General features: G+C 41.6%; 4 protein-coding genes, 1 long non-coding RNA gene and 1 other non-coding gene across 6 annotated transcripts in view; 5 read left to right on the top strand and 1 right to left on the bottom strand.

The window, feature by feature from the left end:
- The first annotated feature begins 41,171 nt into the window (after positions 1 to 41,171).
- RPL37 (ribosomal protein L37) lies at positions 41,172 to 43,932 on the top strand. Its single transcript, XM_038171127.2, has 4 exons — positions 41,172 to 41,308; positions 42,030 to 42,165; positions 42,487 to 42,571; positions 43,821 to 43,932. The coding sequence occupies exons 1-4, from the start codon at positions 41,306 to 41,308 to the stop codon at positions 43,888 to 43,890; spliced, it is 294 nt and encodes a 97-aa protein (XP_038027055.1). The 5' UTR covers positions 41,172 to 41,305; the 3' UTR covers positions 43,891 to 43,932.
- On the top strand, positions 43,636 to 43,716 carry LOC113840426 (small nucleolar RNA SNORD72). Its single transcript, XR_003493255.3, has one exon. It is a non-coding gene; the product is annotated as a small nucleolar RNA SNORD72 (small nucleolar RNA).
- A 7,717-nt stretch (positions 43,933 to 51,649) lies between the features above and the next one.
- Positions 51,650 to 74,720, top strand: PRKAA1 (protein kinase AMP-activated catalytic subunit alpha 1). The gene is made up of 9 exons (XM_027447031.3): positions 51,650 to 51,882; positions 59,688 to 59,829; positions 62,937 to 63,030; positions 63,852 to 63,996; positions 65,127 to 65,214; positions 66,017 to 66,241; positions 68,410 to 68,896; positions 69,278 to 69,404; positions 71,706 to 74,720. Exons 1-9 carry the CDS (start codon positions 51,753 to 51,755, stop codon positions 71,945 to 71,947), a joined length of 1,680 nt encoding a protein of 559 aa, XP_027302832.2. The 5' UTR covers positions 51,650 to 51,752; the 3' UTR covers positions 71,948 to 74,720.
- A 545-nt stretch (positions 74,721 to 75,265) lies between these two features.
- TTC33 (tetratricopeptide repeat domain 33) lies at positions 75,266 to 126,566 on the top strand. Its single transcript, XM_027447032.3, has 4 exons — positions 75,266 to 75,577; positions 100,772 to 100,853; positions 114,274 to 114,405; positions 123,740 to 126,566. Exons 1-4 carry the CDS (start codon positions 75,354 to 75,356, stop codon positions 124,088 to 124,090), a joined length of 789 nt encoding a protein of 262 aa, XP_027302833.1. The 5' UTR covers positions 75,266 to 75,353; the 3' UTR covers positions 124,091 to 126,566.
- A 3,312-nt stretch (positions 126,567 to 129,878) lies between these two features.
- The window catches only part of PTGER4 (prostaglandin E receptor 4), an 11,216-nt gene continuing 7,185 nt past the window's right edge, over positions 129,879 to 133,909 (bottom strand). The window contains exon 2 of the mRNA XM_038170258.2: positions 129,879 to 132,013. Within this exon, the coding sequence (XP_038026186.1) occupies positions 131,420 to 132,013 (594 nt within the window). The 3' untranslated portion in view covers positions 129,879 to 131,419. The remainder of the gene's footprint in view (positions 132,014 to 133,909) is intronic.
- The window catches only part of LOC119714409 (uncharacterized), a 5,041-nt gene continuing 4,184 nt past the window's right edge, over positions 133,053 to 133,909 (top strand). The window contains exon 1 of the long non-coding RNA XR_005261600.2: positions 133,053 to 133,203. This is a non-coding gene — a long non-coding RNA (uncharacterized lncRNA). The remainder of the gene's footprint in view (positions 133,204 to 133,909) is intronic.

Raw genomic sequence — 133,909 nt, 5'->3', positions numbered from 1 at the left:
CTATATTTAAGCTGATGTTTCCAAGGGTTAAATGTGACCACAAATCTTCTGTCTCGATTTGTGCAGTTGGGTTGATTTCTTTACATCAATTCTCACATTGAAAATCAATTTATGGATCTGAAGGCAAGTTTTACCCTGTTTTTGATGTGTTTGTGCTGTGAAAAGGATCTTAAGACCATACACAGACACTGGTTTCAACTCCACGTCAACAGCTGGCTTTTTTGGGGGATGCTCTTACGAAAGTAAGAGCACTTCACTTTCTCTTTTCCCACCCTGCCATGCCCTCTTATTTTTTTTCTTTTGACTTTTTTTGACTTTCCAGAGATGATTCAGTAAGAGCAATAAATCACTACAGCTGGGGAAATTTCCATCAAAACATCTTGTCAAAGCCTGGATGAAACCCTCGTGGAAAAGCAGCTCCAAGTTCTGAAATCTCTCCAGATACTACATCTTAGGCACTGAATCTATTTTGAACAGTTTAAAACAGTCCTCAGAAAAACAAGTGCTTCATGTCACAGCATTACTATATGGTGAATTTTAAATCCTGTACTCTTTTGGCACAGTCTGCTTAAGAAAGTGCCTAGATCTTGGGTCATGCTACTCCATCCAGGTCAGGTATGCCTGTGCCTATTCCTCAGAAGTTAGCAACCACAGAGCCCATTTAGCTAAGACAGGGGTTGTCCTTGTGTCCTGGTTTCAGCTAGGGCAGAGTTAATTTTCCTCCTAGTAGCTGCTAGGGTGCTATGTTTTGGATTATGACGAGAAGAGTGTTGATAACATGCTGATGTTTTAATTGTTGCAGAGCAGTGCTTACACTAAGCCAAAGACTTTTCAGCTTCTCGCTCTGTCCTGTCCACGGACAGGCTGGGGGTGCAGCAAGAGCTGTGAGGGGACAGGCCCAGGACAGCTGACTCAAGCTAGCCAAAGGGGTATTCCATACCACCTGGGGTCATGCTGAACAATATATAGGGGTGGCTAGCCAGGGTGGCTAGCTCAGGGTTAGGCTGGGCATTGGTCAGCGGGTGGTGAGCAATTGCATTGTGTGTCACTTCTTTCACACACATTATTAGTAGTAGTACTATTATTATTATTATTACTATTTTCTTGTTCTAATAAACTGCCTCTATCTCAACCCAAAGGCTTCATTTTCCCATTTCTCTGTCCTATTCCAGAGAGGGAGGGGGAGGGGGAGCAAACAGCTGTGTGGTGTTTAGCTGTCAGCCAGGTTAAACCAAAACAGTCCTTTTTGATGCTCAACATGGGGCCCAAAGGGTTGAGATAACAACAGATCTGACCAGAGTGTGTTAAACTAAAATTGGTATAAGTATTAGACCTGCTTAATAGTTGCTAGTCACAACGTTGATTGCTTTAATCTCAGGTCTGCTGTACCTGTTTTCCAAATGGAGTTATATAACACGTTACTGTCATGCTGTTTATCCTTTCCAGGCCCTGGTTTAAGATCTTTATGGTACTGTGTGGTGTAACGGGGTATCACTGGCTTATGATATGATGAAATTGCTGGTCATGAGACTAACCTCATATGTGTACTCAGCACTGTCATTGACTCTATGCTTTGGAAACCATATCTTGGAAACTATTACCAATGGCACCTGTTGCCTTTTTTCTTCAGAGAGCCAATCTGTGGAGGGGACAGGGGAAGATATTTTTTCCTATTTGTTCACTCTCCCTTTCTCCTTTGCTCCCCTCTTATCCTCTGAGCTAGTTACAACAGTTCTTCAAGATGTTGAATATCCCTGGGATACTCAGACCAGCATGTTGTTATAGTTATGTCTCCTGAATGCACTTCAGATTTTGTTTAAGGTTAAACAACTTAGGAATGTCATCCAGAGATCTGTCCTGAGGCGGGATGGCTATGAGTGGCAGGGAGTGTGGGAGGATATGGGCAGGTATCTAGAGCAGTGGGCACCTCCACTGTACTTTTCACATTTAGTAACTATGAACCTCTTTCATAATTTGATTCATATGCTTTTATCACTTCTAGAAATTTCAATTTCTGTAAATGCGTCATTAGTTATAACAACCTTCAAGGTAAAGATATTTTGTAATTAGCTCACAGACAACACATGCAAATAAACACATAGAGGCCAAATACAACTAGCAAAGAATGCATGTGTGGTGGTGGTCTGATCTTAATTAGTGGGTAGTATAGCTATTAAGAATGAATATCTTTTTCAAATGAGTTAATACTGATGGAATGTCTTGCAAGAATCATTTAGGACTGACAAAAATGTTGCTTTGCAGATGCTGTATTCTACTATACAATGTAGTCCTGTTATCATACATTTTAAGGTACATCAACCCAAAGGTATTACCTTCCTAAATTTGGAAACAGGATCCTACCTTTTTACTGACTGTGGCTTCAGTAGTAATAAAATCAAAGAGACTGAGCTGGCAAGGTGCAGAGGAGTATGAGGCAGAGAAAAACTTGTGTCCCTCCTAGGACTGCAAGCCCACAGCTCCTGTGGCTGTTTTACAGTGGACTGCTATTCAGTCTCCTCTACTGTGGGACTGTGTATGGTTGATTCTTCTTCCATTTCACAGGGTATTTACAGCAACCTCTTTCTACTCAGCACTTAGGCTCCGAACCTTTTAGATAGCTTCTTACTTGTGCATCGTATTGCAGTGCAAGCCTCTGTGCAGTTGTGGGATAATATTGCACTATCACTTTGTAATGGGGGACTGTTCCCAGGCTATGACTGGTAGGTATGTCTACAATAACAGAAAATATTACTCAAAGGTCTGACTGGAGGATGTCACCAATCACTCCCCCAGCATGCACACTAGTGAGGGACTGCGTAACTTTCAGAGTAGATAAGAATGATTCTTCCGTACTGTTGGTGAAAACAGCAATGTTTTACTCCTCTGTTAACACTTTTTCAGTAAAAGTGTGTTTATCATAGCAGCTTTCAGTTCTTGCTAAACATTTCTACTGTCTATTCAGAAATGAACTGGCTTCAGGCTTAAAAATGAAGTTTGGGAGGAGTAAAGGAGGAGTAGTTTGAGAGGCACAAAGGGTTAGCCATAAGGCAAAGCATTTTTTGTCTTGCACCACATGATAATCCTAGCACAAGAATGATTAATGCAATGCTTCACTTGCTGGGCTAATGATATCCTGCCTGGTCTGGAGACAGCATGAAATGCTATTGTCTGTATTTTACTTCACACTAAGGTCAGCCAGAATATAATTATATCAGCGATATTTCCCTGTAGGCTTCCATCCTTTTATAGGATTGATGCTAAGGTTACTCAACAGTTTACCAAGCTTTAAATAGTCTTGTGTCTTCATTGTCCAAGTTCATTATGCATTACAGCCCTAAAGACAGTCTGTGCTCTGTGATTGCTGCAAATGCCAAGGATCCAGTGACAACTGAGTGGAGAAAGAACATCTAGTCATTATGGTTTTAAATGGTGAAATTGACTCGAAGAGTTTTTGGATTTCTTTCTGTTTGCTAATGCCATCTAACTTTTTTTTTTTTTTTAAGTGTTTTTATTGTCTTGTTTGCTTTTAAAGTATTTATCAGATTTCAAGGATTAATGACAATGCCTGGGGATGTGTCTCTATAAAATATGTCAAATAGCACTAACACTGTGCTAACTGTAATACAAATGATCCTCTCTCAAGGGACCTTGTAGAAGGATATTGCCTTAGATACCGGAATGCATTTGCTGCAGAGCCTACGCCACACAAACAAGGGCCATGAGACTTTTGGTTTGAACAAACTGGGTCAGAAAAGAAGAGCTCATGTCATTATAATTCAAAATTCAGAGGGCTTTAGTAGTAGTTAAGTAATAAATCAAACTTATCTAGAGCACAGACATTTCAGCCTGCAGTACACAGAGGTCTTTACTGGGCAAACGAATCATTACTATTCTCTAGAGTTATGTTCTGATGTTAGAATACAAGACATGGTGAATAAATTTAACGGCTTGAAACTGCCCCAAATAGTGAGTTACTATATCACATTTCCATCTTTTTTCCTGCTGTCATTTTCAGTCCTCACCACATGTTTCCTCTGCACATCTGGTGTTAGGTTTGTGGAGGACCAAAGTTTAATTTATTACAGATAAATCCAGCAAATAATGTGAATGGTTTTCCGCTGTTTTAATGGTTGAGATCATCTGCCACGAAGGCCCTGTGGGCAACAGAGCCAGAAAGAGGATGGCAATGTATAGCCAGGAAGGAGAGAAAGAGGAGAAAAGAAGTGGAAAGTGTAAGAGAGAAGGAAGGACAGAAGGAGACCCTTCTGCATGCAGATCCAGCCAAACACTGCATCTGCTCAAGTGCTTGCAAACCACCACCTCACACAAATTATTCTGGTTGCTGCTAATCCTAGGCTACTGTTTATAGACCACCCTGCAGCTCATTGCTTCATGGGACTCTGCTGGACATGAGGGTGGAATCCACCTTATCTGATTTAGTTGTTGACTGAGGTTGAGTATGTATTTCTCTTTCTTACAGTTATGGATACTTGCCTCCCTAAGACGTCCCTCTTTTGTGCTAAAAAAAATGCTAAGGTTTCAGGCATCAGCCTTCAGAGATAACTGTGACTGAAGTGTTAGTATCAAATATGAGTGAAATTTTCAATGACTTCCATCACTGAAGGTTGGAAGCAGTATTAACCACAGAATGGTTTGGGTTGGAAGGCACCTTAAGTATCACCCAGTTCCAGCCCCACCTGCCATGGGCAGGGACACCTCCTACCAGACCAGGTTGCCCAAAGCCCCATCCAGCCTGGCCTTGAACACCTCCAGGGGTGGGGCATCCACAGCTTCTCTGGGCAGCCTGCGTCAGGTCCTCACCACCCTCAGAGTGAAGAATTTTCTCCTAATACATACTCTACATCTACCTTTTAGTTTAAATCCACTCCCCCTAGTCCTATCACTACATTCCTGACAGAGCTGAACAACCCCAACTCCCTCAGCATGTCTTCATAGGAGAGGTGCTCCAGCCTCTTGATCATCCTTGTGGCTCTCATCTGGACTTGTTCTAATACTTCTATTTCCTTCTTGTTCTGGGGGCCCCAGAGCTGCGTTCAGGACTCCAAGTGGAGTCTAATGAGAGCAGAGAAGAGCAGAGGTACAGAATCACCTTCCTCACCCTACTGGTCATGTTGCTTTTAACGCAGCCCAGGACACAGTTGGCTTTCTGGGTTGCAAGTGCACATAACTAGCTCATGTTGAGCTTCTCATCAATCAGCATCACCAATTCCTTCTCAGAGCTTCTCTTAATCCACTCCCCACTCAATCTGTATTTGTGCTTGGGATTGCCCCAGCCCAGGTGCAGGATCTTGCACTCAGCCTTGTTAAATTCCAAGAGGTTTGCCCAGGCCCACCTCTCAAGCCTACCCAGGTCCCTCTGGATGGCATCCCTTCCCTCCAGCATGCTGACTGCACCACACAGCTTGGTGTCATCAGGAAACGCAGTTTCCTTGCAGAAAGTGCATCAGGTGCACTTGATCCTACTGCCATTGTTACAACAAAGAATTTAAACAGCACCGGTCCCAATACTGACTCCTGAGGAACACCATTCATCTCTGGTCTCCACCTGGACATTGAGCCATTGACTGCAACTCTTTAAGTGCAACCATCTGGCCAATTCCTTACCCAATGAGTGGTCCATCTATCAAACATATGTGTCTCCAATTTAGACAACTGAAGCCCACCATGAGTCCTTCTCAACCTGAAAACCATGCCCACTGTGCTCACAGGGGTCATGGCTTCTGCACAAACTCTTCTAAGAACTCACCTCTCAGCTGTGTTCAGAAGTACTATGACTGCAACAGATCCATAAACTCTCATAAACCTGCCCAGAAACAGAGGCTCACACATATATAGGATAGGTGTATTTCATGAATCACAGAGGTCTCATGATTTTAGCATTTTAAATAAGCTAATGCAGAAAAAGTCACATGAAACAGGCTAAAGTGGAAGTACTATTGCATTTGTGATAGTAGTGACAAAGAACAGCAAAAAAAAAAAAAGGTGTGTCTCAGAGATTAAATCACCCAGATGACTGTAGAGTCAGTTCCAAGGAATTTATCCTCAGCAGCTGACGAGTTCAATTTTTCACAAATATCCAATGATTTAAGCTTTTTTTTTTCCTTGTATTCTTCTACGTTAATTGTGAATTTAATTCATAGTTTAATAAATTTGTAATTTTTCCATCATTTTATATGACTGCCTGAGACAGCAGTATTTAGCGCTGCTGATCCAGAAAGTCTCTTTTAGTTTGATGTCTTAGCGCTTTTCAAAACACTGTCTGATTGTTCTTTGTAGGGCAAGTGGAATGTCAAACATCAGCTATTAGCAACCTTGCCCAGGCTTTTATATTTCTGGTTCTTTCTAATTCAGTGGCACGTGTGTATTAAATAGTTTAGAATTATTACTGTAACTAGTTGGAAAGGTAAAATGCTTCAAGCAGGAAACTGAACAGAAATCTTTCATCAAAATCCATCAGTATCCCTCTGAAAATTTCTGAGTATCTTGAAATTAAAACCTAAAGAAATATTTTTCAATAAGCAGAACAAAGATTCCTCTTATAAAAGAGAGTTAGGGAAGAAAATTAAGGCAGGACTTCAAAGAAACAGATCTTATTAGGATGTCTTTTTGAACTACAGTGTTTTTTGGATCATCTGAAAGTCATTATAATCCTGTCAGCTTACTCCACAAATCAGTAGTTTACCCTAATTGCTACTGTGAAACTTCCTGGAATGAGTTTTTATAGACACCTTCTAGCTGAAAGGAAAGTTTGACAGTCAATGCAAGCTTTTGCAAACTTTCACTGAGGCAATGGGGATGTAGAGCATTACGCTAGCGGCACCAAAACAACATGTGGGTGACTTCTGCCTTCCCTGACTCTGGGGTGGGAAAATATACAACAACCATCAGACTGCACTAAATGAAAACACATAGCAGTGATAACAAAGGACTAATATAGTTGCAGAGATTCACCTGAGCTCCACTGACATTCAGCTGCGCTCAATAACATTTGCTATCTCTTCCACAACCAATGTATAAATCCTTAAAATGAATACTACATCCTTTTGCAAATTATTCTTTCTTCTCTCTGTACTCACAGCTGTGTTCAAAGGAGCAGCACTGAAGCACAGGGTCAATGTACTGCTGTGATTTTTATTTTTCCTGGTAAGTGGATACATGTTTTCTTCTGTGCTACTGTTAATGATGTACTTTGTTATTCCCAGATAAAAAATTCTCAGTAAACTTCTGCCTATCAAGCCATGCATTTTTGACTGGTATATAATAAGTTGATTTAGACCTGTCTCTGCATCAAATGTAATTCGGAAATTTTTCATCTGGCAGCGAAGGCCATATAACTAAATATTTTTGGAAGAATCTGCATTCCTGGAGATAGTATTTGCTCTTAGTTAACCTGTAAACCCACTCTGTTTTTTGGTTATTTGTTTAAAAAGCCATTATGAGCATGATTAAACTTATGGCATTTCTAATGTGAAGAGAGGCAATTAATAGCTAGGAAAAAGTATTCAGCAAGTAGCAATGTCCAGACTTTTTAGAGCTATCGAGTGGCTTGGAGGAAAAGGGAAAAAAAAAAAAAAAAAAAAAAAAGAAGAAGAAGAAAAAAAAGAGAGAGAGAAAGACTGATGATTCCAAGGAGATAATGTAAAATGCAAGGCTTGTGATAACTAGAGCATACAAAAACCCCAATGGACAATGAAACCTCATGTTTCTTCCTTTCTTCCTAGGCAGGCTCATAGCAAAAGAGGCACACACTTCTGCCTGCTTATTGGTGACTGTATACCATACCTTCAGAGGTAGTAATGAAGCTTGCACAGGAATATACTGCCCCACACAAAGTGCATCAGCCTTTTCAAAAAGGCTGCTCAGGAAAGGTACCTTGGGAAAGGTTTGTGCTTTGCTTTGACTTAAGTCAATAACTTGTAATTTAGTTGAAATACTCAGCAGAAAAAGTCAATTACCAACTTCGTTGTTTCAAGGTTCATCACATTTTATTCTGCTTTTAGAATACAGTGAAAAGTATTCAGCAAACAGCAATGTCCAGACTTTTTAGAGCTAGTTTTGTGACCCTTTGTGTCATGGTTTTTTGACCTTTTATACAGTGCAAATTCCTTCACACATTTCCTCTCTTCTCTAGTAGCCACTTCTTAGGCAATGTCTCCACCATATGTTCAAGCACAACTGAAAAACATTTCTAACTTACAGCAATTAGTTATCAGCTACTAACTAACATGATAAACCAGATGTAAAATTGTGGTAGAAAGGTGCTAATGTGCAGTTCCAATCTAAACAGTGGCAGCTACTTAGCTGGATACTTAAGAAAATCTGATCTGATCCATGCACCAGATGACCAGAACAGCATCTCCGTTTCCACCAGCCTGCCAGTGTAAAACACAGACCTCAGGCCACATCTGCATCCCATCCCCTCCAAAATCTGCTCTGAAGAGCCTGGCTGTGCTGCATATGCTAGTCTACTCTAGTTCTGTGGCCACAGGATTCTAAGTACCATGTTGTGATCAGGTAGAAAAATGTTCTTTTTATGTCCTCTTTGCACACGCGAAGAAGGGTAGGCAATGTTTTTCCCTCTGTTTTTATTAAAGTGAAATGGTATACCATTGAAATTGTTCATGGATATTAGGAGAATTTCCTGATGGAATCAGTATGTCTCAGTTCCAGTAAACAGAAATCTGAAAATGCCTGATACAGGAAAAACCTATTCCAGAATAAACAGAAGATAGCATTTGTAACTGCAGGCTTAAACTGACCTTTGTTAGCAAAGCATTTGACTTAGAGAAGGTTCTGAGCTGGTGAGCATAATAAAATGCAACAGTGATTTTGATGAAGAAAGGCTAACTTACTTCACCTGTGGAAATAGGTTTTATCTTCAACAAATTTAAACTTGCAATAGTCCATTTCATTTCACTGAAAAGACTTTTTTCTTACACCATGCATCTTGCATCCTGATATTAAAGTCATAACATGCAATTCCATGCAGAGCAAAGTGAGCTGTGCAAGTGTACAGGGTTTTCTACTTTTTAATGAAGTTATGTTTCTCTTTCTAGTCAAGAGGCAGAGTGATTACGGTAAGCAGTCATTTGTGGTAGCTCTACAGCCAGATAAATGAAGTTCTTTAGGATTCCTGAGGTGAAACTAGAGATAAATAAATTATATATTTGGCTTGTTTTTACTGATTTTCAGATCAAATATGAGTGCCCTACTCTTCTCCAATGTTTTCTCATCTGACTTCCATCTGACTGGAAACATGCATTTTTATTTTAACACTGAATATTAGGTCTAAACCAAAATTTAGTCTGTATGAATACAAATGTTCATGAGAAGCAAATATGTATTTCTGAAAATAAATAAAACATATTTTTTTTCACATGCACTTTAATCACAGCTTACTGATGCTTTCAACATCATCAGGTGTCAAATCTGGATGGGTGCTGTAAGACTGAATTACCTGCGTACCTTTGGAGAGAGAAGGTACTGTAAGGTTTTATTTTCCCTACCAGTTTAATTTTTATTTTGTTTCTAAAGAGTCAGTACATCCATACTGGGAAATCTGAAAATGTAAAAGAATTGTTGTTATAAGTTATATTTAGATGTTCAACTCTGGGGTTCCAAGTTAGCAAATTTCAGCTATAATGTTTCAGCTTAGATCTACTCTGTATCCAGCTATGAACCAGACAAGCTTTTGAAATATATGCATACAGTTATGTAAGAAAAAAAAAAAAAAAAAGGAAAAGAAAACTTTTCAAGTACTGCTAAGTGTGTACCATTCATGTGTATGTTTCTGCACAGAGATATACGTGACTGAATGACATTTGCTTTTCTTTTGTTCAATACTGATTTTTTCACTGTAATATGCTTTAGAATACACCTGCAAATGCAAGCCAGAGACCTGCATTACCTTGGTAAAGGACAGATGTTTAAAATGCATGACTGTCTGTGCAAGGCAAATTTGTAAGGCAGAGTCCATAGAGTTCATTTTACACTTACATGTATGGTGTTTATTTTTATAATTATATCTATAGCATTTATTTTATATTTATTTATAGAAGGCATATATCAAACACAGCATTGATAACCAGTCAAGGGAAGGGACTGACCTACTCTGCTCTGTGCTGGTGCAGCCTCACCTTCAGTACTGCATGAAGTTTTGAATTCTACAGTATAAAAAGGACATAAAACTATGATAGTGTGTCCAAAGGACGTCTACAAAGATGGTGAAGAGGTAAGGATGTTTTAATTAAAGGGAAAAGGAAGAGGAAAAAAAAATGAAAGCAGCTCAAGGGAGATGATCCTGCCCCTCTACTCAGCCCTGGTGAGGCCCCACCTGGAATATTGTGTCCAGTTCTGGGCTACCCAGTGCAAGAGGGACATGGAGCTACTGGAGAGAGTCCAGAGGAGGGCTACAAAGGTGATTAAGGGACATGAGCATCTCTGAGGAAAGGCTGAAAGAACTGAGCCTGTTTAGCCTGGAGAAGAGAAGGCTGAGAGGGGATCTTTTCAATGTATATTTAAAATCTTGAGGGTGTCAAGACAATGGGCCCAGGCTCTTTTCAGTGGTGTCCAGTGATAGGACAAGAAGCAACAGGCAGAAACTGAAACACTGGAACTTCCATCTGAATATGAGGAAAATGTTCTTTATTGTGAGGGTAACAGAGCATTGGCACAGGTTGCATAGAGCAGTTATGGCATCTCCTTCACTGGAGATATTCAACCCATGTGGATTCAATCCTGTGATGTGTGCTCCAGCTGTCCCTCCTTGGGCAGGGGGCTTGGACTAGATGATCTCCAGAGGTCTCTTACAACCTCAACAGTTCTGTGATTCTCTGAGCAGCCTTTCTCATAAACATTGCTGTGTGCTCATATTTTCTGTTATTATCACAGAGATATAAGAACAGTATAAGTAACATTGCTTTCAATTTATTAACCTAGTTTCCTGTTTAGAGAGTTTCGACTGAGTGGTTTGGAAGAAAAGTTTTAGTTGAACTATACTGTCACCTTGTGGTGACCAGTGTTTCTCATTCAAATTCAAACATGAAAGTTTTATTTTCAAACTGAAGAATCTGGACACCGTACAAACACAGGTGTATTTTCAAACTAGACACCCTTCTTGTATCGGCTTTTTAAAAGATATCCAGAGTGGCTTTGTCACCACTATTTGCAACAAGGTGTCTACCTTTGAAGATCAAGATGACATACAGAAACAAAGGCATCCAAACTGATTGTCATGAAAATCTTGTCCTTCAATTATTCACTTTTCCTGCAGCCCAACAGAAACACTGTTACCTAGGCCAGAGCGTCCAGTTCCCAACAGGACCTAAAAACATTTGTTTCATCTCAGAGATCACATTTAGAAATAGATACTTCAGCTGGCCTGCATTTTTGAAGATAATTGATATCAAGCACCTACTAGCTTCTAGCATATGTTAAGCTTGAATCTTCATTATTCCTATCCCTTGCAGTCATCCCCATTTGTGCAAAGGACACACAACATGTACACAATTAAGAGACGACACATGATGACATCTGACAGAAGTTGTTTGGGTATCAGGCTCACATTTGCCACACAGAATTCCTTTCAGCAGTGTTCAGGTTTTGAAGAATGTCCTGGTTCCAGTTAGAACAGAGTTAATTTTCTTCCTAGTAGCTGGTAGAATGCTATGTTTTGGCTTAGGATGAGAAGAGTTCTGATAACAACCCGATGTTTTAATTGCTGCAGAGCAGTGCTTATACTAAGCCAAGGACGTCTCAGCTTCTTGCTCTGTCCTGCCAACAGGCAGGCTGGGGGTGCAGCAAGACCTGTGAGGGGACAGACCCAGGACAGGTGACCCAAACTAGCCAAAGGGGTATTCCATACCATCTGGGGTCATGCTAAACAATATATAGCCAGGGGAGGGGGGCCAGACTGCTTGGGGTTAGGCTAGGCATCGGTCAGCGGGTGGTGAGCAATTGCATTGTGCATCACTTCTTTCACACACATTATTAGTAGTAGTACTATTATCATCATTGTATTATTATTGTTATTGTTATTATTATTGTTATTATTTTCCTGTCTTATTAAACTGTCTTTATCTCAACTCACGGGCTTCACTTTCCATTTCTCTCCCCTGCCCCAGAGAGGGAGGGGGGAGGGTGAGCGAATGGCTGTGTGGTGTTTAGCTGCCGGACGGGTTAAATCATGACAAAGAACCAGAACAACTACACTGCTTTGGAGCAACTCCCACTGTGGTCACTTCAGGGTACTATAGCTGTACAATGGCGATGCTTGTACCCTGGCAATGTTACTAACTAGCAGTATAACGCCAAACCCATGAGAAGCAAATGCCCCTGAGGCTATTAGGTGCTTATATCTACCTCGCTCTTTACTGCTTAGGCAGCCCTGTTTCGGCCTCCCCTGCCCCCCAGCAGGACTTGCATGTAAGGCTACACTGTGTTAGTGCAGGCAGGGACTGGAAGTAGGCAATTCTTCTCTTCTTCCTCAGCAAAGTGCCAGGGCAGAGCAAGGGGGTCAGGAAGGCCTATGGATGGGATCAGGTTGAAGCAGAGAGGCTTGTACACCTGAGGTGAGGGATGGAAGGAAAAATGGGTGGATATGTCCATTGTAACTTTTGGCTTCAGTTTTTCATCCCCAACTATATAAGACAGGCTGCAAAATACTGTGTTAGGGGATACAGAGAAAGGCACCCACCTCCACAGTATTCAATAAACCTTTAACTAGATGCATGCTATGATCATCTAGGATCGTATTATCTGCTGACATTGCAATGACAGTTTCCCCCATCACTGGCTGGATGCCAGGTGCTGTGTGGGAGCTGCAGTGGAACATAGGTTGTAGTGACAGACTACTGTTTCCTGCATCAGAAAGACAGTCCTGAAATCCAGACCTTCTGTATCACTTGGGATATTTCCTATTGCATCAAAAAAGAGTGACTTGGTCAGTGAATTTAGGCCGGTGCCATTCAGTATGTTATATATGGAGTGTAATTCATGTCAAAAAAATGGTTGATATTAATAAAGAAGGGGGAGATGTGGGAGTGTGGCCATGGGGGTCGGCAAACCCCGTGGTTCATGATAACAGTAGACTCTTAATGATGAGGCCATCAGGAATGTAAAAGAGCTTAGAGGGAACAAAGAAGGGTGATTCAGGAGACTCCATGCAGTCTCGGGTTTCTTGCTCTCCAGCCATTGAGGCATAGAAGTTTCTGGGTGTTTGCTGTTGCTGGGCAAAGATGTTTGACCAAGGAAAAGTTGTTTTGAAAAGAACTGCAGGGAGGCGAAGGGTACAAAAAGGGAGCCTGCCCTCGAGATAAAAAAGAAGGCAACACGATGAAGTTATGTCATCAATAAAGAAGCAGGAAAAAGGAGTAAAGAGGACCAGCCTAGCAGAATGGTGACCAGGATGGGAACAGCAGGCACATGGATTGCCATATGAAGAAAGGAACAGGAAGTTCCGCACCACTACGCGAAAGAACTTCTTCACGGTGAGGGTGACGGAGCGCAGGGACAGGCTGCCCAGGGAGGCTGTGGAGTCTCTGCAGATATTCAAGCCCGGTCTGGACACCTACTTGTGCAACCTGCTCTAGGAAACCTGCTTTGGCAGGGGAGTTGGACCCAATGATCTCTGGAGGTCCCTTCCAACCCCTACAATTCTGGGAAACGAGCCCCACAACGCCTAGGTTTCTCTATCTCCTGTTTAACCTATTGGAGTAACAGCTCCATTAATACAATGTTTTCACAGTCTTCTAACACTTGGATTACCCCTGACAATTGAAAAGAGGAAGATGCAGTCTTTCTAGACCTGGCTTGCATCGATAAGAACCCCTGGTTTTGAAGACGACATCGAACGGCGAGTTGCATAGTGGGGCCTTGGTCCTTGCACAGCCCGCAGACTCAAAAGTTTGCAGAGCGGAAGCTTTGCAGAGCTGTACGAACACTGAGGATCCAGTTCTGCAAGAAGCTGATGCAAAAGCTACACGGCACTGGGCAGTCTGGGTGAGGAAGAAAGAGACTGGCATTCTCACGGTGCATGGTTTAACTGAGTTTAGTCCTGTGGGCTGTGTCAACAGAACTGGCTTTGGTTTGTACCCTTTCAGGACACTGAGGACCCAATTTCATGTCTGTGGGCAGCACGGCTAAGCGGGCAGTGTACTCTGTGTCACTGGGGACAGAGGAGGGATTGACTGATGGGCAATGTCAGTGTGCCCTGCACAATGCTGCCGCCACCTTGCTGGAGCAGTTTGCGTGCTCCTAGCGCCAAAACATGCCTCTCGGAGGGCCGGGGGCAAGGCGAGGCAGAGCTGGAGGTGGTGTCAGGAAAGCCTCATGGCTCCTGCCAGGCACTGCGCCAGGCCTCAGCCCTGGGAGGCCAGCCCCGCCCTGCAGCCTCCTGGCGCCCATCGGGTGCCACAGCTCCATGCTGCCTAGCAACAAGCGCCAGTGGCCTCGCTATTGGCTGCACCCAGAGGCGCCAAGGCAGGCGAGCAATGGGGCGGCGCCTGGCTGTGATGGAGCAGAGATGTCACAGGGCAGGGTTGGTGACATGGTGCTGGGTGTGCTGGGGCTGCGGCACTCTGGCGATGGTGGCGCACAGGAGAGGCGCAGCTTTTGGGCTGCTTGTGGCCCCTGAGGAGTTCTGCACCATCCAGCCTTTGGAGTTCTTTGCCATGTTTTCCCTGAGGAGAGCTTCATCATGCCGCTTTTCGTGTTGTTTTCACCTTCCAGCCCCTGAGAAGTGCTTCATCTTCTAACATTTGGTGTTTTTTCTTCTCTTTCTAGGCCCTGAGGAGTGCTTCTGCGTGCAGCTTCTGGTGTACTCTTCATTGCAACCCATGAGGAGTTCTTCATTGTCCAGCTTTTCGGGATCTCTTCACCACATTTCCACTTTAGGAGAGCTTCATCGTCCAGCTTTTGGCGTTTCTCCCCTGCAGCCTCTGAGGAGTGCCTTCTTGAGCAGTTTTTGGTGTGTTCTTCACTACATCACTGAGGAGCTCTTCAACGCGCAGCATTTGGGGGTTTTCCCCACACCACGTTTTCCGTGAGGATGGCTTCATTATTCAGCTCGTCAAGTTTTCTTCACTGTGGCGCTTGAGGAGAAATTCTTCGTGGAGCTTTTTGGGGTTTCTTCTCCCTGTGGCCCCTGAAGTGTGCTTCTGCGTGCGGCTTTTGTTGTGTTCTTCACTACGGCCCTGAGGAGTTCTTCGTCGTGCAGCTTTTCTGGTTCTCTTCGCTTTGGCCGTTGAGGATTGCTTTGTGGCACAGCTTATGGTGTTTTCTTCACTGCGGCCCTTGAGGAGTTCTGCATGGTCCAGCTTTTGGGGTTCCCTTCATTACGTTTATGCGGAGGAGTTCTTCAGCGTGCAGCTTTTCTGGTTCTCTTCACTTCGGCCCCTGAGGAGAGCTTCGTGGTGCAGCTTGTGGTGTTTTCTTCACTGCGGCCCTGAGGAGTTCTGCACCATCCAGCCTTTGGGGTTCTTCGCCATGCTTTCCCTGAGGAGAGCTACGTCATGCCAATTTTGGTGTTGTTTTCACCTTCCAGCCCCTGAGAAGTGCTTCATCTTCTAACATTTGGTGTTTTTTCTTCTCTTTCTAGGCCCTGAGGAGTGCTTCTGCATGCAGCTTCTGGTGTACTCTTCTTTGCAACCCATGAGGAGTTCTTCATCGTCCAGCTTTTCGGGATCTCTTCACCACGTTTCCACATTACGAGTTCTTCATCGTCCAGCTTTTCGGGATCTCTTCACCACGTTTCCACTTTAGGAGAGCTTCATCGTCCAGCTTTTCGGGATCTCTTCACCACGTTTCCACTTTAGGAGAGCTTCATCGTCCAGCTTTTGGTGTTTCTCCCCTGCAGCCTCTGAGGAGTGCCTTCTTGAGCAGTTTTTGGTGTGTTCTTCACTACATTGCTGAGGAGCTCTTCAACGTGCAGCATTTGGGGGTTTTCCCCACACCACGTTTCCCCTGAGGGTGGCTTCATTATTCAGCTCGTCATGTTTTCTTCACTGTGGCGCTTGAGGAGAAATTCTTCGTGGAGCTTTTTGGGGTTTCTTCTCCCTGTGGCCCCTGAAGTGTGCTTCTGCGTGCGGCTTTTGTTGTGTTCTTCACTGCGGCCCTGAGGAGTTCGTCGTCGTGCAGCTTTTCTGGTTCTCTTCACTTCGGCCGTTGAGGATTGCTTTGTGGCACAGCTTATGGTGTTTTCTTCACTGCGGCCCTTGAGGAGTTCTGCATGGTCCAGCTTTTGGGGTTCCCTTCATTACGTTTATGCGGAGGAGTTCTTCAGCGTGCAGCTTTTCTGGTTCTCTTCACTTCGGCCCCTGAGGAGAGCTTCGTGGTGCAGCTTGTGGAGTTTTCTTCACTGCGGCCCTGAGGAGTTCTGCACCATCCAGCCTTTGGGGTTCTTCGCCATGCTTTCCCTGAGGAGAGCTACGTCATGCCAATTTTGGTGTTGTTTTCACCTTCCAGCCCCTGAGAAGTGCTTCATCTTCTAACATTTGGTGTTTTTTCTTCTCTTTCTAGGCCCTGAGGAGTGCTTCTGCATGCAGCTTCTGGTGTACTCTTCTTTGCAACCCATGAGGAGTTCTTCATCGTCCAGCTTTTCGGGATCTCTTCACCACGTTTCCACATTACGAGTTCTTCATCGTCCAGCTTTTCGGGATCTCTTCACCACGTTTGCACTTTAGGAGAGCTTCATCGTCCAGCTTTTGGTGTTTCTCCCCTGCAGCCTCTGAGGAGTGCCTTCTTGAGCAGTTTTTGGTGTGTTCTTCACTACATTGCTGAGGAGCTCTTCAACGTGCAGCATTTGGGGGTTTTCCCCACACCACGTTTCCCCTGAGGGTGGCTTCATTATTCAGCTCGTCGTGTTTTCTTCACTGTGGCGCTTGAGGAGAAATTCTTCGTGGAGCTTTTTGGGGTTTCTTCTCCCTGTGGCCCCTGAAGTGTGCTTCTGCGTGCGGCTTTTGTTGTGTTCTTCACTGCGGCCCTGAGGAGTTCGTCGTCGTGCAGCTTTTCTGGTTCTCTTCACTTCGGCCGTTGAGGATTGCTTTGTGGCACAGCTTATGGTGTTTTCTTCACTGCGGCCCTTGAGGAGTTCTGCATGGTCCAGCTTTTGGGGTTCCCTTCATTACGTTTATGCGGAGGAGTTCTTCAGCGTGCAGCTTTTCTGGTTCTCTTCACTTCGGCCCCTGAGGAGAGCTTCGTGGTGCAGCTTGTGGTGTTTTCTTCACCGCTGCCCTTGAGGAGTTCTGCATCGTGCAGCTTTTGGAGTTTTCTACAATGAGGCGCTTTTTGGCATCTCCCATGTCTGCAGCCAGACCGACAGCTCCGTGCCTGACGTGTGAAGAAGCACATTCTTCTGTTTTCAATCTGCCAACCGATCATTTCATGTAGAGCTGTCTTTTTTTGTACCTGGAGACGCCATGTTCTGTCATGCTGCAATAAATCTCTTTCCAACCATTTCCGAGTTCTCTTGCCTCATGTACTGGGTTTATGTGGCAAGGTTTTGGTAGCGGGGGGGCCATCAGGGTGGGTTCTGCGAGTAGAATCCAGAAACTGCGCCATGTTAGAGAAGGGCCTGCTGCTGGCCACAGCCAGGCCAAGAAGCACTGTTGTTTGTGCCTCTGTGAGGCCAGATTTAAGAAAGGATAAAAAAAAAAAAAAAATTGCTGCGGAAGAGCAGCTGGGAGAGAGGGAGGAATGAGAAACAGCCTTGCAGACGCCAAGGTCAGGGAAGAGGGAGGGGAAGAAGTGCTCCAGGCGCTGGAGCCTGCAGCCTGTGGGGAGGACCACGGTGAAGCAGGCTGTCCCCCTGCAGCCCATGGTATACCACGGTGGAGCAGGGTTCCACGCTGCAGCCTGCGGAGGAGACCCCGGTGGAGCAGGGGCAGAGAGCGACCGAGAAGGAGCGGCGGAGACGAAGCGCTACAGACTGACGGCAGCCCCCATTACCCCGCTCCCCTGAGCCGCTCGGGGGGAGGAGGGTGCACTGGGGGGGGGAAATCTTACTGTCTCCCTACTCGGAGTCTGCTTTGCCCATCACGATACCTGCTGAGTGATCTCCCCGTCCTTATCTCAGCCCTTGAGCCCTTGGCATCGTATTTTCTCTCCCTTTCCCTTTCAGGAGGGGGTGTGTTAGAGCGGCCGTGGTGGAACTCGGCTGCCCACCCAAGTAAAAGCACCACACAGTAACACCTAAACTAAAGTCCCTTTGCTGCATCTGAAGTCCTTTCTTCCTTGTCCTAAATCTATGGCCTGGGGAGAAGTTTGCTCGCTTTTTATTTGCAGCATCCTTCTCCACATCTCGGTTCTGCCTGCTCCTGACATTAAAGCCTTAGTCCATTAATCCAATGTTTAATCTTCCCTTAGAGACCATGTTTTCTAAAAGTCTAATCCTAAGAGGGTCGTTCTTAGCATCACTTCCTGGTTCCTTGGATGCTTTCTGCTTGGTGTGTGTGTTCCTTGAAATACAATCCTCAGAAATGGACACAATTTCAGTGGAAAATTTCACAGTAGACCCCACACTCTGGATAGAGCAGTCTTCCGTCAGCCGCTCCCTCTCACCTTCTTCAACCTGCTGGTGGGAGCATGAGGTGGAGGGTGCCAAAAGGCTTTCTGAAGGTGACACATGGGGGTCTTCCCTGAGCAAGGTGTTCCGCTGTCAGAGAAGGAAACGGCTTTGTTGTTTGTTTCTCACCATCGGCACTTTGTTGCAGTTTCAGTTGTGATTGCCTAACTACACATAACCTATTGGATTATTTCGTTGAGTATTTTTGCAGGAGTGGACATTTAACTCATTAGTTCAAATAGTGAGATCACGTTCATGTCATTCACTTACTTTTCAGCCAAATGCAACTTTTCATAGAATTTGCTAGCGTTGCAGGAGCCCAGCCATGACTGCTCTCCTCTTAAGGCACCTCCAGTGCTAAGGAGATGGGGAAAGACTTTGGGAGTGCATTTTGTGTCTTCCCACTGGGATGCTGATGCGCTAAACTTTTCTATCACGGAGCGTGATGTGAATCTCCAAACCAAGCAACAACAGCGCAACAAAAACAAAAGGCTCCTGCTACTGTCTCCCATGATATCCTGCTAACAAAGCTGACAAAGCGTGGGGCAGAAGAGCGGACAGTAAGGTGGGTTGCGAACTGGCTGACTGGCCAAGCTCAGAGGGTGGTGATCAACGGAGCAGAGTCCTGTTGGAGACCTGTGAGAAGCTCAGGGGTCAGTGCTGGGTTCCATCTTGTTCAACAGCTTCATCAGCGACTCTGACGAGGGAACAATGTCCACCCTCAGCAAGTACGCTGACAACACAAAGCTGGGACGAGTGGCTGGCACGCCAGAAGGCTGTGCTGCCATTCAGCGAGACCTGGACAGGCTGGAGAGCTGGGCAGGAAGAAACCAGAGGAGGTTTCACAAAAGCAAGTTGCACCTGGGAAGTGTTATATATGGAGTGGTAATTCGTGTCGAGATGATGGTTGATATTAATAAAGAAGGGGGAGATGTGGGAGTGTGGCCATGGGGGTCGGCAAACCCCGTGGTTCATGATAACAGTAGACTCTTAATGATGAGGCCATCAGGAATGTAAAAGAGCTTAGAGGGAACAAAGAAGGGTGATTCAGGAGACTCCATGCCGTCTGGGGTTGCTTGTTCTCCAGCCATGAAGGCATGGAAGTTGCTGGCTGTTTGCTGTTGCTGGGCAAAGTTGTTTGACCAAGGAAAAGGTTTTTTTGAAAAGGATTGCTGTGGGGAGGAGGGTATAAGAGGGGAGCCTGCCCCCAAGGTAAAAAAAAAAAAAAAAAAAAAAAAAAAGGCAGCACAATAAAGTTATGTCATCAGTAAAGAAGCAGAAAGAAGGAATGAAAAGGAACAGGCTAGCAGAACGGTGACCAGGACGGGAACAGGCACATTGATTGCCTCATGAAGATAGGTTCGGCCAGACTCAGCAAACCGCTCAGAGGAGCTCGTACAGAAAGTCGCTGGAAATGGGCGCACCGGAGCTGCAAAGAAGCTCACGCTGAGAGAAGCGGAGCCGCGCACACAACTGTCCCTCACTGGTAAGCAGTTGCACTTTATGGGGAATCATATGTCCTTAGAAACAAAGACCGTCCTGGTAACCTTACGGCTTATTCTCCTTCTTAACAATCAGACAGTTTATGATCTTGAAATATGGGACCAAACTGAGGTCAAGGTGTGGGACTCTGCAACTAAAAACGACAAGGTTGCAGTGGGATTGCTCAGCACCTGGCGAGCAGTCTCTGAGGCCTTAAAGAGCCGTGTGGGACCACAGTCAGACACGTGTGGGTTGCCAGGCAGTGAGGGAGCTGCGGGCTCCTTTACTGATCCGACTGCTACGCCATTGGCCCCTCTGCTGCTACAGCCATCGAAGGCCTTTGCTGTTCCGCCCCCTGGTGACCTGGACATGTCTTTTGACCCAGGCCCTATGGGCCTTGCAAAGGAGATGGATATGCTTTTCTTCGATGCGGGAAGTACGGGATACATAAGGCCCGAAGACCGAGTTGCTTAACAACTTAAAGCGAGACATATTGCTCCCACGACTAGCCCTGGAATTCTCCAGTGTTTGTAATCAAGAAAAGGAATGGAAAATGGAGACCGCTGTGTGTAATCAAGAACAGGAATGGAAAACGGAGACTGTAAGTCATGGAACTTAAAGGATTGTTTGTTACATTTCCTGATTGTACCTATGTATAGGCATACTCGGGTTTCGTATGTCAAAGCAATGTTCTGTATATTTAGAATGTTTGATGTTCGTGTGTGCGTGTTGGTGGAGCGTAGACTCCCTGCACACCCAGCGCTGTTTACTTGCCTTTTATACCTTTTATAAATATTCCTTTTATAACTATTACTAAATACAGATTGAGTTGAGACTTCACTTATAACAGAAGCAACAATTGCATGTAACAGTACAGGCTGGGGGATGACCTGCTGGAGAGGAGCTCTGCGGAGAAGGACCTGGGGGTCCTGGTGCATGACAGGTTGGCCATGAGCCAGCAGTGTGCCCTGGTGGCCAAGAAGGCCAACGGGATCCTGGGGCACATTAAAAGGAGCGTGGACAGCAGGTCAAGGGAGGTGATGCTGCCCCTCTACTCTGCCCTGGTCAGGCCTCACCTGGAGTACTGTGTCCAGTTCTGGGCTCCCCGGTACAAAAAAGACAGGGATCTCCTGGAAAGAGTCTGGCGGAGGGCCACAGACAGGATACGGGGCCTGGAGCATCTCCCCTAGGAGGAAAGGCTGAGAGACCTGGCTCTGTTCAGCCTGGAGAAAAGAAGACAGAGAAGGGATCTATAGGTATTTATATCTATAAATACCTGAGGTGTGGGAGACACAGGAATATGGCCAACCGCTTTTCAGTGGTCTGTGCGGACAGGACAAGGGGCAATGGCCACAAAATGGAGCACAGGAAGCTCCGCACCACTACGCGAAAGAACTTCTTCACGGTGAGGGTGACGGAGCGCAGGGACAGGCTGCCCAGGGAGGCTGTGGAGTCTCTGCAGATATTCAAGCCCGGTCTGGACACCTACTTGTGCAACCTGCTCTAGGAAACCTGCTTTGGCAGGGGAGTTGGACCCAATGATCTCTGGAGGTCCCTTCCAACCCCTACAATTCTGGGAAACGAGCCCCACAACGCCTAGGTTTCTCTATCTCCTGTTTAACCTATTGGAGTAACAGCTCCATTAATACAATGTTTCCACAGTCTTCTAACACTTGGATTACCCCTAACAATTGAAAAGAGGAAGATGCAGTCTTTCTAGACCTGGCTTGCATCGATAAGAACCCCTGGTTTTGAAGACGACATCGAACGGCGAGTTGCATAGTGGGGCCTTGGTCCTTGCACAGCCCGCAGACTCAAAAGTTTGCAGAGCGGAAGCTTTGCAGAGCTGTACGAACACTGAGGATCCAGTTCTGCAAGAAGCTGATGCAAAAGCTACACGGCACTGGGCAGTCTGGGTGAGGAAGAAAGAGACTGGCATTCTCACGGTGCATGGTTTAACTGAGTTTAGTCCTGTGGGCTGTGTCAACAGAACTGGCTTTGGTTTGTACCCTTTCAGGACACTGAGGACCCAATTTCATGTCTGTGGGCAGCACGGCTAAGCGGGCAGTGTACTCTGTGTCACTGGGGACAGAGGAGGGATTGACTGATGGGCAATGTCAGTGTGCCCTGCACAATGCTGCCGCCACCTTGCTGGAGCAGTTTGCGTGCTCCTAGCGCCAAAACATGCCTCTCGGAGGGCCGGGGGCAAGGCGAGGCAGAGCTGGAGGTGGTGTCAGGAAAGCCTCATGGCTCCTGCCAGGCACTGCGCCAGGCCTCAGCCCTGGGAGGCCAGCCCCGCCCTGCGGCCTCCTGGCGCCCATCGGGTGCCACAGCTCCATGCTGCCTAGCAACAAGCGCCAGTGGCCTCGCTATTGGCTGCACCCAGAGGCGCCAAGGCAGGCGAGCAATGGGGCGGCGCCTGGCTGTGATGGAGCAGAGATGTCACAGGGCAGGGTTGGTGACATGGTGCTGAATGTGCTGGGGCTGCGGCACTCTGGCGATGGTGGCGCACAGGCGAGGCGCAGCTTTTGGGCTGCTTGTGGCCCCTGAGGAGTTCTGCACCATCCAGCCTTTGGAGTTCTTCGCCATGTTTTCCCTGAGGAGAGCTTCATCATGCCGCTTTTCGTGTTGTTTTCACCTTCCAGCCCCTGAGAAGTGCTTCATCTTCTAACATTTGGTGTTTTTTCTTCTCTTTCTAGGCCCTGAGGAGTGCTTCTGCGTGCAGCTTCTGGTGTACTCTTCATTGCAACCCATGAGGAGTTCTTCATCGTCCAGCTTTTCGGGATCTCTTCACCACGTTTCCACATTACGAGTTCTTCATCGTCCAGCTTTTCGGGATCTCTTCACCACGTTTCCACTTTAGGAGAGCTTCATCGTCCAGCTTTTCGGGATCTCTTCACCACATTTCCACATTACGAGTTCTTCATCGTCCAGCTTTTCAGGATCTCTTCACCACGTTTCCTCTTTAGGAGTTCTTCATCGTCCAGCTTTTTGGGATCTCTTCACCACGTTTCCACTTTAGGAGAGCTTCATCGTCCAGCTTTTCGGGATCTCTTCACCACGTTTCCACTTTAGGAGAGCTTCATCGTCCAGCTTTTCGGGATCTCTTCACCACATTTCCACATTACGAGTTCTTCATCGTCCAGCTTTTCAGGATCTCTTCACCACGTTTCCACTTTAGGAGTTCTTCATCGTCCAGCTTTTTGGGATCTCTTCACCACGTTTCCACTTTAGGAGAGCTTCATCGTCCAGCTTTTCGGGATCTCTTCACCACGTTTCCACTTTAGGAGAGCTTCATCGTCCAGCTTTTGGTGTTTCTCCCCTGCAGCCTCTGAGGAGTGCCTTCTTGAGCAGTTTTTGGTGTGTTCTTCACTACATTGCTGAGGAGCTCTTCAACGTGCAGCATTTGGGGGTTTTCCCCACACCACGTTTCCCCTGAGGGTGGCTTCATTATTCAGCTCGTCATGTTTTCTTCACTGTGGCGCTTGAGGAGAAATTCTTCGTGGAGCTTTTTGGGGTTTCTTCTCCCTGTGGCCCCTGAAGTGTGCTTCTGCGTGCGGCTTTTGTTGTGTTCTTCACTGCGGCCCTGAGGAGTTCGTCGTCGTGCAGCTTTTCTGGTTCTCTTCACTTCGGCCGTTGAGGATTGCTTTGTGGCACAGCTTATGGTGTTTTCTTCACTGCGGCCCTTGAGGAGTTCTGCATGGTCCAGCTTTTGGGGTTCCCTTCATTACGTTTATGCGGAGGAGTTCTTCAGCGTGCAGCTTTTCTGGTTCTCTTCACTTCGGCCCCTGAGGAGAGCTTCGTGGTGCAGCTTGTGGTGTTTTCTTCACTGCGGCCCTGAGGAGTTCTGCACCATCCAGCCTTTGGGGTTCTTCGCCATGCTTTCCCTGAGGAGAGCTACGTCATGCCAATTTTGGTGTTGTTTTCACCTTCCAGCCCCTGAGAAGTGCTTCATCTTCTAACATTTGGTGTTTTTTCTTCTCTTTCTAGGCCCTGAGGAGTGCTTCTGCATGCAGCTTCTGGTGTACTCTTCTTTGCAACCCATGAGGAGTTCTTCATCGTCCAGCTTTTCGGGATCTCTTCACCACGTTTCCACATTACGAGTTCTTCATCGTCCAGCTTTTCAGGATCTCTTCACCACGTTTCCACTTTAGGAGAGCTTCATCGTCCAGCTTTTCGGGATCTCTTCACCACGTTTCCACTTTAGGAGAGCTTCATCGTCCAGCTTTTGGTGTTTCTCCCCTGCAGCCTCTGAGGAGTGCCTTCTTGAGCAGTTTTTGGTGTGTTCTTCACTACATTGCTGAGGAGCTCTTCAACGTGCAGCATTTGGGGGTTTTCCCCACACCACGTTTCCCCTGAGGGTGGCTTCATTATTCAGCTCGTCATGTTTTCTTCACTGTGGCGCTTGAGGAGAAATTCTTCGTGGAGCTTTTTGGGGTTTCTTCTCCCTGTGGCCCCTGAAGTGTGCTTCTGCGTGCGGCTTTTGTTGTGTTCTTCACTGCGGCCCTGAGGAGTTCGTCGTCGTGCAGCTTTTCTGGTTCTCTTCACTTCGGCCGTTGAGGATTGCTTTGTGGCACAGCTTATGGTGTTTTCTTCACTGCGGCCCTTGAGGAGTTCTGCATGGTCCAGCTTTTGGGGTTCCCTTCATTACGTTTATGCGGAGGAGTTCTTCAGCGTGCAGCTTTTCTGGTTCTCTTCACTTCGGCCCCTGAGGAGAGCTTCGTGGTGCAGCTTGTGGAGTTTTCTTCACTGCGGCCCTGAGGAGTTCTGCACCATCCAGCCTTTGGGGTTCTTCGCCATGCTTTCCCTGAGGAGAGCTACGTCATGCCAATTTTGGTGTTGTTTTCACCTTCCAGCCCCTGAGAAGTGCTTCATCTTCTAACATTTGGTGTTTTTTCTTCTCTTTCTAGGCCCTGAGGAGTGCTTCTGCATGCAGCTTCTGGTGTACTCTTCTTTGCAACCCATGAGGAGTTCTTCATCGTCCAGCTTTTCGGGATCTCTTCACCACGTTTCCACATTACGAGTTCTTCATCGTCCAGCTTTTCGGGATCTCTTCACCACGTTTGCACTTTAGGAGAGCTTCATCGTCCAGCTTTTGGTGTTTCTCCCCTGCAGCCTCTGAGGAGTGCCTTCTTGAGCAGTTTTTGGTGTGTTCTTCACTACATTGCTGAGGAGCTCTTCAACGTGCAGCATTTGGGGGTTTTCCCCACACCACGTTTCCCCTGAGGGTGGCTTCATTATTCAGCTCGTCGTGTTTTCTTCACTGTGGCGCTTGAGGAGAAATTCTTCGTGGAGCTTTTTGGGGTTTCTTCTCCCTGTGGCCCCTGAAGTGTGCTTCTGCGTGCGGCTTTTGTTGTGTTCTTCACTGCGGCCCTGAGGAGTTCGTCGTCGTGCAGCTTTTCTGGTTCTCTTCACTTCGGCCGTTGAGGATTGCTTTGTGGCACAGCTTATGGTGTTTTCTTCACTGCGGCCCTTGAGGAGTTCTGCATGGTCCAGCTTTTGGGGTTCCCTTCATTACGTTTATGCGGAGGAGTTCTTCAGCGTGCAGCTTTTCTGGTTCTCTTCACTTCGGCCCCTGAGGAGAGCTTCGTGGTGCAGCTTGTGGTGTTTTCTTCACCGCTGCCCTTGAGGAGTTCTGCATCGTGCAGCTTTTGGAGTTTTCTACAATGAGGCGCTTTTTGGCATCTCCCATGTCTGCAGCCAGACCGACAGCTCCGTGCCTGACGTGTGAAGAAGCACATTCTTCTGTTTTCAATCTGCCAACCGATCATTTCATGTAGAGCTGTCTTTTTTTGTACCTGGAGACGCCATGTTCTGTCATGCTGCAATAAATCTCTTTCCAACCATTTCCGAGTTCTCTTGCCTCATGTACTGGGTTTATGTGGCAAGGTTTTGGTAGCGGGGGGGCCATCAGGGTGGGTTCTGCGAGTAGAATCCAGAAACTGCGCCATGTTAGAGAAGGGCCTGCTGCTGGCCACAGCCAGGCCAAGAAGCACTGTTGTTTGTGCCTCTGTGAGGCCAGATTTAAGAAAGGATAAAAAAAAAAAAAAAATTGCTGCGGAAGAGCAGCTGGGAGAGAGGGAGGAATGAGAAACAGCCTTGCAGACGCCAAGGTCAGGGAAGAGGGAGGGGAAGAAGTGCTCCAGGCGCTGGAGCCTGCAGCCTGTGGGGAGGACCACGGTGAAGCAGGCTGTCCCCCTGCAGCCCATGGTATACCACGGTGGAGCAGGGTTCCACGCTGCAGCCTGCGGAGGAGACCCCGGTGGAGCAGGGGCAGAGAGCGACCGAGAAGGAGCGGCGGAGACGAAGCGCTACAGACTGACGGCAGCCCCCATTACCCCGCTCCCCTGAGCCGCTCGGGGGGAGGAGGGTGCACTGGGGGGGGGAAATCTTACTGTCTCCCTACTCGGAGTCTGCTTTGCCCATCACGATACCTGCTGAGTGATCTCCCCGTCCTTATCTCAGCCCTTGAGCCCTTGGCATCGTATTTTCTCTCCCTTTCCCTTTCAGGAGGGGGTGTGTTAGAGCGGCCGTGGTGGAACTCGGCTGCCCACCCAAGTAAAAGCACCACACAGTAACACCTAAACTAAAGTCCCTTTGCTGCATCTGAAGTCCTTTCTTCCTTGTCCTAAATCTATGGCCTGGGGAGAAGTTTGCTCGCTTTTTATTTGCAGCATCCTTCTCCACATCTCGGTTCTGCCTGCTCCTGACATTAAAGCCTTAGTCCATTAATCCAATGTTTAATCTTCCCTTAGAGACCATGTTTTCTAAAAGTCTGATCCTAAGAGGGTCGTTCTTAGCATCACTTCCTGGTTCCTTGGATGCTTTCTGCTTGGTGTGTGTGTTCCTTGAAATACAATCCTCAGAAATGGACACAATTTCAGTGGAAAATTTCACAGTAGACCCCACACTCTGGATAGAGCAGTCTTCCGTCAGCCGCTCCCTCTCACCTTCTTCAACCTGCTGGTGGGAGCATGAGGTGGAGGGTGCCAAAAGGCTTTCTGAAGGTGACACATGGGGGTCTTCCCTGAGCAAGGTGTTCCGCTGTCAGAGAAGGAAACGGCTTTGTTGTTTGTTTCTCACCATCGGCACTTTGTTGCAGTTTCAGTTGTGATTGCCTAACTACACATAACCTATTGGATTATTTCGTTGAGTATTTTTGCAGGAGTGGACATTTAACTCATTAGTTCAAATAGTGAGATCACGTTCATGTCATTCACTTACTTTTCAGCCAAATGCAACTTTTCATAGAATTTGCTAGCGTTGCAGGAGCCCAGCCATGACTGCTCTCCTCTTAAGGCACCTCCAGTGCTAAGGAGATGGGGAAAGACTTTGGGAGTGCATTTTGTGTCTTCCCACTGGGATGCTGATGCGCTAAACTTTTCTATCACGGAGCGTGATGTGAATCTCCAAACCAAGCAACAACAGCGCAACAAAAACAAAAGGCTCCTGCTACTGTCTCCCATGATATCCTGCTAACAAAGCTGACAAAGCGTGGGGCAGAAGAGCGGACAGTAAGGTGGGTTGCGAACTGGCTGACTGGCCAAGCTCAGAGGGTGGTGATCAACGGAGCAGAGTCCTGTTGGAGACCTGTGAGAAGCTCAGGGGTCAGTGCTGGGTTCCATCTTGTTCAACAGCTTCATCAGCGACTCTGACGAGGGAACAATGTCCACCCTCAGCAAGTACGCTGACAACACAAAGCTGGGACGAGTGGCTGGCACGCCAGAAGGCTGTGCTGCCATTCAGCGAGACCTGGACAGGCTGGAGAGCTGGGCAGGAAGAAACCAGAGGAGGTTTCACAAAAGCAAGTTGCACCTGGGAAGTGTTATATATGGAGTGGTAATTCGTGTCGAGATGATGGTTGATATTAATAAAGAAGGGGGAGATGTGGGAGTGTGGCCATGGGGGTCGGCAAACCCCGTGGTTCATGATAACAGTAGACTCTTAATGATGAGGCCATCAGGAATGTAAAAGAGCTTAGAGGGAACAAAGAAGGGTGATTCAGGAGACTCCATGCCGTCTGGGGTTGCTTGTTCTCCAGCCATGAAGGCATGGAAGTTGCTGGCTGTTTGCTGTTGCTGGGCAAAGTTGTTTGACCAAGGAAAAGGTTTTTTTGAAAAGGATTGCTGTGGGGAGGAGGGTATAAGAGGGGAGCCTGCCCCCAAGGTAAAAAAAAAAAAAAAAAAAAAAAAAAAAAGGCAGCACAATAAAGTTATGTCATCAGTAAAGAAGCAGAAAGAAGGAATGAAAAGGAACAGGCTAGCAGAACGGTGACCAGGACGGGAACAGGCACATTGATTGCCTCATGAAGATAGGTTCGGCCAGACTCAGCAAACCGCTCAGAGGAGCTCGTACAGAAAGTCGCTGGAAATGGGCGCACCGGAGCTGCAAAGAAGCTCACGCTGAGAGAAGCGGAGCCGCGCACACAACTGTCCCTCACTGGTAAGCAGTTGCACTTTATGGGGAATCATATGTCCTTAGAAACAAAGACCGTCCTGGTAACCTTACGGCTTATTCTCCTTCTTAACAATCAGACAGTTTATGATCTTGAAATATGGGACCAAACTGAGGTCAAGGTGTGGGACTCTGCAACTAAAAACGACAAGGTTGCAGTGGGATTGCTCAGCACCTGGCGAGCAGTCTCTGAGGCCTTAAAGAGCCGTGTGGGACCACAGTCAGACACGTGTGGGTTGCCAGGCAGTGAGGGAGCTGCGGGCTCCTTTACTGATCCGACTGCTACGCCATTGGCCCCTCTGCTGCTACAGCCATCGAAGGCCTTTGCTGTTCCGCCCCCTGGTGACCTGGACATGTCTTTTGACCCAGGCCCTATGGGCCTTGCAAAGGAGATGGATATGCTTTTCTTCGATGCGGGAAGTACGGGATACATAAGGCCCGAAGACCGAGTTGCTTAACAACTTAAAGCGAGACATATTGCTCCCACGACTAGCCCTGGAATTCTCCAGTGTTTGTAATCAAGAAAAGGAATGGAAAATGGAGACCGCTGTGTGTAATCAAGAACAGGAATGGAAAACGGAGACTGTAAGTCATGGAACTTAAAGGATTGTTTGTTACATTTCCTGATTGTACCTATGTATAGGCATACTCGGGTTTCGTATGTCAAAGCAATGTTCTGTATATTTAGAATGTTTGATGTTCGTGTGTGCGTGTTGGTGGAGCGTAGACTCCCTGCACACCCAGCGCTGTTTACTTGCCTTTTATACCTTTTATAAATATTCCTTTTATAACTATTACTAAATACAGATTGAGTTGAGACTTCACTTATAACAGAAGCAACAATCGCATGTAACAGTACAGGCTGGGGGATGACCTGCTGGAGAGGAGCTCTGCGGAGAAGGACCTGGGGGTCCTGGTGCATGACAGGTTGGCCATGAGCCAGCAGTGTGCCCTGGTGGCCAAGAAGGCCAACGGGATCCTGGGGCACATTAAAAGGAGCGTGGACAGCAGGTCAAGGGAGGTGATGCTGCCCCTCTACTCTGCCCTGGTCAGGCCTCACCTGGAGTACTGTGTCCAGTTCTGGGCTCCCCGGTACAAAAAAGACAGGGATCTCCTGGAAAGAGTCTGGCGGAGGGCCACAGACAGGATACGGGGCCTGGAGCATCTCCCCTAGGAGGAAAGGCTGAGAGACCTGGCTCTGTTCAGCCTGGAGAAAAGAAGACAGAGAAGGGATCTATAGGTATTTATATCTATAAATACCTGAGGTGTGGGAGACACAGGAATATGGCCAACCGCTTTTCAGTGGTCTGTGCGGACAGGACAAGGGGCAATGGCCACAAAATGGAGCACAGGAAGCTCCGCACCACTACGCGAAAGAACTTCTTCACGGTGAGGGTGACGGAGCGCAGGGACAGGCTGCCCAGGGAGGCTGTGGAGTCTCTGCAGATATTCAAGCCCGGTCTGGACACCTACTTGTGCAACCTGCTCTAGGAAACCTGCTTTGGCAGGGGAGTTGGACCCAATGATCTCTGGAGGTCCCTTCCAACCCCTACAATTCTGGGAAACGAGCCCCACAACGCCTAGGTTTCTCTATCTCCTGTTTAACCTATTGGAGTAACAGCTCCATTAATACAATGTTTCCACAGTCTTCTAACACTTGGATTACCCCTAACAATTGAAAAGAGGAAGATGCAGTCTTTCTAGACCTGGCTTGCATCGATAAGAACCCCTGGTTTTGAAGACGACATCGAACGGCGAGTTGCATAGTGGGGCCTTGGTCCTTGCACAGCCCGCAGACTCAAAAGTTTGCAGAGCGGAAGCTTTGCAGAGCTGTACGAACACTGAGGATCCAGTTCTGCAAGAAGCTGATGCAAAAGCTACACGGCACTGGGCAGTCTGGGTGAGGAAGAAAGAGACTGGCATTCTCACGGTGCATGGTTTAACTGAGTTTAGTCCTGTGGGCTGTGTCAACAGAACTGGCTTTGGTTTGTACCCTTTCAGGACACTGAGGACCCAATTTCATGTCTGTGGGCAGCACGGCTAAGCGGGCAGTGTACTCTGTGTCACTGGGGACAGAGGAGGGATTGACTGATGGGCAATGTCAGTGTGCCCTGCACAATGCTGCCGCCACCTTGCTGGAGCAGTTTGCGTGCTCCTAGCGCCAAAACATGCCTCTCGGAGGGCCGGGGGCAAGGCGAGGCAGAGCTGGAGGTGGTGTCAGGAAAGCCTCATGGCTCCTGCCAGGCACTGCGCCAGGCCTCAGCCCTGGGAGGCCAGCCCCGCCCTGCGGCCTCCTGGCGCCCATCGGGTGCCACAGCTCCATGCTGCCTAGCAACAAGCGCCAGTGGCCTCGCTATTGGCTGCACCCAGAGGCGCCAAGGCAGGCGAGCAATGGGGCGGCGCCTGGCTGTGATGGAGCAGAGATGTCACAGGGCAGGGTTGGTGACATGGTGCTGGATGTGCTGGGGCTGCGGCACTCTGGCGATGGTGGCGCACAGGCGAGGCGCAGCTTTTGGGCTGCTTGTGGCCCCTGAGGAGTTCTGCACCATCCAGCCTTTGGAGTTCTTCGCCATGTTTTCCCTGAGGAGAGCTTCATCATGCCGCTTTTCGTGTTGTTTTCACCTTCCAGCCCCTGAGAAGTGCTTCATCTTCTAACATTTGGTGTTTTTTCTTCTCTTTCTAGGCCCTGAGGAGTGCTTCTGCGTGCAGCTTCTGGTGTACTCTTCATTGCAACCCATGAGGAGTTCTTCATCGTCCAGCTTTTCGGGATCTCTTCACCACGTTTCCACATTACGAGTTCTTCATCGTCCAGCTTTTCGGGATCTCTTCACCACGTTTCCACTTTAGGAGAGCTTCATCGTCCAGCTTTTCGGGATCTCTTCACCACATTTCCACATTACGAGTTCTTCATCGTCCAGCTTTTCAGGATCTCTTCACCACGTTTCCTCTTTAGGAGTTCTTCATCGTCCAGCTTTTTGGGATCTCTTCACCACGTTTCCACTTTAGGAGAGCTTCATCGTCCAGCTTTTCGGGATCTCTTCACCACGTTTCCACTTTAGGAGAGCTTCATCGTCCAGCTTTTCGGGATCTCTTCACCACATTTCCACATTACGAGTTCTTCATCGTCCAGCTTTTCAGGATCTCTTCACCACGTTTCCACTTTAGGAGTTCTTCATCGTCCAGCTTTTTGGGATCTCTTCACCACGTTTCCACTTTAGGAGAGCTTCATCGTCCAGCTTTTCGGGATCTCTTCACCACGTTTCCACTTTAGGAGAGCTTCATCGTCCAGCTTTTGGTGTTTCTCCCCTGCAGCCTCTGAGGAGTGCCTTCTTGAGCAGTTTTTGGTGTGTTCTTCACTACATTGCTGAGGAGCTCTTCAACGTGCAGCATTTGGGGGTTTTCCCCACACCACGTTTCCCCTGAGGGTGGCTTCATTATTCAGCTCGTCATGTTTTCTTCACTGTGGCGCTTGAGGAGAAATTCTTCGTGGAGCTTTTTGGGGTTTCTTCTCCCTGTGGCCCCTGACGTGTGCTTCTGCGTGCGGCTTTTGTTGTGTTCTTCACTGCGGCCCTGAGGAGTTCGTCGTCGTGCAGCTTTTCTGGTTCTCTTCACTTCGGCCGTTGAGGATTGCTTTGTGGCACAGCTTATGGTGTTTTCTTCACTGCGGCCCTTGAGGAGTTCTGCATGGTCCAGCTTTTGGGGTTCCCTTCATTACGTTTATGCGGAGGAGTTCTTCAGCGTGCAGCTTTTCTGGTTCTCTTCACTTCGGCCCCTGAGGAGAGCTTCGTGGTGCAGCTTGTGGTGTTTTCTTCACTGCGGCCCTGAGGAGTTCTGCACCATCCAGCCTTTGGGGTTCTTCGCCATGCTTTCCCTGAGGAGAGCTACGTCATGCCAATTTTGGTGTTGTTTTCACCTTCCAGCCCCTGAGAAGTGCTTCATCTTCTAACATTTGGTGTTTTTTCTTCTCTTTCTAGGCCCTGAGGAGTGCTTCTGCATGCAGCTTCTGGTGTACTCTTCTTTGCAACCCATGAGGAGTTCTTCATCGTCCAGCTTTTCGGGATCTCTTCACCACGTTTCCACATTACGAGTTCTTCATCGTCCAGCTTTTCAGGATCTCTTCACCACGTTTCCACTTTAGGAGAGCTTCATCGTCCAGCTTTTCGGGATCTCTTCACCACGTTTCCACTTTAGGAGAGCTTCATCGTCCAGCTTTTGGTGTTTCTCCCCTGCAGCCTCTGAGGAGTGCCTTCTTGAGCAGTTTTTGGTGTGTTCTTCACTACATTGCTGAGGAGCTCTTCAACGTGCAGCATTTGGGGGTTTTCCCCACACCACGTTTCCCCTGAGGGTGGCTTCATTATTCAGCTCGTCATGTTTTCTTCACTGTGGCGCTTGAGGAGAAATTCTTCGTGGAGCTTTTTGGGGTTTCTTCTCCCTGTGGCCCCTGAAGTGTGCTTCTGCGTGCGGCTTTTGTTGTGTTCTTCACTGCGGCCCTGAGGAGTTCGTCGTCGTGCAGCTTTTCTGGTTCTCTTCACTTCGGCCGTTGAGGATTGCTTTGTGGCACAGCTTATGGTGTTTTCTTCACTGCGGCCCTTGAGGAGTTCTGCATGGTCCAGCTTTTGGGGTTCCCTTCATTACGTTTATGCGGAGGAGTTCTTCAGCGTGCAGCTTTTCTGGTTCTCTTCACTTCGGCCCCTGAGGAGAGCTTCGTGGTGCAGCTTGTGGTGTTTTCTTCACTGCGGCCCTGAGGAGTTCTGCACCATCCAGCCTTTGGGGTTCTTCGCCATGCTTTCCCTGAGGAGAGCTACGTCATGCCAATTTTGGTGTTGTTTTCACCTTCCAGCCCCTGAGAAGTGCTTCATCTTCTAACATTTGGTGTTTTTTCTTCTCTTTCTAGGCCCTGAGGAGTGCTTCTGCATGCAGCTTCTGGTGTACTCTTCTTTGCAACCCATGAGGAGTTCTTCATCGTCCAGCTTTTCGGGATCTCTTCACCACGTTTCCACATTACGAGTTCTTCATCGTCCAGCTTTTCGGGATCTCTTCACCACGTTTCCACTTTAGGAGAGCTTCATCGTCCAGCTTTTCGGGATCTCTTCACCACGTTTCCACTTTAGGAGAGCTTCATCGTCCAGCTTTTGGTGTTTCTCCCCTGCAGCCTCTGAGGAGTGCCTTCTTGAGCAGTTTTTGGTGTGTTCTTCACTACATTGCTGAGGAGCTCTTCAACGTGCAGCATTTGGGGGTTTTCCCCACACCACGTTTCCCCTGAGGGTGGCTTCATTATTCAGCTCGTCATGTTTTCTTCACTGTGGCGCTTGAGGAGAAATTCTTCGTGGAGCTTTTTGGGGTTTCTTCTCCCTGTGGCCCCTGAAGTGTGCTTCTGCGTGCGGCTTTTGTTGTGTTCTTCACTGCGGCCCTGAGGAGTTCGTCGTCGTGCAGCTTTTCTGGTTCTCTTCACTTCGGCCGTTGAGGATTGCTTTGTGGCACAGCTTATGGTGTTTTCTTCACTGCGGCCCTTGAGGAGTTCTGCATGGTCCAGCTTTTGGGGTTCCCTTCATTACGTTTATGCGGAGGAGTTCTTCAGCGTGCAGCTTTTCTGGTTCTCTTCACTTCGGCCCCTGAGGAGAGCTTCGTGGTGCAGCTTGTGGAGTTTTCTTCACTGCGGCCCTGAGGAGTTCTGCACCATCCAGCCTTTGGGGTTCTTCGCCATGCTTTCCCTGAGGAGAGCTACGTCATGCCAATTTTGGTGTTGTTTTCACCTTCCAGCCCCTGAGAAGTGCTTCATCTTCTAACATTTGGTGTTTTTTCTTCTCTTTCTAGGCCCTGAGGAGTGCTTCTGCATGCAGCTTCTGGTGTACTCTTCTTTGCAACCCATGAGGAGTTCTTCATCGTCCAGCTTTTCGGGATCTCTTCACCACGTTTCCACATTACGAGTTCTTCATCGTCCAGCTTTTCGGGATCTCTTCACCACGTTTCCACTTTAGGAGAGCTTCATCGTCCAGCTTTTGGTGTTTCTCCCCTGCAGCCTCTGAGGAGTGCCTTCTTGAGCAGTTTTTGGTGTGTTCTTCACTACATTGCTGAGGAGCTCTTCAACGTGCAGCATTTGGGGGTTTTCCCCACACCACGTTTCCCCTGAGGGTGGCTTCATTATTCAGCTCGTCGTGTTTTCTTCACTGTGGCGCTTGAGGAGAAATTCTTCGTGGAGCTTTTTGGGGTTTCTTCTCCCTGTGGCCCCTGAAGTGTGCTTCTGCGTGCGGCTTTTGTTGTGTTCTTCACTGCGGCCCTGAGGAGTTCGTCGTCGTGCAGCTTTTCTGGTTCTCTTCACTTCGGCCGTTGAGGATTGCTTTGTGGCACAGCTTATGGTGTTTTCTTCACTGCGGCCCTTGAGGAGTTCTGCATGGTCCAGCTTTTGGGGTTCCCTTCATTACGTTTATGCGGAGGAGTTCTTCAGCGTGCAGCTTTTCTGGTTCTCTTCACTTCGGCCCCTGAGGAGAGCTTCGTGGTGCAGCTTGTGGTGTTTTCTTCACCGCTGCCCTTGAGGAGTTCTGCATCGTGCAGCTTTTGGAGTTTTCTACAATGAGGCGCTTTTTGGCATCTCCCATGTCTGCAGCCAGACCGACAGCTCCGTGCCTGACGTGTGAAGAAGCACATTCTTCTGTTTTCAATCTGCCAACCGATCATTTCATGTAGAGCTGTCTTTTTTTGTACCTGGAGACGCCATGTTCTGTCATGCTGCAATAAATCTCTTTCCAACCATTTCCGAGTTCTCTTGCCTCATGTACTGGGTTTATGTGGCAAGGTTTTGGTAGCGGGGGGGCCATCAGGGTGGGTTCTGCGAGTAGAATCCAGAAACTGCGCCATGTTAGAGAAGGGCCTGCTGCTGGCCACAGCCAGGCCAAGAAGCACTGTTGTTTGTGCCTCTGTGAGGCCAGATTTAAGAAAGGATAAAAAAAAAAAAAAAATTGCTGCGGAAGAGCAGCTGGGAGAGAGGGAGGAATGAGAAACAGCCTTGCAGACGCCAAGGTCAGGGAAGAGGGAGGGGAAGAAGTGCTCCAGGCGCTGGAGCCTGCAGCCTGTGGGGAGGACCACGGTGAAGCAGGCTGTCCCCCTGCAGCCCATGGTATACCACGGTGGAGCAGGGTTCCACGCTGCAGCCTGCGGAGGAGACCCCGGTGGAGCAGGGGCAGAGAGCGACCGAGAAGGAGCGGCGGAGACGAAGCGCTACAGACTGACGGCAGCCCCCATTACCCCGCTCCCCTGAGCCGCTCGGGGGGAGGAGGGTGCACTGGGGGGGGGAAATCTTACTGTCTCCCTACTCAGAGTCTGCTTTGCCCATCACGATACCTGCTGAGTGATCTCCCCGTCCTTATCTCAGCCCTTGAGCCCTTGGCATCGTATTTTCTCTCCCTTTCCCTTTCAGGAGGGGGTGTGTTAGAGCGGCCGTGGTGGAACTCGGCTGCCCACCCAAGTAAAAGCACCACACAGTAACACCTAAACTAAAGTCCCTTTGCTGCATCTGAAGTCCTTTCTTCCTTGTCCTAAATCTATGGCCTGGGGAGAAGTTTGCTCGCTTTTTATTTGCAGCATCCTTCTCCACATCTCGGTTCTGCCTGCTCCTGACATTAAAGCCTTAGTCCATTAATCCAATGTTTAATCTTCCCTTAGAGACCATGTTTTCTAAAAGTCTGATCCTAAGAGGGTCGTTCTTAGCATCACTTCCTGGTTCCTTGGATGCTTTCTGCTTGGTGTGTGTGTTCCTTGAAATACAATCCTCAGAAATGGACACAATTTCAGTGGAAAATTTCACAGTAGACCCCACACTCTGGATAGAGCAGTCTTCCGTCAGCCGCTCCCTCTCACCTTCTTCAACCTGCTGGTGGGAGCATGAGGTGGAGGGTGCCAAAAGGCTTTCTGAAGGTGACACATGGGGGTCTTCCCTGAGCAAGGTGTTCCGCTGTCAGAGAAGGAAACGGCTTTGTTGTTTGTTTCTCACCATCGGCACTTTGTTGCAGTTTCAGTTGTGATTGCCTAACTACACATAACCTATTGGATTATTTCGTTGAGTATTTTTGCAGGAGTGGACATTTAACTCATTAGTTCAAATAGTGAGATCACGTTCATGTCATTCACTTACTTTTCAGCCAAATGCAACTTTTCATAGAATTTGCTAGCGTTGCAGGAGCCCAGCCATGACTGCTCTCCTCTTAAGGCACCTCCAGTGCTAAGGAGATGGGGAAAGACTTTGGGAGTGCATTTTGTGTCTTCCCACTGGGATGCTGATGCGCTAAACTTTTCTATCACGGAGCGTGATGTGAATCTCCAAACCAAGCAACAACAGCGCAACAAAAACAAAAGGCTCCTGCTACTGTCTCCCATGATATCCTGCTAACAAAGCTGACAAAGCGTGGGGCAGAAGAGCGGACAGTAAGGTGGGTTGCGAACTGGCTGACTGGCCAAGCTCAGAGGGTGGTGATCAACGGAGCAGAGTCCTGTTGGAGACCTGTGAGAAGCTCAGGGGTCAGTGCTGGGTTCCATCTTGTTCAACAGCTTCATCAGCGACTCTGACGAGGGAACAATGTCCACCCTCAGCAAGTACGCTGACAACACAAAGCTGGGACGAGTGGCTGGCACGCCAGAAGGCTGTGCTGCCATTCAGCGAGACCTGGACAGGCTGGAGAGCTGGGCAGGAAGAAACCAGAGGAGGTTTCACAAAAGCAAGTTGCACCTGGGAAGTGTTATATATGGAGTGGTAATTCGTATGACCCCGGTGGAGCAGGGGCAGAGAGCGACCGAGAAGAGGCCCGAAGACCGAGTTGCTTAACAACTTAAAGCGAGACATATTGCTCCCACGACTAGCCCTGGAATTCTCCGGTGTTTGTAATCAAGAAAAGGAATGGAAAATGGAGACTGTTGTGTGTAATCAAGAACAGGATTGGAAAACGGAGACTGTAAGTCATGGAACTTAAAGGATTGTTTGTTACATTTCCTGATTGTACCTATGTATAGGCATACTCGGGTTTCGTATGTCAAAGCAATGTTCTGTATATTTAGAATGTTTGATGTTTGTGTGTGCATTTTGGTGGAGCGTAGACTCCCCGCACACCCAGCGCTGTTTACTTGCCTTTTATACCTTTTATAAATATTTTTTTATAAATATTATGAAATTTAGATTGAGATGAGATTTCGTGTATAACAAGTAGCTGTTAGTATGCGAGCCTGTGGTTCTAAGTAGGCTGGAGTTCACAAGTGGCAGTGAATGCCATTTTCATACATGACCTGCATGGGGGCTAGGAGCTGGTGAGATTATACGGGGTCAGCCACAGCTCTGCCCATTCCATACCCTGTTAATTTCCAGCCGTCCTGAATACTGAAGAAGGCTGTGTGATGATACCAAGAGTCCTTTCCTAACAGGTTTGAAAATATTTAAATGAACAAGATTATTTTTACCCCACAAAGGACAAGAATAATTCCTTTGGCAATGTATCCTTGCAGGCAGCCAAACCAACACACTGCCATTGAAGGCTGTTGCTATGGTATCTGTCCAACATCTTCACAGCATCCTACAGATTTCTGAGACCTAATGTGAAAAAAAGAGAAGTAAAGAGGTAGCAAATGAAAGATGCACACGCAGGTTGCTGGGAAAATATGACCTAGTCCATCCTGTAGGATGAATTCATACTTAAAGAGTAGGGTTTTTGTTGTTGTTGTTGTTGTTGTTTTGTTGTTTGTTTGTTTTTCCAGTGAGAGTTCAGAGAGATTTGTTTCTCACGTTTCACTACAGATGGACCATGGATGGACTAGATGCGATATATTTTCATCTAAGGATGGAAATCTCCAAAGTGAAAGAAGTGAGGTGCCTGGGACACACCTTTGTGTGCCTGGAAACAATGCAGATAAAATCAAAATGGCTTTTTTTGCCCCATCTCTCAGTCCTAGCAGAAGTCAAAAGCCTTCCAGCACATAAATCTGTGCTGAAGGAATTCAGTGGCAGGCCACACTCAGGAAACAAATGACAAATTAACATCAGAACAACTGCACAAGGCTGATTTGCACCAGAGCGAATATACAACAGATGAGGCCTAATTGTTTTTGAGATGGTGCCATGGGCTGATCTCCTTTTCTGTACAAAGAGCTCTACATTACAGGGTTTCAATTGTCCACATGTTCTTCATGGGAGGGCTCATCATGGTTTGCAGGCTTATAATTCCACAATCAATGTTAAATAAAGTGGCTTTATCATCATTTTCTGATTTTCATTTAGGAGTATATGCGTTGAGCTGCTGATAAACACAAATTTATGCAGCTTTCTCTTGTTGTAAATGAAGATACAACTCAATCTGAATTTAGTAATATTTATAAAAGGCTTTATATTTACTTTTTAAATTTTTTATTTTTATTTATAAAACAGCGCTGGGTGTGCGGGGAGTCTACACTCTAGCAACATTCACATACTAACGTCAAACTTTCCAAATATACAGAACATTGCTTTTACATATTCATAAGTATAGAGTATGCCTATACATACGTACAGTCAGAAAAGGTATCAATTGAAACATAAATATGGAAAAGATTTCTGAATTCTGGCAAGGGTTTAACAAACAATCCTTTAAGTCTATTACTATTAATGTCCATGACTGGGGGAGCACTGTTGGGGTTGGTAATCCTGGTTGAAGTGCTCCCATATCTTCCATGACTTCACTAGTTTCTCTCAGACCATATAATGGCCTCCATTTTCCATTCCTTTTCTTGATTACTATCAGCAGAGAATTCCAGGGGTAGTTGTGGGAGCAGCGAAGGCCTGCAGTGGCAGTAGCGGTAGGGGGTGATGGTGCAGCAGCAGGATCGGTGGCTGGCAAACCACATGTGTCTGATTGTGGTCCCACACGGCTCTTTAAGGCCTCAGAGACTGCTCGCCAGGTGCTGAGCAATCCCACTGCAACCTTGTCGTTTTTAGTTGCAGAGTCCCACACCTTGACCTCAGTTTGGTCCCATATTTCAGGATCATAAACTGTCTGATTGTTAAGAAGGAGAATAAGCCGTAAGGTTACCAGGACGGTCTTTGTTTCTAAGGACATATGATTCCCCATAAAGTGCAACTGCTTACCAGTGAGGGGCAGTTGTGTGCGCGGCTCCGCTTCTCTCAGCGTGAGCTTCTTTGCAGCTCCGGTGCGCCCATTTCCAGCGACTTTCTGTACGAGCTTCTCTGAGCGGTTTGCTGAGTCTGGCCGAACCTATCTTCATGAGGCAATCAATGTGCCTGTTCCCGTCCTGGTCACCGTTCTGCTAGCCTGTCCCTTTTAATTCCTTTTCTCTACTCCTTTATTGATGACATAACTTCATTACATCGTGTTGCCTTTTCTTCTCAAGGACAGGCTCCCCTCTTACACCCTTCTCCCCACAGCAGTCCTTTTCCAACAACTTTGTATTGGTCAAACAGTCTTGCATATAACAGCAACAGCAAACCCCCAGCAACTTCCATGCCTTAAGGGCTGCAGAACAAGCAACCCCGGATGGCATGGCTCCTGAATCACCCTTCTTTGTGCCCTCTAAACTCTTTTACATTCCTGATGGCCTCATCGTTAAGAGTCTGATGTTATCACCAACCATGTGGCTTGTCGACCCCCATGGCCACATTCCCACATCTCCCCCTTCTTTATTAACATCAATCATTTTCTTAAAACGAATTATTACTCCATAGATCACACTCTGTGCGTGTAATTTTGCCCAGTACTAACTCTGATGTAATTCCCCATAGTCTCTAGGTCTATTGGAGATGTGTGGTAGGAGAATACATGTGGCGGATGTAATACACAATAAATGTTTGTTCATTGTCTTTTGTATTATAAAAACAGGGAGTTCTGTTTGAGGATCGGGAGTTGTGAAAACTCCCTGCTGAAGTAAGGAGCTGTATAATGCTTGGCTAGACACTATGAAAATTCTTTTGCTTAATGTAACAAAAAAGAGACCCCCCCCCCTCCTTCTCTCCTTCTGCATCTCAGTTGTCTCTTTTGTTTAAAGACCCTGCTGCAAAGCTCATGTAACCATCTCCTGATAAGTTGCTAAACCAGTGTATCAACATCCTGCCTTCCTGTCTCATGCTGGGCCAACATGAGCAAATAAAAAAAGAAGTTGAACCACAACGCCGAGGAAGACTACGGCCTTCATCTTCACGACCACCAGAGGGACAGAGACGACCCCCTAGCAACAGCGCGCGCAGCCGCATAATATACCAGGATGTGCTGCGTAATCCTGAAATCACCAAGATATAAAAAGGGACCCTGGCGGGGGTGAGGTGCGCGCCGTTGGTGGAACTGAGACTCCCCGGCCGCCCAGCGCTGTTTTGCTTGCTGTCGCTTACTCAATAAATTCCTTTCTGTTATTAATGCAATGCTCTCTGAAAATTAATTAAGGGGGCAACTTATAACAGCGGAGATGAATTAAAACCGGTTTTTCCCTGGTTATATCTGGTTTAATGCTTTAGACGGTATCACAGGAGCTGCATGCCACAGACAAGCGGACTCTCCACTGCTCACTTCCCATTTATCACAGCCAAAAATGCCCCGCTCCTGGACGTTAAAAGTACCGGGAGCTCTCCCCAAGTCCCGCAGCCCACGGATGCGCTTTTGGTGCAGCCGCAGCGTGCACAGCGCAGACGGGAAGGGGGCAGAGAGCGCCTGAGGGGCCGGGCCAGAGGGGGCCGGGCCGGGCTGCGCGGCCGCTCCCCCGGAAGCCGTGTCGCGGCTATAGCGGAAGGGAGGCGGAGCCCGGCCTCTTTGGTGCTGGCGGCGGGGGAAGATGGTGAGCGCCGGGAGGGGGGCGCGGGGCATCGGCCGCCATCCGCCGCCACGCCGCGCCCGGCGGCACCGTGGGCCCCGGAGGGGGCTCGGGGAAGCCCCGGCGCCACGATGCGGGCCCGAGCGGCGGCGTTGGGGCGGCCGATGGAGGGCAGCGGCCTCGGGGCCTCGGGGCTTGGGCCTGGGCCTGGGCCTGGGCTGGCGGCGGGAGGGGGGAGGGGGGGGGGGGGGAAGGGGGCTGGGGTCGTGCTGGCGGCGGGGCGGGGAGGCTGAAGGGACGGGGCTCGGTTGACCTGGCCGCCCGCGGTGAGCGTGGGGCAGGCGTGCGGGGAGTAAAGACGTTTTAGGAAAAATAAGTTTAATATTTGTTGGTGAGGAGGGTGGGGGAGTTGAGAAGGGCTTTGGGGATAAATGCCGGGTGGTTTCACGTGGATCAGTGCACAGCGGGGGGGATGGGGGCAGGGTGGGGGAGGGAAGGCCAAGGAGCCCATTTCTGAAAATGGAGGAGGCCTGCAAGTAAAACCGGTGGGGTGGTTTAGAGTTCAGCGTGGCGCTGACACACTCACTGTGCCAGAGTCCTACCCAGCAGCTAATTCCTAATTAATACCTCAGAGGAGTTAGGGAACTTTTGCTGGTATTTTAGACAGAGTTATCCTTTGAGGTATGGATGTATCTGTCAAGTGGTCGTGATATTTACACATGCTATGTCTTGAAATCTTTGTCAGACGAAGGGCACGTCATCGTTTGGTAAGCGAAGAAACAAGACACACACTTTGTGTCGCCGATGTGGGTCCAAGGCATACCACCTGCAGAAGTCTACCTGTGGGAAATGTGGATATCCCGCAAAGCGTAAGAGAAAGTGTAAGTATGGAGCTTTTAACTGACTTGAGCTTAAATACTTGCATTTCTCTTCTTCAGTAGTTAGACTTTTTTTTTTTTTTTTTCCAAACCAGGGAAAAATAGTCTGTCATCCTGGAATATTTGAAGCTTTTTTGAATTGAAATTAAAACTGATTTAATTAATTTAGCTGATACTAAAGCTACCTTGCAGTATTACTACATAAAAATTGACTTGGTTTAAAACTTTTTTTCTTCCTGTTGCTGAATATTTGTGCCATTCAAATGTACTGTGCAGCAAATTATTTTGTGGACAGCATGAGTAACAATAACTTCCATGTTCTAGATAACTGGAGCGCAAAGGCTAAAAGGCGCAACACCACTGGTACTGGTCGCATGAGGCACCTGAAGAAGGTCTATCGTCGATTCAGGTATGATGTTTCAGCGCAAACTAGTATAACATGAAATCTTACATGGATTTCACTTTATTCTGAAATCCATCTTGATTCATAGTTAACATGTTTGGTTAGCACACTTAATGTAGTATGGTCTTCCTTCTAAAATATATCATGAAATAAAGGATGCCTTATGTAATTGGTAGCATATTCCTTTGAGGTTATAAAGCTTACCATTAGTAATACATGGGCTGTATAAAAAGCTCTGATGTTTCTTTTAAATGCAGGTAGTGCAAAACAGAGAGGGTATTGTAATAAAATGGCCAAATTTTAAAAGATACCACCAGTATTTGTGAGTCAGTTAAGTTGCTGGTTGCACTCAAGTGTGGGTTTTTATAAGGGAATTCTTGAAATGTGTTCTAATCCCTTCACTTAAATCCACAAAAAAAAGTTGAGAATTGAAATACTTCTGTAGCTGTTCTGTTACCTGGGTGAACTCAGTTAGCAGTAAGTAGTTATAATACCAGATTGTGTTCGAGGTTTCAAGATTTTACTGTAAAGCAGAGAGTTGAACTTACGAAGTAATGTAGGGGAAGGTACTGTGGTGTTTAATTAAGAATTCTTCTTGTAATTAAATCCGTGTTCTAAAACAAAACTGTGTAATTTCTGGTCTAGTAAGTCCTGGAACTAGGTGTAGTAGAGGGATCAGTTTCATAGTTTTTTTGGTTTTTTTAATTATCACAGTCCATCCCAGCAGCAGCCAGAAAATAGCTCTTGTATAACTGCAACCTCTGTTCCACCAAGTGTGGCTGAAGTGGAAGTGTCATTTCCTGGCGGCAAGCTTGGGTCTGACTCTTTTGTCATGCCTGTGCTAATTTTTGGTTGGAAGCATGGAGAATTTCTGTAAGAAATTGACTTGATTTTTCAGTTCTGACAAACTGAAACATATTGTTGAGTTGCTTAGTAGAACATAAAATACTGGATGCCTTCAGCTGATGTTCTGGATCAGTCTCACTGTTTGCCCTCAGTTACTGAAATCTTCCTATTTGAAGAAGTCAAAATTAACAGAAGAAAGAAAACCATACCACTAATTCCAAAACAGCTTGTCAATGATGCTTCTTACTAAAAATGTCTGAACATATGAACTTCATAGTGATTTCAGTGCATTGCTGAGATAAGCTGATAAAAAGATGATAAACTTGATCTATAATATTAATTATTAGAATAAATGACCTTGAGCAAAAGTATACCTTCCAAAAAGTGGTAACTGTATTTCTAATTGCAGGAATGGATTCCGTGAGGGAACCACACCGAAGCCTAAGAGAGCAGCTGTTGCAGCCTCCAGTTCATCATAAAGATTCATCTATTTGCTAAAATAAATGGTCTTGTCCAGATAATCTGTTACCTTTTATATGTTTTACTTTATTGAAATACGGGATTCCTGAAAATACATACACTTAGACACAAAATTTCTTAAGAGGCTTTATGTGTTACTTGAGACATGACTTGCAGGTGAAATGGAATGTTGGCACTTGAAACTTGCCTTTGAGTTTCACTGTGTCCATAAAGAACCCTGAACATGGGAGCATCTCTGATCAGTCTCTTAGCATGGAGAATTTATTTGAAAAACAGTAACTCCTATAACAGCTCTTCAGTGCTGTTCTAAGATGCAATAGGTTAAGAGGGATGCTCAGTCTTAGACATCGTTCACTGTTCTATGGCTCTGAAAGGCTACGAAGAATACTGCATATTCAGGGGGTTGTTGCTCTAGGGAGGGGGGGAGAAACTCCCAAATCTGGAGGGGCTTATTGCCAGATGCAAAGGAATGGGAGATAGGCCATCAAGGCAGAAGTTATCCAAATGGTCTGAGAACGGCAGTGTGAAAAGTTGATGCAGACAAATTATGCTGGGTATAAACAAGTAATAATAAGGTATATAAGTAAGTGGGTTATGTTTGAATTATGGACTGATACCTGATAAACTTGCACCCTGTGTGGTGTTGCTGGGTCACTCAGCTTGTTTCAAGCTCAACCTTTCAAAAAGTTCCTCCTAACACAGAGGATGGTGGTCATTGGATGGGTTAAGAGGATTTTGAGATGTCTTGAAGACAAAATACGGAGTGGCAGTGGGGGGGGGGAACCTGATGTTTCCTTGAAGCGTTGGCCTGTTTTTAATTCCTTTGCTTTCATCACAGATCTCATAGAATTGCAGAATGGTTTGGGTTGGAAGGGACCTTAAAGATCTCTCAGTTCCAAGCCCCTGCCATGGGCAGGGACACCTCACACCACACCAGGTTGCCCAAAGCCCCATCCAGCCTGGTCGTAAGCACTTCCAGGGATGGGGCATCCACAGCTTTTCAGGGCAACCTGTACCAGAAATTTCCAGAGATAGCACGCAGTTTTGTCAACAAATGTGTCAGCTAATGTAAATCTTTAAAGAAATTTTCAGCCAGGTTTGAAACTGAGGTGTATACAACTAGAGTGCCTTTAAAAGACACATAGTTTGTGCGCTGGATAATTTAATGTATCTACTTAGGCTGTTTATAAGCAAGAGAAAATTTGCTGTTTTTACATTAGCCTGTAACAAGCATGCTGTACTCTGTTATCAACTGGTCATCTGAGAGATTAGCAGTGTAAGTGTTGAGGTTTTAAAATAGATGTGTATTGCACATAAGTACCTGTGTATTCACAGGTCTAAGGAATGCCTCTGAAATGTGCTTCTTGATGAGCTACCTGAAAATGAGTAAATAGACAAAGTAAGCGTACATGCTTTTTTATTAGAACATCCCCTCAAAGTATCTTAAAACAGGAGATCAGCAAGACAGCAGAGGCTTGTTGAACAATACTACTGCAGGCGTTCTGAGTGGAAATTAGAGCCTTTGTGTTGTAAACTGTTCATTCTGTAACCTGAGACTTGTTTCAGCACCCTGTTACACTGACACAACATGATACAACGCTGCAAAGGCAAGTGCTCAGCCATTTGATGCTGCTACCAGTTAGTTGCTTAGCATTAATTATGTTACACTGTACTGTGCTCCTGAAAAACAAGCATTTGTAATAGCATAGCATTTGTAATAACATACAATATGTAACAACATACAATAACATACAAAAAAACAGTGATTGAAACTTGAAATGACTCACAGTAACCTTTAAACCTACAAACTTTTTTCAGAGATATTTCTACCTGCACTAAGAACAAGTTCTCTGTTGGAGCAGTTTGACAGCATTTTCAACTGCTCTTAAAATGCTTTGGGGTTATATTAAACCAAAGAGCTTGGTTAATCACCAACACGTAAGTTATAGTTAGACTACAAGTCAGCTTTGCTGGACATAGATTCTGAAGCACTTCATTTGTAGTGTTTCCTTAAATGCTGAAAACTTAAACTTTGTGCTTGTTCTTTTTAGCATTTAGGTAATCTTTTGTTGATATCTTGTTAAAATAATCTTAACTTGAGGGTTATCCATTAGAATTGAACCCCTGCATAGTGCTCACTGTAGTTTACATCAGCCCCTTTCTGTACAGAACTATTACCATACAGTTTATTTTTGCACCCTTCAGACTGATACACATGACACAGTTAACCTAAGAGACCATTACACAGTATTATCTAAATTGTTTCCAAAATTACAAAATGTCATATTCAGTGTTGCAAGTCTCGCTTTTCAGACAACACTGTATCAGATGATTTAAATTAAGGTTTCTTACAGAGAGGTGTTTGAGCAACTGTGGTGGCAAAAGATTAATCACTTTTGGTATGTCTAGCTCCAGAAGTGTAATAGCATGCTAGAGTTTAAAAAGGGATCCTTGTCAGCTTGACTTGAGGGTCAGAATGTTTTTTTCAGTCTCCAAATTGTAAACAGGAATTCTGCTTAGTGCCATGGAGCAGTATTTCATCTGTGTTGCTTCATAATGTAGTTGAAGGGATGATGAGATCTGACACAGCAGCTGAATGCATAGTGACCCATACCTACTGGACAGCTAACCAGGGAGCCTCTTTAAATCCAGAGCTCTAGATTTATAGTAGGGTGATTTTGCTTTTCTTATTATGGTCTTTTGAGGGTAAGAAGGAACAAATGCATAGACCAGTATCAAAGTTTATTAGTTGTAGTTGATAAAATTAATGCAATCCCTTAAAGGGAATTTAGACATTTACTACTGTTGTACTGCCTGCAAGTACCATGTAAATAGTAGTACCTATTTTAGATCGCATGTGTGCACTGGCAAACCCAATGTCACCTGTATCAACAAGAGGTTGTTGCCTCCACAACAGGAACAGCTGAAGATGTTTCTGTGATCCAGCGTGCTGACATACAGTGGTGTTAATTTTGCTTTAGGTAGGAGTTGTGACCAACTCTTCTGCTGCTGTATTGATAGGTAGTATGGACACCAGTTCAGCTACTTTTTTTTCACAATGACACAACAAGATTTACTAGATTTTAGTGGCTTCCTGGAAAAGGAACGGGCAAAAGTGAGGAAACGGTTTGGGAAGAAGTATTAGTCACTTTTTCCTTATGAGTTTACATGGAAATGGTTTGCGCTTTGATTCATGACAATGATGTAAAGATCTCTCCTAAATTACTTTCCCATACACTGCCTAAATACTGCACTGGATTCTTAAGCTTCTCTCACCCTGAGAACCTTTGAGGTCTTGACACTACATACATACTACAATACAAATGTGAGAGGGTTTTTAGTTCAAAATACCAAATAACTTAATTGATGTTATTTCTCTTACTCAGAATGCGTATAAACTCCACTGCCAGATCATGGGGCAGTCGATGTAAGATGTGTCCATAAAAAACATGAAGTGAATCTCCAATTTCTGGGTTTTTATTGTTGTTGCTTCATGAACTAAAAATAAATATGTTAGTGCAGCAGTCCTCAATTCAGGTTGTGTACAAGTTGGCCAAACTGCAATTTCTTCCTGGAAACAGTCATATTTCTTGTCTGATGGGGAGGTCAATGTTCTAGTGCTTTCCATGGAGCATTACTTTCCCAGTGTTTTTATCCCTAGGGACCAGCAAACCATGGACTATGCCTCCTAACAAGGTATTTTGTATGTAGAACAAAGATCCTACATTTAGGTATAGGGAAAGATGCTAAATGACAAACCGGGTTTTCTAATTGCAATAAATATGGGATAAACAATGTGTTTCATCATGCCTTTTTTTTTTCTCATGGTAAGTTTACCTAGTAATTCTCTGCTGTCGAATATGCAAAATGACTTTCCATTAGAATTCAAGATATAATTAATCACTGGGATTCTGTCATCCAATAAGGGACAATTACAGGAATTATTTTCAACTATTTTATCAAATACACACACTCTTACTATGTACTCCCCATATGCCCTGGAAATACTGGTAGAAAATATCAGACTTTTTGCTTCAGTAGTCGCAGGTGATCCCAGCTATCCCTTGGTTCAAGCATGTCCTACTGAGCAGCATTAAACCCTTGCAACCATTTTTTCCTTGTTTTTGTATTTCTGTGGCTTCCAGCAACGGTTCATGCTTCTCTTGTGTGGTTTCTTCAAGGACAATGCTGCAGGTTTCTCAAATATGAATCTATTAATCAGCTTTCTGTGGAAAACATTTTCAACAATGTCTAACCCTGATGCTTATTATTCTGCTGTGGGATATGGGAGGTTGTAGTGGGTTTACATGGCAAGGTTTTGGTAGCAGGGGGCCATAAGGATGGCTTCTGTGCAAAGAACCTAGAAGCTGTCCCATGTTAGGTAAGAGCCCCGCTGCTGACCAGAGCCGAGTCAATAAATGAAGTTGTTTGCACCTCTGTGAAAGCTTATTTTAGAAAGGGGGAAAACCAAACCAAACCAAACCAAACAAACAAAAACAATGCTGTGCCACACAGCAGCTGGGAGAGAGAGAGGAGTGAGAAACAGCCTTGTAGGCGTCAAGGTTCCACGTTACAGCCCATGGAGGAGACCACAGTGGAGCAGGCGGACCTGCACTGACGGAGGCTGTGGCTGGTGGTGATTAAGGAGATGTTGGGGAGGCAAGGACAATCCCCAGACAAGGCCTGTATATTTTGAAACAAGACACTGGAACTCATGATAAGGAAGCGGCAGACGGACAGAGAAACAAATGTAAGGCCTATAAATCTCGAAACTGGACATTGGAATTCATTATAAAGATACAACAAACGGAAGAATTAGCAACAACCAGCTCTTGCAATTAAGAAACATGCCAACTCAGCAGATTCCTGGCCAAAGGTGAAAAGTACACTGTGAGGAAGACTCAGGGTCTTCCTCCCAAAGACCCCTGCCCACGTCCCAAAAACCCCTGCCCACAATTCTTGGGAGGCTCTACGCAGGTGCAAGGTGCTAAAAGGCTAATTAGCATGAGAAGCGAGGGAAGGCGGGGATAGGTAATGAATATGTATAGGCGCTTGTAGAATATTGATAGATTGATTGTATAAATTCAAGACTGCTTTCCGCTTTGGGTATGCACGATAGGTGGAGAGATCCCCCGTGAATCCAGCGCTGCAATAAAGAATATACCACTTAAAGGAATTTTGGCTTCGATCTTTGAATCAGCAGAAGACCTCTGCCAGAGCAGATTCTGGGCCGGACCTGTAGCCTGTGGAGAGGAGCTCACGCTGGAGCAGGGGGTCTAGGGGGAGCTGCCGCCTGTGGGGGAGCCAGGTTGGAGCAGTTTGCTCCTGGAGGATGGACCCCATGGTATGGACCCATATCTGGGGCAGTTCTTGAAGAGCTGCTGCCTGTGGGAGGTCCATGCAGGATCAGTTCAGAAGGACAGCATCCCATGGGAGGGACCCCACAGTGCAGGGAAAGAGAGTGACCAAGAAGGAGGGGTGGAGACGAAGTGCCATAGACTGACCACAGCCCCCATTCCCCTGTTCCCCTGCACCACTCAGGGGAAGGAAGTAGAAGAGGGTGGATGGGGGGAAGGTGTTTTTAATTTCTTTGTTTCTCACTTCTCTGGCATGTTAGTAAAAGGCAATAAATCTTACTGTCTCCCTACTCTGAGTCTGTTTTGCCCATCACGATAATTGTTGAGCAATCTCCCTTATCTCAATGCTTGAGCCCTTTGATTCATATTTTCTCTCCCTTTCCCTTTGAGGAGGGGGAGTGAGAAGGCGGCTGTGGTGGAACTCAGCTGCTGACACAAGTAAAACCGCCACAGAGGTAATGGTGCTGGATAAAATATGTAATGGAGTAGAAAGTTAACTTTACATAAATCAACATGAAATACTTTTTATGTTAGCACTTTTAAAGCTAAGGTCTCATTTTATTACAGAATTGAAATTCAAGTAAATTAAAAGCTTTAATTACTGCTTGCTAATAGTTCTGAATTTATTCTGCTCTTCCTTAAAAACAGAGGATGCCCAGATGGGAACACAGCCTGATGCTCGCGCATTTCCCTCCAATGCTGTACATATGCTGAGGATCTGTTAGGGACAGATGGGAACTGCTACAGAAGACAGGAAGTTCTGCTGCAGAGATCATAACTACACAAAGAGAAATTGCCAGATTTCTGTACTCTATTCTTCACAGTTACATGAGCTAAAAAAATTGTACAACCATATGATTCTCAGTCCTCCTAGTGCTGAACAGGAGCAGTGAAAACAAACGAGAATTTCTGTGGAAGTACTTCTCTTTAGATGATGTCCAGAAAGGGCAAAACTAACATTCCTGAATCAGAAGTCAGAAAGTGAACAATCTGGCATCTTTACACATTAACACAGGCTTCCTAAAGAACATTAACATCTGATTTTCCTGCATTACACACTAGCTTTTCATATTAATTTATTATGTTTAAATTAAAGATTTTACTGGTCAATTAGTGCTGGCTGAAGGCATCTCATATTTTCTGCTCAGATGATCTTCATGAAAATGCTTGAAATTAAAATTCTAAACTACTCAAATCAGAATCATTACTTTTATTTTCCTCATTTTTACTATTTTACCATATAAAATGTTATTTTATTTCACGTCATGCAAATTTTAACAGGATACATATTAAGAGTAGTACCTACATTGCTTACCAACTTATATTTTGGCACTGGCTGAATAAATTACTATTTTTTTCCAAATAATAATAATAATAAAAGTTTTAAAAATAATTTATATTAAATCTTATTATTCTTTCTTTCTTTCTTTCTTTCTTTCTTTCTTTCTTTCTTTCTTTCTTTCTTTCTTTCTTTCTTTCTTTCTTTCTTTCTTTCTTTCTTTCTTTCTTTCTTTCTTTCTTTCACAATAATAAACAGATGGGTTTTAATTTTTTACCCTTTTAGGGCAGAGGGATGGTTCTAAATATATAGTAAAATAGTATTAACAATATAAAAATATTAGTAACAGATATGTGACGTATATGACATATATAATTAGTAAGTATCAGTACTATTAATAATATAAATAATGTAAAAGTATCTTCCATGGACCTGAGTTTGTTTTCCAACTTTCTGTTAAATTCATGACTGCTGCAACAGAAGTAATACTGAATACTCTCTGAACCAAGTTTAAGGTCATTACTCGTTTTTTTAACTTCCTGTTGTCTGCATGCTGAAAGATCTTTATGTGGTCTGTGTTATAATACATTAATCTATTTGAAGACACATTTTGGGGCTGTGCGTAGGGTTGGCAAGGGAAAGCATTTTATTTGGTTTCATTCACTCAGTCTGGAGAGCAGGGGAACGGAGAAAGGATGGGAGTTGGCAGCAGCCTTCCTCTCGAGTCGATGATCTCCCAAAACAAACGTATCTACTCAATTGTCACTTTTTTTTCCCCCAATTTCATCCGTTTCTTTGAAGGCAGGGTGGGACAGCGCTTTGGGACAACGCGGCCGCAGGCGGCAATAAGGAAGGGCGGTCTCTGGCGTGTCTCCCTGAGGAGAGGGGAGGGTTTAAGCCAAGGCTTTATTAAAAAAAGAAAGAAACGATGACTCGGCGCGCCTGTTTTTCTCTATTTTCGGAGCCGCCTAACCAAGATGTCTCCTCACGGTGGCGCCAGGAGGGACAACCCCCTCCCAGCGCCGAACAGACCTCTCCCCAACCCACCCCCCCCGCAGGGCCGCTGGGCTGTCCCGCCCCCCCCCCGCGGAGCCGCAGTGGTTCGTTCCGCGCAGGGCGGCCGGGCGGTAAATGCGGCGTTCATTGCCGGGCTTCGGTGCGGGCGGGCGCAGTGTGGTTGCTCCTCCCCCGCCGGCCCTCCGTCCCGGCGCGGGCGGGCGGCACTATGCGCAGACTCGGCCCTTGGCTCAAGATGGCGGCGGCGGATAAACAGAAGCACGAGCACGGGCGGGTGAAGATCGGGCACTACATCCTGGGCGACACGCTCGGCGTCGGCACCTTCGGCAAAGTCAAGGGTGAGCCGCTTGTCCCGGCTCCTCCGGCCGGGGGAAGGGCGAGGCGGCGGGCGGTGGGCGAGGTGCGGGGTCGAGCTCTCAGGCAGGGGGGGGAGGGGGGAAGGGAGCCGTGGCTGTCGCGACAGAGTCGCGACTGCGGGGCTGCCGACCGAGGAGGTGTCGGGGATGTCATGATCCGTGTGTGTGGAGGCAGCGCCGGGAGCCGGGCGGTGTCGGGACGGGAGGGTGGGGGGGCGATAAAAGCGGCGGGCTGGGCACGGGGGTGAGGGAGGCGCGGTCTTTGGAACGAATTCGGTCGTTTTTTACCCAACTTCTGCTCCTTTCCGACTTAAAAAAAAAAAAAAAGTTTTCCTGCTAGGGGTGCAGGTACCCCGCGGCGGACTTGCAGTGGAATAGAGATTAAGGTTTCCCCTCGATTCCTCTTCCTCATCTGGCCGCTCTGATAAGGGTTTCGTCACTTGGCAATTTAAGAAAAAGCATTTTTTTTAAAAAGAACCTCCTAATTACTCAGTTTTTATTCAGGTAGGGTTTCCATCGCGCTTCTGTGGTGTGTGGGTCAGACATACGGCTTCTTGGAAGTGGGGGGTTTGAGTTTTAACGGCAGTAGCAGCCCCAAAAATGGGCTGGAAAGCCAGCGCTTTGCACAGCGCCTGGTAAAGGTCTCCTGCTGCCAAGGCATCTGTCGGGTGAATTCGCCTTTTCACTTGCCTCTTTACCATCACAGATAACTGGCTGGTGTGATGTTTTGCCAATTTAACTCTTCTTCTAGGTCTTCGAGCCCAAATTAACCATTGACCTCATTCACTGGACTGTGCCTCAGATGGGTGTCTGTGGAGGAGACCGCCAGTTCTAGCCAATACATAGGGAAGGCAAAACACCACAGCAGTGAAAGGCTGGGTAAAAGAGAATGCTGAAAACAAATGAATTTTGTGAAGCACGTTCTTACTAAAATTTTATGGGGATTCAGCATAAAATATTACGCGTATTTCAGCGTTTTCTTTTTTATTTTTTAAATACCACTGATGCTTCCTGCTGAAACCAAAGTAAAGTTAATTCCCAGGTGTTTCAAATGATTAGCTTTTATAAAGGAACGAGTAGTCAGACTTCTAGTAACTTGTGCTGAGGTGAGGATACTATTTGTGGTTGTAAATATACAATATTTGTGCTAGTCTTTAGAACTAGGTTAAGAGTGCTGATCTGTATAGACTGCAACATTGATGTAAATAGGCCTTGATGAAGGCAGTGATAAGACACCTGGCAGGGGACTGTGAAGATCAGTTTTCTATCTAACGTAGTTGTTCAGGAATATGCCTTTGCACAGCATTAACTAGTGACCATTTAATTTAGTAAAAAAACATGCAGCTTTTTTTTTTTTTTAAGAGTACATTCTGAGCTTTGGGTTGGGTTGTTTTTGGTCTCTGTCAAAATATTTGTGTGAACCTAACATGCTTGTTCAGCTTTTTTTCTGCAGCTGTCATGGCTGGTATCTGTATTTCGTAAGAATGCCATATTTACTCTGAATGGCCTCGCCATTGTTTTTCTTTTCCATCTGAAGCCCTGCTGAACTGACTTTAGTTTGTTGCTCCTACATTTAAGCAGTTAAATCTGAAGCCCTGCTGAACTGACTTTAGTTTGTTGCTCCTACATTTAAGCAGTTAAAACAAGTCATTGCAGCTTTGAGTGTCTTTGAAAACTTGCTGCTGTGCATAGTGAAATTTGAAGGCAATTGACGTTAGTGACAGGATGTGAGGAAATTGGTTCTAGTTGCTCCAGAGGAGGCGTAGACTGGATATCAGAATTTCTTTTCAAAGAGGATGGTTAAGGTTTGGAACGGGTCGGGGTGTACCCATCACTGGAGCTGCTTAAGGGACGTGCACTAAGGGACACGGTTTAGTGATGGGACTTCAGTGAGCCAGGTTGATGATTGGAGTTGTTAGTCTGAAAGAGACTTCTGAAGACTAGGTGATTCCATAATTCTCTTACCAAATAATAAAGAAATTAAAAGAAATACTTGGTATATAAAAGAAACTTCTTTTTGCAGTGTTCTTCTTCTTGTAGGACTGATAGCTGGTACCTAGCTGGAAGGATTAACAAATACATTTTGATTATTTCTAATTTGTGAGCCAGCCCCTTTGTAGGTAAAACTTATGTTAAGAGGTAATACAGAGTAGTTTTCAGAAAAATAACGCTGGCTTTTTTTTTTTTTCACCTGGGCTTTACATAATGTTATCATCTGAAGTCATGTTTTCAGTTCTGTCTTCATGCTGAATGCAAAAATAGCCAGTTAGTGTCTGCTGTTTTGCTGGTAATGCATCAGAGTTTGAAAAAGTTTCAATCGTAGTGGCAACTAGTCAATTTATCATTCAGAACACAAAATGATGGTTGCCTTTGTCCTTGCTATATACAATATGTCAGTATACACTGGACACCCAGTATCACTTCAGGACTAAATTGTAATGGGGCTTTACCCTATCCTTTAGAGCATAGGGTGTGGACCTATCAAAAGAGAGAAGACTGACAAACAGTCAATGTGAATTAAGGTGTTGTTCTAGGACAATGAGGTTTCATTTGTGAGAGTAACACTCCTAAAGCTCAAGATAACCTATTTAGATACAGAATAAGTTATCTGTCACTTCAAAATATATCCCATCAAGATTTCCAAAATGGTAATCCTATATATTGAAAAAGGATGTGTATGTGTGTGAACATTTATGTAAATCTTTCCTAATAGATATTGTTCATAGTGTTACATACACATAAATTAGGGTGATCTATAACTTTTCCGTAAGTATCAGTTCTGATCTTAATCTTTTTCCACCCATAATTATTTGCAAAGATTTTTCTTTCGATTATATGCTGTGTCGCCAACCGCAACCAACACCTGTTGGAATGAATTTGACCCTAGTCAAGTGGCTTCTCCATCATCCTGACCTAGCAAGCCTCCTACAACAGGCCCAGAGAACAGGACAAAAATCTCTTATCAGTCTGTCATGAAAGTGAAGAAATACGTCAGGTGTTGTAGAGAGCCATGAAGGATGGAGAGCATCAGTGGTGCAAATCCTTCTTGGATGGTCTCCTACAGCAGCAGGAGTACTGAACCTGACTCTGCACCCTATTGTGACTTTATTAACTCTTGATGTTTTATGTTTACTGTTAGTTGTTGCCTTACATACCAGGTTTGGAGGATGGCTTAACAAGTTGCACTGCTGGAAGAACCCCCTCATGTATACAGATTTTTTTAAATTTTCAGTTTATACAATAGGGTGTGTGGAAAACAAAGGAATAAGCATTGTGCTCTAGCTCATACTAATGATTCTTAAAGTTGCCCACGTACAGGCATAAAACATCTGCCAATACATTTATCCCATGGAGGCAAGAGTCACGCTGCCACTCTGAGGGCGAAGTGAATTGACTGTACTGATGGGGTGGAGTGTGGCAGGTACTCTACTGCTTCAGCAGAGCTGAGACTTGCTCAGAATTAGAAACCACAATAGGCCTTGATGCAATTCCTTGAACTGCTGCACAGTTATAGGGATGGAGTGCCAGGCAGATAGATACCTGATGCCTTGAAATCTGTTGCTGGAAAATGATGAATCATATCGGAGTCCAGGAACAAAATGAAGTGACTGACTTGTAGTTAAATTCCATATCTAATAAACATGGTGCTGCATCATCTTTTCTTATCTGTGATTCAAAGAAAAGCTGTTGGCATCATTCCTCTGTTATCTACAGAGTGTGGTGAAGCCCAACACTGGCTCACTCTGCTGACACTTATCTGATACAGGCATGGGATGAGCAGGCCTCCCCCTGACCATATCCAGGGCCCCTGTGGAGTGACTAATTGGGAAAGGTACAGTTAAATGTTGAGGGTAAAGGGATTGCACAACATGATCCATAGACAAAATGAAAAAATTCCAGAATCCCAGAAAACTCCAAAACTAAAAGTTAATTATTTCACAATGCTGTAAATACTGATACCAAGGACTCTTTGAGTTCTTGAAGGACTGCAGTGGGCTGCACCCTTGTTTCCTCCTGAGCTGGGAGCTGGGATGCTTTTTCATGGCACCCCTGAGAGGACTGTCTTGGAGCAGATGCCTTGAGGGTCAGGCTTGTCTGTGGACAACTGCAGGTGAGAGAGAAGGACGAGAAATTCACCTCAAAGGGGGATTTCGGAAGCATGTGTTTGACTTTAGAACTACTCCCCCCCCCCCCCCCCCCCCCCCCCCGTACCCCAGAGTAAGTCTTGTGTGAGCCTTGCCATTCCCGAAGCTTTAACTAAGTTGCTGTTTCTATTGTAGTATTATTTTATAAGATAAATCCTTAATTACTGCTTAATTAAAGTTGTGTACAATCAATTCTGTGGCAGCACCACGTACCTTGAACTGCTTCAACTTCAAGTAAGTTCTTAGGGCATGTGGATAAAGGTTTATACTACATGACAACTATGGTTTTAAGGTGTTTTCTTGGTGGAATTGCCAGCTTACTTCTAATGTGAGGTACGCAGTCAATAACAAAGCTGCAAAGCCACTTTACAGTGAAGAAACAAGTCAAATTTATTTTTTAAAAACGTGGAAAATACAAAAACATTGTATTTGCTATTATATTGTACAGCAAAGTGAAGATTACTTGTGCCTGGGAGGAATGAAAGACTTGTGAAAAGAATGTAGTTTGAGATTTAAAGTATGTGATTTGTGGTAGCTGAACAGGACTAGTGGATACCCTATATGTTTGCAACAAAACAGTTTTCATTAAATAGATGGTGGTTGGAAACTCCAGTCTTAGAGCTAGATTTAATATAATCTTAAACTTGAGTAAAAACTTAGTAAAATATTACTGAAGAAAACAATCATTACGTTTTTTCACTTGCTAAAGACTTTCAGACTTATGGGGATCTTTCTCTATGTGCACAAAACCACAATACTTATTTCAATAATTTTTTCAAAGCTGTTGAACAGCTGAAGAAGCAGAGAAGCATTTCTTTCAGTTCTCGAATAAAATCAAAGCTTGAGGCAAACAGTTGTGATGACTAAAGCTCATTCAGCTGCAAATGTTACTGCCTAAGAAGTACTTCAAATAAAAGTTTCAATAAAATGCTTTTTATGTACCTTGCATATTGAATATAGCTTGTTTGTATCTAATAAGTAACCTTCTATTGCTTTTTTTTTCTGGGTTCTAATTAAATTCCAGTTGTCATCTAAGGTAGGCTGACAAATCAGAAAAACAAATTGGCTGATTAATTAAACTTCACAACACAATGTATGTCAGAACTGAGTATCTGAGCATTTATATGATAAGCTGCAAAATTGCTCAAATGCACGTGATACTTAAGAAGGTATTTGATTTAGTACTTTGTAAACCAAAGGGTGCTGCAAATTCCTGTGTAGTGGATTCTCATTTAGTTTCTAAGACATTTCTTATTAACTAAAAGTAATGATAAAATTCTTCTAGTAGGTTAAATTTTAAATACCTCTGACTTACCTCTGCTCACATTATAGGTAGGCGAAGACTTGGTAATTCAAATGGAGTAACTGTTTTTTGAGTGTTTCATGTTAATGATTTGTTACTGCTTAGGTTGCGAACATAAGTGGTATAATTTCTTGGTTTCCTTTGAAACCTCAATCACATTTAAATTGGAGAAAGCAAGAGAGGTAATTGCTCTAATTGTATGCTTGGTTGAAAGCAAATATTTCTTGTGTGCAACATGACTTTACAGTACCAGGCACTCACCTCTAATAATCTGTGGTCTGTCTAGAACTTGTGATTAATTGTCTGCCTTGTCCTGCATTCCTCGGCAGTGTGAATGTGCTTGCCCAGCGTTTGGTTATTGTGTCCCTATTTAGGTAATGGCTCCTGTACACTGGGGGATGTTTTTTCCATACTGTAGTTGGAGCCTTTCTGTGATCTCAGATAAAAAAGGTGTCTCATCACCACATCATGGTGGTTCAGTTTTGTGTGGTCCACTACTTGGTTACTTCCCAACTTAGACATGCTGCTTTGTTTTACACAATAAACATCTTCTTGTCATAAAAATAATCATTCAGAGAGGCTTATCGTTATCTGTATCGCTTCTCACTTGCATTGTTTCTTATCTCAGTGTTGAGGTGAATGGCAGCAGGAGGGTTTTGTACTAGAAATGAGATCAACAGACTGATAAACTTTTACTAATTCTGTCAAAATTATCTTGAGTACAGGAAGATTTTTTTTTTCTGTAGATAACTGCAGCAAAATAATTATTCATCCACTAGGGAAGGAACTGTGTCTTCTACTTTCAGAAGAATTAGTCTGTCATATAGCACTGGCCTTAAGCTTTAACATCTGAGATGTTGGCTTAATAATCCTTAGTTCTGTACAGTCTTTGCAATTCTCACTAATGTGGAGTGACATTTTCTACTTTGTGAACAAGCAACTGTTTCTTGCAAGCAAGATAAGTACTTCCAGATCCATTAGCTATACTGTAAAATAATAAAATGCAAAACTGTTGAGGGCTTTGTGGATAAACGTTCAATTGTGCTGTGTCAGGTAAACTAGATAGCTACGACTTCCAGTGTAAAGTTATTAATTATATCAGAATTGTTTATCACAGCTTCCTATGGATGTACTTAAGTCTTGAAGCCTGGGAATTGGTCAGATTTTCAAGTGAGGAGATATGCACCCAGATAAGAGTACTATGTTCAGCAGATGGTTGTTGCCAATGTCCAAGTGGACACTTAGCTGTCTTGGAATCTGGCTTGCCTGTAGAACATTGCAGAGGATGGTAGCTGTACTTCTGAAAATGGATATAGGTGCGATATTAGCAGTGTTAAACTACTGTGTGCAGAAACTGATGCAGATAGCAAAGTCTTCCAGTGCAAGAGATGCTTACATCCTGTAGTATATCTGTGATCCAGCACTGGATTCTAAAAAAAAAAAATACTGGCACTGGGTTTAAAAGAATGTATTCATAGCAACTTTGAAGCCATTTTAAAAAGCACCTGCAAAATTAAGGAATTCAAGAAGGGTAACTGTATAGGAAGTGTTTTACACTTTAAAATTCTTCAAAGAAGAAAAACAACTTCTTGAAGTAGGAAGGAAACAGAGGAATGTAAGAGGTTGCCTATTTATATTGCTTCTCATAGTCGTTAGATTCTATTGTGTGCATTTCACATTTTTTTTGCTGTTTATATTATATATAATAAAGCTCTGGTATGATAGTCTTTTTTTACTGCACAGAATGTGTAGCTTATAGGTTCAGACTGCTACATGGACAGGTAAATAATTTTCAAGTCAACTGTTTACTCTTAGCAGTAATTCCAAGTAACTGCTGAAATGTGCTACTTGAGGAGAAAGGAAACAGTCTTTTTAAAAAAAAAAAATAAATAAATGCAATACTTCTAGATTGAGTAGAAAAGCTGCAGGAGAGCATGTCTGAGTGGGTTACCATGTGAGTCTGAAGATTGGAGTTACTTACACAGGAAAATAAAATGATATCCTATTTATCAAGGATGGCAGTGTTTCAGATAGAAAAATGTTTTGTTTGTAATAGTGCAAAATGTAGTCATACTGCAAGACTTCTGAGGATGAGATTTAAGGTTCATTCCTACATTTCCAGTGAATCTTCTAACAATAAAATTGAGAGAGGAATTAGGGTGAAGTGAAGGATATGATGTGCTGTCTAGTTTTCTATCTCCCTAAAGGTAAACGGGATATGTGGAATGATTAATATCTTAACTGTGGTATTTCTTGGTTGTAATTGAAACAATCCAGTAAATGTTTTTACGGGGTAATTGAAAACCCTGACTAATTAAATGTTTTCTTGTTCCTTGCAGTTGGCAAGCATGAGTTAACTGGGCATAAAGTTGCAGTGAAGATCCTGAATCGACAGAAGATTCGCAGCCTTGATGTTGTAGGAAAAATCCGCAGAGAGATTCAGAACCTCAAACTCTTCAGACATCCACATATAATTAAGCTGTAAGTTTTGTTTGCTATAATCAGATCTTTTTAAACAATCTCTTGTGCTCTCTTTGACCTAAAACATGTTCAAAGGGTGAAAGTACTATCAGTAACTTGTTAGAGAACTAACCAGCTTCCACGTATTCCATTTTCAGTATATTCTGATGTGTTTTCACAGAATTGTGAATACTTTTGGTAGGGCACAGAACTTTCTTTAGGCAGGTTAAAAGGTAGTGGCATAATAGATCCTTCTTGTAGCATCAGTTTTATTGTTTTTAGCTACTGTTTCAGTATTTGTTTTCTGGTGGTCACCGATCCTTTTTTCTGCTTAGAAATTGATTAAGAACAAGACTGTAGAGTGCTTTCCTGTGCAAGCTTACTGTGTATTTTTCCTCAAAATCTTTTATCAATGTGATGGTTAGTGACCTATGGTTTTCTGATGTAGATGGTGGATTGCACATCTTCAATTTTCTGAATTGAAGATGTGCAGTATGTTAAGTGTGATCTATAGAAAAGAATTCTGAAATATATGCTACCAATTCTCCAAATTAGTACGGTATTTGTATTGTGCCTGTTCAGTCTGTTAGTTATTAGTCAATCAATAACTTAACAGCAGAGTTCAGAATATAATTAAATATGTGCTAGACTTGTGATTTATTTTCTAAGACCAGGTATAAATGCCACTTATTTTTGACTTTTGTTTCATATAGCATACCTACGCATCTAGCAGGGCACATCTGTTGTGTATGTAACATCCACTCTTAATTGTGGTGTTAGAGTTCGTAATTTTTTTTATTGGCAAAGTCTTGTGTTAAGACCATGCTACCACTGATAAATGCCATGCCAGTATATTCCTGTAGTTTGGCAACAGCATGTAAGTCAGTGCTAAATCAGATTGAAGAAGGTATTGAGATGATCTGAAGTGGATTAGTTTCAGAAGGCTGTTGAGCTTTTGTCTGTCTGCAGCATTGCTAACGCTTCTAGTGAAGAGTTGATGAACTAGTCCAAAGCACAAACCTGTAGTCAAAACAAATGGAAGTGTCAATGTATCAGTTGACATATGGGGGTGAAGCAGAAATATGTACTTTTGGTTAAGCTGATTTAACAGCTTAGCAGCATAGGTTTCAGTTAAATATTTCTAGTGAATTAGGGGGAAAAATTCTTTTTCTCCTGCGTGTGGAGGAAAGGGTCAAGATGTAGGAGATAATGGAAAAGGGGATGGATACCCAAATTTTCAGTTATTCAGCCTGTATTCCCAAAGCAGAAAGGTTATTAGCCTGCATGTAAATATTGTTTGAGCTATAATTGATACAGCTGTGCAGGTAGACATGCTGGGAACTTAGGATTGTGCTGCTTCCTCTACTAGGAACTAGATGGAGCAATTGCTGGGATAAAAGTAAACAGATTTCTTCAGCTGAACATTACAAATAAGACAATGTATAATTTGGAACACTGTGCTTTACTAAAAATTGTATAAAATGTTTCAAGTGTGTCTCAAAGATTTTTTTTGTATACCATAGTTTAACTTAAAAACCTCTAGAGTATCTCTTTCTGGTTTTCAACCTCTAGCAGTAGGATACATTTTGCTTCTCTAAAAATTCCTCTTCCTACATCCAGTCAACTGTGTTGTGGGGCTTGATGTCTGTACTTGTGTTATAGGTACATAACTCTTCTTTTCCACAGTGACCTTCTCCATAGCTAGAAAAAGCAAACTGACTGTAGAGAGGCATGGCTGAATCTTCCAAGAGATGCAGACTTGCTTATTGTCTGAGATGATGAGGTTATCTCCCAACATAGTCTGCTACCTCACTGTCCAGAAGTTGGACATCTCTGAAGATCTCAGCTATAAACTGTTGCTCATGGTTGCCTTAAGTTTATAGTTCACAAATTTCACAACTGTGAGAAGTCACCCATGTTGTTAGAAATGAAGGTGCAGTGTAACTTTTGACTAAAAAGGATTAAAATACGAAGGGCCATAGCTTCAAATACATGGTGATGTTTAAGTATGTGAGGCACTTTCAACTAAGGAATTAGAAAGAAAAATCAGTGAAGATAATTGCTTGTAATTCAAGGTACTTTAGGGTAAAACTAACTTTGGAGATCTTGTTCTGATACTTGTCTCAGTGGTATCCAGGTTATTACGTTACTTTAATATTAAGCTGTTAAAACATGTACATGTCTGATTTCACGTCTGAATAGTCTGGTTTCACTGTCTATGCAGTTCAAAAATAATTTGCCTCAGCAAGCTGAGAAATGTCTGTTTTCCCCTCTTGTCTTAGAATTAGTCTTCTGATGAGTTCTGTTGTATGTGTGAATTCACTTTTTTTTTTTTAGTTGGAATATATTTGTATGCTTAAGTGAGGTACCTAAAAGCATTCATTTTAATCCAGTTGCTACCTTCTGTCTTCTCAGTAGCATACCTGAATTTAACTCCTCAGTCAAATCAGTGTGCTTTCTCTTTCTGTGTAAAGAACAGTCATTTCTCACTGCTGTAAGAGGAAAAGTACTAAACACCTTTTCAGTTAAGGATACACAGAAAATATTTCAAAATCTTATAAGTAGGGCATTTGGCCATCACCTGCTTATTTCAAAACTCCATTTTCCCCCGAACTTAACTGAAGTATGATAAAAATGTATAGACCTCATAATCAAAGAATTAATTTGCATCATCATTAATATTTTTTCCAAGTCTTGAAGTACACTTTATTTATGACACGGCAGTTTTATTGTCTGTTAGGGTTGAGAAGTGTGGATTTTTGAGGCACTAGTAAAATCCTCTTGTATTTTCGTATTCCTTCCTCACTACGTTAAGCTGTGTGTGAGGTAGCACTTCAAATACTTTCACAGAAATATCTGATCTAAGAATGTTCCACTGAAAGTACGGAGACTGATCTTCCTGGTGGGAAATACAAGTTTTTTTCTAGTCTTTACAGTGATGTTATCACATATTGAAAGGAGAAGTAGGTTCTGAAAAAAAGTGTTACTGCAGTAACTGTAAATTGACTGATGAAACTAGTGTTGTGCAAAGAGTTGCATAGAAGTATACTTTACACTAAAATGTTTATCTGAATATTACTAGTTTCTTCTACTGAGTACACAGACTAACAGATATCTTCCTTTATCAGGTACCAGGTGATCAGTACACCAACTGATATTTTCATGGTGATGGAATATGTTTCAGGAGGAGAACTGTTTGACTATATCTGTAAAAACGGAAGGGTAAGAAGTAGTCCAACTCTACAAGTCAATGACTTGCATTCTATTATTGCTTTTTCAACATTCCTATTAAAAGAAGGTTTGTTTTTATGTATTCAGCATTAATTTTGCTGTTAGCAATTAAAATATATTTTTTTGTAAACATCTCTCATTTCAGAGCACGTTAGCATAGTTCAGATCTTAATGTATGACTGTTACAGCATTTTTTCCATTCAACTAATGAATTATTCCAATTATGAGGAAGCTGCTATTCTGCCCTTACTATTTTCTTTGACTGGTCGGATGGTTTCTGTGAATGCTCTAAACTTCCTTATGGCAAACTATCTAGATAAAAGGATCTTGCCTACTTAGAATGAGCTGACTTCGACATGTTATAGGGCATGTTGATAGGAAGTGCCTAGCTAAGACTCCTGTCTGGGAAAAGCTGCAAATAGAACATAAATTGCATCAAAATTTACTGCCTTTGTGCTGATTATCAGCAGCTTTTGTGTTAAGTCTTATACTGTGCTTAAGTATCAAAGTTAATTGATACTCCATTTAGACAAAGTTATAGGGTTTGAGTGATAATTTCAAAAGCATGACTGAGAAACTTCAATAACTGTGTGTGAATACAATTTTGTTGTAGTCATTTTAGAGTTGTGGTAGAAGCAAAATGATGTAAGTTATGAAGCTTTCTATTGCAAAGATACGATCATTTGCTGTATAAAATATTAAAACTAAAAATGTTAACTTTAGGTCATTGGAAACATTGCTGCAATTCATATAAATGAAAAATAATTCATTTCCACTGTTTCAAAATTGTTTAAAACCTTTGTTTGTCTTAGCTTGATGAGAAGGAAAGTAGACGTCTGTTCCAGCAAATCCTTTCTGGCGTGGATTACTGTCACAGGCATATGGTAGTACATAGAGATCTGAAGCCTGAGAATGTGCTGCTCGATGCACACATGAATGCCAAGATAGCTGACTTTGGTAAGCATTAATATCTTGTATGATCACACTGTTGGTGTTACTTAGGTTCTGCTAATTGCTATGGAAAATACTTAATAATTGGAATTTATTGGTATTGGGAATCCTAACAATTTCTCAGATGTAGAGAATACTCTGGGTGAAATTGCATACCTGGTGAAGAAATGAAGCGCAGCAACTTATAAAAATTGTCCTGCATCTCCAGCATAAGCAAAACAGTAGCACTGAGTTAATTGTGACTAGCTTAATTGTGACAGGAGCTTAAGAAAAGCTTTTATTTGAGTGTGAAAGCTAGTCAAAGCTAGTCAAGCTGTGTTCTTCACTCTCCCTTCCTCCCCTTGATGAAAGGGTGTAATTCCTTCTCTTTGGACTGAGTTCTCAGGCCTGTAGTAATCTTTATAATGCAGCCTCCACTGAGGAAATTAGAAAATATTTTCCATGTCTATTCTGGAAGAGGTAGTTCAGACTATGTTGAGAGCTGGTGAACAAAGATGGCCTGGTCCTAAAGTATGCTTTAATCACTAACAGTATCTAAACCAAAACTGTACTAAGCTGCAGTGATTCAGCAACTAGTTGAGAGTTCAGGCGGTTGTGGTGACTGTCATCTGCTCCAAAGCAAAGCTGTGTGCAGTTCTCAATTCCTTTTATATATATATATATATATATATATATATATATATATATATATATATATATATATAAAAACTTAGAGAATCGTGGGCAATTCTTTGGTAACATCTTCCACTTCATTATTTAGAAACGAATATGTTTAAGATGCCTTCTTGTTAATGGTCAAAATCCTATCTTGTTATGCTTCTCTGTCTCCATTAGAACAACTTTTTTCTGTCTTGCGTGTGTAATCAAAATCATTCGTCTCAGAATGAATGTATATTTTCAAACATGCCTTTGCTGTGTACAATAATGGATTATGTCAGACTCAAATTTCTGCTACACGTAGGATCATGTAGTGTTCTTGTGTATGAAACTTTTTTAGTAATTCCAAACAACTATGCTTCCTAACTGAGCTAAATGTTAAAATATTTAAGTTACTGGTGATTTGTTCTAGGTGGTATATGCAGTGTGAAATCATTTTGCTCTCTGAATTTTTAGTAGCTACTCTTATACACTTTCAGGTCTATCAAATATGATGTCAGATGGAGAATTTTTAAGAACAAGCTGTGGTTCCCCTAACTATGCTGCACCAGAAGTAATTTCAGGAAGGTAGTTTCTTTTATTTTGAATACATGTGTGCATGTATTTCAGTTATCTTGCTGCTTGATTCTAAAGGTTACAAAACTGTTGACATTCTCAGCTTGATGCTGAGAAACTGGGCTGAGTTGTTAATTGCTGTGATAATTTTTTTCATAAGCATTTAAGGCTCCCATGAACTAGCTTTGAATAGCTCCTGTAAGTTGGAGGTGATGCCTAATGCCACAAAATCCACTGTGTACAGTGTGCCTGAATTGGTTTAAAAATATCACAGCTCACATCTTGGAAACAGGTATGGATAGAATTAGAGGTGACATCTGCTGTGAAGTTGAATAGCAGTGAAACACCCATTGCAGAATTATATTCAGTCTGAACATAACTTCTACTTTTTACTGGACTCCCATTGTCAAGTCTGCTGTTTACAGCAACTCTAATACCAATCTATTGGTGATGGCAGGCTGAATGTCTATTTTATCTGGGCGTTAGCATAGATAATGTGTGATAAGTCCTGTTATATGGACTTCTTTCAGTTTACCATCATATTAAATTGCATTTGTGGAGTATTTATACACAATAGAGGAGAAAACTACATACTTGTTCCCTAGCTTTAATTATGTTTTTGAAAGGAAAGGATGTTAGGATGCTAGAGTTCAAGGGAGGCATAGCATAGAAATGAAATGTTATAATAATTGCAGATTAGTTGTCCCCAGGTTAACACAATTACAGTAATATAAGTTAAAGTATGTGTGCATGTGTGTTTGAAATCTATTTAAAAGTATTCAGCACAAATTACTAATAGCTAACTTTTTCCCAGGTTATATGCAGGTCCAGAAGTAGATATCTGGAGCAGTGGGGTTATTCTCTATGCTTTGTTATGTGGAACACTTCCATTTGATGATGATCATGTGCCAACGCTTTTTAAGAAGATATGTGATGGTATCTTCTATACCCCTCAGTACCTGAATCCATCTGTCATAAGTCTTCTGAAACACATGCTGCAAGTGGATCCTATGAAGAGAGCAACAATCAGAGACATTAGGTAAAACACTGATGTCTGCTTGTATGATTGTCTTAGTTCATGTGTACAGCATAAAGAAACCAGTTGTACTGCTAGTCCTTGTTTTATAGTCTGAGACAAAATAAAATCAACTTCTGGTCATTTGGCTTTAGCTGATTATGATTCTAACCATGTTTTAGATTGGAAGGAACATTAAAGATCATGTATTTCCAGACCCCCTTCCACAGATGCGGACACCTCCCACTAGATTTGTATGGCCAAAGAAGTATAAGTTGGAGGTCACAGTAAAATGTACATGTTACAGGAATCTTCAGAAACTCTAAGTTTAAGTAAAGCTGTTTAACTGCAGAATGGTTTGCAAAAACTGCACAGTACTATTCTTTCTGGGGAAAAAAAAAATCTTTGCTTGAAGAACTATCAAAGCACTAATCTATGCTTTAAATATCTGATGGGAAATTGCAACTCGTAACATATCTACTGCTTAATCAAAGTTTATACAGCCCTTGGAAAAATCATGTTAAGAGGGTGAATATTCCATCTGTAGCACTTCTTGGTCTGGCTTCAAACCCTAGCATAAACTGCTGTATAAGTGACAATTACTACATAGAATATTGAGGAGCTAAACCTACAGATAGCTATAATGGACTCAAGATTCCAAGATGGGATTATGGAGAGGGTGACTGCTTTGACAAGTGTGAAGTAAAACAACAACAAAATTTAAGCTGTAATTCATCCAGTAGCATAATTACATTTTCCTGTTTCCTTTGTGAGAAACTCTAAGAAGAAAGCACTACTGTAGTGAAAATGCTTCTTCCTTTAGGCTTGGAAGTTAGGAAGCTAGCAATGTTTGTGTTTTTTCAAGAAAAAATGTGGTACATTTTGTTTAGTCCTTTATTACAACATGGAGTATCTTCTTGCTGCTCCCATCAGAAAACATGGAAAAACTAACCTAGAACTGTAAAACCTGAGTGGAAAGGAACTCTAGTTTATTTAAGTTATCTTAAGCATGTCCAGATGAGAAGTGATGAAAATGTTGAAAAATGTTGGTGGCAGAACATGGGTGGATTTTGCATCCTAGCCAGGTCTATACTCAACTGTTTTTTTTTTTTTTACAGCTTAACAACAGCATGATTTTAATTATTGAATACTTTAACTATTCTAGGAGGAAGTGTGCATGTGTGCAAGAGGGGAGGCTCATTGCAGTGAATAGTAATAAAATATTTGTCTGAGCTCAGTTGCCCAGTTAGGGCTGTGGTTTGCATTAATATAGGAAAAGCTTTTTCTGCTTCCAAACTATTTGTTACTGATTAAAATGCCTTTTGCACAATGCATTGGTGATGAGGCATATTTTCAGATCAATGCTGACTAGATAGAGCTTGATCAGCGTACCTGCTCTTTAATATGCAGTAAGCCTAGTTTTGATAGTTTTCATTTCTGCAACGTAGTGTCATTCTTTGGCTGGTTAAGCAATTTATTGTAGGCACACAAGTTGCTCAGTCACAGAGGGGCGAAAAAATAAGGTTAATTATCTGGTTAATTGTGGATCTTTCCTGTTTCCTTTTTATGAATACTAGCTCATGGATACAGTAATAAAGAGGTACAGATTGACTTTTACATATTCTTCCCTCAATTTTGTATGCGTTGGAGACAAGCTGGTTTTGTTCTGAATGTAAAAAAACATAACTTGTTGGGGGTGTGGAGCATGTAAGTTGGTTCAGAAATCCTTGTCAGAACATCTGCCAAAGAAACTATTCAGTATTGAGTTTTCTTTAGTTTGTTATTATATATGTGCTTGTGGAGGAGGGAGCACTTTTCAGATTAAATGGTCTTGAAACTAAGGTACTGGCAGTTAAAAATAAATATATGTATCACTTATGTAAAAAGCAGATTGAGTTACACAAAGATATTTTTTGAGCTAAGGTAGTTGCAACACTGCCAGGAAAGATTTTTTGTTTTTGTCTCCTGCCAAATGTCAAGAAAAATGTTGTGAAGGAGGCAATTTTTACTTTTTTCTATGTAGAAATGTCCAGTTCCCTTAGCATGCTTAACTTGCTTTGTCAGAAGCACAGGAGGAGTGCTTAGGCTGACAATCGTTTTTTTGTACAGGCTGAAAGTAACTTTTAAAGAATTTAATGCTAGAAAGGCTTGCTTTACATACATAGCCTTAATCTTGTTGTTCTTAAACCTAGGGAACATGAATGGTTTAAGCAGGACCTTCCCAAATACTTGTTTCCAGAAGACCCTTCATACAGCTCTACCATGATTGATGATGAAGCCTTAAAAGAAGTGTGTGAGAAGTTTGAATGCACCGAAGAGGAAGTTCTAAGCTGTCTGTATAGCCGAAATCATCAGGACCCCTTAGCTGTTGCTTATCACCTCATTATAGATAATAGAAGAATAATGAATGAGGCCAAAGACTTCTACCTGGCTACAAGCCCACCAGATTCTTTTCTTGATGATCACCATCTGTCTCGCCCTCATCCTGAAAGAGTGCCATTCTTGGTAGCCGAAGCACCTCGTCCTCGCCATACTCTCGATGAGCTGAATCCACAAAAATCAAAACACCAAGGAGTAAGAAGAGCTAAGTGGCACTTGGGAATACGAAGTCAGAGTCGACCAAATGATATCATGGCTGAAGTGTGTCGAGCAATTAAGCAGCTGGATTATGAATGGAAGGTAAAAGAATAGAAGGTCTTTACAATAGATAACAGTAAACTTTTGCTTGAGCTGTATGATTACATAGACTAGAAGTCTTAAAAAAAAATAATAAAATGCATCTTCATGTGCAGGAAAAAAAATCTTGTGCACCATGCTGACAGCTTTTGCCTGCTGTTCGGGAAGGGTTTTGGGGGAGGTAATTTATGCCGACAGGATAAATCTTTGTCACATGTCGAACCTTTCTGCTGCAGCTATAGGAATGTTTTTTCTATTGGGGTGGGAGGAAGCTGTGATAGGTAAGCTTTAAATCACTTAATACCAGTGAGTTGAAATGAGAGGAACAGTATGCAGGGTATCTCAAGCAGTTTTGGTAACTTGCTCAAATCTTATTTGTCCTAGGTTGTAAATCCATACTATTTGCGTGTTCGAAGGAAGAATCCAGTGACAAGTGCATACTCTAAAATGAGTCTACAGCTGTATCAGGTAGACAGCAGGACATACTTGCTGGACTTCCGTAGCATTGATGGTATGTGAAGACTTATATGAGTTGTAATGGAAATCATTCTAATTGCGATATCTTGATTTACTTAGAAGTAAAGTGAAATCCTTGCCCTTTGTCAGTTGAAACCAAGTGTTTCTTTATTTCTTCAATCCTAGTGTTCCTATGATCAAATGGTTATCTGGTTCATCTCTCATATTGCTTTTTAGCTGTATTTACTCCTGAATCACTCCTTTCATGTCTGCACTAGCACTAATGCCAGTGGTACAAAAGTGGACAGAGCTAGGAGAGGCAGTATAGGAATCAACCTAAACTGCCTGTGAGGCCTAGATTTAAACATTAATTTAAATCTTAGCTAAGACGGTAAATATCTCTTCCTAGTGAAGATAGTTTGACATGTATGCATGCCGGTTTTGCCGGTTTGGCTTGGATTGTACACTGTTTTACTGAGTCTGGCTGAGATGGAATTAATTTCTTCACAGCAGGCTGTATGGTGCTGTGTTTTGGATTTGTGACTAGAAGTGTAAGTAGCACCATTGTTTGGGCTGTTGCTGAGCAGTACTTGTGCAGTATCAAGGCCTTTCCTTTTTCCCAACTTTGCCACACATAGTGAGCAGGCCAGGGATGAGCAAGAAGCTGGGAGGGGACACATCCTATGGTACAGCTGATCCAGGCATACCCAAGAGAGATTCGGTGACAAATAATACCGTGCTTAGCAAAACATGCTAAACAAACCAAACTGAGAGGAGGGAGAATAGAAAGGCTACCTTGGGGAGGTAGCCTTTGCTCAGAGACTGGATAGACATCAGTCTGCTTGTGGGAGGTAGTGAATGATCTCCTTTGCATCACTTTTTTTTTTTGGTTCAATTATCCATGTTTATCTTTACTAATGAGTTTCTTGACTTTGGCCTTCTGATTCTCTTCCTCCATTGGGCTGAGAAATAGAGGAGTGAACTACATAGTTCACTGTATTCACTATATGTATGTGTGTATATATAGTGTAGGAATTTGCTAGACACTTAGCTGCCAGCCAAGGTCAACTGACCAATGGTAGAAGACTTGAAACAAGAATTGTAGTAACTGAAGTCTTCAAAGGTGGTGGTTTAACCTGCAGCAAGGTCATAATTCATAGAATGACTGTAGTATTGCATAAAACTGTAAGTTTGCTATTTCCTTGAAAATGAATGGAGGAGGGTGTAACCTAACAAGGGTGTAGTAGAATAAAAGCAAAAGTACATACAGCTAATGGGGTACATAACTTGCCTAGGAAAACAAGGCACAGATTTACTGGAGTCTGACTGGATTATTGTATAGAATGGCTAAGGCTGTTTTTTAGGTCAGTTCAATGTAATTTGTTATTACTCTTCTTGCCTCATCCCTTCTGACAATACAGGTGTTAGCCTAGATCTAGTGGTACTTGATAGAGGGGACTAACCACTTTCCTAACAACTGTATATAGGAAAAATCCAAATTTAGTTGGAGGGGAGATGACTTCCTAGAGCCATGCAGCTGTGGGAAGTTAGACTGCTGCAGTCCTGTCTTCAGCTTCTGAGAAAATACAACCCCAAGGCATGGATTTGGCAGCTCTTCCAGTCATGAAGCTGATTTGATATTCTGTTCTGACACAGTGAACGATTCTCTACTTTTCTTACCTAACTAGTTTAAAGTAGCTTTGACTGATCTGAGAAGGCAGACCCTTTTGTTTTCACTAATTTCTCCTGGAAATAACTTTTTTTTAGTGACAAGTGAGTCAAGCTAATGTTCTGTTTAAGTAAGAATAGAGATACTTCAGCAGAACATCACTTCTAAGGTAGAAGTATTTCTTCCTCATATGGGAGGTAAGCTTAAGTTGCTGCAGTATAGATGTAAAAGATACTAAAAGAAAATCTTCCAAAAGAGAAGGATAAATTAATGTAAATTAATAGCAACTGATGCATCAATTATATTATTTTTATTATAACCAAATACAATTAAATCAAAGCCAAATAACAATAACAAAGTACATACTAGCAAAAAGCATCTACAAAATGTGTACAAAGTGTTATTTGACTTATATGGGGTAGCATCATAAGATTAAATTTGAAAGATAAATTAAGCAGATTAAATCAGTTGAACTGTTAGTCACTGAAATTAGTTAATGGAAAACATGGCAGGTGCTGGTCTAACTAAAGTAGATGAGATAGGCATGAAGCACAGTTCATAGCACAATACTAGTTTACGTAAGGACATCTGCACAAGATTAAGTCTCAGGAAGGGAAGATGATTGCTGTTCCCCTGGTCAATTTGATATTGATAACTAACTTTTCTACTCTCTCCTTCCCCCTTCAGATGAAATTACTGAGGCAAAGTCTGGGACTGCAACTCCACAGAGATCAGGTTCTGTGAGCAACTATAGATCCTGTCAGAAAGATTCAGATGATGCACAAGGAAAATCTGCAGATACATCCCTTACCTCATCAGTCACCTCTTCACTTGAGTCTTCAACAGCTGACTTAACTCCGAGATCAGGGAGTCATACGATAGAATTTTTTGAGATGTGTGCGAATCTTATTAAAATACTTGCACAGTAACTTTGAAGATGGGCTTATTTCTTTTACAGCAATAAGCATGCCTAAATCATAGTCAGATGCTTCCAGTTGTAATCAAGTTAAATTAACTAAGGCGCTGAAAAAACTAGCTGCAAAATGCAATTTACCCAGGGACTGAAATGATTTTGGGCAGTTACATATATTGCTTTGAAGCTGGAGCAAATTCTGATTGTCTGCTGTCCAATAGCTTAATTACAGGTACAGGAAGTCACATGTCCTTTGGACAGTGTTCATAACACTTTACATCAAGTGCACATTAGGCTTCATATAACACTTAAGTTACACGGACCTTCTTGTTTTTTTTTGCTAGTGATGCATACATCTGATGCACTGTAAGAAAATGTACAATTACTAGTTCAGTGACCGACGTATGACTTGCTGGTCACCACCTACAATTGTGCCTCAGTTGATTGGAACTATCAGTATATCCTAACAGTAATATGTTAGAACTACTGTTTTTTCCCCCCCTTATTTTGCAGTAAATGAAATAAAAAAATAGTTTAATATGCTATTATGTACTATTTCTAATAACTGAAATCTGTTTAAATCCAACCAATGGGAATTTTTAAAGCACATAGGTGCTCTGTAGCACACTTGAAGGTGAAATTCTGTGAGGTGTAAGTAGAACAACTGAAGGTACAGTAGTGCCAAGAGATTTGATGCTGATATTTGGCACCCAATGGGCTGAAACAAAATGTTGATCTGAAGAACTGTCAGCAAGTTCCTGATTTATACTGCTTTGCTAGCTCATAACTTAGTGTGGTAGCAGCACAGCAGCTCCCTGATGCTACTGCAGGCTGAAAATCCGTAGAAACATACATACTTACTTAAGAGCACAGCTTAAGGGTTGTTCCACAAACTAAAATAGACAGTTCTAACAAAAAAGAATTCTGATATGGCTCCTTATATTACATGCTAACTTAAATATGTGATATAGAATTCACTGCAGTTGAAACCACGTATGTAGGTTAGTCTTTTCCAAGCCCACGTATATTAGTAAATTTTGCAATTTTAATTGTGGGAGTAAGTAGTCCAATTTATCAATTGAATACTTTAAATTGAACATGACAACCCAAGTGTCAACATACAAAATGTTTTCAAGTGTAGATTGCAATTAAATGCAAAAAAAACAGAGGCAGAAGAACTTTTCAATGTTTCAGAAAGAAAACAACCTTAAATGTTAAAATCACAGCAAATATTTGCATAAAGACATAATCTTTTGTATGTCTAAATTGTTCTACACAGTTCTAGTTTCACCTCATACCAATGGATGTAAACATTAATAGACTCTTATAATAAAACACTGTAATTTCTCATTCAAGGATTCTGCCCGTCACAATAAACTTCATGACTTAATTTCAAAGATTGCTCTCCCATTTAAAAACTGGAAATTAGTGCATTAAAGCGAACTTTCTAACCTGGACTCTGTTAGAACAGATGGGGATTCTTGCCAATGACCAGTGAGTCAGATTTTATTCATGGCAAACTGCTAACTACAGATAGAACAATCTAATGCAGTCCAGCTGGGTGCAGTCCAGAAATTCATCTATTGTGAATTTGAAGAAATTTACAGCTGCTTAAGTCCCAGAACTGCTGTAACTCTGTTCTGAACTGGGCAATTGAGGTCTGTCTAGTATATAGGTACAACTTTCAGTTCTTGTCTTCAAGTAATGTCTCAGCTGGTCCCTGTAATGGAAGGTTATATTCTCAAAGTAGAAGGTTTTTCTGAGATAGAGCTTTGGGTTTTAACCAAGATTGAGATATCAGTATGAGGGACCAGCTGCAAATCCTACTTTAAGTCCTTTTTTAGTCTTGTAAGAATTGGTTCTGATGTACTGAATAAATGTGTGCTCATCTTTGTTATCCTTTTGTTTTGAAACTGTTAAGTATTGCACTTGTACAAATATAAAAAACGCACAGATTTTTTTATTGAAGTAATTCCTCACTGGAATTGGTTTGGGATCACTGAAACTGTCTCTTGCATATATTAAAATAATTATTTGCAAATGGTATCGGCTCCCAGTTTGTAAATTTGTAATGCTGATCACAAATGCAAGGTGTCAAGATGCAAATAGCTTATAATTTTTATATACTTTTTTGGCCCTCTTGTGCTTTAAAGCAACCATGATTTTTACTTTGTCTTGGTATCTGGGGATTAAAATAAGTTTCTGGCAGAAATGTACTTTATGCAAGTTTCAAAGTAAATTTCGTTGGTATGATAAATCAGTTTTGATGGCCAAAAGTTTTCTGATTGAACTGAATTTTTTATACAGGGAGGGAGAAAAGGACTGACAAGCTATTTGAATCCAGTACTGTTATCTGTAGTGTGACTTTCTTACGCTTTGTAGATCTTGGTGTTGAAACTGCTTGAAACTGCTTTCTTCGCACGTTCCTTGCAGAGGATCTTGCAGATCTTTTTTTTTATTTTAGCATCACATCAGGCTGTGAAACCAAATTTCACTGAGAAATATGCCAGGGGTGTAAGGAGGCAGCTTAAGCAAATATACGAATAGGGCAAGTGTGTTACTGTATCATGTCGAGTTTACTCAGTTGGAGTATGCTGAATTGTTTTGCCTTTGTATTGTAGCTTTACGAAAACATAAATAAACCTTGTTGTCCATGAGCAATATGACTCACTAGGATATAGGTAAAAATTCATTTGGGGATATAATACTTTGAAAAATGAAACTTTCATGTTTGTCTTGCTATAAGCATTTAATACAAACTTTGAAATAAATTGTATTTTATCAGTTGATTATCATTGTAAGATGTGGAGTCTTGTTCTTTTAACATGGATGTGCCTACTGTCTATGTTGATTTTTTTTTTGGACAAAGCTGATGAACGCAGAAGTGCTTTATAACTGTGTGACTTTTTAAACTTTGAAAACGTGAGAGTAAACACCACCTGCATTAACCACCTTCTGAAGCTGTGTGCGTGCTGTCTCGTAGCGTTACCAGCCCTGGCTTCTGCTCTTACAACTACGGTGTGACTTTAACCCTCGTACCCCGCCCCTTTTGTTTCGCTTTTGATTCTTTTGTTTAGTTTCATTTGTTTCGGTTGTTTTATTCCACCAGCACCGGCCCTTTCTCCACACAGCCCGCGCCCTGCCCCTCAGCACGGCCCCTCCCCCATCGCGTCATGGCCGCCGCCACAGCCCCGCGCCCCCGGTGGCTGCAGGGGGTACCCGCAGGGACTACACCTCCCATCACCCCCCGCGGCGCCACAGCCGCACCCCTCTTTTTATTCATCCCCACCTCCGCGCGTGGACTACATCTCCCATCGCACCCCGCGGCGTTTATAGGCGCACCTGCCCTTCCGCTCCGCGCATTTCCGCTTCCGGCCGGCCGGCGGGCGGGTGGCTGGGTGCAGGGGGCGTCCCCGCTCGCTATGGCCTCCTTCGGGTGGAAGCGGCGGATCGGCGAGAAGGTGTCCAGGGCCACCTCCCGGCAGTTCGAGGCGGACGCCGCGGATGACAGGGGGCTGCCGGAGGAGGAGGAGGACGACGGCTGCGTGCCCGCAGCGAAGCGGAGGAAGGAAGGCCGCGGCGGAGGCAGCGCTGAGCAGAGCCGGCGGCTGAAGGACGAAGGCGCCAGCCTGGCCGAGAACAGGAGGTAGCGCTGCGGCCGCGCTCCCTGAACGGGCCGCGCTCTTTGCTGGGGGTGGGGGTTGGCTGCCGCGACGTTGTGTTGGTGTTCGCGTCTCGTTTCTGTTTGTCTGCGTGACAAAAAGCGATCACGGGAGAGAGACAAAAAAAAAAAAAAGTGGGTCTGAGATTTGAGGGGGAAAATAGGATGTTATGGGTGAAGCCCATATGTTATGGGTGAAGCCCATGGGTAATGCTTCAGGTGCTCGGCGAGCTTTTTGTCTTGCAGGTGTGTGGTAATCCTGTGCAGCAGTTGTTAGAAGTAAGCGCGTTTTCACCCATGCAGGGACCAGGCAAACAAAACAAAACAGTTAATGCGCAGCAATTCTGGCTGATTCTTCAGAGAAGCCAGGTTGAGGTGGCCTCTCTGAGCATCTTGTGACAGGAGTACCGAGTTGCTGCATTTCAGCAAGATTTTTGAAGGGGTATTGCATAAATGGTTCTATTCTCCTGTTATGCTTCAAGCAGAACGTCACTTTGCAGCGGGGGATGGATAAAGGAAGTATGAGAGGCTATAAGTAATATATTAACTGCATAATTTGACTAGTTCTTCTCTAGAACGAAAAGAACCAAACAACCACAATTCTGAGAATTTATCCTCTTAAAATCTTCAGAATGCTGGATATTTAACTCTGTATTCTGGCTTTAGTCATACGAAGCATCTCTGCTTTATTCATTGTTCCAAATCAGCAATGACATTATTTTCCTGGTACAAATATTTCCATAATAGGTCAGCATGCACTCATCTTCTGTTAAACTGGTGAGGGCCTGTTACAGACCGCCCGACCAGGATGAAGAGACAGAAAAGGCATTCTATAAGCAGCTGGCAGAAGTCGCTCAATTGTCAGCATTTGTTCTCATGGCGGACTTTAACTTCCTGGATATATGCTGGAAATAGAGTACAGCCCCGAGGAAGCAGCCTGGAAGGTTCCTGGAGCGTGTGAAAGACAGCTTCCTGACTCAGCTGGTTAGTGAGCCTGCTGGAGGGGGTGCCCTGCTAGGCCTGCTGTTAGGAACAGAGAAGGACTGCTGGGAGATGTGGTGGTCGGGAGCAGAGTGACCATGGCATGGTAGAGTTCTCTATTCTTTGTGAATCACAAAGTTACTGATCTCAGGGCAGGCTTTGGACTGTTCAGGACACGGGCAGGGAGGGTCCCTTGGGACTCAGCCCTGAAGGGCAGAGGGGCCCAGGAAGGCTGGAGATCCTCAAGAAGGAAGTCTGAAAGGCGCAGGAGCTGGCTGTCGCTGTGTGCCGTAAGTCTGGCTGGTGGGGAAGAAGACCGGTGTGGCTGGACAGGGAACTTTTGCTGAGTCTCTGGGAGAAAAAGAGAGTTCATGTGCAGTGGAAGAAGGGACAGGCAACTTGGAGAGTGTGCAAGGAAGTTGCTAGTGTACGTAGGGGACAGATCAGGAAGGCCCAGCATGAGCTCAACCTGGGCACTACGGTTAAGGATAACAAAAAATGTTTTTATAAATATACTAACAGCAAGAGGAGGACCAAGAAGAATCTCTATCCTTTACTGGATGTAGGGGGAAACATGGCTACTGAGGATAAGAAAAAGGCTGAGGTTCTTAATGCCTTCTTTGCATCTGTCTTTACTAGCCAGACTAGTTATCCTCGGGGTACTCAGCCTCCTGACCTGGAAGGCTGGGACAAGGACCAGAAGAAACCCGTCACAGTTCAGGTGGAAACAGTCAGAGACGTGCTGCTCCACCTGAACTGTCACAAATCCCTGGGGCCAGGTGCTGAGGGAGCTGGTGGATGTGATTGCCAAGCCACTTTCCATCATCTGTCAGTGGTCATGATCATTCAGACAGGTCTGGAGACTTGTTTACCAAGAGAGAGACCATGTTTACCAAGACTGGAGACTTTTTAACGTGACGCCCATCTACAGGAAGGGTTGTAAGGAGGATGCAGGGAACTGCAGGCAGTCAGCCTGACCTAACTGCCAGAGAAGATGATGGAGCAGGTCATCGTGAGTACAATCATACAGCATGTGCAGGACAATTCGGATCAGGCCCAGTCAGCATGGGTACATGAAAGGCAAGTCCTGCCTGACCAACCTCATCTCCTTGTAGGAGTGGATGACCAGCCTGGTGGATGAGGCTGTTGATGTAGTCACCTAGATTTCAGCAAGTTCTTTGACATGGCCTCCCCCAGAATTCTCCTGGAGAAGCTGTCAGCCCATGGCTTGGACAGGTACACTCTGTGCTGGGTTAAAAACTGGCTGGGTGGCTGGACCCAGAAAGTGGTGGTGAATGGAGTGAAATCCAGCTGGTGACTGGTCACCTGTGGTGCTCCTCAGGGGTCAGTGTTGGGGCCCATCCTCTTTAATATATTCATTGATGATTTGGATGAGGGAACTGAGTGCTCCCTCAGTGTGTTTGCAGATGATACCAAGTTGTGGGGAAGTGTTGATATGCCAGAGGGTAGGAAGGCCCTGCAGAGGGGCCTGGACAGGTTGGGTTGATGGGCAGCGGCCACTGGAATGAGGCTCATGTGGTTAAGTGATGGGTCCTGCACTTTGGTCACAACAACCCCATGCAATGTTACAGGCTTGGGACAGAATTGCTGGAAAGCTGTGCAGAGGAAAAGGATCTGGGGGTGTTGGTTGATGCTCACCTGAACATGAGCCAGCAGTGTGCCCAGGTGGCCAAGAAGGCCAACGGCATCCTGGCTTGGATCAGGAACAGTGCAGCCAGCAGGACCAGGGAGGTGATCGTCGCCCTGTACTCAGCTCTGGTGAGGCCGCACCTCAACTGCTGTGTTCAGTCTTGGGCCCCTCACTACAAGAAGGACATCGAGGTGCTACAAAGCTGGTGAAGGGCCTGGAACACAAGTCCTGTGAGGAGCGGCTGAGGGGACTGGGGTTGTTTAGTCTGGAGAAGAGGAGGCTCAGGGGAGACCTTATTGCTCTCTACAGATACCTCAAAGGAAGGTGTGGGGAGCTGGGGGTCGGCCTCTTCTCGCAGGTAACCAGTGACAGGACAAGAGGGAATGGCCTCAAGCTGCACTAGGGGAGGTTCAGGTTGGAAATGAGGAGACATTTCTCAGAAAGAGCAGTCAGGCACTGGGACGGGTTGCCCAGAGAGGTGGTGGAGTCACTGTCTCTGGGGGTGGTTAAGGAAAGGTTGGACATGGTGCTTAGGGACATGGTTTAGTGGGTGACATTGTTTGTAGGGTGATGGTTGGACCAGATGATCTTGGAGGTCTTTTCCAACCCTTATGATTGTATAAACTATACCTGTCAGTCTATAAAAGGGAGGACCGGGGGCAATCTGGAAGAGAGAAAATCCTAGAAGTCTAAATCAGGTAAATTTATATATGTTATTTTAAATAAGCTTTGTACGTGGTCTGCTTAAAATACTTTCTTTGAGGAAAGGCTTTCTAATCAGATAATTCATCTTCTTACTGTTCATCTTCTTACTGTTTTTACTGTTCATTCTGATGTTGACACTATTCAAGGGGGTTGTGATTCATTCCTATACATACACCTCTGTTCTTGAGTTCTGTGTTTTCTGAGTTCAGAAATTTGTCAATACAATTTTGAAACTTTTAAAAGATGACTTTAAATAAACTGAGATTAACCTAAATCGTTTAAACATGCTGCCAATATATTAGTCAACACCTCTAATGCAGTAGCCACATCAATTGGCTACAGTAATGTTAATGTCTTTGAACACAAAATAACCCAAGTAATTGTGTATTGTTAACATATTCGTATAAGCTATTTCCAGTGTTAAAAACAACAATCTACAGAACGGCAGATCTATCCTTTTCAAGGTACAGAGTTTGTCTTTTTCAGCTTGAGAAAATGAATTATTTCCAAAGGCTTTCATTCTACAGCTGGTAATCACTAATATTTACTGTATGTTGAACAGAAATTGATCTTTATTTCTGTCATCCTCCTTCCCACCTTTACCCTCTTCATATTTTGCTTTAGGATGATGTATTCTGTGAAACACCCCTCAGTTCTGTGTAGATTTTGTTATCCTTTGATTTGCTTTTGTAACAAATTTTAAGTTTTGTTTGTAAAATGCAATAAATCTCTTGAACAGCAGCAAATAATCCATGTGGTCTGCAGCTGGATCAGACTGCTTTATATTTATTCTGAGCAGCAGGTAATTCTTTGCACCTTTAAAATCCTGAGTGATTGTGAGGGACTGAGTTGTGTCCTAAGACTTTCCTTTTAATGTTGGTTAGAGAACCTTACAAAAAAAATCAACCCATTTATGAGTAGCAACTTGTGGTTTTGTTTGTGATTTTAATGAGAACTGTATCTCATTGGGGTGCCTATGTGAGCTACTGAGAAACAATAAATGGTTTATAAGAAACGTGGAAAAAAGGCAACAAGAAATTAAAATGTATTTTTCAGGAGACTTTTCACTCTCTCTGGTGTTAACACTTGTATCTGAGACTTGTAAGTTCTGACTTAAAGCTGTAGTCCTGGTAAGTGAGGGGAAATTATCCCACTCAGTGGAGTTTAGGCAATTGTAGTATGGTATTGCCATCATATGTAACTTTCAGGCGGATCTCCTTTAAAAAAGATTTGACATGGATTTTTAATCTACAGAAGCTTTTATTACTAGGACAGGTGGAAAAGTTGGCCTACCATCACAATGAACTTGAAGAAATGGTATGAAAGGAATGTTTATTCTCTGTGATGATAAGTGTTTGTTGTAATTGTGTGTTGGACTTCCATGGTCTTTTTTTTTTCTGAACGAATGAGCGTACAGCTTGTGTAGAAATTAAATATTTAATGTAGGTTGTTTCAAAAAGTAGCAAAGTTTAGTAACAGGTAAAGACTTCTAGTTGGATTGTGCTGCATTCAGTTAAAAGAATGATATTTTGATGATAATTTTTTGATAAAGGGATGATCTTTTTTGGCAACAAAGTTGATACGGGGCCTGGAGCATCTTCCCTATGAGGAAAGGCTGAGAGACCTGGGAATGTTCAGCCTGGAGAAGAGAAGACTGAGAGGGGATCTCATCAATGTGTATAAATACCTAAGGTGTGGGAGACAGAGGGACTTGGCCAACCTCTTTTCAGTGGTCTGTGGGGACAGGACAAGGGGCAATGGCCACAAGATGGAGCACAGGCAGTTCCGCACCAACATGAGAAAGAACTTCTTCATGGTGAGGGTGACGGAGCAGTGGGACAGGCTGCCCAGGGAGGTTGTGGAGTCTCCTTCTCTGGAGATATTCAAGGCCTGTCTGGAGGCCTATCTGGGCAGCCTGCTCTAGGGAACCTGCTTTGGCAGGGGGGTTGGACCCAATGATCTTTCGAGGTCCCTTCCAACCCCTACAGTTCTGTGATGCTGTGATATTCATTGCAGAACTTCGGAAGAAAATCAAAGCCTGAAAACTAGTGGGAATTGAAGGTGGTATCTTAGTTGGTGGTACTTGTGGGATGGAGAGAAGAAGAGGGTTCTGGAAGGAGACAGAAGGGAACCAGCAGGACTCTGAATAAAGAGTGGAAAGTAATAAATTCAACTTTGTTTCTTTTTGAAAAGAGACAATAAGGTAATGTGCATGGCAAAATTAATATGATGAAGGGTGATTTTTTTAAGTGGATTCACTGTTACTTACACAGAACAGTGTTTACCACTTCTGTGTTTGGTTAGGTCAGGTAGCTTGTTCTGGTAAGGGAGCATCACAGCAGTGATGGTATTATTTCCCCACAAATGTTCCTGTTTTCATTTGTGGTAAGTACCTCTCTTCGGGTAAGTGAGATGAAACTGACTGATTTGTGCTTGTAAAGTGAGTCTCAGTGTTTCTGGGGGGAGCAAGGAATAGTGGGGCCACTAGAAAAATTCATACAGCCTGCTCTTTGCCCATTGTTAAGCTCAGGAGTGGCACTGGTGAATCGTATGGGGCTGCAGGCACCAGAAAAATGGGTTTTCAGCTTTTATGCCAGTTGCTTGTGGAGTGTTTGTATGTACCTCGTGTCATGCATGTGCAGTAAACCTCTTATGTCTGGAGTCAGAGCAAAAGTGGTGCTGAAGGAAACAGTTTCTGATCCACACTTCAGTCTTCTGAGGACTGGGAAGGAAGAAGGGGAGATACTGGGAACAGCTGTAGAATAAGGTTGATTATCCCAGTGGGTCTAACATATTGTGGGGGACATGGGTTAGGAAATTCTGAGCTAGGGTTTTGATTGGTAGGTTGTTACGATCAGTAGTCACTAATCTTTTCTTTTTTTCTCTGGTAGCGTGAAAAGTCAGATATATGGAAGAAGTGTTTCGTTTGTCTGCTCTTTACATATGTGGGAAGGAGTCTTTTGAGAAGCAGTCTATTGGTTGAAAGAATGGAAGATATTTTAGATAAGAAATTACTTTTGCTTATAGGAAACTTACAATGCTGGCAGATTGTTTAAACTGAGATACTAGCATGGATGTATCCCCATGCACTGGAATAAAAAAAAAAAAAGTTTTTTTTTTTTTCTGATTGTCCTTTTTTTTTTTTTTTTTAAATCCAGCACTACACAAAAGAATAAACATTTCTGCTCAGCTTCAGGATATTGAAAACAGCAGTTTACAGTTGCAGTGTATTTTGAATGGTAGGTACCATGCCCTGTGGACACAAGCCTAAGAATGGGTTCAGATGAGATTAAATAATGGAATGGCCTCAAACATAAGATGTATTAAAAACTAACAGAGAGGAGAGGAGATCTTTTGTCTGACTAGCATCTCTGATATAACTGAATTGCATATTGATGTAGGTAACTGCAATCTTTTTTTTTGTTTGTTTGTTTTTTTTAAAAATAAACGTTTTCGTAGCTGTCCACTAGGTGGAGGTAGAGTTCTTCTCATTAAAGCCTAAGTGCAAAAAATGTTTTTCATATTTTTTTTTACAAGTAGACACTATTGTGTTTAAGTTCTTATTGATTTGCATTTAATGTTTCAATTCATTCTGAAAAATACAATAACACTAGTCTCTTATTTCTGATGGTACATTTTCTTTATTGCGTTAAAAAATATCTTCATCTCTCAAGCTGCTACTGGTTTTGGAAGGTCATGCTTTCATCTGGAAAACTGTCTTGTGTGAGCTTACAGAGATTTACCAATGTTGAAATAAATAATTGTTGTTGCTTTGTCACTTGCTGATTTAAATTATCTGACTAATAATGTTTTACACTTAGCTTTTGAGGTGGCATATTAAAGAAGGATATGCTGAAGTGCTACAGACAGAGCGGACAATAGATCAATCTTCGTGAAGTGGTTTATTCTTCTAGGGGAATTAGTCTTTAAGAATTTTCCAAATTACTTCTCTAACCCATTTTTATAAAAAAGACACGTCCAGCTTTTCTGATCTGCTGCTTAATCCACATTTTCATAGTTGAGACTTAACCTTTTTTTTTTGCTGGCACTAATATGCCAGCATCACTTCAATGTGTAGTCTGTCACTCCTTAGGTATATATGCTATAACTGATTTTTTTTCTCCCTAGATACCTGTAAGGTGTCGGCATAAAATGATGAGAGGCACAGACCTTTTAAAAGCATGTTAATGTAGTGGTCTGTTGGATTAAGCATTATGAAAAGTTCCATTTAGCAAATGGAGCAAAAGAGTAACATCTAGTTCCAAAACAAATGAGTGACAAATGAAGAGTTGAAAAAACTTTGCCGTGATTTTAAAATGTTTGTATGTGTTCAACTTACCAGTGTCTTTCAGGTTTAGATTGTGGAGTAACAGAAGGGTTTGGGTTGGAAGGGACCTTACAGATCACCCAGTTCCAACGCCCCACACCTCCCATCAACCCAGGTTGCCCAAAGCCCCATCCAGCCTGGCCTTGAGCACTTCCAGGGATGGGGCATCCACAGCTTCTCTGGGCAGCCTGTGACAGTGCCTCACCACCCTCTGAGTAAAAAAAGTTCCTAGTGCCTTATCTAAAGTTTTAGTTTAAAGCCTGTATTTGTGCTTGGGATTGCCCCATCCCAGGTGCAGGACCTTGTACTTGGCTTTGTTAAACTTCAAGAGGTTTGCACAGGGCCATCTCTCAAGCTCTAGATCCTTATTGCTTATCATAAGTACTTGCTTACTAATGAATTACGAAAGCATTGAAGTAATAGACTTCCTTTCAGGTTATCTGGCATATTTATTTATATGCAACCAACATGGCAAAGGTCACTGGAAAATTTGCCTTTCAATTCTCAGATAATAGAACACTGAATTATTTACATAATAAAGTGTTAATATATGTTTTTCAGAAAATCCAAGAGCTCTCTTTGATAGAAACTTTTCAGGAGGCTCAATTGCATTATGTAGTAGCCTAGGAGAAGTAGGGTATGTTAGAATATGCTGGGTGTTTTAGGAGGAGTGGGTTGTGTTAGGACGATGGGGGCTGGGTCTAGGAGACCTGGTTGCATTTTGTTCAACAGCTATCTCCTCCTGGTATCAGTCCCGGATGTAATTTTCACGTCAGGTATTAGCTCTTCCAGACAGTACTTGCCTCTTTCAGAGTGAGTGACCAGTATCAGTATTCCATAACTAAAATTAAATTTCTTAATTTCAGCAATTATTTGCTTTGATTAGGTGTAATGTCAGTCATACAAAAATACAGAGAAAGCAGGTTGGCTGATTCCTCTAAAGTTGTGTAGTGCAAACAGGGGCTTGATAAGATTGTCTCGACTTCTAGTCCAAATACCCAATCACTGCGTTTCAGGGTTTAGCATGATTACTTATTGTGCAATTGTGTATATTGTGTATATAAACTACTTTGCTGTTAGCTTCCTTGAGGACACTTTACACATGACATACTAAAATGAGCCTAAGGGTGTGTGATCTGCAGCTCTTCAGTGCAGAGTACATGAGCTGAAACAAAAAAGTCTGAACAAGTATGGGCTTTTTACCTCCACTTTCCTGGAAAAGCACATGTTGCAGCTTCTCTCCTATTAGTCAGAACACAGGATTTGTTCTGCAGGCCTCAACCTTTCCGCAGAGCTAAGAGCATTTTCTGCCCTTTTTTTTTTGTCATGTTCAACAATTTCCTATAAATCGGTTTCCTGAAATAGCACTTCAATTTTTGTCTTTAAGCTAATTTTTATTGCTAGCATCACTGTTTTCCCTCACTTGCTGATAAGAGCTGTTGCTTCCTGGTGATGCATCTAGTTGGCTTCTGTCATTGAGGCGGAAATTATTTGCAGAATGTTGAAGTAGTTCCTTTTGTTTAAATTGCCGTTTATCTTTAGTTTAGCCATTTTCCTCTTACTCCGACAACTGGTTATTGTTTGGCAAAGGAGGAGTTCAGTTTTGAAGTTTTGTTATTAATTTTTTGCAGATTTTTCTAGAGAGTACATGCACAAGAATCAAAGATTATTCAAGAACTGTACAAAACCTCTGATCAAATTTGGGAATGTCTTTTTGTTACTGTTACCAGTGGATATTGAATTATATTGTAGTATCCATGTATATTTGAATGTGTGCACGTTTATCTAGGTATCTATTTGTAAATTGTAAATCGAATATTCGTAGAACAGCTGTAGACTTTGTGAAAAACATACATAAGGAAATATTTTAATATACATATATGTGGAAAACACAGTTTATCTGCCTTCACTCTGCATTATTTTTAGGCACTGAAGGGAGGCCATGAAGAAATGAATCTGTATTTATTCAGGGTCTCCTCACAATGTAGCAGAAAAAGGTATCTCCAAAGCACGATTCAGCTCACATAGGAGCTTAAATTGCACTTCGTTGGGCCCTCTTGCTGCTAACCGTATATAATAACTACACCATAAAGGCACCAGGACTGCTTTTGGGTGCACCAGCACAGACTGATCTGTGGTCCTTCTACAGAATGGTTTTGTGACCTTGGAGAGGGTGACCATGGACAAACTATCTTTTGGGGGAATGCCTGTGGCCAGCTCTAACCCCACCTCGTCCTGTGAAATAGCAGGGGAGAGCTGTCTGGCCACAGCCGTGCCAAGGACCCATCTGAAAAATACCCCTGGGTAACACTGCTGGAGTGGCAGTGGCCAGCGACGGTTCTTGGCGGTGCTGTCTTTGTAGTACGGAAGCAACCTGTGAGACTATGGGATGGATGGAGGCTTAACCTAAACGCTCAGTGTTAGGGACCTAAGGGTGTGTGGGGTGAATCAGGTGTAACAGCTTATACCTGTCTGGAGGTGAAGGGTAGTCCTTGTGGTACCTGTCCTTGGACTGAAGTGTAGAGGGTCAGTGTGTTTCTATCATGTTTCTTGTGTAGAGGAATTCGATCAGAGAAAAGCTCCTGTGTTCACCAGAGATGTGTTAGAAATACTATTAATTTCTAAAATAAAAGCAGAGAGGATGTCTGTTTACTTAAAAAGAAACAAAAATAACAAAGAAAGACTTCTGTTGATAAGTGTTTTGAACCCTGGATACAATATCCATGTGCTTCAGCCTTCCTTCACTTTTTTAAAGCAAGAAAAACTCTATAATAATAATTAAAGTTCTGTAACATAACAGTACATTAACATAAAGACAAAAATATTGTGTTATTTTTATTTATTGTTACCAATTATGACTATTTTACATTCAATTTTTATAAATCATCATAGCTGTGCTTTAAAAGCTAATTTAAAAATCTTTGAAAGCACATGCTGGCATGTTTTTTTTTACTTGTAAATTATACATAAGTAGGGTTATACTTTTTTTTTTGTCATACATTTAACACAGTCTGTTATTTTGAATGCTGTATGTATGCTGTACAGGATTTGATAAGATGTATTTTCTCAGCAACACTTAGAGCCTTCTGCTGCATATGAGGAATAATAAGAATATACATCAGAGTACACCCGGCACGTTTTTGTTTCCTCTAACTGTTGTGCTGGAGCAGTTCATGTCACAGTTGTCTTTTTTTTTTTGTCTCCAGAGTTGATTGCTGAAATTTCCTTTTTTTTTTTTTTTTTTTTTTTTTTTTTCTGCTCATTGTTTATTTCTATTATAAACAGGCTGGAATACAGACCATCTCTTAAAAGCCTAGACACGGTAACAGCAGAGTCAGCACCCTTGCCATCCTGCAGAAGCCCGTTTCTGCAGTAGGTCCGTACGGATGGGTAGGTGTAGGTTGGAGAGTTGTGTAAGTACTTCAATGCAAAAGTATTGAGCAAGTTAAAGAAAACACTGCTACTTTGAGCTAAGGGGTTTTGCCCGTAGTTTGAATCAGACATTGTAATAACACAGTTTTTAAATTAAGAGAATTCTATTATTTATATGCATAGTGTAATACAACTTAGTAAAATCTAGTAATTTACATAAATAATCTAAGAAATACTTTACAAATAAATACAAGCTGGGGCCTTTTCCAGACCCTTTAGATAAGACAATGGCAAAAGTTGCTCAACTGAGGTACTGATTTCAGTGTCCAGTATTCCCTATATTAATGATGTTGTGTTGCGGCTTGCATACTGTCACATGGCTGCATTTATTTTTTTTGTCTCAATGTTACTGTTGTTGATGCTTCTATATATTGTCCAGATTTACTGTTAAATACACCTGGTTGCTTTTACCCAAATAATAAAACCTTTTAAACACCTAGAAATGAAATTCATAGGTATAAATGATTTTAAAAGCAATTATTTTTGTTCATTGTTGAGGCTGCAGGAAAGAAACTAACCTGTTTCCTAATTTAATGCCTTTGTCCAGTTGCTCTGAAAGGCTAGCTATTGTTCCTGAGAAAGATGACATTTTTCTACTACTACATACATTTGGCTTTAAAACTCATGATCATAGAAACATAAAATGATCTCGGTTGGAAAGGATCCTGTGGGCAGGGACACCTCCCACCAGACCAGGTCATCCAGGTTATCCAGCCTGGCCTTGAACACCTCCAGGGATGGGACATCCACAGCTTCTCTGGACAGCCTGTGCCAGTGCCTCATCATCAGATGAGCAAAGAATTTCCTCCTAATGCCTAATCTAAATTTATCTTTTTTTTTTTTATTTTTTTTTTTTACTAGTTTAAAACTCCCTGTCCTATCACTGTACCCCCTGATAAAGCGTCCCTCCTCAGCTTTCCTGTAGGCCCCCTTTAGGTACTGGAAGGCCACTATAAGGTCTTCTCCAGGCAGAACACCCCCAGCTCTCTTGGTCCCTCTCCATAGGAGAGGTGCTCCAGCCCTCTGATCATTCCTGTGGCCGTTCTCTGCTCCATGTGTTTCTTGTGCTGGGGGCTGCAGAGCTGGATGCAGAACTCCAGGTGGGGTCTCACAAGGGCAGAGCAGAGGGGCACAATCCCCTCCCTCGCCCTGTTGCCCATGCTGCTTCTTACAAAGCCCAGGATATGGTTGGCTTTCTGTCTGCAAGCGCACATTGCCGGCTCATGTTGAGTTTCTTGTCAACCAACACCCCCAGGTCCTTCTCCTTGGGGCTGGCCTCAATCCATTCTCTGCCCAGCCTGTATTGGTGCTTGGGATTGCCCGGGCCCAGATGCAGGACTTTGCACTTGGCCGTGTTGAACTTCAAGACATTTGCACAGGCCCACCTCTGAAGCCTGTCATCCATCTGAATAGCATCTCCCTCTTCCACTGTGTCAACTGCACTGTTCGGCTTGGTGTCACCTACAGATTTGGTGAGCGTGCGTGATCAGTGCATCCACCCCAATCTCAAAAGAACAATCACAACACTGTAGTATCCCACTATTTTCTGCTACAACATTGAATTACCACAGCTCAAAAGCTCCTAGACAAAGAGTTGTACCTCTCTCTGCCTCTGGGTGGTGTCCAGAACCCTAATTATAGAGAGAACATATTCCTCACATTCTTCTTACCTCCTGGAAAAACAATTAAAGAAATCTTTCCTTGAGAAACTGAGGCTTGCACTTTTGAAGCTGTTTCAAGCTGATAACTTTTTGAGGCCTGCCATTCTTAATGTACATTGAACGTGTTTTGATGGCAATCTCTGGAGCTTCAATGTCTAGGAACTAAATAACAAATCTTAAATAACATTGTTTTGTCTTTGACCTGTCAGCCCGTAATATAAATCTAATGTAGTAGACCAGGACTTAAGCTTTTTTCTCTTCTAAAAAAATAAGAAATGACAGTTAAGACATAATACGGATCATGGCTGTAGATTTTTTAATTTTAAAACTAGATTCCTTGGGTAAGGGATTTTGGCGATGAATAATGGCTTGTCGTCAACTGGCTCCACAATCCTATTTCACTGTTAAAAATAGAAGACATGTATTAAGTATGTTAAATGACATAAACTTACTGAAAGGCTTTCTTCTGCCTGGGTTTCTGTGTAGGAAGCTGTATTTGTCTGGAGGCTTAGTACAACCATTCCTTTTTCTGGCAATTAACTCCTGTGATGATCATGATAAACTTACCTCCATGAATCTGGATGTTGACAGAAGTGTTTTTAATTGTCTTCAGCCTAATCTGTCAATGAAACTGTACTGTTTGTCAGAAGATTAACTTTCCATGGTATTACTCACACGTAATTTATTTTTCTGGACATTTTATTTGATGTATTGCATATTCTAAACTAAAATCGTGTTTCAGTAAGCATTTCAGCTTTTGGTTTTCAAAGAATATTACTGATCTGAATTTGATAAATATTTTTTTGTGATTTTAAAGGAGACTTAGGGTCCTAAAAGAATTGTATAAAGCAAGCGTTTGGGGATGGTAGAATCACACACTGATTTTGAAATAAGTTTTCTAATGTTTTATTTTCCACTGAAAATGCATTTTGTTGTAATTTCCCTTGCTAAACCATCTTTTCATTGCCAGATTGAAAAATTTATTTGCAGAGCTGTGAATGTGAAGGTGGTAGGAAGCTATTTGCTATGGATACTGTTTTTATAATGTATTGTGTGTTTTATGAATATCACAATATTTGCCTTGTTTAATCAAGTAGGGAGTGTGAACTGCTTCTCCAGCATCCAAAAATATACTTGAGATGCTGGTGTACAATATAGCGGTGCCACTACTGATTAACAAAGGTTTGTTCATTGTATTTGTATAGCCAAATGGAGAATTAGACTGGGGAGCTGCTTGGTGTTTTAAAATAAACACATTTTTGGGTCAGTCATAACTTGTTTCAGATCATTGTCATGGTATAAAAAACACAAGTGTTTATGCTGGTGCAAAGTAGGGGGCAAGAAAGAGGAGACTGAGAAGAGTGTACTACTGAGAACTGACTAAAAGTGTTTTTACAACTTTTTATTAATACATTTTGATTTGCCTTTCAAAAATCAATTCTCATACTTCTGTGTTGTGGGTGGAACTGAATTAACTGGGTTTTGTGAATTTTGTGTATTAGTGGCTGATTTTGTTTAAGAGATTTGAAGAGAAAAATTCCAAGTGATACTAGGGCTAAACTGTTAGAATCACTGCTGATACACAGAATGAAATAAGCAAATGCTAAAATTAGAATAATAAATATTAAAATGGAATTAGTTTACACAGTCTAATATCTGTCATACTCTTTAAGAAAGTTTTAGGTAGAGAAAGTTTTAGGTAAATTATTATAAGCTATTGTATGCAGTATCAGTATGGGAGAAATCCTTAACCTGGACTTTTGTAGGTAACTTATAATTGTTGAATATATTTTAACTGATTGTAACAATGCCTGAGTTATTCAGTTTCAGTAATTATATCCTGAAAATAAATTGAGAGGTTGAAATTTTAAATACTGAGCAAAACATGAAAAAAAAACCACGAAAGAAAACGGGGTGAGTGTATTTCTATGTCTAAAGTGAATTCATTGACATTTGGAGTTTGTGGATGAATTAAATACAGGATTCATTTAATACAGGAAATAGATTTATAGAAAAGATAAGGCATTAGCGAGTCAGACTTAATTATGTTTATCTAATCAGTGGAATCAATCTAATGTTTAAAGACATAAGGTAGTAAGGAATATATGTTAAAGGGCATATTTTTGTAATTGAGACATCCTTTCTTCAGATACAAAGCTGAAGTTACCAAGCTTTGATTACTTCACTTTTTTTTTTTCTTCAGAAGAAAGGTGTCTTTTATTTATTTATTTATTTATTTTTTTATTTCAGTTGTGTGTATTATCTGAGCAAATTCATCTCTGCTGTCCTGCCCTTTGCTGAAAGTGTGTTGTAAATTCATGAGTAGTTTAATGGACAGGATGTCCCTTCCGTAACTTGAAATACTCTTTGTATGTGTTCCCCTGTAGATAGAGCATGGGATTTGAGGCATAAAATAAGAGAAAGAGGAAGACTTTATTTCAGAAGTTAGGCTTTGGAAGTGTAAGATAGTGTAAAATAAATGGCTTAATTATTGGTACCAGTAACCAGCGTTGATAAAAACATATGAAATATTAATCTTTTGTTGATATTTCATAATTTATTTTTCATCTTACATTGTGGTATGAGAAAAACGGAAGGAGCTAGTTCAAACAGTTCTTGCTGGTATTCTCACTTAATAGGCAGTATTTATGTGCGTGCAAAATCATGCTGCCAAAACCCATTATCGGTCGAAATCTATAGCTTCCTGTAAGGCTGCTCATCAGTAGATGAGCATTTTATTTAGTACAGCACCTCAAGCAATACAGCATATTAAAATAACCATTTTAGGTTATTTTAACTGTTGTGGGAGTGGGAGCACAAACTTGTGCTTGCCTCTTCTCCCACCTTACCGAACGTTTTTCGTTCATGACACTTAGGCTCACTGCTCCTTATACCTGCAGTGCTGGTAGTCAGAGTTCCCACTCTACTCACAACTTTAATTTTAAATTTGTATGTTTTTGTATATTTGCAGGTCATCCTGGGATTTAGAATTAATTGTATTCATTTGGTTTTCAGTGATGATGGTCCCTCCCTGTAAACAATCTGTGAATGTTATATCCTTGTATGTAGATTGTACTGTTCATTGCACAATTATATTTCACTTCAGGATAATTGACATGTTTTGTTTACTAATACTTGGATTGATACTTTAGTCATTTTATGTCAATACTTTGTAATCATGTCAGTTATACTGGAAGAGTTGCTTAACTTGTAGGTCCTTTCATGAGTTGTAAATCATAATTGCCCTCCATAAGTCTCACAATGCCATGGAGAATGACACATTTCCCCTGTCTTTATCTGTGTCTTTTTAATATAACTTCTTTAATTACTCAGTGATGTTGGTATCAGAAAACATTGTAAAGAGGTCAGAAGTAATAGAAGGAGAATTACATTATTTAGTACAGGTAAGAGGAGCATATCATCGAGCTGAAATGCAACAACGCAGAACAGAATGTGAACAGGCTAAAGGCTGCTGCTTCTTGTGTATCACCTCTCCTCAGGTGTTTTGCACTATATGTTGTCTTACTCCCAAGCATTTTTTTTTTTTTTGGTAGTAAGTCATTTTGAGAGGGAGGCAAAGAAATAGTGTTCTTGAAATCCGTGAAGGGAGGGGGTGTTGTGTGTGTGTGTGTATTTGATTTTTGTGTGGTGAACAGGTTTTGACTTTGTCCTAGTTTTCATGATTAATTTGTAAGAACTAGTATGAGGTGCTAGAGATGGAGCTGTCTGCCATTTTGGACAAATTGAAAGGTTGAGTTGAAATGCCTATTCAACTAAAAAAACCACCTAGTTGTAATGACTGTTCAACTAAGAAAACAAATAGCATCCATCATTCTAGCAGTACTTAGATGTTTCTAAAGGATATCTGAACAGATATCTCAAATGAGACCGGAATACAGCCTCAAAATTGCTTTAAATATATCACAACAGTTTTTCTTCTACATCTTTCTTCCTGTTGTTGCTTTCAGAGGAAATACTGTTGAAGCTGTTTTGAGGAACTGAAGCTTTGTATTTAGGATTTCATACTAGCAATAAAAATTCATTACCTACTATATTAAAATATTTATAAAATATTACAACTATTGCAAGACCTGAAACTTGATTTGTATTAATTTGGAGCTCTTGCTTAAGGATACTGAAGTAGTGAATTGATTTCACTTTAAGTATGCAATTCCTTTTCTTATGAAGTTTGTAAGGTTACTATGGCCTGTTCTTAATTGCTTACGTAATGGAGAAATGGCAGGTTCAGGAATAATAAAACTTGTATTCTTGTTCTTGATGTCAGTTTATTTGTGTAAACCTCATTTCTGCTCTTATTTGTCACTGATTATTTCAGCTTTCTACAGATCTGTCACGCATAGTATCACAATCATCTAGGTTGGAAAAGACCATCAAGATCATCAAGTCCAACAGTCGACCTGAATTGCTGAGTCCCAGCACTAAACCATGTCCCTTAGTGCTATACCCACATGCCTCTTAAATGCTTCCAGTGATTGGAACTCCACCAAAATGACAATATCATTGGCACTTTGATTTTAGTCAGGTAAAGCTAAATTACAGGGCTGGGATTTAATGAAAAGCTCCATGTTCGTAGATAGTTGCAAATCTGATCTTAGAAACAGCAAGAGGGTTCCATAGGTGTTTAAGCTAGAAATATCTTACTTCTTTTTGAGTCCTTAAAGTCAAACATTTATCCTTAATGTAGCTGAATTTTCTGTGGTAATAATGAAAATACTAGTGACTGCAGTCCTTCTATCTGGTAATGTTTCTGTAGTTAATCAGGTATGCAGTCACAGACAGTAGGGTCTTGTGGTTTTTATGACAAAACTAGAACAGCAAAACCACCACTTACATGAAGGAAGTATAGCAAATTCTTCCAATTCTGTTCTTCCACTCTGAATAACATCCTGGTGTTAACGTTAGCAGCTTGTAGAGAACTTCTGCTGTTAACCATTCTCACTTTCAAAATTGCACTACAGAGTTCTGAATACTACCAGAAATAATTAAAATTAGCCTGAACTTGTCATTATTTTGACTCACTGGAGTATTTTTGTAGGATCATTTACAAAGATAAGTCCTTTTGATTACCAGGGAGCCAGTGCCTAGGATGCCCTGGGATGCTCAGTGTAGGGGAGGGGTCAGGAGGGGAGGAGGTGAGGGTATGGTACTTGATTGCACTAGTGATGAGTCAGTAATGTAATCCTATTACAGGTAATTTCCTCTGTGTTACATTATATAAATAAGTTTTATATCTAAACCATATTTGGGGGTGTGGGGAGGTGGGGGCTGGAATTATGAAGTAGCAGTGCCAGGCCTGAGGATATTCTTCAGCAGGGCCAGAAACAAAACTCTGTAATTCCCAGTTTTTAGAATTTTGAGTGTAATTGACATGTTTAGCTAAGATTTTGTTTAGCAGCCTGCAACTTGTTCAGGTTTATGCTGATTGTAAGGATTATTTTAAGAAGAAAAAATATGTACTTATGTCTTTCCTGAAGCAATGCTTCTCAATCAGCATTGTGTGATGAACACAATTTTGTGTTCATCAGAGGTGAAATAAGTATTTCATGGTTCTAGAATAAACACAAGCATATGCATGCACATACACACTTTCCAGAGCTCTCCTTGAGGACAAAGCCCTGTAACTGTGCATACTGATAGTAGTAGTTTTTCAGTTAGCAGTGAGAGAATTGACTAGCTGCCAGATAAGTTGCATTTGTGTTGCAAATTAGCTTGTCTTCTTACAGGTAAGTGCAGTATCTGAGTGGTTTTGACCGTGAATCAGATTTGCCAGATTGTAAAGAAGGATATAAAACATGACAAAGGCAGCAGGGCCCTCTGGTCACAGTTAAATGTAAAATGTTTTTGTGAAAGACATCTTACGACAGACTGTCAAGTCTAGACACTGGTTACTCCCATCATTATCTACTACTTTCAATTTGTTGCATTAACTCCTGTCGTTTGTCATTAAAATAATTTACTGGAGTATGCTGCATACCTGACCCTCAAAAAATAAAATAATCATGAAGTAGTAAATGATTTCTGATAAGGTTTCTTCACATGTTTTATGTGAGAAAATTAAAGTGTTACTCTGCATGAGGAAGGATGTCTCGATCAGAGAGAGTACCAGAATCCTGATTACATGTTTTTCACTCCTGCACATTAGCTACAGGAATACCTTTCTCTGTTATTGGATTTGGTAGGTTTTCTTTGACAAAGGCAGTTTCAAAAGGAACTGCATTTACCTAATAGATGAAATGATAAAAACGTCCATTGGTACATGTGCCGATGAAATACAGCTTCAGAAACTGAGATTGAACTCATGTTGAAAACCTCATTTTGTAATTTTGGCATGATGATGGATGGTAATTGTTTTGGCATGTGATGAAATGGTATTTCTCATCTGCTCTTCTGTGGAAGTTCCTAAGAGAGATAAGTCTCTTTGAAGTAATTGTGGAGCTGTTTAATTATAGGGTATATTCAGCTGATTTAGTTGTAACAGAATTTTGCTGCATAAAAAATTCTGCTACATAAATCTGACTTCTTTTCACTGTTTACACTATGTGTGCCTGGATATCAATGACCTGATATCATGGGGTCTAATATATGCAGGAACATGAACTCTTATGAATAGTTAAGCTTTGAAATGATGGGCATCAGCTGTATGCATGCTGTTTTGTCCAATGGTAAGTTCTGTATAGTTCACCAACTTGAAGGAGAGCTACAACAAGCTTGTTTGCATTTATCTGGCATTTGCTGTGGGGTAAGAACATGTATGTGGTTAGTTGGTGTTGAAGAGCTATAACGTACTTCTTTACCTGTGGTAATTAGTGTGGCCATACTTGAATCAGCCTGTTTAAAAAAAAAAAAAATGTTTCCTTTGAAGCTGTAGCAGGTAGCAAAGCAGACAGTTTTAACTTTATCCCTTTAAAATCACAGGTAATGTAGAGTACATTATTTACCATAAAATAACTATACTGTTGAGCTGCAGCCTGTTGGTGATTCATCAATAGCATCAGAATTATCTACAATTAAAAAAAAAAAAAAAAGTTTGAAGACGTAATAATCTTGGGAAGTCTGCCTGTGAGCTTAAATGTGCTGTAGGTCACTAACAATGGATTAACAAAATTAGATTAACAAAAAAAAAATGTTTTAACCTGCTATTGCATGTTGTTCTTGCTAGATGCTTATATAAAGTACCAGTTCCCTCCCCACAACCAGCAGAGGAAGCATTTTACTATAAAAAGATCTGTCTGTCATAGAGGACTTTGAGGTTGTTTAACCCAAGAAAGCTGTGCTACTATTCTCCTTTATTGCTTTTAGTTTTCTCCTTCACCTGTTCATGAATCCTCTCCCACAGTGCAACCCTGCATCATCACCCAGCTTGTGAAAAAGAAAGTTGGTTCCTATAATCAGATTCTCATTGGCTTTTCATTTCTCTCTCCTTTCCATTTTATGTACCCTGTATAGCTACTGGCTGGTGTTCTTTTCCTCTAGCTTCCACCAAAGTTTGATGAATTTGCCCCAACACTCTATTAAGATTGCTCTTGCTGATGTTTCTGGTGGCCACAGACCTTTCACCTTCATCCTCTGTGATATGGTTCAAGTATTCAACATGCTCTTCTTGAAATTTTGTTTTCCTCTGGCCTCTGTCTAACTGTGTTGTTCATCGTCCTCCTGAGACATCTGATCCTATCCAAGTCCCTGACAATTTTGGGGATGTTAAATCCTCTTTTCTGCTGACATGGCACTTCTGTGACTTGCCTCTCTCCTGCAGGTGTGTCTTCTGAATTTGCTACCATCTCATTTCTTCAGTATATCTTAAGAAGTTTTCAATGTCATTCTGTATGTGCCCTGTTTCAGTCTCTGCCTGAAGCATCAACTGAGGCAAGCCTGTCAGAGTAAAACTACATGACTCTGGTGTATTATATGTAACTTGAATCAAGTTTTTTTTTTTTTTTGTATTTTTTTGTATTTTTTTTTAAACCCAAAAGCATCTAATTAAATACAATTAATGAATATACAAATTTGGCATAACAGTTTTGTTTAAGAGCACAAGAGATCCCGTTTTCCCAGAAGTGTTATTGAAAAAATGAAGTGTAAGCATAAGATGTTTGTTTCATAAGTTCACAAAGCTGTACGAAAATCTGCCAAGTCTCTATAGCTCCCAGATGGTCAGTAGCATGTCTTAAGAGAGCAATTTTAGTATTTCAGGGGAGCCATGGGATTTCATGTCGTTAAATAATAATTGGCAAGATCCATCACATCTTGTACTCTGAAACCATCCCAGATGTGTCCAGTTTTCAGTAATTTCTTGTTTTTTTGACATTTCAGTGAAGAAAATAATAACTATGTTCTGGTTATAATTGCATAATCTTTTGCTTTGTAGTAAGGTGTACTATTTCATTGAAATCACTGTGGGTAGATAAAAGTCAGTATACTGTATCTTTGTACTTGCATAAATAGCAACTCAATACTTCAAAATAAGACAATTTTTTTCTTAAAAATGTTTTGTATTACGGAAGTTTAGAGGCTTAGTTACAATGCATATTAGGGTTTTACTTTTGCAGCAATATTAATTTGATTTTATATAAAATGAATATACGGCCATTATTAATGTTCTGTGATTTCTTTATGGTTACATTAGATAAGCCTTATAGTAATCCTGGATGTGTGAAAATTAATGACTTTGTAAGATTCTGTTTTGTTTTCATTTTGTCAGGAGATGATCGGATGTCCTTTTAAACTAGATGCCACTGAAGTTGCTGGTGTCATACAATCATACATAATCCTAATAAACCCCAGGACATTTTTCTACTCCATTTTCTACCTCAAAGCAGGATCAACTAGAGCAGCTTGCTCAATTGGGGTTTGGATATCTTAAATGATGGACACTCTACCACCTCTGTGGGCAACCTGTGCCAATATTCAGTCACCCTTTATAGTATTTTTTTAAATTTATTTCTTACATCTAAACAGAATTTCCTCTGTGTCACTTTATGCCCATTGCCTCTTTTTTCTGTTGCTGGGCACCAATGAGAAGAGTTTGGCTCTATCTTCTTTATTCCTGCACCCACTTCTGAATCAGATATCTCTACGCTTTGATAAGATCTCCCTTTTTTTGATAAGATCTCTTCTCAGAGAAGAAAAGGCTCTGCACAGTTCATATCTCTTAGCCTCTCCTTACATGATAGGGCCCTCCATGCCTTCAGTCATCTTTGTGGCCCCTGGTTCATATCTCTCTTGTGCTGGGCAGCCTGAACCTGGACCCTGCGCTCCAGATACCATCTCACCAGAGCTGAGAAAGATCCCCTCCCTCAACCTGCTGGTGATGCTTAAAGCCCTCCATGATGATGTTGGGCTTCCTTTCTATGGGGGCATGTTGCTGGCTTATACTCAGTTTGCTGGCCACCAGGACTCGTGTTTTTTTTTTTTGTTGTTGTTGTTGGTTTTTTTTTTTTTTTTTTTTTTTTTTTTTTCTGCAAAGTTGCTTTCCAGCCAGTAGGCCCCCAGCCTGCTGATGCTGGAACTATTTCCCACTGTGATAAATATCAGAGTTTTCTGAGGAATGTTTATAATATCACCAGTGGATGGGTCTGGGGTTTTTGAGCCTCATTCTTGTTTGTGTTGCAAGTTAATTTTTTTAAGTACTAGGTTTCATATCCTTTTTTTCTGAAGGCACATAGGATTCAATTGCACGTTGCTGTACATCATCTGTGCTATATATAGCATGTGTTCTGGATATATGTGCTCTCATTCTCTGTCAGGCACATTGGAAGGAGTTAAGTTAGGCATGTGATCTGCATTAAGATAAATGGAACAGCATTAAGCAAAAATTCTTTACCAGACATGACACGGTAGTTTTTGCAGCTTGGCTGATGGATACTGCCTTGTTACATGCTAGTAACTCAATTGTATGAGTTTATTTGCTTTCTAAGAAAAGAAATGGGAATAGCAAGTGGAATATTCATTAAATTTGTTTCAATTAAACCCAGAGCATGAATATTTATATTGAAGCTCTCTTTTTCAAAATTATTTCTTCTTCCTTACAATGATAAAGGTCCTGTACAATTCAGTTCAACAGGATCCTGAGGGACAGTAAAATGATCAAGTTTTTAATTTTTTTATTTTAGCAACTCTACCTACATGTTAGCTCATTTCTTATGTCAGCCAAGACATATGGTTTTACTGGAACACTGTTTTTACAACTGTATCTCTACAACTATATTCCCAGTTGACTTTTTCTGCAGGGCTTCTGATACTTAATACAGTTTGTAATCTTCTCTTTTAGAAGAATGAGGAAGACAATTCTTTGACAAAGAACTATCTTTATAGAAAATATTTTTTTCCAAAGTTTGACTCACTTGAGCAAGCAGCATGGTTCACTTTCTCTAATTCAGAACAGTATCAGTAGTTTTTCCCTTTTGTCAAAGATTGATTTTTTTTTTTTTCCGACAAATGAATGTTTACTCTTCTGCACCTTTTGTATCACTGAGCTGCTCTATTCAAACATATATCATACACAGGGTGCAATGTTTTTGTGAATGAATGGCCTACTTTCCCTAGACTATCTTTATTCTGTTGACAGACTGTTGACAAATTGGCAGCAAAACTCAACAGAATTTTGGGCTATATTTGCCTATATTTGACACTACCTTCAGAGGTAGTGTGCTCTTGCTGTGAGTTTTTTCTCATTAGATTGATATTTTGATGAACTATGATGTCCTCTTCGTAGAAGTAAAATGGTTGTTCTTGAAAAGAAGCTTTGATCTTATGCCTTTCTACTTCCAGAATGCCAGTGTTGTACCTTCTTTTCTATCTATTAAATAATGTCACTGTGTTTGCTCAGGTTTCTAAAGTCTTCTGTTTCTAACTTTTTTTTTTTTTTCTTCCCCTACACTCACTGTCTTGTGGCTTCCTGCATGGCCAGGACATTGCCTAACTGAGCTCAAAATCCCCTTTACTGGTGTATTTATCGTAGCTAATGAAAGTTTTGTTGTGCTGTGTCTGTGCTGGGTTTAGACAAAGCTATAGTTTTCTACTGAAAAAGTGTTTTTCTTGCTAACTAAATTATGGCTTATGTTTCTACTAACACGTAAAAAAATTGGTTATGCTTCCTGTAGTTTGAACACCTGCCCATGGAGAATGAACTGAGATTGCAAATGCACAGCTGGAAGCTAAACTTTGAGGAAATGGGAAAATGTATTGAAACATCTTTTTACTTGTGTTTTATTTGAGTACTATGCATACTTAGCAGTGTCACCTACAAACATTTAGAAATAATACCTGAATCATTACTGAGTGCTCAACTTCAGTTGTGTTGCTTTTCCAATCTATTACTTGCTTCTGATCAGTTCAGAAGTTTGTGGTCTTTATGTGACTGATTTGGTGTGATGCAAGCCAGAGGACTGAAAAATGGGGAAAGGGAAAGAGAAGAGAGAATGGGAATGGCTGAAGATAACTATTATAACTATCACGTGTGTATGAAAACTAGTTTTACCTGCGCTATATTAAAAGTGCAGTGCGTATTTCAAAAGTAACTGCTTTTGTACCTTCACAGTGAAGTTAATAGAAATGTAATGGTTCCTACACAGTTCTGTGTCAAAGGTGAATTTTGAAATGGAGGATTCAGAGAAGTTGCTGCATTCGGCAGACTCGTTGATGCTAATATGTGGCTTTCTTTTAGTCTGGAAGATTGCACCCCTCTAACTGTTTATTATGCTGTCACAGTTTTTCGGTGTAGTTTAAAACCCTAGTATAGGTTTGTCAAAGTTCCATCTCTTTGTTTAGTCAAAGACCTACTTTTTATGTGGTTTGGTGAACTCATTTTTTCTGTTTTCTAGGGGAGGGCAACATATTACAAAGCTACTGTGTATCTTCCCAAAGTTGAATGATTTTAGTATACCTGTTTACTTTCTGTTTCCTTTTTTTCCTTATATACCAAAGTTACTTGAACTTAGGTATTTTAGTCTACGTAACAATACAGAAATGCTGGTGTGTAACTCCAACAAGCTTTTGAGGTTGAAAACAAATTTGAAATGATAATTGTAGTAAGGCATGTTGCATTCAGATTATGTTTTATAATAAGTGACTGAACATGATTTTTGACAACGAGGGGAACTGGATTAAGTTCAAGAATTCTAACTTTCGTTCATTGGTTTGACATAGGTTTCCTGTGTTAACTTGTAAATTCAGTTGAGGCAAGTTGTACGGTAGTACTTAACACTCAGTGGTCACAAAAAGAAATACCCAGTTCCTCAATGCAATTCATTCAGCATGTTTTATGAGGAAGTGATTAGAAAAGACATTAATATTAATGAGATGCTTTGGCACTTTAATTAGGAAAATGTCGGTTTTTAAAATAGAAATTCTTAATATAAGTTTCATTTAAATGTAGTGAGAGTGTAATATTGTTTTAACTGCAGGTACCGGGAGGCTATTCAGAAGTGGGATGAAGCACTTCAGTTAACTCCAGAGGATGCTACGCTTTATGAGATGAAATCACAGGTAAATCATGACAATTCTTTGTGAGTGTAGAAATTAAAACTCTGTGGTCGTTGACCAGATACTGGCCGATGTTGCTGTATGCGTAAACTACATCAAAATTAATTTAGGATTTCCATTTATTCTTAACACAAAGGAGTATCTTGTAGCAGGAGTTAAAAATATGCTGTATTCCAGCCAATCATAATAAATAACATCTTTGCTAAGAACTGAATTAGGATGTTACAATGTAGAAGAAGCAACCGAAATACCTGTAAATTGTATTTTTGAAGGAGCAGAGAGAGCCTTACTCTTGGTAGATGAACAAGATTAACAGTGTGTCCTGGCGGCCAGGAGGGCCAGCCGCACCCTGGGGTGCATCAGGCACGGCACTGCTAGCTGGTAGAGGGAAGGGATTGTCCTGCTCTGCTCTGCACTGGTGGGGCCTCACCTCCAGTGCTGTGTGAAGATTTTATGCTCATTATAAAAAGGACATAAAACTATCAGAGAGCATCCAAGGGAGGACTACAAAGCTGGTGAAGGGTGTAGAGGATGAGACATATGAAGAGCAGCTGACGTCCTTTGCCACAGGCCCAAAAAGACCCTTGGTTTGCTCAGCCCCAAGCAGAGCAGGCTGAGGGGAGGCCTCATGGCGGCCTGCAGCTCCCTTAGGAGGGGAGCAGAGGGGCAGGAGCTGAGCTCTGCTCTCTGGGGACAGCGACAGGACCCGAGGGAACGGCATGGAGCTGGGACAGGGGAGGGTCAGGCTGGGGGTTAGGGAAAGGTTCTGCACCCAGAGGGTGGTCGGGCACTGGGACAGGCTCCCCAGGGCTGTGGTCACACCACCGAGCTGCTGGAGTTCAAGAACGGTTTGGACAATGCTCTCAGACATATGGTTTGGTTTTTCAGATGGTCCTTAGGGGACCCAGGAGTTGGACTCCATGGTCTTTATGGGTCCCTTCCAACTCTGATATTCTGTCATTCTACAAAGTTTGACTCTGCCACTAGAAATCTGCCTGCTCTTTTTAGTTGAAAGAGTTGGCTTAATATTCTCAACATTAAACACGGGTACTGTACACAAGACACGCTACACTCTGTTTTCACATTAAGTATTTCAAAGATAAATTAGTCTTGGAAAACAGCATTAGATGGAATATATTTATGACATTAACTCATCAAAGCCTTTATTTTACAAATGTTTTGATGAAAAAGGCTTGCAGCCATCAACACTTCTTGTCAAAGTTATGACATCAGCTTGTAATTTAAGTGTGTCTCCTTGTGTAGTTTAGATGACAAAAGTGCCAAGATTTGTCGTTTTGTTTGGATCAGGAAGCTTTTGTCTCCATCTTTTTGCCAAGGTACAAAAGTACTTTTTTTCCCCAAATTAAATAAAGATGCTGTTTTAAAAACATGTTTTTAATTTGAATTGAGAATGAGAACAAGAAAATGTATGGCTTCTGCTTTTTTATCACATTATTTTTTAGCGTTTAATACCTGTTTAAGCTGCTTGATTCAGTTGCTAAAAGCTTTTGTCCATCTTCCTCATCGCATTTTTTCTACTTTTTAATTATTATTATTATTTTAAAGAATATAATGGTTATGCTATGTCATAGTTGAGATGAATGGAAACAGAAAACACTTGCCAAGCTGCTGAACATGTTGCCTGTGTTTTGATGTTTTTGTTTGTAGGGCGTCGTAGCTTAGCAGGCTAGAGGGAAGATGAAAAGCAGTGATGTTGTATTTTTGCACATTTACAGGGACTGCTTCAACAGGAATGGACAGGAACCATCTCCTCATATCAACAGTTTAGGTTTCTTTTTTTGAAACATAAAAAACTTCTCTTCTTACTAATGTGCCACAATATAAGCACATTTGTATCCTCTGTAAGAGAGCCTTTTGTTGCTTCAGAAGAAACAGTGAGAGTTATTTCTTCATTCATGTTTTCTGAAATGCTTAACTAATAGTTTAAACCATAAATTAATTGCATATGAGGTTGTCACTTCACGTATGTAGCCACAAAAGTCAGAGGACAGGTAAATAAATTGAGATGAAGGGAAAAGACTGAAACTTAGATGTGGAAGAAAGGCTTTTTAAAAACCATCTTCCATCTGTTTTACAGATTAGAAAGCAAAAAAAAAAGTACTCTTAGGGAAATAGCTACCCAAAATATGGGGGAAAAAGACTTCGTTTAAAGCTGGGAGAAGAAAAAGAGAAAGGAAAAACACCACATCAATGAATGTACTATATCAGTGTTGGAAAGCATGGTATATTTTTTAGTTTTAAAATTGTTATTGCTGCTGCAATTTGATTCTGGTATAGAGATAACAAAACCGAAAACACAAGATGTGGTAACTGCTACTTTTTTTTTCTGGATGTTATCACAACTTCTCTTATGTTGTCTGTGAACTGAAAAAAGTTAGATTCTCTAAAATAATAAATGGAGTATTGTTGGATTACTTTATCAGCATATATGTATATATGGGGTGAATATAGCTTGTATTAGAAAATCTTGGGTGGTGTGGGTGGGAAGATTTGAAAATTTTATCAGTCCTACAGATTTTTTGGCTATAAATAAAAACTTAACTCTTGTTTGAGTAAAACAGACCACATAGTAGGGTATCTTGATATCGTTGATATCTTGATAAGATACCTTGAGAAGAGATGATTTGAGTGCTTTATTGCTGGCTCCTTTATGCAGAATGTTTTTGCTGTAGCATTTATTTTGCAATTTGTTTCTTCTGTGTCTTACTCAAGAGTATTCTGTTGAAAAAGGCAGTGGAAATAACAGGAGTACAGGGAATTGTTAGCTTACCAAGGTCTGGACTAGGGTGTGGAGTGACCTGTGCAAACAGGTGCTTACTACATCATCATTCAATTGGTACTCCAGATGCAATACCTAATACTGACGTGTGGTTGCATGCTTGGCACTCCCAATCCTTCTATATTTCATCTAAATGACCAAGCTATATAGAACCATAGAATCGTACAATATCCTGAGTTGGAAGGGATCCACAGCGATCATGGAGTCCATCTCCTGGCTTCACACAGGTCTACCCAAAAATTCAGACCACGTGTCTGAGAGCATAGTCCAAGCTCTTCTTAAATTCTAATGGGCTTGGTGCCGTGACTATGTCCCCGGTGAGCTTGTTCCAGTGTGCGACCACCCTCTGGGTGCAGAACCTGTTCCTGATATCCAGCCTGAACCTCGCCTGTTACAGCCTGACTCCATTCCCTTGGGTCCTATCACTGGTGACTAAAGAGAATAGATTGGCGCCGGCCCCTCCGCTCCCCTTCATGAGGAAGCTGTAGGCTGTGATGAGGTCTCCCCTCAGCCTTCTCTTTTCCAGGCTGAGGAATATATAAGTGACTTGGAGGAAGAGGAAACATTGCTTTCCTGCTTACCAGGAAGGGCTCAGAAACCAGCTGTGTGACTGTAATTTGGCTTGTAAAACTTTTTTGCCTGTCATAATACTGTTGGAGCGGAACAAAACCTGAAAGAATGAGGGAATTCAGGCTTTCACTTCCAGCTCATCTTTGTGTAGAAGGGAGCACAGCTGGACAGTTGCACTGTTTCCCTTTGGTTTCACTTTTTGTTATTACATAATATATTCTCATTCATGGTGTAACAAAAGATAAATTTATGTGCAAAATAGTGTACATTTATAAAATTATTTCTTAAATCTTTTCAACAAAACCTCTTTTTTAATCTTGTAAATTGGCAGTAGTTCTTTAGTACATGCAAATAACTATTACAGATGTTGTTTGCGGTATGACTTATGCTTACTGGAAGCTGATTAGTATAATGTGTAATCTGATACCTTTCTACTTTTGAAGGCACTAATATGAGCTGTAAAAGTCCACTTTTTGCCAAAATAGGAATACGTTAAGTCATTCCAAAAATATTGTGGTTCATATTTAAATGATACCGTCTTATGGCTGAGAATGTAACTCCAATCCATCACACCAGCACAAATACTGAAGCTATTACTGTGTAGCTAAATGAGAAAGTTTAGGTAGCTCCAGATTTGGAAGAAAGCTGTACACCAATTTCAGCAAGGGCTTGACCAGTATTGGGACCATGAAAACCCTCCTGTCTTGATGCAAGTCATGTACTAGAGGTAGTGATTCATGCTAAGAATGACTTTGCACTATATGCAAAGATTCTTTATGGTCTATACTGATTTTCTGTCCATGAAGAAAAGTTTCCCCGTGAGTCATGCTTTTTGAGAATTAACATAGGATGGGATGTTTTTAATGGGTCTGAATATTTATGTATCCTGTTCGGTTTATGAAGATTATCTTAAGTTGGGTTATATAGCAGCTCCCCAGTTCATGAGTATTTGCTTTCTCGGCAGCAAAACAACATCTTAAATAACCTGTTTAATATGCAGCTCAGAAAAATACACTAATGACACAATAGGAATCTGTAAATATTTATGGAAAGACTTAAAGATCCCTATTTTAACTGATGTGGGACAAATGTCTTTCCTAATTTCTGCAGAACGGAAATAGCATTTAAAGTTTTCAATTGTCACTGACAGTTGCATTAAGAGTGTTTCCAGAAAATCGTATGGGAGCTGTGGAATTGCTCAACTGTATTTTGGTTCAAAACCCATAAAAGTAGATGGGTTTGTTTCCATTGCTCTCAGCTACCCTTTGATCCCTTTAAAAACAGATGATTATGGTGTGTTGAGAGGTTAGGGGTGCACATATTGTTCTCCTTTTCATGCAAGATGTTTCAATTTATATAGCTTATATTCCCTTACCAGCTTAAATTGTTTCCCTGTTGCAAGAACACCAAGTATCCAGTAAATGTTTATGCAAGCAGTTCAGTTCTGTATTTTTACAATTATTTATTGTTTTGGCAAAACTAACACCCATCGTATTAATTCTGGTATTAGATACTTGGTATCATACTCAAAGGAGTGCATAAAGCCCACCTACATTAATGTAGTCTCTTACACTGCTTGAAATTCATTGAGGCCTAAGCTTTTAAACATTCATCGCATTATTTCACTGCTGCTTTGAATTACAAAGATGGAGGAGCATGCATGAAGGAGATGCATGAATTAGGGTCTGAACTTTTGTACAGCAGACTAGCCAGGACTCTATTCTTGGGGCAAGAGAGGTGTCAAAGGGCCATGGTACATATAATGAATTTACTTGGGATTCAGGCAGGATTCCTGAGAATTCACCTGGCTAGTGTTACTCATGCAGTGATATTTGTACCACAGAGATCTCAGATAAATTCTGGAACACCCCGTGCAACTATAACAGCATTCCTGCAGTTCTTCTGGGATCTGCATAATAGTTTAACATTGACGGACTTCACATGAATTCCCCAATATCTGGGGGACAGGATCAACCTATTTGTTTTGCCATGCCTTAACATATTCTTAGCATGTCAGGTTTAAAGTAACGTATTTCAAAGTAAATGTAAAATAGCTTATTTAAAGGAATCCTAAAGTGCACATGCAATAGTATATAGATATGTATTGAAATGCGTGAATACAAATGTAAACATACAAAAACGGTTATCATAGAATCATGGAATGGGTTGGTTTGGAAGGGACCTCTAATTTCAGATAATTCCCACTCTCTGCCATGGACAGGGAAACCTCTCACTAGATCAGGTTGCTCAAAGCCCCCATCCTGGCCTTGAACACTTCGGATGGGGCATACACAGCTCTTCTGGGCAACCTGTTCCAGTGCCTCACCATCGTTTTTTTTTTTTTTTACCAAAGAACTTTTTTACTAATGTCTAACTTAAATCTCCCCTCTGTTAGTTTAAAGCCATTCCCCCTTGTCCTGTCACTGTACCCCATGACAAAGAGTCCCTCCCCAGCTTTCTTGTAGGCCTCCTTTAGGTACTGGAAGGCTGTGATGAGGTCTCCCTGGAGCCTTCTTGTCTCCAGACTGAACAACCGCAACTCCCTTAGCCTGTCTTTGTAGGAGAGGTGCCTTCAGCCTTCTGATCATCTGGACTCTGGATTCACTCCAACAACCCCATGTCCTTCTTGTGCTGGGGGGGGCTCTAGGGCTGGGTGCAGGACTCCAGGTAGGGTCTAACGAGTGCAGAGTGGAGGTGGAAAATCACCTCCCTTTCTCTGCTGGCCACGTTGCTTTTCATGCAGCCCAGGTTATATTTGGCTTTACGGGCTGCAAGCATGCATTGCCAGCTCAAGTTATGTAAATGTAATAAGATTTTTGGCTGTTTATCAGCTGTCTGAGGATCTAGTTTCTGTACAGCCCTGCATCCTCAATTTGCATTCATTGAATAGGATCAGGATTTCAGCTGCATATCTCTCTTTGTATGCCAAGCCCATATTAGTATTTAAATTGTTCCACCCTTGTTCTTAAGGATTAAGAAATTCATAGCTCTATGAAGAAATAATTTCAACTTCCCTCTTACCCTCTTTGTACTTAAGAAATTATAAAGTTTCTAAGAAATGGCCAGATTTCATAATCAGTAGTTTAAGTTAACAAATCAGCTAATAATTGCTGATTTATATATAGTTGGTCATATATATGGTCATTAGTAATTATATGTTTGTTACGGAATTATAAATTTAGCTTAATACAAGCTCTGCATTACTGACAATCAGTTGGAACCAGACACGGTGGTAAAAGATCAATTTATGGTGATGACTGCTGCCAACCTGTTCATGAGGGATACCATGGCAAAATAAAGAAAATAAGAGAGGAATGTGGTTATTATTATTTTTTTTTCTCCAGGCCCACTAGAATCCCTCTGCTGGAACAGGCCTTTGGCTAACGTGGCTATTATAGTCACTAAACTGTGTAGGTACAAACCAGTCTGAACTGAATTTAATGTACTCTTCCAAAAGGCAGCCTTATACTCCTATTTTCTCATGACAGATAGAAACTTTGCTACTAACTGCTGAGATAAATTGATTTAAAAATAGCATTGTACATTTCTGTGAATAGGAAAAAAAGTCTAGAAATTTACTAATTAAAACAAATATTACTTCTAAGCAAAACAGCATGTCATGCTTACAGTGCAAAATGCTGTACCTGTGTAAGTTGAAGAGGCGATTCACTGTGAGGGTTGGGGCAGAGCATCTGCCAACTCTGAAGTTCTTGTGCTGTCCTTGAACTGTATTTGGCCTCTGTGGAACCGGATGAACTTCAGAATATGAACTGCTGAATTCTTCATGTATTCTTTGTCAATATTACAGATGTATGCACTGTAATTATGTAATGTACTGGTGTTACTTCCACTGTGCAAGCTACTAAGCAAATAAATATTTTAGTGTTCTAGATAGGTTAGTTTATTTCATCTGCAAAGATATAAACTTCACAGATACCTATCTATGAAGGATATGAAACCGTCAGTGTCCAGAGGAGGTCTATGAAGATGGCGAAGGGTCTAGAGGGGAAGACATATGAGGAGCAGCTGAGGCCCCTTGGTTTGCTCAGCCCCGAGCAGAGCAGGCTGAGGGGAGGCCTCATGGCGGCCTGCAGCTCCCTCAGGAGGGGAGCGGAGGGGCAGGCGCTGAGCTCTGCTCTCTGGGGACAGCGACAGGACCCGAGGGAACGGCATGGAGCTGGGACAGGGGAGGGTCAGGCTGGGGGTTAGGGAAAGGCTCTGCACCCAGAGGGTGGTCGGGCACTGGGACAGGCTCCCCAGGGCAGTGGTCATACCACTGAGCTGCTGGAGTTCAGGTGTTTGGACAATGCTCTCAGACACATGGTCTGATTAGGGGACCCAGGAGTTGGACTCCATGATCCTTGTGGGTCCCTTCCAACTCAGGATATTCTGTGGTTCTATGATTCCTAAGATCTCTATTACCTAGTGGGAGGGTGGAGGTGCTGTGTGTAGCAGAGGAGAGAGATTCTTTGCAGAAGTGTCCACCAAAAAAGTAAAAGGCAATGCTTACCAATGACAGCAAGATAAATTCCGATTTTATGTGAGGAAGAAAAAAAAACACTTTTCAGTGAAAATGATTATTCTTTCTGAAGATTTCGGAAAGAAACTGGAATTATTTAGTTTATTTGATCTTGAACAACCAGATTGAAGTTAACAGTCTTTGTTCGAGGAGGTTGGACTATATGACCTCCAGAGGTTCCTACTAACCTGACTGAGTTTGTAATTCTCTTCTTTGATCACAATGTAAGCAAGTATAAATGGTAGGGAGTTTCATTTTATTTATTTTTTTAAACTGGGATGTAGTAAAAAGAGTTTACCAAGAAAACTTTGAAAATTACAGAAAGGTCCATAACAAAAGGTTTTGTTGTATGGTACAACAGATATTGCTTCGTGGCATGGGTAAATGTAAACTGATTATAGGTAGGAAGAATTTTATTCATGACTAGTTCAAAATTGGTTTCTGGGTGGAAGAAGGAATTGGGTCGTTTTCACTGGACTTGGAATGTGTCTATATATAGTGATTCAGCTTCGAGCCATTGATCTCATCTAAAGTGAGGACTCATTTGGATTCATAACACTTCCAAAATATTGTGGGTAGCACAGGACAGGTCATGCTACTGCCTGGATTTTTTCACTTGGTCTGGTGACTGTTGCAATATTTGATTTTTTTTCCTTCACAAAGTTCTCCACTCTCACTTTTTTTTTTTTTTTTTTTTTTAAGCTAGACCTATTAAACAAAGTCACCATAGTGACATAGATGTTCTTTGTTTCAATGCATGTGATAATTGTATGTCTGTGTTGGAATAAAATAACCTCAGAGAAGCCACCTACTGAACAGCTTTATAAGAAATATATTAAAAATGGCTAGATGGAAGTATGTCCATAGGAAAGAGAGAGCTTTTTCTGTTTTGTAAGATTTTGTTTTCTTCTCTAATTGATTAGCTTTAACAATGTTTTCTAATGAATTGCATTCACTGTAACTGGAAAATAAAATTTGCAATGAGATTACTTAACTGTGAAGCTTGAGTGCCATCTTGTTAATGAAATTTGCAAAAGAAGTTTCATGCAAGAAATTAGTAACAGAAAAGGAACAGAATCTTTTGTCAGCTCCTAAAAGGGACATTCATAAATAGGCACATATCTTGATTCTTACTTTACAGGGAGGTGATTCTGGCAAAACAGCCCTTTTCCCTCATAGCTTGCTTGAAAAAAAAGATCTGTTTTGCTGATAAGATTGTCTCTTTGTGGAGGTTTTTCCAAGAATAATTATGACAAGTAAAAGCTTGATATTTTTGTCCTTTCAAATGACAAGGTTATATTAGTGCATTTTTCTGAGAGATAATGTAGTTTCTCTGAAGCATCATGCTATTTATCTGGTTATTGAAAAATACCCTAATGCAACTGAATTAGTGTTTTTTTTTTTTGTTTTTTTTTTAAGGTAAGTTCATTTTAAAGAAATGCTGGGTGACTAGTCTAATTATTTCTAGTCGTGTATGACCAATAAAATAATGCTTGCTTGTTCCTGTTTACACTCATAATCTGAGCATTTGCTAGAAGTGACTAGCAGAGAATAGCAGAGAGTAACTACTATTAATCTCTGTCCAAAAATACATGGACATAGTTGTCAATATAAATTGAACCAAAAGAGATCACACAAAGCAGCTGATGAAGTAATGTAATTGTATGTGTGTCTGGATTCATGCTGATTATAGCTTGTGGTTTAGAGTCAATTGTACTGTAGTCTGAAAAAGATTAAGAAAAGGTCAAGAGCTTTGTTGTACTAAGTACCATAGAGCTGCCGAAAAGATACATTCTGCACATGGAGGAGTTCCTTCTGAAAGGAATTAAACCAAATCAAAGAGCATGGTTATTTCAGAGACTGCATTTGGGGGTAAGTTACTTCACCCAGTTTTCTTCAGAATAATTGTGGCAATACAGTTAAATATCCAAGTCTAAACAAACTTACAATTATAACAAATGACTGTAACAATGAGAAGATGCAATACAGCAAAGTGGCTGCAAGTATTCTAATAAATACAGGTGTAGGGACTGCTACTGGTTGACAGATTCCTGTTTTGGTCACATATCTGAAGGAAAAAGTAATAGATCAGCTCAAGTATTTCAAGCATCTGCGTTGAGATGAAAGAAGACCTGGAGACATCTTTCTGAGAAATAGAAAACTAGACCGTTATGTTCATGCCATGTTTGATCAAGTAAAAATAACGTATTCAAAACCAGATAAATGAACCAAAAAACATAAATTCTTAAAATGAGGATAAAATCAATTTGTGTACAGTTGGAACTGAGCTCAGGACTTTGAACAAGACACTCATTCATTGTGTCTTATTTTTTTTTTTAATAAACAAATCAACAGTGGTTCATTATAGTGCAATATGTAGGGATCAAGGAAACCAACAATGAAGAGAATAGAATCAAAACAATGTGAAAGGACTTAAGAGAGAGAAAAAGAACCTTCATAGACTCATAGAATGGCTCGAGTTGGAAAGGACCTTAAAGATCACCCAGTTCCACCACCCCTGCCATAGGCAGAGATGCCACCCACTAGATCAGGTTGCCCAGAGCGTCTTCCAACCCGGATTTCAACACCTCCAGGGATGGGGCAGCCACAAGTTCTCTGGGCAACCTGTTCCAGTGCCTCACTACCCTCTGAAGAATTTCCTCCTAACCTCTAATCTAAATCTCCCGCCTTTTAGTTTAAAACTGTTCCCCCTTGTCCTGTCATTATCTGACCAAAGAGTCGTTTTTGTAAGTGCCATTTAAGTACTGAAAAAAAATGAGGTCTCCCAAAAACCTTCTCTTCTTCTGAACAGCCCCAGATCTCTCCGCCTTTCTGAAAGTGCTCCAGCCCTCCAAGCATCTTTGTGGCCTTCCTCTGGACCTGCTCTAACAGCCCCACATCCTTCTTGAGCTGGGGGCCCCAGGCCAGGATGCAGCACTCATGTGGGGCCTCACCAGGGCAGAGCAGAGGGGCACAATCCCCTCCCTCCACCTGCTGCCCACCCCTCTGTTGGTGCAGCCCAGGACGCAGTTGGCCTTCTGGGCTGCAGGCACACACTGCTGGCTCGTGTCGAGCTTTTTGTCCACCAGAGCCCCCAAGTCCTTCTCTGCAGGGCTGCTCTCACTGGGTTCTTCTCCCAGTCTGTGCTCATGTCTGGGACTGTCCTGACCCAGGGGCAGCACCTTGCACTTGGACTTGTTGAACCTCATTCAGTTCATGTGGGCCCACTTCTCCAGCTTGTCCAGGACCCTCTGGATGGCATCCCTTCCTTCTGTTGTATCTCTGCACCACTCAGCTTGGTGTCATCTGCAAACCTTGGTTTGGGTGCACTTGATCCCACTGTCTGTGTCATTGATAAAGATACTGAAAAGCACCAGCCCCAAGACAGACCCTGAGGGACAAGGCTCATCACCAGCCCCCACCTGGATATAGAACCACTGACCACAACACTCTGGGTACAACCATCAAGCCAATTCCTTATCTATTGGTCCACCCTTCAAATCCATATCTTTCCAATGTCGAGATTAGGATGTCATGTGGGACCATGTCAAAGGCCTTACAGAAGTCCAGGTAGATGACATTGGTTGGTCTTCCCTTGTCAACTGATGCAGTCACTCCATCGCAGAAGGCCACCAGATGAGTCAGGCACAATTTGCCCGTGGTGAAGCCATGCTGGCTGTCCCAGAGCACCTCCTTTTCTTGCATGTGCCTTAACATTGCCTTCAGGAGGATTTGTTCCATGATCTTGCCAGGCACAGAGATGAGAATTTATTTATATTTATATTTATAATGATGTTTCGGAGTAGTTGCAGTAGAAAGTACTTGTAAAAAGTACTGAATAGTCTGAGATGCATAAAATCGTTCAAGTAATGTTATACTTAGATTTGTTTTCGATTATGAGAATAAATACATTAAGAGATGAATGTAAAAGCTAGTTGAGGGGTACAAAATTGTTTAATCTTGGTAGGATGTACACCTCTCCTCAGGTAACAGTTTGACTCAATTCATGGATCTGCTGCAGACAGGAGAAGCTGCACACAAAAAATCAGTTGAACTGAAAGTTTTAGAAAAATAAATAATATTCATTGCAAACTTTGCTGAGAAAGTACAGTTGTTGGGAACTATTAAGAGAAAAAAGGGAGAAATGCCAGTGACATGACATACAGCTATGGAGTGTGTTTAAAGATTTTTAGGTACTTTAAATTCCAGTGTACAGTCTGTTAAATCAAATTAAAGCAAAACCATGCAATTAGTCTCCAGAAAAATATAATCTTACTAAAATATCAGAGGTATGGATCCAAAGGCTTTATTGGAAGCTTTGTTTATCGTGTTTCTTGTGTGCAGGATTACTTTCTGAAGTAAAGCTCTCTTAGTCTTCTACTCCAGTTACCCTCATACTGCACGAGTACTTTGTGAATTAAAGTTAATTGATTAATTAAATCAAGATAATTGCATTTGAATCTTCCTTTATGCTACACTCATATTTGTCTGTTTAATATATCATGGGGCTGAAAGATTAAATAACTGCATTTTACTCTTCAGCAGCAGTGAGAATGTGCTCTGATATTATTTGTCATACTTCTGGGTTGACCGGTTGGGAAGAAAGTGGTTGCCCACACATGAGTTGTACTCGTGTGGTTCGTATTTTCATCATACTGTTGGAATGCAGTTCTCATTTGTTTCTTACACTGTTATCTATCACCATAGCATGCGGGTGTCTGAAATCATGATCTCAGAGTGATGCAGGTCTTCAGGTAACATGCCAGTCTCATGGAGGTCTTGGAAAAATAAAGCAAGCTTTGAGACATGATATGTGCTGTTAGCTATGATTTATAGGCTTAGTTATGGAGATAAAGTGCAAGGGACAGAATGCTTTGGTAACAGGCTCACACTAACCTGTAGTGTTTTTTGAGTAAATGAGATTTCCAGATTCAGAAAACCACCATTTAACAGTTTTTATGTAGATTACTTCCTATCCAAATAAAGCATTCTGCAATAGCAAAGCCTTCTCTCCACATAAAATAATCATTTTTACAGTTGTTTCCATGCTGAATTACAAGGGTTATTGCTGTAGTTGTATCACATGCACTGTAACTGTGTTGGGTAGATTTTGGTTCTCTATTAAAAAAAACACACGGGCATTTTGCAACAGTACTTGCTTATGTACTGTGATTAATTCTCAGTGTGTTTCTGCTCCAGTGTAATATCACAGTTCTATTATTCTTTTACAGAATGTGGGATTTGTAGGAGGGAGGGAAAGACATGGATGTCTTCAGAAGCAATTCATTTACTTCTAGGAGAGTTGCATAAATTGTTCAGATAAATCATCCTGTAGCACTCCTGTTTCTCTCTGTGAGCTATGGAGCGACACTGGGTGACTCTTAGATTAGGCAACTGTCTTGTAAACTATAAAAACCTAGGTGAGACAAACCTGTCCTTATTACTGAAACAAGGCTGGTTGCTTGTGTAATCCTGGAAAATTTAATTCCATTTTCAGTTTGTTTATTCTTGTTCCTCTTATTTTTCTGCCATAGGTCCTGATGTCATTACATGAAATGTTTCCAGCAGTGCATGCAGCAGAAATGGCTGTTCAGAGAAACCCACATTCCTGGGATGCCTGGCAGACTTTGGGACGTGCCCAGCTTGGATTAGGAGAGATAGCACTGGTAGGAAAATCAACAACATTGATATGCTAAAATTATAAACTGCATCCTCTGATTTGTGCATGAGAGAGCGAAAGTACAGAAATATCCAAGGTAGCTCAGTATCTTTAAATAACCTGAAAATAGGCAAGGAAGAAGGTTATTGCTATTAATTGTCAGTACGTCCTCTACTTGGTTGTTTTTCACAAGTGCTTTTTTTGTGGTTATGTCACTGCGCTTGTGCAAGACTTGTCAAGCTGAAAGCCTTTTGTGTAACATGTTGTGTTTGAGTGATGGCTTTATGTAACAATATGTTGACATAACTGCACATACTACATTCTGGGTTCTGTACCGCTACAGTGCTTTAAAGCTGAAGGTCCTGTGAAGTCCCAGGTGATAATCCAGCCTCAGTTTTATACATGGCTGTTAATAGACATCCAGCATCGTTTTTGTTTTTCCTATCTCCTACTTTCCAGCTTCAAGGTGCAGCAAATCATGTATGCACCTACACGCTTCCCTGTGGCTTCTTGACTCCCAATTGATGGGTGAAGTTGATTCTCTTGCTAAAAAGAGAGTAAAAAGGCTGGGGTGTGCTGCAGTAGCTCAAGTGCGTCTTTTCTCTAGCTGCAGCTGTACTGTCCCATCGTACTGTCTTGGCCACATTGTGACCAGATGACTCATCCCCCACATCAAATCACCCACTGTTTACAGGTTATAATGGAATAATTTTCTGCGTGTTAAAGTGTGGAAGCATAGCGAGTGAACTTCTAAATTCAGATACATTCAGAAAAGTCCATTTGAAAAATAACTCATCATGAACTCTTAGATTAAAAAAAAGAAAAAAGAAAAAAAGATACTGGCTCGATTTTAGTTCTAATACAAAGTAGCTTTATGTCGGTTTGGTAGAAATAAATAATTTTGTCATTAGAGTATTTCTGGAAAGGTGCAATGTTAGGGCTGAAAAATTTTCAGGAATAAAAGAAATGTTTTTATTTTTTTGAGTGAGGCTAACAAATCATGCGTAAACATTTTTTTATTTATTATAGTGGTACTAAATAAAATAAAATAAAATAAAGCAGTCCCAAAATGTGAGAATAACATAAGGCAAAAGCAGAGCTTTGCAGATGTGTGTGTAGTGTGCTCCTTTATATTGTCACACTATGATAAAATGAAATATTTAGTATAAATCCATACATATCTGCATCACCTCAAATAACTGGTGACATTTTGTTGCTTTTGTGTTGCAGAAGGTAAGGGCAGATGGTCTGTCATGTCTGGATCAATGACCTATAAATCCTTCTTTTTTCCTTAAGTGCTTCAAATTGTCTCTGTAAATTATGTCTGAGATTTTAAATACATTTAAATACATTATAAATCCTTTTTTTTTCCCTTAAGTGACTGAAATTGTCACTGTAAATTATGTCTGAGATTTTAAATACATTAGTCTCAGGAAATTCCAAGTTATTTCCTGCAAGGTAACTGATGCTTCTTATTCTATAAAAAATGCTACAATAGCAGTAATGAAAATTATAGGTACTGATTTACCCTTATTAGTTATACCACCAGGTCTGCTCACCAGGTCCTATAAGCTTCATCTGCATTAAATAGGCACATCATGCCAACAGGAGTGGGTATGTCAAGTTAATTGTGCTGGGGACTTACCCACACAGTGTTCATTTTGTTGTAATTCAGACTAGCTCTGTTTGGAGCTTCAGGTGCTCTCTTGGAGTACATCATCGAGTTTAATCACAAAGGAATCTAGTTTATGTTGTCTGAGACTACTTCACAATGCAAGCCAAATCCTTTTAAGTGGGAACAGTCAGAGATTTGCATCAAAGCACATTATGGATCTGAAACAAAACACTTCTGTAGGTGCACCTGTAGTTATGTTATGTTGACCTTACTGCCTGAGAGAGACAGGTGGCATTACCACCAGGTAGGTTTTGCCCTCTGAATGCTTTTGTCTCTTTGTTTTCCAAGGAGGGATCCCAGGGGAGGGTAAGCTCCCTTCCATTGGCTCCTCCAGTGCTGTGACATGGGATGTTATTTCTTTGCTTTTCTGTGTGTTTAAGACATATTGAGTTGTCTTCTGATGAAGATGTTCTCATACAGAAAAGTGCTTTGGGAGGTATAATGCTCACTATTTTCAAATGAATGAATTTTTAAGGAATCCTAAAAGATTCCTTAAGGAGTTTTAAAAGACTGGAGAAGTCTTAACAGGTTAAATGATTTTTCAGCTAATGAACCTGTGGAGGCTTCTTGAACTAGTGATCTGTTGTAATTATATTCTTCCCATTAGCTTTTCATGATTTTCTCATCTTTCACCGCATTTTATTTTTTACAAAGAAAACCTAATAAAACATAAACGTCATCAGTTCTAGTAATGTTTGAGATTTGGGAATTATTGCCCTTCTCCAGAGCAGCTTTTCTGTTTTCATCATTTGAGTTCTCTTCCCCCACCTCCTAACCCTCAATGTGTTTCTTTGCTACCCACATCCTGCCAAATGTTCTGTCGTAAACATTTTAATTACTTCACAACAAATGATGCACTTTTCTTAGGAAAAACAATTTATTGTATTTTGATCTTGTTTCCCCTGTCTAAAATAAGGCTTCCAAACAAATCTAATCTCTAATAACGTGCCACACAAGATATTCATTTCTTTCAAATGAAAAGAAGGATTTTTTTTTTGTCAAACTGGTGAAAAGAAACAGAATGAGATAAATTAGCCCCATTTTCATTAACTTTTACAAGAAATATTTTGTTCTTTTTTCTGAATTTAGTAAGTACGGTAAATCAATAGTGACAAATGCAAACAAGCAGAACTTAATTTCTGCAACTCAAGTAAGATGTAGTAATTTCTTAAATTCTAGAAACCAGTTTGTAAAAGCACACTTATGAGTAAACTGCAACATGAATATAGAAACTGCAGAAATGTATAATCAAGCTTGCAATATTTCTCTAATTGTAAATGTTTGCTTCTAAAAGGGAGTTTTACTGTATGGGTGATGACAGTCTAAACAGTAGCAATTTCTTCATATCTTCATTAGAACAATTCTTCCCATTAGAGAAAGTGAGACCCATGCTTTCATTTGAAAAAAAAAAAAAAAAAAAGAGAGGGAAGAACAAAAATCCACCAAACAAATGACAAAAAACAACAAAGGCAGCATTAAGGAATGACCAGTTAAAAGCAGCTGAGCCTCCCACCTTGGAGATATTCAGAAGCTATCTGGACATGGTCTGCAGCAACCAGTTCTGGGTGTCCCTGCTTGAGCAGGGTGTTGGACCCGGTGACTCCCAAGGTCACTGCCAGCTGCAACCATTCTGTGACATAAGTTTACCCCATTGTGAGCTGAGCCCTCGTTTTCAAAGCTAGGATATTCAGGATTGCGAAGATGTGTAAATATGAACCAACTGTGGATGCTTGCTGCTTGATGTTTAGAAGAATGCAGTTTGCTGTGTTACTACTAAGTAGGTGGTTGTGTAAGAGTGAAACTGCATTCTGTAAAAGAAATCAGCTCTTGACAATATGAATCTTCAAATCAGACTTTTCCTTTAATTTTTCCTGAAATAAATAGTGTTGAGGTCTTTATGTGTAGTGATCGCAGTTATGCAAAGAGGAATTATTATATTTTTATTGGAATCTGTTTGGGAATCAAAAGGAACATTAACAGAACATCATGGCATTTATGTGTAGCCTTCATAAACTGATGGTTGGTCTTCCACTGAAACGCAAAAAAAGCCTGTACTTCAGATTGTGTTCCTGCCACACTGAGGGAATAAACAACTCAGATCTTATTTTTATAGACTTACATGGGATTAAAATATTTAATTGCACTGCTCTGATGATCTTCCTTCCAAGCCCAACATAATGAGTGGATGATTTTTGTAGTCAACTATTTATGCACATTGATGGAATATTTAACTCTATTATACTAATATGGTCAGCACTTGCTATTCTTATGTGCATAAATGAAAATAAAAAGATCCAATTAAATTTTAAAAATAGTTATTTGGTTTATAATTTTGGCTTAGAATTTCTTGTTACTCCATTTGAAGTGTGAAACAAAAGCTCTGTTATTTATTTATATATATATATATTTATAAAGTGCCTATCACTGTATTGATAAACACTCTTTGAAACCACTCTGATGACGGGGATAAGAACAGGAGTTGGCCTTGTTCTGCCTTCCTTATCAAGGTTTGATAAAAGACATTGATTTAAAATAAAAAATCACAGGGCTTGTTTTGGTCCTGCTGACTCCATCCTAAACTACATGCCAGGCACATACACATTCTAGCACATAGTATCTGGGAGGTATTAAACTAAAATTTGAGAGAAAATAAAATGCTTAGTCAAATAAAAGGAGTTAAATTCTTTTCAGCAGCTTTGAGCGGTCCTAGTCAGGAATAGATACCGCTTAGTAATGGAAGGTTCCCAACAGGTCCTATGCCTGTTCCGTAGTCCCCAGCTCCTATGGTGTATTTATTTATTTTTATTTATTTTATTTATTTGTTTTTTTTAATTATTATTATTATTTTTAAATTATTTTTTATTTATATTTTTATTTAAATTATTTTTATTTTTTTAACACTGTTGGAAGTCATAAATATATCTTAGTATACCATCAAATATATGTGTAATTTTAATGCATGAAAATGTCATCTACTCAGAGATTATTTTTATTTTCAGGAAGTAAAGCAGAAGAGCAAGGAAATTTCCATAAGCTTAAGTGTTCTTTCAGCAGATTTATTCCAGCATATTTATAGGCATTCTTTAGAACATGTTCACGTAGCAATTTTATCCATATAATTTGCTAATAGAGAAGTCAAATATTCTGAGTTCTATTGATGAGATAGTATTTTATTCCCTTGATCAACCTGGATTATGCTTATGTATGCAGTAGAGCATACTGTACAGATCTCTAAGGCAGAGCCAGCCTAAAACAATTACTTGTACAGAGCTTGCTGCAGTGTCTTCTGAGGATACTCACTGAGGGATAATAAGGCAGAGAGGCAGAGAGGTGATAAGGATTGTGAAGAAAGGAGGCTGGGAAGAAATGAGTTTCCCCAGGGTATGGAGAATGCTGAGGTACTCAATGATTTTTTTGCCTCAGCCTTCACAAGCAAGAGCTCCAGCCTTTTAGCCCAAGCTCCAGAAAGCAAAGGCAGGGACCGTGAGAATGAAGAGCTGACCACTGTAGGAGATCATGTCTGAGACCAGTGAAGGAACCTAAAGGTGTTCAGGTGTCCATGGGACCTGATGAGATGCATCCACGGTCCTGAACTAACTGGTAAATATAGATGCTAAGCCACTGTCTGCCATACTGGAGAAGTCGTGGCAGTCCAGTAAAGTTCCCGCTAGCTGGAAGAGGGGAAACATAACCCCCACTTTTAAAGAAAAAAAGGAAAACCTAGGGAACTAAAGGCCAGTCAGTCTTTCCTCTGTGCCCAGCAAGATTGTGGAGCAGATCCTTATGGAAACTGTGCAAAGGCACATGGAAAATAAGGAGGTGATTGGTGACAGCCAAAGAAAGTAGAAGAGGACAGACATACCTGAGCCACTGTCAGATGCGGAGTGAACATGCACACTGAAGAGAAGCTTGAAGTGGATGCTGTGACTGACAAACTTTCTGTAACTCAAGTCTGTATAGAGACATGGGCTCAGGGCCGAAGAAACTGAGGAAAATTTTTCTACTAATTGCCAGAGGCCGTTGTGTACTTGCTGTATTCTTGTGGCTCCAGGGTCACGCATGTCAGGCTCACGTCCTGTGGCCTTTTGTGTCAGCCCTCAGATGCTGTGGCCCAGGGTGGATGTATGCTGAGTCACCCCTGGGGATGATGCATCCTAATCCACTCCGTATGAATACTCTGCAGTGGAGAAGTTCAGCGTGGGAGAACTAAAGTGCTGTTGTCTCAGACGTCTGGCAAATGAGAACGATTTTTACAGGTGTACAGCGTGGCCAAATTCCAGTGTGTTTAATGCAAAAATCTTCCACATCTGGAAAATTTCCTACTGTATTTCATGTCATTTCTCCACATGAAACCACTGTACCTTCCGAATAAAATGGATTTATAAATTTAAGAATGGCAAAACATAAGGTGTTCATCTCATTCTTGAATACAGAAGAATTATTTTTGTTGGAAAGAAATTTTCAGTGAAAAAATGTCTATTGGAAAGAAGAAATAATCAGAACAGAAATCTTGTATAGGAAATTTTAGCCTATTTTAAATTAAAATAAAAGCATTTGCTATACAGATTATGTCATAAAAAATAATTAAACTAGAGTGAAATTATCTGGAAGAATTTGACTCCTTTGGGTTAAAAGACGAGAAATATAAAGAGGAATTTGGACCGTGTCTTCAAATATACTAAAGGTTTCTGCAAAAATGAGTTATGTTAACTGTGAATAGTACAAGAAATAACAGGCTTAAATTGCAATAAAATATGTTGGAAAAAAATCCTTCTGTAAGGATCATCAAAAATGGAAAAAGATTACTTATAGATGTATATTCACCTCCATTGTTGGACAACTTTTAAAATAGGTCAGCTAGACTTCTGTCAGATGTAACATAAAAACCTACTCTAAGCCCTGGGGACACGTGTGAACTGCATAATCTTTTGAGATTATGCTTTCTTACTTTTTTTTAAAGGGGAAAGGTCACTGTGTAGCAGCAATTACTAGGTCCGTGTGATATAAAAGCATGTTACTAATAACTGTAGTCAGATAAAAACTGCATTTTACATTTAAAGACTCTGCATACCAGCAAGAGAGATTCTGCTCATGAGATGAATAACAGGATGATTGTTTGCAGTAGAAAACCCAATAGTATGACAAAATGGCAAATATTTAAAAAATACGAATTCTTCAGATTCTTAACTCAGCAAGCTAGAACGTCATGCAGTAGATTTTATAGCACTCTTCTTCAAAGAACCAAAACAAATGCATGAACCTCTACTGAGTTAAAATCACGACATCCTTAGATGCAAGGTCTCTGAGACCACAGCTGCCCATTAAATTGAAACCAAAAAAATCAAGTTTATGTAGCACCATCACATTTTCCCATAAGGCCATAATTGGAGTAAGAGATTTACATCTCCATCAGCAGGAGATCTGAAAGTAGCACTTCCTGAATTGACCCAAGTGAATGGGTGAACGACTTCAGTACAAGATTAAAGTAAGATACATCTCAGTTTGCTTTCAGCAGCTGTTTGTCATGATTAGAGTTATAAACAAGATGAGAAATAGGAATATAAATCACTTTTGTACATTTTATCTGGCATATTCTAGATGGATGGATAGATTAACTGCCACCTGTGGCAGTTTGGGGTATACTTATGGATTTTTGTCTTCCTGTTATTTTCAGTTCTTTTGTCTTAATAGAAATTAATGACTGTAGAAGCAATTACAATGGCAACATGAGATTTTACGTAAATAACAATTTGGCATTTTTCAGTATTGTGTTGTAGCTTTAAAAGTAATCTCTCTGATCTTTTGCACCACTTCAAATCTATATTACTTATAGCAATGTCATATGCAAAATTTTTTTTCTAATAGATTTACTAAAAGGATTGTTTTGTGTTGTATCATACAATTATTAAGGCAGCTTCTCAGCCTATTAAATGTAGCTGTACATTGATCTGTATTTGATTACTGTGTTTAATGTTGCTTAATGTGCATGAACATAACTATATAGAAAGGTTTTAATTAAAGGGCTTCTTTCATGGAAGGTTTAAAGGCAGATGGTGTTTGTTTATATTTTGTGTTTAACAGAAATTAAAAAAAAAAAAAAGAAAAAAGAAAAGAGCATTTAGTGTTTACTTGTAGCTCATCTATCCCTGGAAATTAAAGGAAGCAAAGTTGAACAAAGTGACACTGTTCTGCAAGAATAAACTGTACTCCTCCTGTTTAAAGTCCAGCGTGCTCCTACACTTCAGATCTGGCTGTGGACCAATTGTAAAGTATTCCTTTTTCCTGGAACTGAAAGGCTGCCTATTATAACAGCAATAATGCTGATAGCATAATCAACATTACTTAAAATCTGCTTTGTATCTCTCGTCTGTTGCTTCTGAGTTTACGTCATACAGAGTTGTATATTACTTTGTGCCAGAAGAAGGATGAATTGGCAGTTTCTGTTAATGGAGATGAAAAGCAGTGATTTTTCAAATTTATTTGCATCCTTTGAGTATTTATAAATTATGAAAGAATACATCATTTGATGATAGTTCATGTCTTTAAAGTCTTTATATGCGAGTTGCTGGAACTTATCCCAAATACTATTCGGCAGTATTATCACTGATCTGCTACCCTGTGGGAAGGCTTCTGTGCATCGTCATGCAAGACTTTCATCATTCAGGTGGCTACTATCATAACTGACCATAAAATAGTAAATGTGAACTAGTTATGTTCCTGTGTGTACATACCTGTAAATCATAGTAGATAAAGTTAGTCTTGACCTTTCCATTGTTAATATAATTATAAATCCAATACAGTTTTAATTTTTGTTCTGGCATTTTTCCAATGTTGTAGCAATTTCTTCTTATTGCTGATTATCACTTCTACTGGATTAGACAGATTTTTTATATTTAGCAATGTCTCTGTTGGGTATTTGTGTTTGCCAAACTTCTCGCAATTGAGCTTAAAGAAAAGAGAAAAAATGTCAACTATGCTTAATTAATTTTATTAATATTACATGGTTTATAAGATTAGAGGATTTCTTTCTTAGAGCAGCTCTCCAAATTGGAAGTTCATTTGTGTACTTTTGCCTGATTCAGCAAGTGTGTTTGCAACCAATTTGCTTAGTTGACCTGGTACAGAGACTCCTTATCATGAGGGTAGGATTACTGTAGTAGTAGGTCTGCATGTGAAATGACTACGTGCTAATTTAAAAGGAGCGATGTTAGTGATGCTTCAAATCCCAGTCATTCCTTTTCTGTATTTGTTTAAACCACATCTCTTTACACTTGCCTTCCCATGTATCTGATGCCAGGAGAAAAGTGGGATAGAAAGCCATCAAAACAAAAATGATTTGGCATTTACCCTTTTAATTACAGTATTATTTTTGACATGTGAACTCTTATTTGTTGTGCCTTTGTTGCCAGGTACCTGATCTGTTCCTGCATTCTTGGTGCTTTCAGACAGTTGCATGCAGAGTTATCTGGGGGTAATGCTATTACTGAACTTTGAGCTCAGGGAGGATGTTCCACTAAAGACAGATTGGAGTGAAATTATTTTTGTCTTTGCTTGAACAATATGCTCTTTTTTTTTTTTCTTTTTTTTTTCCCCTGTCAGTTTCTGTGATGAAATGTGTAGGCATTAAAGTCGCCAATCTGTGTTTTTTTCTCTCTTCTGTTTGTAGGCAATTCGGAGTTTTCAGGTATCCTTACACATCTTTCCAATGAACCCCGAAGTATGGAAGGAGGACCTTTCGTGGGCAAGAAAACTACATGAACAGCAGAAGGCAACAAAGACTGAGGCAGTGCAAGCACTGGCCAAAGGAAGAGAGATGGCACAAGCATCAATCCCAGACTATGACTTTGAAAGTGATGAAATTGTGGCAGTATGTGCTGCCATTGCAGAGAAGGAGAAAGCTCTTTCAGCAGCTAAAACTGTAGTGATTGTGTCTGCTTCAGGCACAGTAGAAACTGTTACTGAGAAGGAGAATTGCACTACAACTCCTGATGAAACCCTTTTTATCAGAGCCCGATAGGGCCACCCTATGTCTTGTCAGTACTGTTTCAAGGACTAGTGTTATTTATTGCATTGGGTGTCTTTTGTTTTTTAAGCAGCTGGGGAGGCTGCAAAATAAAAGGATTGAAATTATTTTTCTTTTGTAAAGTGAAAAAACAATAACCTGAGTTGTACTTCAATCCATATTTTTTGGGAAAAAAGCCAAGACTTGATTTTGAAAATCTCATGAACAAATGCAATGTTAAAATGCTTAACTACATTCTAGCAACTGCATTCATCTTACTGTATTTCATGGATTTACAGGTTAATGTCTATGTTTTGTGAGAAATTAATGAGCTCTTATGTAAAATGCAAAAGGAAAAAGAGATTTTAAGCAAAACATATTTCAATCCTTAATCATTGGCATTATTTATCCTAGAGCTAGTGTGAGTTGTTCTGTTATCAGGAGTCTTTATTTTCATCAAGATTAATTTTTCTATGATGAAGTTTTCTGTGAAGCAGAGAGAGATTTTCATTTTGTGAGTGTTGGTGTGTGATAGCCCTGGGATCTGTTCTGTAGTCAGTGCAATCAGTAGAAACTTTCATGTTGCCTTCACAGGTGAATGGTTAAATACTTTATATATATAAATACTTTCTGATTAGATGAAAGGCCATGCTATACCAAACAAGCACCTGAATGCTTAGTTGTTATTAAACATTTCACCAGAAGAAAGAACATTCTGCAGAGACTGAAGCTGGCCTTTCCTTATCTTAAGTGCTATACTACAAACACCACTGAAAGTAAAATAGTGGGAGTTGGACATTGTTACGTCCGAAGGCTAGTGTATTACATTTAGCCTTTTTTTTCCTCGTAAGGCTAATCTGATAAAGGAATCAATTTGCTTTTCATAATTCTTGTGAATTTAAAGTGTGTTTTCAGTGAACCAGTTGTTCAGGACAGCATTGTCTAAGTCTCCCTTTTTGTATTCTTTCTGGATTTTAGATGCTGTGGTGGTTATGGGTATTCATACTGTGAGAGACTTAAGAGACTTGTTTGCCTGGTCTTCATCTCTCTTTAGGGGAAGATGGGTGTTGGTTCCTCACATGGACAGCTAAAAGAAACAAAATTTCTTTCTCTTATGTGCTCTGTGTTAAGACTACTCTCTTTTCATTCTCAGGGGAGACATAACAGAGATGATAGGTTCCTAACTGGACTGGAAAAAAAACAGTCTACCGAGGAACTCTTAGAAAATTCAGGATGGGGAACATATCATTTCCACTTAATTTTTATAATATTTTGCATGAAAAAAACACATTTCAGATAAGAGGTTTGTAGCCTGGTGAACCTTTTGAAATCTTTGCATTTTTAATACTTGATTTCTGTTTTCAAAATAACACATTTTTAAAGGCAATAACATCTTTTTTCCTCAAGAAGCATAGTGTTTTTTGAAATAGAAAGTGTATTGTAGAAAAATCACTTCTCTCAGAGCATAGTACAGTTGAATATTGTTAATTCTTAAGAGGGCATTTACAGTTGTTGCAGAAATTAATTGTCCTTTTCAAAGACTTAATTGCCATGTTCGTCTTACATGACTAAGCGTTCATTGACTTTTGCAAACATTGAATTTTAGATCAGTGTGCAAGCACGGACACATATAATCTTCACTTTTTAACATCTAATTATCCAAAACAATTACTTTTAATTTTATAAAAAATGTAATAACATCACCAACATGTATTTTTATTTGTTCATTCAGTTCTGAAATAGATTCATAAGTGCTTGTTGAATAGGCATTTGATTAGATGTGGTTTCATTGAAGTTTAAAGTCACATTTGTTGAAGAATTTCTTCATCTTGTTTTTTCCTAACAAATAATAGAACCTGTTCAGACATAGGAATAGTTAGCGTGAGAAGGATTTTGACAGATTTCTTCAAAGAAGAGACATTCTCTGTCTAGAAAGGAAATGCACAAGAAGCTGTAAGGTGTTTTCTGTTTCCTGTTTTGAAGGAGCTCTGCTATAATCAAACACATCTTTTCTTTCTTTGCCTTTTGTGCTTGTGTCAGTGTTGTGTATTTACTCACATGGGAAGGACTGCCTCCCTCCTTTCAGAGGTCAGTTTTATCACTGTATCTGATTCCACTGAAATGCTTTGCAAAATTGCTATTGACTTCAGCACTGTTGAGCAAAGTTAGAGGGATGTGCATCTATACCATCAGGCTCAACAGTTGTGCTGGCCTTGAAGGGTTGTTGTTGCCATCTCCAGCAGTAAATGTGACTTCCTTTCTGATGATATTAGGTTATGACTTCTAGATATTGTCATGACTGTGACATCTTGAAACAGGGAGCAGAAAAGTTCCTGTGACCTATTCTCAAATTGGAATAAAGTTTGACAATTGGTGATTGCAACATCTGGGTTTTGTTTGTTTGTTTGTTTTTTTGTACAGCATGACATGTTTTGCATGTATGGGATTTTCTGGATCTGTTTGAATAAAATACTGACTTCTCTGCTGTTTAGTGATGCCTGTTTATTCTTTTGGTTGTAGCAAGAATAAGGTTTAACACTGGCCACTTTAGGATGTTATTCATTTAATTAGCCGGCTTCTTCTGTCTCTGCAGAACGTGTTAATTAGTTGTAGCGGAAAACAAAACACAACTGTCTCAAGAAAAATTGTTAATAAAGGGTAGCTGTCAGCTGTTTTGAATCTCAGGAGTATCCAAATGAGTGGGATCCAAAGGATAAAGCCTTTGTTATTAAAAATGGAGTGTTTGTGAAGTACACTGCCACTTTGCCAGCAGGGGTTTATTTATTTATTGTTCATCATCATCAGTAGCAGCGATGTGGCTGCACTAGCTCCTCTGACTTAGTCTTCCATGTGAATTGAATATGAAAATGCTGAAGTGTTATGATGTAGTTAAAGAGGAAATCTCAATGGCAACAGTAGTTTAGCTGGGATTCATTCTTGCTTAATTTATTAAACACAGCTAAACATTTTTTTTTTCTGTTTGAATCTTTTTATATCCAGTGGAAAGAAATACACAGCCTTAGAGGGCCATTCATATGCCTCGTGCTAGATAAATATCTTTGAATTAGATGAATCAGCCTCCCAAGGTGCTTAATTATTTCCATTGACTACAAAGGAAGCCTAAGTTGACTGGCAGTTAACTTCAAATGCTGAAATAGAGTAGATGAATACAACCTGTACAGACTGAGATAAACATCTTTGAAGAATTAAACATAGATTATAGTGAGAGAGAACAAATGCTTTCTGACAATACTGGAAGATAGAGTATGGATCAGATAACTGTGATTCGGATTTAATAATATGAGACCGGATTTTAAAAATAGTTATGGAAGGCAAAACAATTTTTTTTCCTCTAGTCTTCTAGTTTCTAAGATTTCTTTGAGTAACTGTTGATGTTTGGAATCAAGATGGGAAAAAGGTAGCATTGAAAACTTAAATGTCTATGTGAGGTCAGTGCTCCCCAGACCCTAAAACCAAGGGGAAGAAGGTAAAAGCTTGTGTTGAAGGTTGGTGCTCTCTTAGCTTATTTCTAGGTCTTACAACAGCTGTGAAATTGTAGTAAGGTACGTTAGGACTGGGGTTCAGGAAAGCAGAAGCATGTGGTCTTGGCTTATTGTCAGATTGCAGATAAAGCATTTTATTGTAGGTTGGTGTCATGTTAATAATCATGTTCTCAAGTGGATTGGAGTCCTTGCCCTGTGGTATTTCCACAGAGGACAAGTTTAGAAGCAAAATAAGCTTATGAGCACGGATTACTGCTGGATCCTGACAGATGTGCTGTCCTGGTTTTGAGGGATGGCTTTCTAAGAGCAGTAACTCTACGAACTCTACAAATTGTAGAGGGTAAATGATCAAGGGGAAAGATTGGAGGCAGGGAATTAATCTAGTATTTGGGTTCAGAAAGAAGGGGATTTAGACTTGGATTCCAGATCTCATCAAGCTGACAGGTTTAGAACGGGACCTAGCAGTGGAACAGTCTGTTGGTGCTTAGTAGCTTGAAAAGTAAGTAAATCTGCCATAAGTAACACAGATGTGCTGTTGTTTTGCAGCAGAATACAGAGTAAAAAGCTTTGTAGGAAACTTCTTGGTTAGGATGATGGGTGGTACCATTTGGAGATAGTGGATTATGTTGGATTACTGTTAGTGCTTTGGCATTGCACCTGTAGCATGGATTTGGGTTAGGTAACGTGTTGTAGGCAGCAGAGATGTACATGTATAAGCAGCGCTACAGGCTTGGGGGAAAGTGGCTCAAAAACTGCAGAAGAAAAGGCCAATTGTAATGCTAACATATTATTATCAGAGATTGAAATTAATTTTCATAGAAACTCGTCTCCTACAAATACTGACTTTTCCTCTACCTGTGGTGTGTAGATTCTCCACACCATGCCACAGGACAGGGGCTTAAACTGAGTTTGGGATCAGGGTTTGGGGAGTGGTACAGGTGTGGGAGGTCTAGCAGAACTCGTGGATGGATGGAAGGGGTTCTGTGAAGTTGTGGTTGGGGGTGTGTGGGCAGAGGCAGGCTGCTGGAAGTGAGGGTGTGGGACTGCTGGTGATAGGAGCAACAGGATGGAGTCAGGGAGATACAAAAATTTGGGTTTGTTTTTGAACTGGGAATTAATGCATTTCCTGTGAACACACAGAGGGCATGGAAGTGGCTACGTATGTGAAGACAGACGATATCACAGGGTATGTGGATAATTGTAGGGAAGGAGTGGAAGGAAGCTACTGTGTATGAAGCAGGGTTACAAAGCTGATCAGGACTCTCAGGCATGAGGAGAGAGGCACTGGTGGTCTGTCACCCTAAACACAGGCACACTTGCCTGGTTCTTTTAGCCAGGCTGCTTCTGAACATCCTTGCTTGCAGCTAAGTGATAGATGGGCTCCTATTTTGTCTTCATGCACTGCCATTGAGTTCGCATAGACAATTCCAGTATTGCTTATGAGACTTTTTAATCTGTAGGTTGATCGTGATTTCTTGAGTTCAGTACTGAGGGCAAGAGGAAGACTTCAGGCTTATTTGTGTTTGCTAAGTGAGGGTGAGCTGCTTACAATGGTCTCTTCCTGCTTAAAAGTCTTCCAGAACACACGCATTTTCCATCAGTAATGCATAGGCCTTATATAAATACTGGACTTATATAAATACACTGGAGATATTTCCTTCTGTCATTGCATCCAGTACCAATAACTCGTTCTGCTGTTTTGTTCTAGCTGTGAAGGTGTGGTTCAGTATTTTTGTAGGTTGCATGGTTGCAGGTGGCGGTCCCACCTTCCTGCTCTGCCAGGTACTGCTTCCTATCTAAGGCAGCACTAGTGTGTTCTGTTTGTTGGTCACTAGTAAGCAACAGACCATGGTTAAGTGATTTAATTGCAAAGAATCCAGGCAGATCTTTATCTGTAGCTCCAATAGGAGCGTGAGTAATACTGTTCTCCAACTTAATCAGTGCAATATTGGCTTCTGCTGCAAATATTTGTGCACAGATTTAACTTCACTTCCTACATGCGTAAAGGTAAATAAGCTCAAGTGCTCACATGTTAAAGGAACACAATGAAGCAGGCCTGAGGTTTAACTGTGTGGGGGTTTTGATTTTTTTTTTGTTGTGTGAAAAATTTTCATGGCTCTGTGTCAATGCTCTCAGGGACATTTTCAAAGGAGGCTTCCTCTTGCTAATGGCAGTCGTTCTGTGGTGTTTTGGAAACTTCCAGACCCAAGTATGTTTTGAGAGTAGCTAAGCACAAAGTGTTCCAAATGGGTGGCTTTTTAAAGTGAGGAGTTGGCACTGAATGGCAGACTCTCATAAACTTTTGAGCTCAAGCAGAACATTTTCATTTAATTGTTATCCCCAAAGTGATTTTGGTCAGTACAACTGCTTAAACATACCATCAACATAAGGCTCAAGATTTTCATTACAATAAAGCATTTCACATGAGAACACTTTAAGCAGCATAACATGCTTAGTATTTAACAAAACATCCTCCAAATATCTGTACAGAATTATTTTAGTAAATGGTCTTTCTGGAACAAGACCTACCCCTTACAAAACAAAACACCAGAAGTCCTTTTGTCACTGGTTAACAGCTGTTTTGGGTGATGTCTTTGTCATCAGAACTCTAAGAACAAATAATCTGCAAGAGGTACAAGACCAGAAGATGGTTCTATATAACCTACACTTTTAAATGAAGATTCTGCTTCCATGTTTTTTTATGTTTATTTGGTGGAATATCAGATTACAGCGTCATAAAATTCTATTTACTATTTAAAGTAAAATGATAAATGTTATGAAAAAATACCTTTATTACATCAGTGATGCTTTAACTAAAGTGAATATTAAGACTATTAACCAGGGGTGGAAAGTTTTAGGCCCTGATATTAAAAGCACTTCTATATGTCCTTAACTTTACATGTAAGGAGTCTCCCTGGCAGCGGAAGGGCTACTCTGATGGGCAACGTTAAGTGTGTGCCTAAGTGCGTGCAGAATGTGGGCCGAAGTACTCAGAGAGGAGCAATGTGTTTATACATGGAAACATTCTCAGCACATAAATAAAATCTGGCTTTTTAGTATGTACATACACTGAAAGAATATTCTTAACTGAAAGGATGTGTTTTCTTTTTCTCAATGGTACATATGTTTCCATTTCACTCAAAGTGTTTATGTATTCTCAGCTAAAGAATAATATCGGCCGTGAATGTAGCACGGAAAACAAATCTAAAACAAGAATGTCTTATCAGCAGGCAATACTGGGGGAAGAGAAGGCTGGCAATCATTTCTATATACCTGGTATTAGTAAGAACCCTTCTCATAGAGAAGAATAGACTTTTAAATATTTTCAGTCCTGATACATATACAACAGTAAAAATTCACATTTTCATGCTTTAGTGAGACACTTTAAAATCCTACTGCAGGCAGCTGTCAGAGTAGCTCTGTCCAGTTCCTAGTAGCTGCCTCACATTCTGCTCTAGTATCAGAAGCTTACACTCTTGATAGTTGAGCAGCCACAGGAAAACACAGTTCTACCAGATTTGTAAAGGGAAAGAGAAAGAAAGAAAGTGATGGGTCTTCCTATTTCAAGAGGCCCAGTAGCTCTCCTGCGTCCCAGAACAAGACATGTTCGTGTTTCCAGTCCCATTAGACCCGTCTTGTACAATTTCTGATGGCAGCGCCAATGTCTGTTCCACACAGTCCTCAGTAGTCTAAGAGAAATGTACCCATCACATGGCAAGAGAAAAATAGCCCTTTGGAGCATAGCTGAACCCCTCTCCCCTTGAATAGGCAGAATACCTATCTATTGCACCAGTTTTTCCAGCGTACCGGGAAGGATCACCAGGGTTGATGCCTTTCGTTGCTATATACACTTCTCCGATAAATTCAATGTCTCTGTGGGGAAGGTGACCTGGAGGGGGCTGCCCTTGGATGTGGAGCTGGCCCCACCACCAGACCTGATCTCATTCACCAGGAAGACACTCTCTGAGTCCTGCCCGTGTGAAGAGTCTGAGGTCTCTGAGCTGCGCAGTGTCCTTACGGATGTAGTGTCAGACTGAGCCAGGCTCGCGCTGGGGCCGGGAAGCAGCACGCGCCCCCCGACGCTGCTTTCACTTAACTCCGGGGGATAGAGCAGTGTTTGTGAGGTGCTGCTGATCTCCCGCAGCTCACGGGAGATGAAGGAAGGCGACTGACTTGACACGGCGGAAGAGGTCCTGCGGCCATCCACGCAGTTGAAATTGCTCCCCGAGTGCTGCCTCCGGGCCCCTCCAATGCGGCAGAAGAGACACTTGATCTTCTCGATGGCTTTGCTGAGCACAGTCTTGCGGAGGAGGATGTAGACCCACGGGTCCAAAATGGGGTTCACCGAGGCGATGCGGATGGCTTGCAGGTCGGGGTTTTGCCTCACATCCTCCACTAATTTGGGCTGATAGAGCTGGTTCACGAAGACACGGACCTATCCAGAGAGACGGGGGAGGAGAAAGGTGCAGTTTTACAATTAAATCAGGAAATCAAAGTTTACGTATTGAAGCAGAGATCTTGATTTACATCTGCAGGCTAGAACATGAGAAGAACCTGGCAAAGTAAAGCACCTTGGATTAGCAGCTGCCAATTTATTTTTGGAAATGGCAAGAAAATCAGAGATTAAGCTGTTGTAAATTGATCTTCCGTGCTACAGGTAGGAAAAGAATGGCTCTTTCTCCCTGCTCCCCTCATAATTAATCCTCCAACCTTCAGTTTTGGGCTGCTGCTTTTGCAACTTCTTTGTTGATGGATATAACCCAGGAACAAAGATTTAGACCTGTATCCTGCTTCCTTAGTATATCTCAAGTCTTAGGCTATCTGCAAAGGGATATCTGAGTTCACTGAAGAGGCTAATCAGTTCCTCCGGTAGGGGTCTAATAATTGCATGTTTAGAAATAAGCTGAAACCCATATTATAATCCAGGTATGTTAACTTCCAGAAATGAGCCCAGAGCTGTTGATTCCCTAGTTTAGAAATATCTTTTTTCTGGCACCTGTCCTTACTGGAACTGTTTGTATACCTTCAGCTGTTGGCTTGTTGCAGCATGTTTTGGACAAAAAACTAAAGGAACAAAAAGAAAGGCCCCTACAGTTAGGAGATTTTTAATAGGTCAAGATGATGAGATGATTCCAGCACTGGACTGGACTGGACTGGAGTGCTTTGCTCACATACATGAGCCATCATTGGGTTCTACTTAGAAAAGCGTAAAAATGCTTATCAAGTAGTTAGGAATTGGAGATTCTGAATCTGCCTTTTGAATTAGCACTTTCAGTTTATCATGCACAAAATTTAAGACAGGATCCTGTCTTCTACACAGAAATGCCTCCTTCAAGTTTTTCCTTTGAATCTAAAAAAAACCAACCAAACAGTCCCTATGTCCCTACCCTGGATTTGGGGCCACTTCAGTAATGCTGTTCTAAGGCACAGGCCAGTTCTTTGACATGAGTTGTTGTTATCTTTCCAGTGTCCCTAAAGAGCATGATGTCATATGAGTTTGTTTATCAGTCCCAAATAGCTGCTCTGTTTTAGCAAGACCTACGCAGTGTCCTGCATTTTAGGAAGGCCTAAGAAAGCCACTGAAAAGACGGGATAATGGAACATGCTGTTTACTTTGGACTTAAGGTAAGACTAAATAAATGTATTACTTCTCTTTTTATGTGATACAGTAAAAATCTAGTAGCAAAAGTAGGGATGTTTTAAAGTCTCAGGCTTAGCTCCTGAAATGAACGAAGCCTGGCCTACCTAGGAGAAGGTTACAGGCAAGGAAGAAGACAAGCATTTAAACAACAGCCAAACTAGAACAGCCTCCTTGAGTCATTTTTATAGAAGTTATGCTTGTGATTCCTGGTGAAAAAATTCACAAATCTTTCCGAGAAATTTTCCTGCAGCAGGGCAATGTGATGGTATTCTGCCTGTCAGGATTCAGAGCTTGAATGTGCTCCAAAGCTACAAACAAAGTATGTTTAAAATAATGCAGAGTGCTTCTTTGGAAGTCCTATGCATACAATCTCTCTCAAATCAGTGAGTGTGAAACTGGCGATCATCTGTATTTTCTTTCTCAGTACTTTTGTGTGGGTTTACGGGTAACAAAACCTTCACACAGAATTCCAAATATGGGAAAATCTTGAATTGATACAGAACTATAATGATCCAAGTTTTACTCTCTGTTACTTTCCTAATTATTTCTAACATTGCAGATGTTTTTTTGACAACTAATTTACTGAGCTGATTTTTCTGTTAAGCCACACACGCAACTGAAGTGCTTTAAAGCATATTCCTACGCATGTAGATCTTGTCTGGTTTTTCTTTATTTTTCTTTGCTTTTTTT

This window comes from Anas platyrhynchos, chromosome Z (genome assembly GCF_047663525.1).
Source record: "Anas platyrhynchos isolate ZD024472 breed Pekin duck chromosome Z, IASCAAS_PekinDuck_T2T, whole genome shotgun sequence".
NCBI lineage: Eukaryota > Metazoa > Chordata > Aves > Anseriformes > Anatidae > Anas > Anas platyrhynchos.
This window is presented reverse-complemented; position numbering and strand designations above follow the sequence as displayed.

Coding starts and splice junctions, on each gene's coding strand:
- PRKAA1 (XM_027447031.3), top strand. CDS start 51,753: ATGCGCAGACTCGGCCCTTGGCTCAAGATGGCGGCGGCGGATAAACAG. Junction 63,031..63,851: donor ATATCTGTAAAAACGGAAGG/GTAAGAAGTAGT, acceptor TGTTTGTCTTAG/CTTGATGAGAAGGAAAGTAG. Junction 69,405..71,705: donor GGACTTCCGTAGCATTGATG/GTATGTGAAGAC, acceptor TTCCCCCTTCAG/ATGAAATTACTGAGGCAAAG.
- RPL37 (XM_038171127.2), top strand. Junction 42,166..42,486: donor CGCAAAGCGTAAGAGAAAGT/GTAAGTATGGAG, acceptor TCCATGTTCTAG/ATAACTGGAGCGCAAAGGCT. Junction 42,572..43,820: donor AAGGTCTATCGTCGATTCAG/GTATGATGTTTC, acceptor TTCTAATTGCAG/GAATGGATTCCGTGAGGGAA.
- TTC33 (XM_027447032.3), top strand. CDS start 75,354: ATGGCCTCCTTCGGGTGGAAGCGGCGGATCGGCGAGAAGGTGTCCAGG. Junction 75,578..100,771: donor AGCCTGGCCGAGAACAGGAG/GTAGCGCTGCGG, acceptor TTTTAACTGCAG/GTACCGGGAGGCTATTCAGA. Junction 114,406..123,739: donor GATTAGGAGAGATAGCACTG/GTAGGAAAATCA, acceptor TTCTGTTTGTAG/GCAATTCGGAGTTTTCAGGT.